Below are 137,139 nucleotides of genomic sequence, written 5' to 3' on the forward strand. Positions count from 1 at the left end.
GATAAGTACAACACAAGATATGTTTAAGTGTTGCGTGAAACGTGAAACGATACAGACTGAAGCGAAGGCAGCTGTTGGACAGGAATACCTTCGAATGCCCAATTCCACGTCCAACACTGCGTTAATTGCGTGCGTAATCGCTTATCATGCCGACGACTTAAGTTGGGCAGAAAATCGAACTTGCACTGTTTATATGCAAAGCGGCCCAATTCTATGTTTTAATAAGTTTACCGCAAAGTCATTGGAATAGATTTGCTGTTGCACTCAAACAGACTCTCGCACCTTTTTTTTCTGTTATTCAATGTTTCTGTTTTAGTCCAAATGTCTCTATGTCTCAAACTTCTACTCTTTCTCTGCGATCAATTGTTGCTCTTTCAATTTTGATTTTGATATTCAACTCTCTACTCTTCATTTCCTACTATCTACTCTATACTTTGTTCTCTCTTCTCTCTATTCTCTGCTGTTTATTTTAAACTCTCTACTCTTCACCCTCTGCTTTCTACTCTCTACTCTCCACTTTCTCTACTCTCTAATCTCTCTACTCTCTACTGCCTCTACTATATGAAATAACAAAAATAAGATGTCGTTATTGTCGTTTTCATAATAAAACGCAATATTTCAGGATACGATGGTTCTTAAATTGGATTGTTCGATTATTTATCAAATAAAGTTTTAATTTCATATTTTCAAGTTGAGGGTAAATATTTCAGTAAGATATGCAATCACAAGAAAAAAAAACAAGTGAAAGCGAAACGATTCAAACAGTATTTTTCAACAGTAAATAAAAATTTGTGTCGCTGATATGAAATGTTTTTATATTATATCATATTGTGCTTGATAATTTCGAGAAAGTCTTTCGCGTTTTGGTACAGTTTTGCTATAGCAGTTATTGCAAAACATTGTAGAAAAGCAAGCGCAACGCTAGTTTGTGCTGAAAATAATAAATCACGGCTCAAAATAAATCAAAATTTCAAAATCATAGTTTGATTTTCTATTCTGCTAAGATATTTTAAACAAAATTCGGACACAGAGTTATTGCTAACAAACAGCATTTTATGAATGAAAAGAACAGTCCTACATAACATTTCACACTTTTTCATACATGATTTGGCATATCCCTCTAATGTACGAAAGAGTGAGTGAACTGCTCAAAAGAACTAGTTCACTTAAGTGAACGGTTGGTCACTGAACGGTTCATTAAAGTGAACTGTTTTGCCCATCTCTACTATCTACTCTCTCTACTCTCTTCTCTCTCTATTATCTACTCTCTACTCTCTCTATTATCTACTCTCTACTCTCTCTACTCTATCTACTCTCTACTCTCTCTACCCTCCATTCTGTACTATCTCTACTCTCTACTCTGTCTACTCTGTCTACTCTCTTTACTCTCTACTCTCTCTACTCTCTACTCGCTATTCTAAAAAAAACGCACACACAAACACATACACGCACAAACGAACTCATGCACACACGCAGACGCGCACATTCTCACACACAAAAAACGCAACGCAGCTGCCCACTGCTCACTCTCTCACTCTGTTTGTGTTTGCGTCAAGAATACGACCATTTACGACCGTTTACGACTGTTCACGACGACCGCGCTTTATTTTCTAGCTATTTTATTTATAGTAAGACTAAGTGCATCCAGCATCTCCCATTAATCTGTTACGCTTCAATCAGCTGATTTCCTTGCTCTCTCCAATAAAAACACCGGTAACAGTTGTCGACACATATCGTATTCATTCCGGCATTTCATTTTATTCTACACAACTCACAACATTTTATACGTATATCCGATTTAAACTTATTATTTCACAACATTACATACGACATTACAATATTAATTATATTAAAACATTTAACATTAAATTACATTGGACTTATTCGACCGACAATCATTCGACGCGTATACAGTACATTAAAATCATTCCTCCATGGTCAAATCCCGACTGCGCCGGAGTACGATTTCACAGCGCACTGATGTTGTTTCTCCCATGTGCGATGTTTTACTCTCCGCTGATCTTCGGGTGTGGTGAGATTTCTATTTGTTGTTGCTGTTCTCCGATGTTGTTTTCGTCTCCTTTTCGCACATGGTTGGGTTGGTTCCGTTGTTTCTGTTTGCTACGTTTTGTTTGCCATGGTTTGTATGTCGTTTTTGTTTGTCTGGTATTTGCTGGTCGTTCACACCAGACAACACAGCTGATTTGTCCAGGGTGATATGCACCGGGTGTAATAATAGTCGCAAACAGCAGCAAACACATCTCTTTCGGAAAAAAAGTGCCGCCTGGAAGAGAAAAAGTGTGAGAAGATGCAGCTGCTTTAGTTCTTGAGAATCGCGGAAGTTCTTCAAGAAACAAAACGCCTCGCCCAAAGCTTTGTGCCGCGGGCCGAAATGTGCAGAAACAAGGAAGAAGGCATCTTGACGAACGAACGCGAGGTGATCGAAAGGAGGAGGCAGCATTACAATGAACACCTGAACAGCGCGCAGACAGAAGACCAAGGCGGCGTTGAGGAGGACTACACTGGTGCAGTGAACAACGACGACGTACCGCCCCCGACGATGGGTAAAATAAGGAGGCCATTAATCAGCTCAAGAACCACAAAGCACCTGGTATAGATGGCCTCGTAGCGGAGCTCTTCAAGGGAGGTCCAAGAAAAAACTTGTAGAGTGTATGCACCGGTTGATAGTCAGGATCTGGGACACAGAACATCTACTGGAGGAGTGAAAGGACGGGTTAATTTGCCCCATCTATAAAAAAGGCGACAAGTTGGATTGTGGGAACTATCGTGCCATCACAATCCTGAATGGTGCCTACGAAATTCTCTCTCAGATCCTCTTCCGTCGTCTATCGCCAATAGTAAGTGGATTTGTGGGAAGTTAGCAAGCCGGATTCATGTCCGGTTGCTCGACGACAGACCAGATTTTTACACAGCGGCAGATCCTCCAAAAGTTCCGCGAGTACCAGGTCCCTACACACCACATCTTCGTTGACTTCAAGGCCGCATATGATACAATCGACCCGACGACAGCTATGGATGATCATGGACGAACACGGCTTTCCCCGAAAGCTGACAAGACTGATTCAGGCAACGATGAACGGTGTGCGGATCTCAGGTGAGCTGTCAGAATCATTTGAAACTCACAGGGGACTTCGACAAGGCGATAGACTCGCCTGTCTGCTCTTGAACGTGGCGCTGGAAGGTGTTATGCGGAGAGCGGGCTTCAACATGCGGGGCACGATTTTCATCAAGTCTCGTCAGTTTATCTGCTTCGCCGGTGACGTGAACATAATCGGAAGAACACATGCGACGGAGCCGACTTGTATACCCGACTGAAACACGAAGCAGGGTTGATTGGGCTTGGGTCAATGCGTCTAAGGGTGGGTTTAGACTAGTGATATATTCACGTGAAGAAATATGATGAGATTTATAGAAATCGCATCAACCGTTTACACTAGCGTGAACTTCTATAATGAATATATTCATATTTTCGATTAATTTATTCACCTGAAGTAGAACTGCATCCAACTTTAGTGATTTCTCACCAGTGAGAAATTCACAAGCGTTTACATATGCTGAATTTATTCAAGTTATATATACCTCGAATAAGTGTATCATATTTATTCTCACCCGTTTACACCTATTTTCACGTGAATAAATCCATCTATAGCTATAGATCTCCCTAATGTAAACCCGCCATAAGACCTAATATATGCTAGCAAGAGGGACTGATCGCAACAGAGTTCTTCTTGGTAGTAGTGTTGTGATCGACGGCGACGAGCTCGAGGTGGTAGAGGAATTTGTCTACCTTGGCTCGTTGATAACAACTGACAACAACAACAGCCGTGAAATTCGAAGATGCATAGTCAAGGAAAGTTGTGCCTACTACGGGCTCCGCAAATCTTATATGGTTTGGTTTACTGGTTTACTGAGCTACTCTATGATGATGATGATGGTCCCGCCTCCTTCCCCTACAGAGGTTTGAGCAAGACGAGTTATCTAAAAGATAATTTATTTATTTTTTCTCAACATTGAAATCAGTTTAGCAAACACAAAAAAAAAAACGCACTGATTTTATTCACAGATATAAGTTCAAAAAACAGGAAGTGGGTTATATCTATGGTATAACCGCAAGGGTGACGTAGGACTATCGTTGATTTAGAGATCATTTGTTTGAAGTTGAATCAAAATCCAATCTGAATGAATGAATAAATGAATATTTGGGGGACTTCGAACACGAGAGCGTTACGTTGGAGGCACAAGGTTTTATGCATCCAATATAGGATACGAAAAACCTTGTTCTGAAGAATAATCTTCAGAAGCTTTCCTGCTAACTGCACTTGATTGACAAATCACAAAACCAAATGTATTATATGGATATTTCATGGATAGAAAACATTAAAATAAACTCTTTCGCTTGAATGTAATTTTCAATTCCAAGGGGAACTGGCAGATTATTTTCCAGCAACGATTAGATATTTCCACATTTTCCTCGATACTGGAAGCCCACCAGTGGTTAATACTAACTCGATAACCACCTGTTAATAGCACTTGATTGAAAAATATTTGTTCACAGTGTTACATGGATAGAAAACATTAAAATAAACTCTTTCACATGAATGTATTTTTAAATTCCCAGAGGACCTGGCAGATTATTTTCCAGAAATGATTAGATCTTTCTGGAACTTTCTCGATGCTGAATGGCATCCAAACGGAAAGAATTCCGCGCGTGTATGTGTCGATCCTTCGCCGTCCACCTCCTCCAGCACGTGAGACAACGATGTTGTCTTGTCGATGTCCTCACGAACAATGAATGCGTCTCACCACCAGAATAGATCTTTCCGGAACTTTCTCGATGCTGAATGGCATCCAAACGGAAAGAATTCTGCGCGTGTATATGTCCCCTCCAGCACGTTAGGCAACGATGTTGTCTTGTCGATGTCCTCACGAAAAATGAATGCGTATCGCCACCAGAGTATCGCTTAAGTATGATTTTTGTGTGTGATTAAATCGAGAGAAGGTGTGGTTTACGATAGCAATTTGGATGGCAAACTAGAGGGGAATGGACTCTCTGAGCTCGAAACTTTCGGCGACTGAGCAATAATCGATGGCGTGCGCATACAATATTGGATACGGAAATATCCTACTGATGGGGAAGAATAATCTTTAGAAGCTTTCCTGCTAATTACAGTTGGTTGAAAAATTACAAAATCAAATTAATTTGATCACTGTGTTACATGGTTAGAAAACATTAAAATAAACTCTTTCACATGAATGTATTTTTAAATTCCCAGAGTCCCATGGCATCCAAACGGAAAGAACGCGTGTATGTGTGTGTAACAGTTGTCGACACATATCGTATTCATTCCGGCATTTCATTTTATTCTACACAACTCACAACATTTTATACGTATATCCGATTTAAACTTATTATTTCACAACATTACATACGACATTACAATATTAATTATATTAAAACATTTAACATTAAATTACATTGGACTTATTCGACCGACAATCATTCGACGCGTATACAGTACATTAAAATCATTCCTCCATGGTCAAATCCCGACTCCGCCGGAGTACGATTTCACAGCGCACTGATGTTGTTTCTCCCATGTGCGATGTTTTACTCTCCGCTGATCTTCGGGTGTGGTGAGATTTCTATTTGTTGTTGCTGTTCTCCGATGTTGTTTTCGTCTCCTTTTCGCACATGGTTGGGTTGGTTCCGTTGTTTCTGTTTGCTACGTTTTGTTTGCCATGGTTTGTATGTCGTTTTTGTTTGTCTGGTATTTGCTGGTCGTTCACACCAGACAACACAGCTGATTTGTCCAGGGTGATATGCACCGGGTGTAATAATAGTCGCAAACAGCAGCAAACACATCTCTTTCGGAAAAAAAGTGCCGCCTGGAAGAGAAAAAGTGTGAGAAGATGCAGCTGCTTTAGTTCTTGAGAATCGCGGAAGTTCTTCAAGAAACAAAACGCCTCGCCCAAAGCTTTGTGCCGCGGGCCGAAATGTGCAGAAACAAGGAAGAAGGCATCTTGACGAACGAACGCGAGGTGATCGAAAGGAGGAGGCAGCATTACAATGAACACCTGAACAGCGCGCAGACAGAAGACCAAGGCGGCGTTGAGGAGGACTACACTGGTGCAGTGAACAACGACGACGTACCGCCCCCGACGATGGGTAAAATAAGGAGGCCATTAATCAGCTCAAGAACCACAAAGCACCTGGTATAGATGGCCTCGTAGCGGAGCTCTTCAAGGGAGGTCCAAGAAAAAACTTGTAGAGTGTATGCACCGGTTGATAGTCAGGATCTGGGACACAGAACATCTACTGGAGGAGTGAAAGGACGGGTTAATTTGCCCCATCTATAAAAAAGGCGACAAGTTGGATTGTGGGAACTATCGTGCCATCACAATCCTGAATGGTGCCTACGAAATTCTCTCTCAGATCCTCTTCCGTCGTCTATCGCCAATAGTAAGTGGATTTGTGGGAAGTTAGCAAGCCGGATTCATGTCCGGTTGCTCGACGACAGACCAGATTTTTACACAGCGGCAGATCCTCCAAAAGTTCCGCGAGTACCAGGTCCCTACACACCACATCTTCGTTGACTTCAAGGCCGCATATGATACAATCGACCCGACGACAGCTATGGATGATCATGGACGAACACGGCTTTCCCCGAAAGCTGACAAGACTGATTCAGGCAACGATGAACGGTGTGCGGATCTCAGGTGAGCTGTCAGAATCATTTGAAACTCACAGGGGACTTCGACAAGGCGATAGACTCGCCTGTCTGCTCTTGAACGTGGCGCTGGAAGGTGTTATGCGGAGAGCGGGCTTCAACATGCGGGGCACGATTTTCATCAAGTCTCGTCAGTTTATCTGCTTCGCCGGTGACGTGAACATAATCGGAAGAACACATGCGACGGAGCCGACTTGTATACCCGACTGAAACACGAAGCAGGGTTGATTGGGCTTGGGTCAATGCGTCTAAGGGTGGGTTTAGACTAGTGATATATTCACGTGAAGAAATATGATGAGATTTATAGAAATCGCATCAACCGTTTACACTAGCGTGAACTTCTATAATGAATATATTCATATTTTCGATTAATTTATTCACCTGAAGTAGAACTGCATCCAACTTTAGTGATTTCTCACCAGTGAGAAATTCACAAGCGTTTACATATGCTGAATTTATTCAAGTTATATATACCTCGAATAAGTGTATCATATTTATTCTCACCCGTTTACACCTATTTTCACGTGAATAAATCCATCTATAGCTATAGATCTCCCTAATGTAAACCCGCCATAAGACCTAATATATGCTAGCAAGAGGGACTGATCGCAACAGAGTTCTTCTTGGTAGTAGTGTTGTGATCGACGGCGACGAGCTCGAGGTGGTAGAGGAATTTGTCTACCTTGGCTCGTTGATAACAACTGACAACAACAACAGCCGTGAAATTCGAAGATGCATAGTCAAGGAAAGTTGTGCCTACTACGGGCTCCGCAAATCTTATATGGTTTGGTTTACTGGTTTACTGAGCTACTCTATGATGATGATGATGGTCCCGCCTCCTTCCCCTACAGAGGTTTGAGCAAGACGAGTTATCTAAAAGATAATTTATTTATTTTTTCTCAACATTGAAATCAGTTTAGCAAACACAAAAAAAAAAACGCACTGATTTTATTCACAGATATAAGTTCAAAAAACAGGAAGTGGGTTATATCTATGGTATAACCGCAAGGGTGACGTAGGACTATCGTTGATTTAGAGATCATTTGTTTGAAGTTGAATCAAAATCCAATCTGAATGAATGAATAAATGAATATTTGGGGGACTTCGAACACGAGAGCGTTACGTTGGAGGCACAAGGTTTTATGCATCCAATATAGGATACGAAAAACCTTGTTCTGAAGAATAATCTTCAGAAGCTTTCCTGCTAACTGCACTTGATTGACAAATCACAAAACCAAATGTATTATATGGATATTTCATGGATAGAAAACATTAAAATAAACTCTTTCGCTTGAATGTAATTTTCAATTCCAAGGGGAACTGGCAGATTATTTTCCAGCAACGATTAGATATTTCCACATTTTCCTCGATACTGGAAGCCCACCAGTGGTTAATACTAACTCGATAACCACCTGTTAATAGCACTTGATTGAAAAATATTTGTTCACAGTGTTACATGGATAGAAAACATTAAAATAAACTCTTTCACATGAATGTATTTTTAAATTCCCAGAGGACCTGGCAGATTATTTTCCAGAAATGATTAGATCTTTCTGGAACTTTCTCGATGCTGAATGGCATCCAAACGGAAAGAATTCCGCGCGTGTATGTGTCGATCCTTCGCCGTCCACCTCCTCCAGCACGTGAGACAACGATGTTGTCTTGTCGATGTCCTCACGAACAATGAATGCGTCTCACCACCAGAATAGATCTTTCCGGAACTTTCTCGATGCTGAATGGCATCCAAACGGAAAGAATTCTGCGCGTGTATATGTCCCCTCCAGCACGTTAGGCAACGATGTTGTCTTGTCGATGTCCTCACGAAAAATGAATGCGTATCGCCACCAGAGTATCGCTTAAGTATGATTTTTGTGTGTGATTAAATCGAGAGAAGGTGTGGTTTACGATAGCAATTTGGATGGCAAACTAGAGGGGAATGGACTCTCTGAGCTCGAAACTTTCGGCGACTGAGCAATAATCGATGGCGTGCGCATACAATATTGGATACGGAAATATCCTACTGATGGGGAAGAATAATCTTTAGAAGCTTTCCTGCTAATTACAGTTGGTTGAAAAATTACAAAATCAAATTAATTTGATCACTGTGTTACATGGTTAGAAAACATTAAAATAAACTCTTTCACATGAATGTATTTTTAAATTCCCAGAGTCCCATGGCATCCAAACGGAAAGAACGCGTGTATGTGTGTGTGTGTAGCGATGTCTTCCCGGGGAACCGTTTGTGGCATCACTCTCCTCCTGATGGATTCCCTTCTGGCCTAAGGTGCACAAACAGGCTCTTGGTGACACCGTTCATCCGCGCTTTCATGATAAATGAAGAGCTTCACCACAACAGCGACAACATGCTCCAATCGCTGTTCAATTAGAACTGAGTGGATTTCCGAGCGGCGCTCGCTTATATACCGATTGGTGATTTCAATAGCCTGTTTCGAGAACAATTTTAAGGCTATTGAAACAAGTTTTTGGATCAAAAAGTAACAAGTATATAACGCGTAGACATTTTATCTTTCAAATGAAGTGTTTATCATACCATTTCGTTCAGTTGTTTAAGAGCTATTAACGCTCAAAATCTCGGTCTCCGGCGTAACGCTTTCGGTTTCGAAACTTTGATTTTACACCCCGGTATAGAAATGAAAGACGTAGTCCTACGTCAAAAATTGCAATTTCCAAAGACAAGCCAATACTCAGTCATGTCCGCCACAGAGCCGATACGGTCCCGACGAGGCCCTTGCAGCCAAAGGGTCCACCAGAGCACAAGTCCAACCGCCAGCATTGCTTTGGATTGACAATGAATATCCTCATTCAGAGAAATCGAGAAAATTTCCTTTACGAAAATTTCCTAGACCGGCACTTAAAAATCTTTCAATTTAATATCCTTTATATCTGTGGCACGCGCGCGACGCTCAAACTTTTGTAGACTACTTTTTTTTTTCAACTATAAAAACAACAAAATAAAAATAAAAATAGTCCATCATCACCAGATCATGACAGACATAATAGAGATGAATACTAATTAAAAAAAAAGATAATTTAAAAAAAAAATTAGATAGTCTACATAATATAATCCGTTCAAAAAACTTCGTCAGGTTACTCAAAAACATTGAAAAACAAACTACCAAAAAAAAAAAAAAAAAAAAAAAAAAAAAAAAAAAGTCAGACGGCGCCAGTGGTTGTATGGTTAGCGTAACAGCCTCACAATCCGATCGGCCTGGGTTCAATCCCAGCTGGCGTCGTTGGGATTTTCTGAGGCGAAAAATCTCTGGTTACGTCTTCCTTCGGAGCGGAAGTAAAAGAAGTTGGCCCGGCTCATGAGTTGTTGAGTCTGATAGGTAGGAACAGGTGGAGTCGCCTCCCTGATGTCGGTGATTGGCACTAAAGTGGCGGAAATAGGCCGACGAAAAATAAGCGAAGATAAAAAAAAAAAAAAAAAAAAACTACCAAAAATTGTCCACATTAATTATCCGTTCGTATAAAACTTCGTCAATAAAAATCTTCGTCATAAAAAAAAAAAAATCGTTCGACTGTTAATAAAACACAGTTTTCACGTGTGAAATACAGTGCCTCTTAAATTCTGTAAGTGTTGTTGCGCATTTAATATGTCTTGGCATCGAATTGAAAACATTTATTCCTTTGAAGTACAACGAATTTTGTGAAGCACATGACAAGAAATTAGGTGTTCTTAATTCATTCGCGTTTCTAGTGTTATATCTATGGAAATCACTTCCTCTTTCAACTCGATCACACAAATATCGAGGCAGCAAACCGTGAACTACGTTAAAAATGAACACCATAGTTAAATAAACAATTCTTTGCTTCACGGATAACCATTGCAGAGCGTCCAGCATCAAAGATGAGGAAGTGAATCTATTACATTTTAGAATCAACCGCATTATTTTATTCTGCAAACGCTGTAATCTCGATATTTGTGTATCATTGGCTAAAAATAATATGGAAGAACAAAAGTCTAAATGAGGAGAGATGATTGATTTGTATAGCTGTATTTTACTGCACATAGTTAAATCGTTTTTCAATCGGCATAAGATTCCATACTTCTTGGCAATTTTCCTGATGACATTGTCAATGTGAGTATTGAACTTGAGTTTGTCATCAATAATCACGCCAAGATATTTAATCTTCCGAAGGCGATCAATGGTCTCATCATCAATTATAATAGAGACGTTTTCATTAGAACGATTTCGCGAGATTACCATAAATTTAGTTTTAATTATATTCAACTTCAATTGCTTATACTGCAACCATCTACTTAAAGAACGCAAATCTCCATTCAAATGTAAAACGACCTGATTCAAATCATTAGCTGCAATGAATAACACAGTATCATCTGCAAAAAGGTTAATATCACAAAATCGTAAAACTCGTCGCATGTCATTAATGTACATAATGAATAAAAGGGGCCCTAATACACTTCCCTGAGGTACTCCAAGATTATTCCCTACGGGACTGGAAATTGAATAATTAAAAATAGTCCGTTGAGTTCTGTCATACAAATAACTTTCAAACCATTTATATGCAGTACTCGTAATTCCAAAGCGCTTAATCATATTCAACAACAAGGGCCTAGAAATTGTCTCGAAAGCGCGTTTCAGATCCAAGAAAACAGCAATGATGGTATCTTTACATTCTAATTTCTCTTTCCATTTTGCTAACACCAAGTTCAATGCGGTTTCACAGGAATGTCCTTCTCGATATCCCGATTGTTCTGGTATTAGCAAAGCGTTGAGATTTAAATATTGCAACAGCTGGCCTTTAACAACTAATTCTAATATTTTCTCTAATGTGTGCAACATGTTGATGGGACGAAACTCTTCGGCTTTAATCGTTCCAGCAACCTTTTGTATAGGAACTATGAAAGATTCCTTCCACACCTGAGGCACATGCCCAGTTAATAAAGACTTATTAATAAGGTCCAGCAAGATGTGATCAATGACATGAAAGCAATCTTGAATAACTCTAGCATTGACATTATCCACTCCAGCCGTTTTACCTAAAGAAAAGCAAATAGTTCTAAGTTCATTTAATGTAATTGGGTGAAATCTTTCAAATCTACAATTACTATCAACCGGCTGTCTTATTTCATCAGGTTCATCGACCAATTCAATGGACTGATTGATCAATGAAACACTATTGACAAAATAATCGTTAAACTTAGATGCTATAGCCTGTTCAGACTGTTCAAGTGTGCCATTAAAAGTTATGGACCGCGGTTTACTATTACTAGGTTTCAATAAAGATTTCAAAATTTTCCATAACTCTTTGCTGTTGTTTTGATGCTGATCAATCTTCCTCTGAATATATTCACAACGAGTTTTCTTAATCGATTGTGAATATTTATTGCGCGCGATCGTGTACATATTCCAGTGATTTCCATCATTTGTTCTACGAAATTTGTTGTACCATTTGTCTCTCTCACGTTTAAGGCGCAAAAGATCCAAATTGTACCAGCTGTTCGAGTTTTTCAAAGATACATACTTTTGCGTAACTAGCTGATTTGTACACGTTTTCAAGGTAATAGTAAGAACAAGATTCGAAACAGCATGTTTCGAATATTTCCTCCAGCACTTTAATTTAACAAAATCGTCGTTTGGCACGAAATTATCTACAATATTGATAACTAAGGTCTCATGATCGGTTATTTTCAAATTGGTATCAGTGACTGTGTTAATAGTTTCAAAATTGGAATAAACATGATCAATTAAAGTTTTACTGTGCCTGGAAATACGCGTGAATTCATTTACTGTTTGTTTCAAATTGAAGAAATCAGATAAGCGCTTCAGATGGTTCGAATTGTAGTCATCACGCCAATTTATATTGAAATCACCAGCTAATATATTTAATTTGCTAGAATCAAGGAACATTTCGAGCCAGTTTTCTAAAATTTCAACAAAACGCTGATCACTTGAGCTGGGGCTATGATACAAAACACCATAATTACCCATCTTCATGCCACGTTCAACTGTAATGCCCAAAAACCAGTTTCCATCAATAACTTCGTTGAGGCGAAGATTGAATTGAACTGATTCTTTGACATAAATAGCAACACCGCCAGTATGTCTAGAATGCGATAAACAAGCAGCTACATTGTATCCCGGAATACTATATTGATCAAATGATTCAATTTCAATAATATGTGTTTCTGATAATAAAACTAAAAGTGGACGCTTTTCCTCAACAATCTGACGTAATGCTACGTAGTTTGTTGACAACCCCGCAATATTCAAATACAGAACATGAAATTGATTCACAATTCTTCTGGAACATGGTTGCTATTTATTGAAATGCAAGCTGCCTTTTTTCAATTCATAAAGTCTTTTGTATACTAAACACTCAGAACTAAATGCGGCATGGTTGACGTCCAAATTCATTTTACGTTCTCTATTCATTTTCAAACAATTAACACATTTCAATACAGTTGACGTGCACTCAGATGTCTTGTGTTTCTAACTACACCTAGAACTCGTTTCACAATTTTGTTTGCAATCCGTGCTCTTATGTCCAAATTCTCCGCATTTGAAGCATCTTAACACACTAATCGCGGGAACTACGGAGCACCGATCAAACCCCACATTTATTTGTTTCGCACTCAGTAAATTATTATATGTGTCAACATCTACTTCAATCATAGCGCTATACTTGTTGTATGTGAAGCGTGGATTTTCGAAAACTTTCAAAACTTTTACATCTTTTATTGCGATGTTTCCATTTTGACTCTTTAAATAGTCAATGAAAACGTCGGAGGAATGCTGATCGCTCATGCCCACAATTTTTAATCTTGGCACCGATATGGGAACAACAGCATGGCAATTTTCACCCAAATTGCTTTCAATATCATTTTTGACATCATTTATGTTGGCTCCATTTGAACACTCGACAATGATGGAGCCATCTCTACCAATCCTAAAATTCCCAATTTTGTGTGTTTTTGGATCTAGTTTCGTTTTTAAATGCTTACGAGTTTCCTCGCAAGCTTGTTTGGACTCTTTGGGTTTTATTACAATAACCGACTGAGTTTTACGACTATTTTGCTTGATACTATTGCTCTTTATATTATTATCAATAGCATTGTTTGAACTTTTGACTACATCCGCGAAACTTATGTTATTAAGAATGACATCATCATTATCATTATTCTGATATTTACGTTTCTTCCGTTTAGGAATGTTTTGGTGCGATTCAGAAGGAATTGCACCAGGTTCATCGAGCGAATCATTCCTTGCAGCTATATTATTCTGCGCGGTAAATGTTAAAAATGAACTTGTCATAGAATCCAATCTCTCACATATCAATTTTTCAAGAGACTCGCATATATTTTGTCTCAAATCTTTCATACCGCACTTTAGCGCGCTGTCTAGCTGAGCCGTAATGTGATCTCGCATGTCCGTAAGCGAGTCAGAGAGTGAAGATAGTTTCATCACCTCCTTCTCTACCTTTCGCACACCCGAGATAAGATCACTTTGCTCACCACAACCCTGGTCTGATAGACAGTCATTACATTTGAAAAAAACATTTACGTTCTCCGTGATAAGCTTTGCTGTCGGCCTGCTCAGAAGTGTGCATTTGTAGTGGAACACTCCGCTACACTTACCGATACAGCAAACCGGCAGATCGCTTACCACTATCCCCAGTTTACACACCGAACATTCCATAGCCAACACAGATTAAAGCGGGACGCTACACTCCAAGTGTAGCTGCAAGTTCTTGTTGCGTTTGTGACGGATCTTGATCGAGTAAAGTCTCCAATTCTTCAACTTCAAGCTTTTTTTGGCGGTCCGGAACATTCTTCGTCTTCCAAGTCAAAATTACCACTTTTAAATCGTGCAAACCACGTCTGATACGTTCGCTCAGTTGGAGCATGGTCACCATAAACTTCCAGCAAAATGCGATGACTTTCCGCAGCTTTTTTCTTCATATTGAAGTAATGAAGTAACACTCCCCGCAAAAACACTCTCGTTGGTACGAAATTCGACATATTGGAAAAGGGCAAAAAAGACGGGTGGGTAATGTCGGGGACATAACCGGAGTGACGTAGGACTATACAAAGGGGACAGCTTTTGTTAAATATATATTTTAAATATATTGTTTTATTTTCTTCTCCTACGTGAATACCTACCTATCTACCTGAAAAATGGATTAGTTTACTGTTTACTCTTTATGAATATGTTGATGGTTCTGAAAAGAACCTTTGGTGTTGTGTTTTTGTTATCACTCGATTTTCCCATCTTGTTCGGTTAAACCTTCCTGTTTAGCTATTGCGTTTGCCACTCGCCACAGCTTTCACAGTTGGAAAATTTCTTCCCATCCAGCTTGTGACATGTTGTTCAGTAAATTACATTTAATGTGACGTGCCGGAGAAACACTTTGCCACTCACTGAAACTAATTGTTGCCTTGATGAGCGCCGAACCGAAGCTGCTCTGTTCTTGATGCGGGTTTTCTGATTGTCGTGAGCAGCTTTGCAAGCCAACTCGAGCACTCCGACGGCCGAAACTCTATAATCGCTGTTTGGTATACTGGTGCTCCGGCACCAATCCGTTCGGCCTAGTTACCCTTGCGGAGCAATCAGTGAATGCGACCAACAGGGAACTGGAGACCTGCACGGTTCGAGTGAGACTTTGCCTTTCCCTTAACTTGTCCTCCTTTGTTACGTCCACGATGCCGATGCCGTACAACCACACGGGTTTACGGTTTGAAAGAAAATAAGTTATTTTTTTGGGGTCCGCGTGTTTTATACTCTAGCGGTGCACACTCACAGGATAGAGACAAATCGGCAGACTCAGCCAGAGGGGCGAGTCCAACGAGACGAACGAATGAGCGTTAAAAGGGAGCGATGGCAAAAAAATACATTCATAGAGGCGAATGAACTGAAAAGTTTAAACCCTCTTAAAGCCAAAAAGAAGAAGTAGAAGAAAATACATTCATTACGATTTGTTCGCTCGTTGGATTCACATGCAGGCTAAAAAGGGTCCTTTTCAGGATCACAAAATTATCTTCAATCTAAAAAGTTTATTGTTTTGTTATCACTTGATATCCCCATCTTGTTCGGCTAAACCTTTCTGTTTAGCGATTGCATTTGCCACTCGCCACAGCTTTCACAGTTGGAAAAATTCTTCCCATCCAGCTTGTGACATATTTTACAATAAATTACATTCAATGGCACGACGCATTACCACCACTCAGTATCAGATTGGAGGTAATTTTAACCTGTAATTGAACATTTGCGATGACAATGGTAAAGTGTCGACTTTCAATGTGGGGTCATAATTTGGACCCCGAACTCTATGTTTACAAAAATGTCCAACTAAATATGTCGCATTACATGTCCGTCCAATTAGCTAAATGTCGAGATAAGTGTAAATTTCTGTACTTTCAATCTAGAAGCAATTTAAGAATTGGTGAAAATCAATAAGCTCAGAACAACTGCCAAATTCACATACTCATCATATCCTGGCAAACAAATTATGAAAAAATCAATTTGTGTTTTATTATTATTATGGATATTGTTTTAGAAAGCATTGAACTGTATTTCCTAAACTCTGTTTTGGAAGGTTTAATGGCCCTGAAAAGCGCCTTGTTTTATGGAATGGTTCCAATTTAGAAAACTTAGTACTCGTGGTTTTGAAAAAAAACCATTTCGAACGCCCTCGATGCCGCCTTGTTCTGGATTTGTATAAAGAACAAACTTTTTTCTTCTGCTACCTGATGCCGTTTTGCGATTGCGTTTGCCACTCGCCACTCGCTGCAACTGCCTGTTGTCTTGATGTCCACCGAACTGAATGTGGTCTGTTCCGAATGCGGGTTTTCTTATTGTCGCGAGCAGCTTTGCCAGCTAACTCGATCACTTCGGCGGCCGAAACTATATAACGCCGGCTAGATGGACTGCTGCACTGGTACTAACGCGCTCGGCCTAGCTACCCTTGCGGGGAACTCCAGATCAACACGGTTCGAGCGGGATTTTGCCTTTCCCTCCACTTTTCCTCCTTTACCATGTCCAGACATGGCTGCTTGGGTTGGTTTGTTGATTTGTTGTGATGCGAACCGATGTGGTGTACGGTTTGAATGAGAATGATCGTTACGGCAGCGGAGCGGGGATTTTTAAGCTGACTGGCTGACTCGAGAATTACGCATGTGTGAGACTGCGACCAATGTTTCGTTCATTTTTTTCTTCTTCCTTTCCAATCGTGCTTCATTCTATTTCGCTGCTGCTCTGGTTGCCCGTTTTGGTCGGTACGATTTGAGGAGCACAAAATGGACCAATCAAAAATGGGCACATAGTGTATTTTGACAATGCTTGATATTTCACAATTATTCAATTATTTATCTCCAGAAAAATGAAATGTTATTCGTTATGATAGATGCGTAGATATATTTCCTATCAATTGATGCAAAAACCTTTGCGATCTATTGAGAAATGCTCGAGTTATAAGCGTTCCAAATCTTGCATTTTTTCCTACTTGTTCAGTGTCTAGATTTCCATTTCACCCCCTATATCTTCCGGTTAGACGTAGTCCTACGTCAAAACTATGTTGTTTACGCTTCAACTTTTTTTTTCAAAGATGCGCAATGACAGTAGCTTTCCAACGAATGACTGGAAATTTGATTCACTGGAATAATAATCAAGTTACGCCATCTGTCGTGAAGACGAAGAAACTTACCGGTGCACCTAATACAAGCATCAGGTAAATCCAATTTTAATAGCTTGTTTTGAAGAGTTATAAGTAATCGAAATAGCCTAGTTGTGTAATTTCCCATTGTCTAAAACAGGGTTTCTCAAAGTGGTCGCCCTTGTGCTCAAAATAGTTTGAGAATCCCTGATCTAAAAGAACATTTAGCTCATTTTTCGTACTGGATCTACCTGCCGCCAAAACGCTGGAATATAGGGAGCAAGAAAATGGTCATCATGCGTTGAAATTGTCAGTGCTATGACACTTTTCATTTGACGCTACTAGAAGTACGGTTGGTGGCGCCATTTCCGAGATCCAAGAGGAGGCCAAGAGGAGCGTATTTTTGGAATTCCTAAGAAAGATACCTTTTTGTTAAGACAAAAGGTAACAAATCTCGATGCTCGATTCAGTCTCGAAACGCTGAAAACGAACAGTTATTTTTGTATAAATCAACATCAGTTTATACCAGCTCCTGTTCCTCTCAGCCAAACACTAGATTGAAAGCACCAACCCCAACAGATTGGAGTATTAATTTTCTTCCTCTGTTCGAAATTCTATGAACTTGCCGAACTTCATTCGAAGTACCTCTGATTCCGACCCGGGCAGATGACTGATTTTCTACATTGATACTTTCATTATTCAATAAAATCTAGAATGTTATGAAAATTTTTCAAACGGCTTTGATTTTGTGCACGGATTATGTTAGCGTTACGTAACACGAGGGGGAGCGGGTTTTGTTTTGCGTCACTTATTGTTACATAGGGGGAGGCAAAAACTAGTAACAAGTTGCAAGATGTTGACCCTTATTCTGTATTTCGATCGATTCGAAATATTTCGAACGACTTGATAAAATTCCATTCTGTATTCCGTTCGAGTGCTTTTTGAATTTCGTTCGATCTGTTTCTCTTCGAACATTAAATGGACCAAACGTTCGAAATAGGGAATGCGAAATTATAATTCGAACGAAATAACGATTTCGAATGAACTGGAAATCCGTCGGAATACTGAATAGGGCTGGTTATCTATAGGTTCCGTCGCCATTTGAGGTCCATATTTCGCTTAGTTCCCAGTTTTAAACCCATTCAAGATCTTTACTTTTAGCCAACAGGGAGGATTTCTTTCTTGAAACAATAGTAGCACGTATTATAATAAAAAAGTGAAAATAATATTGTTTGCAAACAGAACATAAAAAAAATGTGCACCGCATCTAGGATTTGACGACTTGGCTAACCGTGAAATTGAACACCGTTATACTCGACGACTCGGGTGGATAGACAACTACACGGGCAAAGGTACCCTCACCAGTCGCATGGTCTACCAGATGTCCCGGATTGATACAAACACAACCATCGACGTCCTGTTGGTTAAGGAAAAAAAAGTTATGTTTGGTGCATTGCTATCTAATTGGACAGTTTTATACATACCCTCACATAGCACTTCAGGTCACCGGGACAAATCATCATATTCGGGATGCGTGGCAGTTTTCCAAACTCATTCAGTAGATCCACATCCAGCGGAAGGTACTCCGGCGGCGGATTCAACGGGTAGAACGTTTTGTGGTAGAACAGGTACTTGAAGGCTCGCTTTATCTTGTCACCAATGGGATTCTCACTGAGCTCCGCATCGGCTAGATCCTTGATGACGTCCACGGTGGTGACGCCGATTTCGACCCCATTGATCGATAGAACACAAGGATCCGGCAAGAAGTGGAGGTTCTTGAAATATTTGTTGATTTTGTGCGGGAATGATGGGTAGACAAACATCGACACGATGTCGTCGTGATTGGATACGATGAAAACTTCGGTGCTGGGAGGAACCGACTGCATGATGTTGGTTATGATCTTCTCGAAGTACTCCTCGAAAGGTTCAGCGATCGTGCTGAACAGTGGGCTACTAGCGTCTCCGAATGGGCCCGTAAGAATGAGTACATCTGGGCTGTTTTCGCTACAGTATGCTAGCAAATCGGACAGTTTCTCGTACAGCAAATCGTCCTTGTCGGTGAACGGCGCGCTGCCAATCACCATGCTGATTCCCTTCTCCAAATGTATGGGGTTCAGCGGTTTCTCAAGCTTTCTCTGGGTGTGTATAGTTGCAACCTCGAATGCATTTCCACGTGGATTTATACCCTCCAACACAACGGTCTGTCCCGGGAATAGTGACCATGATTTCACTTTGCTGAGGTCTAGCTTTGTGTATCGTAGCGTCATTTCATCGAAATCGACAATCGCAATGCGATCGGTTTTTCGCTCGGGGTGAGTGACAATCCTTCCCATGACGGTTATCAGTTCGGTACTGGGATAATCCACGTGATGAATAGCCACTTCCTCGACCACGCACGCTTCTCGGTCATCCTTTGGAATCGAGTCCTCCTCGTTCCCTTCAGCAAGACCTATCAGCTTCATCAAAAGCCGCTGTCTTCTCAGATCGCGAATTCCCTGGCAAATCTCCCTGCCTCCTTCGTAGATTCTATCCCCGAGAATCAACACCCGGTCATAGCTCGAATCGTACATGTACTTACACTCGTTACCTAAACAGTTTGGCAATTCTTTGCCGGTGTTATCCTCTTCCGGTGTTAGCTGAGTCCCCTTGAATGTGCGAACTTCAATTGAGAGGGGGCGTTTACCGCTAGTGGAGCTGGTAGTATCACGTGTTGACCAGGTGGTTTGTTTGAGAAGCGAAGCGTTACCGAAGGTGTACACCACATTTCCGGAGTTGTTTGGCCCGTCGGCATCCGCTTTCTTCGATGCAGAGCTGTGTGAAAAGGAAAATTTTATTAAACAACGATGTGTCAAATATTGACTGGAGAAAATTTGCAGAAACAATATCTGAAGCACTTGTTTCAATGCATGAACTTCCTCCACTCGAAGAGTATAACTTTATATCGAGTTTGATTTACGAAAGCGCACTTCAAGCTCAAAAGAAACGTGTTCCTGCTACCACTTTCCGACGTCGTCCTCCATCACTTTAGTGGGACAAGGAGTGTTCAAAGGTTTACCTTGAAAAATCATCCGCTTTCAAAAAATTCCGGAAAACTGGACTAGTGGAATGGTTTCGAAAGTACCAAGCTCTAGAAGCCAAACTAAAAGGTCTGATTAAAGCAAAAAAGCGTGGATATTGGCGGAAGTTCGTCAATGGTTTGTCAAGGGAGACCGCTATGAGCACTCTTTGGAATACGGCTAGGAGAATGCGTGGCTGGAACCATACCAATGAAAGTGAGGAATACTCTGACCGTTGGATTTTTAACTTTGCAAGGAAGGTTTGCCCCGACACCGTTCCTGCACAAAACGTCGTACGCGACATTCCACTTCAAAGCGATTATGAGAATTTTTCGATGGTGGAATTCTCAATTGCCCTTCTCTCATGTAACAATTCAGCTCCGGGGTCGGACAAGATTAAATTCAACTTGTTGAAGAATCTTCTCGACTTAGCAAAACAGCGTTTGCTGAACTTGTTCAACAAGTTTCTGGAGCTGAATTTTGTCCCGCATGACTGGAGACAAGTGAGAGAGATAGCCATACGAAAACCCAACAAGCCGGCTTACGATCACAATTCGTATAGGCCGATTGCAATGTTATCCTGTATTCGTAAATTGTTAGAGAAAATGATTCTACTTCGTTTGGACAAGTGGGTCGAAACGAACAATTTGCTGTCAAACACGCAGTTTGGCTTCCGCCGGGGTAAAGGGACGAAAGATTGTTTCGCGCTGTTATCGTCTGAAATTCAAATTGCATTTGCTCGTAAAGAACAAATGGCTTCTATTTTCTTGGATATTTCCTGGAAATCCATGGAAATTCTCTCAGAGAAGCTTCATAATCGTGGACTTTCTTCTTCTTCTTGAATGACGTTAACGTTCCCTGTGGAACTTTTGCCGTCTCAACGTATACATTAATTAGCGTCATTTATTAATACTTAGTTGAGATCTTAAGCCAAATAACACGCCTTGAATGTATTCCGAGGGGCAAGCTCTTGAATACGCGTGACCACAGTGCAAGTCGAAGGAAATTTCCTTGACGAAAAATTCTCCGGCCAGAACGGGAATCGAACCCGAACACCCGGCATGACAATGTGAGACGCTAACCACTCGGCCACGGGTGCACTCTTTTGTACTCATTTGTACAAGAAATTATTCAGAATTGGTGAAAGTCCACGATTATGAAGCGTCTCTGAGAGAATTTCCATGGATTTCTTGGAAATGTCCAGGGAAATTTACTGTCAGAAAAGCACATGACTGTCTCTCATGGCAGCTCGAAATATTCTCGTTACAGTTTTATGGGCCTACCACAAGGCTCCTGCCTTATGGGCCCCCCTCTTGTACAGTTTTTACGTCAATGATATGGATGATTGTCTAACTAGAGACTGCACGCTGAGACAACTTGCAGACGATGGAGTTAGTTCCATCACGGGTACTAATCCCGTCGTTCTGCAGAAGTCGTTGCAAGATACCCTGAACAATCTGTTCACGTGGGCCCTCAAACTGGGTATCGAATTCTCTGCGGAGAAAACTGAAATGGTCGTTTTTTCTAGGAAGCACGAACCCGCCCAATTCCAGCTTCAACTATCCGGCAAAACGATCCAACACTCTATGGTTTTCAATTACCTGGGTGTATATTTTGATTCTGAGTGTACCTGGGGGAGACACATTGCGTATTTGAAACAGAAATGCCAGCAAAGAATCAATATTCTCCAAACAATAACCGGAACATGGTGGGGCGCCCATCCAGGAGACCTTATTCAGCTGTACAAAACAATGATATTATCGGTGTTAGAATATGACAGTTTTTGCTTCCGATCAGCTGCCAGGATTCATATTCTCAAGCTGGAGAGGATACAATATCGTTGCTTGCGTTTAGCCATGGGGTGTTTGCATTCGACACATACGATGAGTCTCGAAGTTTTGGCAGGAGTACCCCCGCTTACTCTTCGGTTCACAGAATTCTACTACAGATTTCTCATCCGTTGCAAGATCATGAATCCATTGGTGATTGATAACTTCGAAAATCTACTCCAACTGATTCCTCAGTCAAGTTTTATGTCTTTATACCATGAGTACCTTAACCACGATATGCACCCTTCACCAGGCATCTCCAACCAAGTTTGCTTCCCATACTTTTGCAATTCCTCTGTCAATTTTGATCTGTCCATGCGACAAAAGATCCATGGAATCCCAGATCATCTACGCTCCGATTCTATTCCGGAGATATTTTCGGCAGAATATGGGAAAGTTAGATCTGATAAAATGTTCTTTACTGACGGTTCATTCATAAACGGGTCCACTGGCTTCGGCATCTTCAATGAAAATTCCAGTGCCTCTTTCAAACTCAAAGATCCTTGTTCCGTGTATGTCGCTGAACTGGGTGCGATATACAACGCACTAGGGATCATTGAAACATTGCCCATCGACCATTATTTTATTTTTTCAGACAGTCTCAGCTCAATAGAGGCAATTCGTTCAATGAAGGTTGATAAACGCTCATCTTATTTCCTAACAAGAATAAGACATCTATTGAGTGTTTTGGTCGAAAAATTTTTCAAGATTACCTTAGCATGGGTTCCCTCTCATTGCTCGATTCCGGGGAATGAGAAAGCGGACTCGCTAGCTAGGGTGGGCGCTTTAGAAGGCACTCTTTTTGGAAGGCAAATTGCTTATAATGAATTTTTCCACATTCCTCGTCAGTATATGCTCGTAAGTTGGCAGCGCATGTGGAGTGGAGATGAGTTCGGTCGCTGGTTACACACGATTATCCCTAAGGTCTCGACGAGGGCATGGTTCAAGGGATTGAATGTAGGTCGTGATTTCATTCGCGTGATATCTCGGCTTATGTCCAATCACTACAACCTAAACGCGCATCTCTATTGCATTGGGCTCGCAGCAAACAATCTTTGTGATTGTGGCGATGGCTACCACGACATCGAGCATGTTGTCTGGTCGTGTATCCGGTTCCATGCTGCTCGCTCTCAGCTCTCTAGAGCACTGAGAGCAAAAGGCACACAATCGGATATCCCCGTCCGGAATATCTTAGGTAGCCGTCATCCTGATCTTAAGCTTCATCTATACCTGTTCCTCAGAAACGCCGATGTCAACGTTTAATGATGTTTCCTTCGTTGTGTCCCTGTTTCATATCCCTCCTATCCGATCTATAAACTTTTACTTAGTCGCGGCAATACATACACACACACTCTTTACAGATACACGGGCCAAAGGTTGTGCAGTCCACTGATGATTCAACAAGAGCCAAAGGTTGTACCGCTCATGACAACTCTACATGAGCTGAAGATTGTACCGCCCAGTGACCATTCTACCCTGGATTCCTCGAGTTAAGAGAGATACACCACGATTGATATGAGGTACAGACTAGGGGGGCGTCGCTGATCAATGGTCAGTTGCACCCCAATAGGAAGATCCCGTGTCGGCCACACATACATAGTACTGGAGACTGCAACATCCCAATTATGAGAATCTTTGTAATACTAACCTCGAGCCAACCGCGAGTAATTGGTTACATATTACTAACATAGTTGTTAGACAAAAATTGTCAAAATATTGGACTCCCGGCCCCGTCAGGCTAACGCCACATGTGCCTCAATAAAAAATATATTTTGGGAAAAAAAAACGATGTGTCAAAATAGTAATATGAATCTTACATCGGAGAATAGCTAGCGGGGGAAAATTGGGCCTTGTTGCGATCCGGAGTGTGGGCGTGTAAACGGGATACCGTCTTTTTAGCCTGTAAAGAAAAATAAAGGCATCTGTTTAGAAATTGTAATTTTTTTGAAATCAAGATTTACGATTTGAATTTGAATCTGAACACCCCTAACCCGTAACCAATGCCATCTACACGTCGTGCGACGCCAACTGCACCGTCATCATGAATTACAAACGGTTGATGCATTTCAGTCATGATTTCCTACAAACAACCAATTATTTCACAACTCAACTATGCATTTATTCCTCTCTTCCCGCTATACCCGGCACAGCAGTACTTTCAAATAAATTTTACCCTGCGCAATTTTCCCAGGAAAAGTATCCACTTTTCCGTGCAATCCGTCGACAAAATATGCACACTGTCATTGAAGCCCGATCTCCACTTTGTTCGTTCCGCGGCAAAAAAAAACACAAACTTCACTCCGAGATCTGCCATTCATTTTTGCTTCTTCTCTGCACAACGTTCGTCGCACATTCGTTAAGCCCGAATAATCTTCACCAGAGATGCTGCGGCTGCTGCACACCAATTCGGCCGCTTTCTTTCGCGCGTTCTCTTCGTTGCCCGATCCCAACTTCATAGACGAGCATGTAATCTAGTCACGAAGCGATATTACAACTGGAAACCGTGCACCAGATACATGCGCGCCGACGAAAATTGAGTTCAATTATTATCACTGCGCCGCGAACTCCGCCCGTTGCTCCACAGAGAGAGTGTTCAAATGGTTCTTTGTTTCAACGCTCACTCACTCCGATCTTCACAGTCTAGCTTTCTTTCTTCGTACGACGCTCGGTCCAGCACAGGATTTTCAACTCGTTTGCACTTCCTGGTCACCACCGCCGCCGCCATCATCATCCACGCGCGCGGCTTTGTGGTTCGTGCCGCCCGGATCAACCGTGCGAAATAATGATGAATGGAGTTCATTTTTTTGTGCTGATACAAGCTAGAGAGATATCAACTTCGAGGTTCGAGGGGATAGATTCACGAATAAACAACGCGCGCCGCCGACTTTTCTGTGCACATATTTCAAAGATGATTGTTTTGACATCACCCCCATTAATTGACGATGAGAATCGAAAGAATGTTATATGGTACCACCATTAGATTTTTGAGTTTATCGATAAATCATGCCCCTATATAAAAAATTGTTGTACGTTGTACCAGCTTATCTGAAAAACGGAAGCCGTAAGTGCATTATGAAGCGTGCTCGAAGTTGTTGTATAATGGATACGTGATATGAGATAAATTTATTATATACATTAAGAAAAATGACAAAATGTTATTAAATTGGTGAACAGAAAAAAAATAATTGGTCGGAAAATAATGCACGCACGCTCACAGAGCGAGATCTGAAGCTTAGAAAAGTGCGCCAGATTGCATTTGAAAGAATCTCTCATTACGAACTTGTTGCTAATAATCAGTACCTATACAAACTTATTTCGTGAAAAGTCACGTCAATTAGCACATTAAATCTGTTTACACTGGAAACAACTTTTTACTCGGTTGATATGGGCCGCGTAAAACAACCCCGTGAATTTCGAAAACCGCGTGAAAAAAAAAAGAGCGCGTGTTTGGACTGCAATGGCCGAGAAAAAACTTCTCTGTAGCGGATTTCCTCTAATGCGCTCAAAGCTAAAACATATTTATTTTTTAAATAATGTTCATATAAATTATCACCTAATTCTTACATTTTTAGTTTTTTCACTAAGTCTGGTTGTATCTTCTCCGGCACGGGTATAGATTGCTTTTGGGCCTGTACGCCTGTCGCCTTCAGTTCTACTGAAATCTTCGCTCACACGTGTATTCAACTGAGAAAAAAATTACTCCAATAATTGACGTTTTTCATAGCGCCTACCTAGACTCGCAATTGGTGAACAACGGAATCTTCTACAGTCTACTAGATATTTCGCGGTTTCAACACCGCGTAAATTCAGAAATCCGCATAGAAATAATATAAAAATAAACCGCGTAAAAAGCGATTTCAGTGTGTTATAGTTTTGAGTTATAAATTTTTGTAAAAAAAAAATTAGAAAAAAAACTTTGGTCCTTTTCAAAAAGTAGTCTAATTCTTTTTTTTTATATTTCAAGTATGCGAAGTTGCTTAAATGACTAATGTCTTTACACCCACAATGTTGCACTGCTATTTGAGATGGTGTTACCAGCTCATAAGAAGAGTTGGCATGAAATTCGTCCTTTATAATTCAAATTTTTCGTCAAAGAAAATTCTTCCGGCTTGCACTGTGGTCACGCGTATTATAGAGCTTGCCACTTTACAGTATATTCAAGGCGTGTTATTCGGCATAGAAATCTCAACCAAGTATTAATGAACGACGCTAGTTAATGAATACGTTGAGACGGCAAAAGTTCCACAGGGAACATTAACGCCATTCAAGAAGAAGAATTCAAATCAGCGTGCACAATATAATGCCGGGTATGTGCATTCGAAGCGTCTCAACAAAGTACTAATTAAAATGACGCTAGTTAATGACTAGGTCGAGACGGTAAAAGTTCCACTGGGCACGTTAGCGCCATTCAAGAAGATTATTAAAACCATGATCTTTATTATTCAAGTCACAATCTCGCTCCAACTAGCAGACAGTAGACTTTCTCAATCGAAAGAAAAATGTCTGACAACCGATTGATGTCCATACAAATGCCATACAAATGAAACACAAGTTTCCGTATAAATCGAAAATTAATCAAGCAAATGGAGCCGAATTTGGCATGTGTATGTTCTAGGGGGCACGAAACGTTTATGTGGTAAACAGACGCTCCTCCCCTCTCTCTGAGGGGAAGGGGGTTTTGGTAGAAATACTAGGAATTTTATAGTAAAAGGTAAATTCAACGGGGTCGATTAGAAGATCAATCAATGAACAGTTCTGCGATTGGACCCATGAACTTGCGCTTAGTAAGAAAACGTGAATGTTTGAAGGTATTGATAACAAAAAAAAAACTAATTTTGGGCGGGACGGAGTTTGCCGGGTCAGCTAGTTTATCTATATAAATAAAAATGGGAAACCAAATGTGTTGGCAGGTAGGCGCAAAACTCGAGGAAGGAAAGGTCAGATTGGAGCCGGCTTTATTTTGTTATATTCGTCTCTGTCCGTGGATCAATGTGAAGGTGAGAAAATAGTGGAAACTTTTGTAAAACTTTAAGGGAAAGTTGGAAGAAAATAATTCTCATACCGTTCTATAATGACATTGTTGTTCGTTCAATTGAATTGGATTGGTTTGGGGAAATAAGCTTCGGGCTCCGTTTGTGTGAAGCCAAAATGACAATGGAATAACGTTCTTTGAAAATAAAAGTTAAAATGAAAGTTTACTTTCCTGTATCAAACATTTATTCCATGTAACGGAGACACATGTTACTTTCAAGTGAATCAAGAATCTTGAGCGAAATTGAGGCCATTGAGAAGCTCAATCAATGAAACGTGAATGTTCAAAAGAATTCATATAAAAAAACAAATTTTGGGCGGGACAAAAATCTCCAGTTATTTAATATTTTCTGAAAATTTTTATCGAGTGAATAAAACCGAGAATAGATCCTATCAATCAAACAATCTCAGATGTACCCGCTTAGCTCCCTATGACGAACAAATATTTAGATGATGAAAGGACTTTGCGAAGAAGATTATCATAATTTTTGCAAGATTTATCATTAAATTTGTAAAATTTCAGATCGAAGTTCTGTTTGACAATTATCATAGCATTTAACCATGTCTTTTCTGTTGTCCAAAAATTTATTTTCGTAAAAAAATCGTTTCGGCCTCAGTCCAACTAGTTCAATATAGTAATTTGTTTTCCTTTTCTGAAAATGTTAGCCCACAACGATTCGCAATTGGAACATATTATGTGCTTCACATTTTTATCTCACTAATTATAATTCCTGTAATTTAAACTGGTTCTTCCAACTAATGCCACTTTGAATCTCCGGAATGGACTTCAATATAAGACTGTTATGTTTCTTCTAGACTGACCTTTCATTTTTCCATGTACTCCCACGCAGTATCATGACAAATTTGAACAGTTTTAAGAATATTTGCCTCTGAATCAACTAGTCCTACGCCAAGATTACGTCCCTTAGAAAGAGTGCCAAATAAAAAAAAAACATGTCAAATTTTTATGCCATAGTTTTAACGTTTAACGTAAATATTAACTATTTTTTGCTGCCAATGGATATTGACGAATGAACGGACAACGATTTGCATTCTCGCTCCAACTAGCAAGCAGTCGGCAGTTTCTCTGATGTCACACATATCGGTTTTGCTCGATACACAGTTCAAGAGCAAAATCATCGATAAAAATCTTTATCGAGTATCGCAACCCCGAGCATCGTATAGAAACCCCGATATTCATTTGATCAAACTATTATGGTAATTGAAAATGGGATCTCAAGACAAACACAGCGACATGACACCGGTCCTCCAGCCTGCGTCAACAATGCGGCAACCTCACTAATCAAGAATACTTCTTCTTTTTTATGTTGAATCATCATCAAAATTAACAGCAATTTCAGCTACAGATACATCATCTCTTTAAACAATAAATGTTGTAGGATGTGTAGGATGATGAACGCTTTTGACAAGGATGTTGGCTCCGTGTTTTATTGTACCCATTTCCCTCCGTTTCAATATGCCAGGAAGACAACAGAGTGGTTCACGGGAATCCAAAACTAGGCGATTATGTTCCAGTTTTTAACCCTTTAACGGGACGTGGAAGCTAGGCAACGAATCATCTCCAACTTCAGAGAACATAACCCTTACATGAAGAATAACACATATTTACCTTTGAAAAAATTTTAACTATTGAAACAGTTGAAAAAATTGGTGGCACTATAGTTGCCACTGCCCGTTAACCCCAACAGCACCGCCTTGTAAATTCACTTTATTGCGCCTTTGGTTATGCAAAAATCAAAGCAATATTTCTAATGCAGCGAAAAAACCAGTTTTTTTATATAGAGTTTCAGAGAAAAAAAAATTAAATTTTTTATCAAATACACAATTTATTTTATTGAAAAAACTGCATGATCTTACTAAATAGTACGTTTACAGTGAAAAACTGTTCAACTTGTTGCATTTCCAACGAATTTGAACATAATTTTCTGTCGGCGCTCTTAAATCGTGGGTTTGTTACATAAAAATGGCTCCCAAATTAATATCGTACATTTTCAGCTGTCCAAAAAAAAAATGGAGTATTGCCAGATACCTTTAGAAGGTTCTGGCTAAGTGAAATATTGAAATAATGTTCCATGTGCAGCGAAAACAATATTTTTAACGGGTACTGGCAACTATATTGCCACCAAAGATTTTATTTTTTTCTCTTCTTTAACAATAAATTATCACTTCTAACCTTATGTGGTAACTTGTTCTAAGGGGCTGTCCACATACCACGTGGACAACTTTAGGGGGGTAGGGGGTACGAAAATGTCCACGTTTGTGAACGGTAAACAAAAGTTGTTTAAAAACACATTCAGATCTGTTTTCACAAATAAATGAAATCTGTTCTGCAGTTTTAAGAATGTTTAAACTTTTCGCTCATTTTAGGTACTCCATATTTATCCATAAAATGGTTATTTCGATTATTTTTCCATATCAGCGAACTGCTTCGCTCAAATATGTATTCTAAATGAAACTTACATAAACGGTGAGCGATCAAGCTTCCATTGGAAGTAGAGGATCATTGTTTTCAACTTCTAAGCTACGTCATTTGAGCATAAACTGAACTCTGTGTTCTAGGTCCAAGTCTACGGAGAGTAAATTTGACATGGCGAACTGCTGATACATTTCTATCTGCAGAGTACTTGTGGAGTGTTGATAACATGATGAAATGACCGGAATATTTGGAGGATTATCTAAATAATTTGGGAAGGACTTTGGGAAACGAGTGCTATCCAAATCTCTCTACCTGCACTTGTGTAATAGAAGAACCAGATTCAGTCCCTCGTTCCCGATTATTTCCCGAATTTTGCGACGTTATCTTTAATACAGCTGAGTTAGGCATGCTCAGCACCGGAGAGCGGTTTTTTGCGGATCACTTTGTCCTACCGAACGAAAGATTGGGCTGTTACAAGTGAGTTTTCCGTTAATTAGTACATGTTATTACAACATTTCGTTTTTTGACGTAGAACTACGTCTTTCAGGAAGGGTGCCAAATCAGAAAACAGGTCACGTTTTTATGAAATAAAGTTAATGTTAATAACTATTTTTGCCGCGAACGGATTTTGGCAATTTACATACCAAACGAATCGGAAATTCCCTAAGATTTGTTTGAAATGCTATACATTACAATCCCATAGTCAGTATATGGTTTAAATCGATGAAAATTAGAAGCATTTCCATTTCCTCATACATTTGTTCTGTGTATTTGTGTGCTTTCCCGAACAGAGCTGTCAATAAGGGGCAACTTATCGACGAGCAACGAAGGGGAAATTGTAAGATGTAAAGTCTCCGTGAACTAAGGGAAAGAAGAAAAACGAAGGAGAATATTTGCCTAGAGTATAAACGGTGGATCTCGCTGAGGCAAACATTCATTCTTCGTGAGGACACCGACTGGACAACACCGTTGGTTGGCGAGCTGGACGACGAGGGATCGAATGCGTTTCTCAAGGCAATGGGGGTGGAGGAGTAACATGATGGATAAAGTAAAGTTTTCCAAGGGCCTTTTTGAAGGTTAGAGACGAATGAACTGAAGAAGTTTAAAGTCTCTTTAATTCCACAAGCAAGGAAGGAAGGTAAACTTTCAGTCTCGTTCTGTATTCAAAAAAATTAAAACCGCTTTTTCTTACTGTTTTGCGTCATCACATGTCTTCGCTTCGGATTGAGCTGTGGACGCGACCACATTACTCACTCGCTGATGTCTCTGGCATTGCAATCATAGCATCAAACTGATGCCATTGCATTAAGGTTTGGAAGGAAGAGCAGAAGAGAAAAGCGCAAAACGGAGATAAGTGTGTGTATATTTAGTTTCTTCGGGTAATCGATATATAGATATTTGTGTGCGGTCGTGCGTGCTTCATAACCCGTGCGTAAAAATAGTGCATCTTCGCTACGCTGAAACCCCATTTGTAATAATAAATATAAACAAGGAGGGGAAATAGCGGGAGGGATTTATTTACGTTAGGGTATTAGTAATGAATCTAAGCTGAAACAAATATTCAGCCTTTTTCCAAGTAGTTAACATTGTTTGTTTTCTGTCATCATAAAGGCTTCGTTGGTGCCTTTGACATTGCTTCAATGCATTGAACTGACGCTATGGTGAAGCAGGTGTTAAGGTTGTGCACCAAAAAATTATTTGGGGAATACCAAGTTATTTAATAAGTTATAATAAGTTATTAATTTATTTAGGTCCGCGTGCCAGTCGCACAACTTCTTTCAACTAGGATTGCATTTGCGTTAATCTTGATCGTAATGAAGCAGTGCTCTTTTCGAGGTTGTTGAGATTAACAGATAGAGTTTATTTCGTTTACCTAGTCACAAAGAAAGTAAATGTCGTTCTGGAATTTGTATGTGATTTGGTTTCGTTTGCCAGTAGCAAAACTTTCTCCACTAAGAATGACAGCTGTGCTTATCTCGAGCTTGTATTGTTCTGCGAGCACAAGAATCAATCATCAAACAATTATCGTCAAATGATTCTACAATAAAAAAACATTTGAGGGCGACCAAACTAGTAGAATGGTTTTTCAAAATTTTCGTAGCATTATAAAATAATATCCGAGGTTATAAACAAGTGACTTGAATTAAACTACAGCGTAGTTCTACGTCAACAATGCGGTCGTGTCTTAAACACTGCCTCCTATAATTTTTTTTTCAAGAGGCTTTGAATCCGGGATTGGATTACATATTTTGCACCACAGCCAAGAGGAAACTGCTATCAATTAGATCAATGGTATAGTGGAAATCACAAGCGATAAGTCTTCCTAGATTTGAAATTGAACTTGACAATTCCACGTTTTATGGAATCAACCGCATCGAAAATATTTTTGTTTCAAATTGGAGCATTTTAGGCATCCAAAATATTGTTTTATTTGTTCTTATTTTCGCTTCGTTATCTGAACTTGTATCTCGCTGTCAAAGTTCAATATAGAAGTATGCCGAATTCCATTGGTTGTTTCTCCATTGGAATGCTTTCGACACATTTTTCTTAATAGTATCTTGATTAGCTTCATTCAAAACAACATTCAATTGTGCTAAATCATTTCAGAAGTCTTCAGAAAAACTATGTTCGATAGACACTTGTCTCTCGAAGATTTTCTGCTGGCGAATGATTGCCAAATAAGTTTCTTCAGATGTTATTTCATGCGTCATTTGATTATAATTTATTGATTCAGCTGTGATTTTACGATTACAAAAAAAAACAGGTGGGTAATATCGTGGACATAACCGGAGAGACGTGGGACCTTCTCACTTCCTTCCTTCACTTTTCATTCGGCGGAAATATCTCGATGCTGATGATGATGGACACCATCGCCCCGCCGGCAACTGGTTGCTAACTAATTGACTGTCGAATTGTAATTGATACTAAAAATTCAAACTACAGAACAGGCAATGTATACATCTACTACTCTCGATGCAACTTATTCTATTTCTATTTTCCAGGTACATTAATTTTGAAGTCCATGTTAGGAAAACCCATTTTGGTGTGCACAAAAATATCCCCGACTTGCATGTATTTGCAAAGCGGATTCCCCCAGGTACATTGATTTAGAAGTCCGTGTTAGGGAAACACAGCACGGCGAGAACGAAAATACCCCCTACTTGCATGCAGGGTTGCCAATAATATTTTTCAAAAAACTGGAAGATTACTCTTTAAAAAACTGGAAGAAAACTGTATCATGTAAAACCGTATTATTTTAAAAAGATCGGCTTTAAAATGATTTTTTGTCCATTCCAATGATTCAGAAATAGAATTTCCTTCGAAGCGTCGTGTAGTATTTATATGTAGTTCATTAAACGGCGAAATGAACAATTAATTAATCATATCATTCGAGTAGATCCAAATGCCGTTTCCCACTACTCGAACATTACTGTGAGACAATATTTGAGGATCTTTTTTTGGGTAAAACTTCAAAAATATCGTTGTTATTGCTTCGTATCCGTGTCTTCGTGTCTTCATATCATGTCATGCCCTGATTAATTGAAGTGCATGGGGTCACGATATCTACTTTCAACCTTCTGTTCTTTTTCTTCTAACTTCTTTTGATTTCTGTAGTGTTCCTTTTGACCATATTCGTTGCTATCTCACGAATAATGTAGAGCAAGAAAAATCGATCTTCGGTTTGTCGCTTTTGCGTGGTTGGTTTCAGCTCCCACTCGTTAACATTTGAAAGCGGTTCTATCATGCATCAAATAGGAGAGTTTGGATCATGCGTAATGGTCGTGCTATTTAGAACTGAAAATCCGTTGGGGAACCATGAGAAACTAATATCCCATTGATGTAACAGGAAAAAAGATTTCTTGGGTTTTATGATCATATCAATCAAAGTCAATGGAACACATTGACTCTATGCTCTTCTGAAATTTAGAATGATTTGGACTACCAATAAAATTTGATGATTATATAAATTCAAAGGCAGCATAGCACAAGGGCTCTATGAATTTATTTGGGTGAGATATTTTGCTATGAACATTGCCAGTCGTGATTGAAATTATAGTTCAAGTATGAACTTTAGAATATTTTGGAGAACCTAGAACATCTGATATTTATATACATTCAAAGACAGCGTAGCACACACTGTGCGCTAACCGTATTGAATTCGGAAGTGTAAGCGAGAGAAAAAACACTGAATTGAAAAAAAAGGTCAGTCCAAGGTAAATACACATTGGATCGATCGAACGATGAATGTCATAAAAACAAATTGGTCTATGGATAGAAAGGGTGAGTGAGGGATATTATGCATACATTGTGAATTTATTTTTCATAAAACGAATGAATTTATTTTTCATTTTTCATTTCATAAATATAAAAAACTGGATAAAACTGGAATATATTTAAAAAAATTGGAAGATTTCAGGATTGAACTGTTTGACTGGATCGAGAGAAATAAAAAACTGGAAGAATCCAGTTTAAACTGGAACATTGGCAACGCTGCTTGCATGTATATTTGCAAAGCGGATTCCCACAGGTACATTGATTTTGAAATCTGTGTTGGGGAAACCGTTAACCGGACCAATCAGAACTTGGCAGTTAGGCGTTTAGATAACGCTTGACATTTTACAGTTATTGAACTGTTTATCTCATGGAAAATAACATTTTATTAATTGTGATAGACGCATAGGAATATTTCCTATCAATTGATGCAAACATCTTTCCGATCAATTAAGAAATGTTCGATTCAAAGCATTCAGAATCTTTAATTTTTTCCTACATGTTCTGTGTTTATATTTTCATTTCACCCCCATATACTCCGGTTAGACGTAGTCCCACGTCAAAAAAGTTTTTGCTAGATTGTGCAGTTCTTCTGCCGTACCGTTTTAACCATCAGAAAAACAGATATGCATTTGTCGTTGGTTTTCTCGGATGTTCTCGAAAAGCGATTTTGAAGGAGTAATATTTTGGGCATAATACCAGTTATCATAGTGGAATTATTACATAAATGATTAATTAGATTTCCATACGCATTACAACAAATGAGATGGAAAAGAACGATTTTTTGTTTTAGCAACTTTAACCCACCATTTCAAACAGTTGCCATTACCGAACTTTCCCTGCGGCCAACGATTTCACATATTTTCGAACTCTAAGATATTTTGGTAGGAAGAGGTCAATTGAAGAATATAAAACAACCGCAACTACTAATGAAGCATATTCGCATTTTTTGACGTAGAACTACGTCTTTCATTAAGGGTGTCAAATCAGAAAACGAGTCACGTTTTTATGAAATAAAGTTAGCGTTAATAACTATTTTTGCCGCGAACGGATTTTGGCGATTTACATACTAAACGAATCGGAAATTCCGTAAGATTTGTTTAATATGCCATACAATAGAATACCCTAGTTAGTAAATGGTTAAAATTCATGAAAACTTTAAGTGTTTCTATTTTCCCATACATTTGTTCTGCCCATTTGAGTGCTTTTCCGAACAGAGATATCAATAACGAGCAACTTATCGACGACCAACGGAGGGGAAATCGTAGGATTTAAAGTCTCCGTGAACAAAGGAAAAGAAGAAGAATGAAGGGGAATACTTGCCTAGAGTATAAACAGTGGATCTCGCTGAGGCAAACTTTCATTCGGCATCGGAATGTTGAGTAATCCAGTTCACTTTGCTTTCGCTGCGCTTCGATCTAAGATTGGACCCCACCAGTGGTAATCCAACTTGGATATCGTCGTTTGGCTTTTCTGTTCGTTTTTCGCGTTATTCGTATCGTGTGTTCTTTTTTCCGCGTCATAAATTGGACGCTTCGCGTAGTGTGCGATGAGCAAGAAGAAGAGGAAGGCAGGTTGGAGCCCTGCAAAAAACGAACGCATTGCCAGGGGCAATAAAATTTCGAGGTAAGCGTCATCTAATGATGCACGCGGTGTTGGTGCAGTGAAAAGCGCTCGCACTAAACCGAGCCTTCGTAAATGTGACACCGCTCCGAACAACAGCGAAGTAGGCGATTTCGGCGCGTCGGTCTAAAATGTAAACGCCGTTACCCAGGCAGCAACCAAAATCAAGCTCCCCCCGCTGGTGGTGAAGGCGGACGCTCTTGACAAACTCATCAGCGAATTCGCATCGATGGGTGTTACAGCAGAGTACAAGCTGTGTGGCATAATTCAGTATTTTTCCAAGCAATTAACATTGTTTATTTTCCGTCTTCATGAGGGCTTCGTGCCCATCAATGCATTAAACTGACGTTATGGCGAAGCAGACGTTAAGGTTGTGCACCAAAAAATTATTTGGAAATACCAAGCATCTTGAATGTCTTACTGGAATGTTATAAGTTATTTGGGTTCGCGTGCCAGTCGCAAAACTGCCTTCAACTAGGATTGCATTTGCGCTAATATTGATCATAATGAAGCATTGCTACTGTTTTCGAGGTTGTTGATGTTAACAAAAAGAGTTTATTTCTCTTGTTTAGTCATCAAGAAAGTAAATGTTCTGGAATTTTGTATGTGATAAGGTTTCGCTTACCAGTAGCAAAACTTCCTCCACTAAGGGTGACAGCTGCGCTTCTCTCGAGCAACTCTTTTCGAGGCCAGCAATATTAACAGAAGCGTTTCTTTTGAGAATAGCGCAAAATGATGAGAAATGTTTATATTGCTAGTAGTTTCAAGGCACCAATGTATGGCTCTGTATGCATGCTATGGTGAACGCTTGTTTGGCGCTTGGTTTACGCTTAGTTTGTACGAACGATATCTAGATGATGATGATGGTCCCGCCGAGTTATCTAGAAGATATTAACTTTTTTCTTAGCTTTGAAATCAGTTTACCAAAAAAAAAGAAAGAAATGATTTTACCTACAGATATAAATTCAAAAAATGTTATTTTATTACATTATCAAAAGAGAAGCCAATACTCAGTCTCATCCTCCACTGAGCCGATACGGTCCCGACGAGGCCCTTGCAGCCAATTGGTCCACCAGAGCACGAGTCCAACCGCCAGCCTAGTTTTGGACAGACAATGACTATCCCCATCCAGAGAAGTCGAGAAATTTTCCATTACGGAAAAATCCTAGACCGGCTCTCACAAAAACTTTTATTTTATATCCTTTATATCTGTGAGACGCGCGCGAGGCTCAAATTTATGTAGACTACTTTTATTTTTTTTTTAAACTAATACATAAGAAAACAACAAAATGAAAAATAAAAATAGTCCATCATCACCAAGATCATGACAGACATAATACTGATAAATACAAATTAAAAAAACAAGTAATATTGAAAAAAAAACAAATTCCACATATAATCCGTTAAAAAAACTTCGTCAGATAAAGTATTCATTAAAAAAAATATATAAATAAAATCTACAATAAACTGTCCACACAAAGTTATCCGTTCGTATAAAACTTCGTCAATTACTATAATTCGTCAAAAATAAGAAAAAACATTATTCGGCTGTTAAGAAAATACAGCTTTAATGTGTGAAATACAGTGCCTCTTGAATTCTTCTAGTGTTGTTGCGCATTTAATATGTCTTGGCATCGAGTTGAAAACATTTATTCCTTTGAAATACAACGAATTTTGTGAAGCACATGACAAGAAATGAGGTGTTCTTAATTCATTCGCGTTTCTAGTGTTATATCTATGAAAATCACTTCCTCTTTCAACTCGATCACTCAAATATCGAGGCAGCAAACCGTTTACTACTTTAAAAATGAACACCATAGTTAAATAAACAATTCTTTGCTTCACGGATAACCATTGCAGAGCGTCCAGCATCAAAGATGAGGAAGTGAACCTATTACATTTTAGAATCAATCGCATTATTTTATTCTGCAAGCGCTGTAACCTCGATATTTGTGTGTCATTGGCTAAAAATAGAATGGAAGAACAAAAGTCTAAATGAGGAGAGATGATTGATTTGTACAGTAGTATTTTGCTGTGAATGGTCAAATCGTTTTTCAATCGACATAAGATTCCATACTTTTTGGCAATTTTCTTGATGACATTGTCAATGTGAGTGTTGAACTTGAGTTTGTCATCAATAATCACGCCAAGATATTTAATTTCCCGAACACGATCAATAGTCTCATCATCAATTACAATAGAGACGTTTTCATTAGAACGATTTCGCGAGATTACCATGTATTTAGTTTTATTTATGTTCAATTTTAACTGCTTATACTTCAACCATCTACTTAAAGAATGTAAATCTCCATTCAAATGTAGCACGACCTGATTTAAATCATTAGCTGCAATGAATAACACAGTATCATCTGCAAAAAGATTGATGTCACAAAATCGTAAAACTCGTCGCATGTCATTAATGTACATAATGAATAAAAGGGGCCCTAATACACTTCCCTGAGGTACTCCAAGATTATTCCCTACGGGACTGGAAATGAAATCGTTAAAAATAGTCCTTTGAGTTCTGTCATACAAATAGCTTTCAAACCATTTATATGCAGTACCCGTAATTCCAAAGCGCTTAATCGTATTCAACAACAAGGGCCTAGAAATTGTCTCGAAAGCGCGTTTTAGATCCAAGAAAACAGCAATGATGGTATCTTTAGATTCTAATTTCTCTTTTTTCATTTTGCTAACACCAAATTCAATGCGGTTTCACAGGAATGACCTTCCCGATATCCCGATTGTTCTGGTATTAGCAAAGCGTTGCGGTTTAAATAGTCCAAAGAGGTGCGATTCCTTTGAGGCAATACTAAATAACATGTAGCATGATATTTGATACTTGCAAGTGTTGTCATTGTTGTTGTTTACATGCGGTGCCAAAGATATATTGATGTAGTTATGAGAAATGGAATAATGGTGCTGGTGCAACATATATAATCGACTGAAGCCGAGTCTATGTCAATTTGGAAAAAGGCCACCGGAATAGTCTTCGAGGTAAATTTTCAATGCATTGACATGAAATAAATTGCGACATACGATTGTTTTGCGAGGGCAAGAATGAATCATCAATCAATTATCGTCAACTGATTCTACAATGAAAAAATCATTTCAGAGATTATTCTACTAAGCAGTTGTTTCTAAAATTTCACAGCATTATAGAATAATATCCGAAGGTATAAACAAGCGACTTATATAAAATAACAGCGTAGTTCTACGTCAACAATGCGGTCGTATCTTGGACACAACCTCCTATAATTTTTTTCTTTTCAAAAAAGGATTTAGGATTATGATCCGAATAAAACGATTTCAATGTTTCAATGTTGCAGGCTCCGGAAGTGAAGCAGTTTGCGTTGCATCGAAAGAAAGATGCGCTGCCTGAGTCAAGAGTTATCTAGTGTAATTGTGCCTCACGAGCACTCCGAGAGAAATCTGGATATTCAATGCAGAATGGTAGCTAGGAATTTGTTATTAAAAAACCAAAATAAGGACGTCTTTTTTTTCTTGAATTATTTTTTTCTTGTTTTTATATCATTATAAAAACACAAAAAATAAGACTAATTTTAAATCGAATATGGACACAATGCAATTATTTCTTTTTCTATAATTAAAATATATGGAAGAATGTCCACGTGGACAACAGGGGAGGGGTATAGTCAATGTCCACGGTTGTCCACGGAGGGGGAGGGGGAAGTCTAAAAACGTGCTTTTTCTGTCCACGTGGTATGTGGACAGCCCCTAATGTCTAGCAACATGCCTTTTTTTTTTTGAAAATCAAAAACTATTCATTTTGGGACCATTTTTGTGTTAACAACTCCCAATTTAGAGCAGCAAGCGCAAATTTCCCGTAAAGTTGAAAAACAGTCATTTTGTTGATGTTTTAATACATATGTACTGTTTAGGATCTGTTGAGTCTGATCATGAATTTCATTAGTTGTTTTTGTTGAAAATAACATCAAAATTTCAAATACAAAAACAACATTTTTACCATCAAGTGTTTTCCGCTAGATGGGCAGGTGGCATCTATATTGCCACCAACATTTTGCGCTAACCGGACAGTGGGAACTGTATTGCCACCAATGTTTTCAATGTTTTTGATTGTTTCGTGTATTGAAAAAAAATATTTTGTGTATTTTAGCATCTAAGCATATCGTTGTATTGGAGTTTGCGTTGATTACATGCCTAGTTCTCACGGCCCGTTAAAGTCTTAAAGGGTTAAATGGTCCAATTAGTCACTGGCTGATTATTTCAAGAAGACAATAGAATGATTTGGTGGAAACAAAGCAAAGAAAAGATCGAACGAAAACAATTGGATTTATTACCGGAAGAAAAGCTTCGCTGATGTTTATGACGAGTCCAAGTCCATTCGGTCCAAGCTATGATCATTCTCCCATCGATCGATCGAATCAACAAATAAAGAATGTAAGAATGTCCAGACAAGACAGGAAAGATTGTCGCTAAAATAACAGCAAATGCACCCACGATTATTGATGAGTGTCGTTTAAAACACACATACTCAACGGCAAATGTTTGAACACCGAATGCCGATATCACAAATCACCATCACTCCGTTTATTTTGTAAACCAAGCTGAAAACCACCTGTCCGGGACCAGTTGTTGTTGGTTGGTGAAACGAAAACAACCCACAGAGCAGAGAAAACCGTAGAGAATGCGCAGATGTGCGTTCGTATTTCCAAATAATACAAGAAGGAAGTAGTAACGGCGGACAGAGAAAATGAGAAAATCGAACGAAAGCGATCCGAAAAGGAGCAAGTTGCCGTATTAGTAGAAGAACTCCGACACCTGCTGCACTTTTTGGGACCTTGAGAAAAGTTGAAGATATTCTCGAAGAGGAATGGTGCACAATCCCGCCGTTTTCACACATGTACAAAACATATCCGCGCTTCACCAGATGATGCCTCCAAACACTTTTGTTAATGAGTGTGGATCTAGTCACAGTTTTTGGCAATTCTCATGTGAAACACTAGACTCACACCCATCGACAATAGCTGGAATTGGTCGTACACAAAAAACACTGCTATTTCAAAGCAGCACGAACCTTTCACCGATTGATCGGTTCGACGACTTTCTGCCACTGAATAATCGGGACGTCATCGACCTTCGTCGAATGGAAGGAGAGCATCCTCACACATCCTTTGTTGGTGTTGTTCGAACAATTAAGGGAGGAACACGTTGATGATGATGATGGCGAAGATGTATTGCTGCTGCTGCTGCTGCTGCTTCCATTCGTCGGATCCATTTCGCTCACACTGAGAATAATCATGGGGAGACTGCCCGATGATGATTATTGCGTGTGTACATTCCACTTATTCTCCACAGGAAGGGTATTACATTCTTTCCTTTCGAAAACATTGTTTTCAACAGTTGCTCGGTTCTTTTTTCCCTTCTTTCCTTTGCGTAATTCATTCTACCTTCCTTGGTACCTTCTCCTCTATCATTACTCACGCTTAATCCACTTTTTGTTAGAAGAATCCAAACGATCTGAAGCGTCGGTCGGCCGGCCATCCGTAATTGGCTTCGCCGGGTATATCGAATCCAAAGTGCGTACAATAAAAAAAAGTGGTGAACGCACACGCACAGGAAGATGGTTTTATTATCTAAGTCTTCGGAAGGTTATATACAAGTCTTGCTGCTGTTGCTACGAGTTGATTCGTTTATTGGTTCCACGAAGTAAGCCATCTTCTTTCCTTCGATGGAAACTGTCTGGTTCGGATCATTGGTCGGTCGGTCGGTTTGTCGGTGGGTTTTTTACTTGTTGTTGTTTCAAAAGAATAAAAACTAGAAGCTAGGATCTAATTGTTTACTAGTGGCTCTCTCTTCCTTTTATTCCACGGATTGTGGGGGGCTGTGCGCCATTTTACAGCGCACTGGCTTAAACAGCGCGGGGATAATGGAGCGGGTTTTATTGCTTCCATGGGATTCTATTTTTACGTATGTGCACCTGGGAAGAAGATCTCGCAAAGGGCTTTGAAATCAAATGTTTATAAAACCTTGTGACAATAAAATGTTTGGATATTTTAAATCCATTTATTAAATAAACGATCCAAAAAAGTGAGGTGTATCGAAAACATGTCTTATAGTTGCATCTCATCACTGTATGAAGTACAGACTAGAGTATGTTATTCCTGATTAATACATTGAGCTTCGACTTAACCACGTACCGACAATGAATTTTGTGTATGGCCCGTGTCGGTCCAACAGAAGCCTTCACTGAGAGAAATAATTAGTAAATATAACGAATTTTTTGGTAAATACTACCAATCTATAGTCATTTTCGACCGTACTAATAAACACATATGTCAAGCAGAACAATGATTCGGAAGCCCAATATCGGCTACATTTTCTCGCCGAAAATGCACGTATCAGAATTATATCCTTATTATACCTCCGTATTGCCTTATAGGAACAATGAAAATGGTTAATACGCGCTTTTCTCACCAATTTTCAGATATGACAATATCCAAGCTTACTAATGTTATCGAGTAAAATATACTAATCTCTGGTAGGGATGCGGGTTTGTTGACAATATGTACAAAAAATTTGTACATTCTACTAATTTTGCATTACCAAATGTATTTAGTAGTTTTCGACTGAGGATTTTTCTAAGGGTTCTCTTAAAATCATTTCCTAGCTTTATTACTGTCGCTCCAAGTTCCCAGGACGAAGTAAACCAGACGGGGAATTCAGTGTCAGTCTACAGGGAACGTGTTTTCCTTTTTGTCTATATCTTGAAAAGTATGAGTCGTTTTGAAAAATTGCCTCATAGTATTGAAGAGGTTCTGAATCAAGAAGTCAAATTCGTAATGTTCAACCACCACTTTTTGCCAACTTTATTATTGAGCTTCGTATTACGAAATGGGGGAGTAGGCATGACAATATGGGTTTGCAGAAGAAATGAACACACGTTTAAAATAAAAAATTATGAATGAAAATTATTTTTCCCAAATCAAATTAGTACTCTTTGTAAATGAAAATCACCTTTTCTTGCAAGTAGTTAAAAAATATCGTACAAAAATTGTTTTTAAGGATAATTTCATATTATAGTGGTAACTTTTGGTGAGAATATCTAAAAATTCATACAAAAAAGTTTAAGTTAGAATCAGAACAACGTACTTCTTGTAGGTAAATAACGCCAAGAAAAAAATTTCATACAAATTTTAGCAAATTTAAAACGCGACTTTTTCGACATGGAAATTTTGTAGAAGAGTTGAATTGTCGCATGGTGTTGTGTCGATGGAGAGACTGTGAAATCTTGGCTTCAGTCGACACACGCCCTGAAAATGTGAACTGGAAGGAGCGAACGTGATTAATTATAGAGGTTTTAAACTTATCAGTTCATTCGCCTCTAAAAGAACTGGAAGGAGCTCCTGATCCAGTATTTATAGGGATACCATCTGGTCAGAGTTCAAAATCAGGACACAACAAGGACTGGCAACGGCCAGTGTTGCCACACGTACAGATTCATCTGGAAAGCTACAAATTCTTCCGATTTTTTTTGGTACAGATTCTGCACGGTATCGATCACAGATTTTTTTTTTTACAAAAGCACAGATAGGTAACAGATTTTCTGAAGTGATGAATTTCACGATGCTGCATGACCATTCTCACTTATAACTGTTAGGAATCGTACGTTTTTTCAATGTCCAATGCTACTAAATTTGAAGATCATCTGAAAAGCGGTAAGAATATTCATGTTGTGGAGCTGATCAAGCAAAAGAGAAATGGATTCGATTTTAATGGTCTGACGCCCAAGACTGCTGCAATGTAAAATCCTAGAAAATTTTCCTATTTTACAAGCATCAACGTTGTATAGAAAGTGTTTGCTGTAGAACGAATTCCGTGTCATAAAGAAGAAAAATTAGTCCGGAAGGAAATCACCGTTTCAGAAAACAAACATTTCAAGGATTGGATGCCTAAAGAATCAACGGTTCACTCACATTTCCGGCGCTTCGATGTTTCGTTTTCAACGATCTCACTATGTCTCTCTCTCCTCGATATACGAATACGAATCGATAGACGATTTTTTTTCTGAATATAATCCGAACAAGAATAAGCTTCGAAATCGGCTCAGCAACGGCACGATGTATAAAGGCGCGTCCACATCATGCCGAATGATGCCGATCGGTCTGTACCAGACGGCATATTCGATTCGTTATGTAATGTGGACGCCCCATCGGGTGCACGAAGCCGAAGTCCCGTCCGATGCACGAAGTCGTCACGAACACACAAAGCACAATGTCGTCAACGCTAATTTACTTCGTTTTGTTTTGGTTCGACTTTCTCGAACCGGACCCACTTGTTTCGGGTTGGGTTCGGTTTGATTCGAGTCGGTTTTCGGCACGTCGGCAAGCCCGGGCGGTACGTCCACATTTAGTCGGCTTTACCGGGCGGCCAAGGCCGATTGGCGTAATGTGGACGCGTCTTAAGTATCATCAAACACACGAGTGATTCGAGGCTTGCGAGAATGTTCTTGTACATTTACAGCAAATGTTATATTTCATATGAAATAAATGAGTATTTTTTTTTCGCTGGTAGATATTTTTGTAAGAAAAAGTAAAGATGAAAAAATAAAATTCAATCCCTTCCGGTACAGATGAAATTGTGGCAACACTGGTCACAGCTACGAATATGACCAATCCATGATCTTTCTTTGAAATATAAGCAAATAAGAACATGTTATACGTGAAATATGAGAGACCAAAATACTCAAATTTATTTATTTAACATATTTTTTTTGTTTTTTTTTCTGTATTATGGTAATAGCCGTTTTATATTATCCAGCACGTAGCGTAAACGGCACGTACCGTATCATGCACGTACCGTACATGATGTATTCATATCATCAGGCATAGCAACTTCTCTGTACGGACCGGCAGCGCAGACGGAGCGGAGAAATGCTACTGGTGATTGAACCGATGTCGTACCGAAGAGCGACGAACGCACCCATACCACGAACTTCGACGTTTTATTTGTATGTATGGTGCTACTCGCCCGTGTAGTTCGTGGCCGGCACCGGCAAAATATTCTTTTCGAGAATTCCTTCATGCATTTGTCTGAAACGTGCTGTGTATGTACGGAGCCGTTCCGCTATATGTACGAATACACATTTGAAACACACGCAACAATATTTGTCTTGCTTGAAAAGTGCCGTGCCGGTTACGCTACGTGCCTGATAATATAATATTACCTTAACTGTTTCGTCACTTTAGGGGAACTGGGGGTAAGACCGGCAACCCTTGAGTTTTACTAGAAAACTCTAACTATATTTATGAACACTACACATGCTAGTATTCATTATTTTAGACGTTTTAAATCAAATCCGACCCACCGTGATTCGTCAAATGTTAAATTATTAATCAAAACAAACGCGAGTGCCGACGATGTGCAACTGGATTTATTTTTTCTGTAGTGGAATTTAACCTTTTTTTTCTTAAACGAGGTTTTAAATCCTTTTCCGTTGTTCTACAGTTTGTCCCCTGGATTGTTCACTACCACTGGGATTCGAGTTGAGTTAAGTTAAAGCAATAAATTAGGAGAAATGGTTTCCTTATAAAATGTATGCTGTTGGGATAGGACCGTCAACCTTGCAAAAGAGGCTATCGTTGGTGGAGTTTCTGTCAAACGTGCTTCCAAGACTTCGGAATCCCCAGGTCTCCATTGCAGGATCACGTTTTGTGAAAGGTGGTAAGCTAGATTCCATCGAACTAGTAATTGAATTGTGATGTGGTTTAAGGTGCCGCGTGATAGATTTGCCTAATATCAAGTTCCTTTCTTTTCCATATTCCATGTTCACCGGAGCTTATTCCGACCATATCTCCGGAATCAGTTGAACGATTCGAACCATATTTGATAGCGATATCTAGAATTAGAATGCAGCGCGGGCTAGATTATATACAGTCTCTGATTTCTTTTCACTGTACAGGATCGAGTCGAAAATATTTTTTTTCTTATTCGTTTTTTATGCATGTATTATTCGTTTTTTTGAATAAAAAAAAAGAATGCGATTTTTGATTCATCACCTTAAAGTCAGAAAATACCTTTCTCACATGAAGAAAATAAATTAATCCAGATTCTCTCAGGAATTTTTTTTTTTTTTTTATCTTCGCTTATTTTTCGTCGGCCTATTTCCGCCACTTTAGTGCCAATCACCGACATCAGGGAGGCGACTCCACCTGTTCCTACCTATCAGACTCAACAACTCATGAGCCGGGCCAACTTCTTTTACTTCCGCTCCGAAGGAAGACGTAACCAGAGATTTTTCGCCTCAGAAAATCCCAACGACGCCAGCTGGGATTGAACCCAGGCCGATCGGATTGTGAGGCTGTTACGCTAACCATACAACCACTGGCGCCGTCCTCTCAGGAATTGATAGACGTTCATATTTGATGAAAAAAGTCCTACTACGCATATGTTCGAATTTCAACAATGACATAGTTAAAGAATTTGTTTTTGTTTCGGACTCAGTTGTCTCGAACTGGCTGTACATTGAAAAGTACGCTTCGGATAACGATTCTGTTGCTTTCATTTGAAAGAAGAGAAAATTTAGTACAGTATATAGTAGTAAAACATCTAAATAAGCTGATTCTAATAACATTTTGGAAGTGAAAAACTTGAAAGTTAATAATATTTAATGTGTTATTATTGATTTTATACTAAAAATTCATATTAAACTTTATTGTTTCTATCAATAATCCCTTTCTCTACGGCAGTGTGCTCCGTCGGAGTGCTGAACGGAGCATTGCGCCGAAAAGTATGCACATCGCGCTGGTGTGATCGATCTTGATGTCGTCTAAAGACGACGCTCGTACACACAGGTCGTCACGCGGATTTCGCCTATAGACGACGCTCGAAAGGGTTAAATTGAAGCTCTCTAACCGCTCTACAGTTTGTTCTTTGACACCCAACTTCTACACTTCTTAATTTGACAGCACATTCTTCAACTGTTCATGAACCGTTCTACAGGAGCTGTTGATCATTTTTTGATTAGTACTCGAATTTTGATAGAATACAAAAATTGATGCTTTCAGGTAAAATAAACGGAAGCGCGGGTGAGATCGACACCTTTGAAAAAAACGAATGAAAACTTGTTACAATAATTTCAAAGTATTGAGAGATTATCTATATACTATGTGGACACTTTAAGATCCCAGCTTAGGCGAGCATCCACGTGAAATGTGCCGATGGGCGAACGAAGGGATGCCATAAGCTCTGCCAGGCTTTATTGTTGACATGCCCGATTCAACGTTGGTTTTGATTGTTTTATTAGTTCAGCTCGTTCAGCTTAGTTTTGTCGTTTTATCTTTTGAATATAAACACGGGGAATCTACAAAAAGTAAGAACTCGGGCCTGATTCTGGAATACACTTCACGGTGGAAACGAAATAAACGGCACGCCATTGAACTACGTTTTACGGGTTAGTGAAGTGTCGAAGATAATGATGAGTTTTCAGGCAGAACGAGCACTTTTCAAAAAAAAAAATCATAAATGAAAAATAACTTCTTCGTATCAAACTGGTATTCAATGTGAGTGGAAAACTTTGTTTTCTTCATGTGATATAATAATCTCATACAAAAATTTCATCTGAAGATAATTTGATGTTATAATGATAAATTTAGTGGGAAACTAATCTCGTATCCAAATGTCGACACCGTACCGTTGTCATCGCGAATCCGTTTCATTCCGTTTCCACCGTGAAGTGTATTCGTAGTGTATTCGAGAATCAGGGCCCTCATTTTTCCTTTCTATGAAAAATAAACCAGGTTTTACCGGTTTTACCCTGACTGAAGGTGTCGATGTTACCCCGAATGGACTCGAAATTTCAACACAATGTTTTCGAGAATTGATAAGCAACAACACCACCTACCGTCTCACAAACTACATTGAACAATGATCTACGATGAATTAAGCTCATAAAAGTATCGAAATTTCCACAATTTTCCGACTTAAACACTTAGCGCCCACGAGCAAAATTTTACATGGACTGTTTCATGTTTGCTGGGCAGTTTTGCTGTTTGTTTTGACAGCAAAGCGACTTCCGCAGATTTGAGGTACCTCGGAACGTAAGTCACAGACAAGTGTGTACAGGGGACATCGGATTTTTTTTTAAAAAAACTGCTCCCAACTGAAAAAATTAGGGGGTGTCGATTTTTCCCTGATTTCCCCAATAGCTTTGTCCCACTTTCATCTTCTGAAATTGTTTCCCGGTTAAATTAGAATTTCATGTACATTTTTGACTGCAACCAAAAAATTTATGTCAGTAGCTTAATTTTTCAACGGATTTTTAAATGGGCATTTTACAAACACCACAACCAAGTGTGAACATTAATTTAACGCGTTTCAATCATCGTACGTAGATGCTTCGAGGTTTATTGCTATGTAACAAAATGTTTTTCTCAGAATAAAAACATGTCTTCACATCCGACATCACTGATAATACCGAGAAAAAGTGACAAAAGTCTTCCCAGTCTACCAAAACAAACATTTCAATGTAACCCGTGTACTGGAATAGGACATTTTGCTCGTCTCGACAGTGAATGAAACCGAAACGAGACGAGACGAATTGCTAGTCTCGTTTTCTGGAATAGGGCCCTATCTTCATATACAATTTTTTGACGTAGGACTACGTCTTTCATTTCTGTACCGGGGTGTAAGTTCAAAGTTTCGAAAACGTGAGAGTGACGCTGGAGTGCAAGGTTTTGCACGTTAATACCTCTTTACCGGCTGAATGGAGCGGTATAATTACTTCATCCGTAAGATAAAATGTCAACGAGTTATATGATTGTCACTTATTGGTCCAAAAAATCGTTCCAATAGCTTAAAAATTGCTTTGAAAGCAACCTTTTGAAATCATCATTGCTCATTGATGATGATTGGTGATCGCAATGTGTTCCCGAACACGGACGCAAAGTCTAGGCACCTGGAGAAACCATCATAGCGAATACATGCAAGCTGCGACTTCTTTTGCTCGCTTCCATTAGTGTTTGGGAAACCACAGCGGACACATGCAGGGCGTGAGTACTTTTACTCGCATCAGTTTCTGTTCTGCTTTCACATGGAACAGTCATGAAAAATTGTGTGCGTGTGAATGCGTCCAAGCGAAGGAATATTTACACATTCGACTTGGTGTTCCCGTGATGCAATCCAATTGACGAATTTACGCAAAGCTGAATCAGCTCATGCGACACCTACATTAGAGTTCAGAACCACAAAAGTGATGATGTTTGTTTATTCTATGAACTGAAAAGCAAGATTCGGTCGTGATTATTCATTTTATGTCTATTTAGATTAATATCAACCATTAAATGTCTTCAGTATATGGTAAGAAAGTTAGGGCTTTGTATATTTACGTTGATTTCAACACGCGATTGGACCAAAGTCATTGATAATCTTCGAAAATTTTATGTTTGATAATGCATACAGGTGGTTATGAATACTGTGGATAATGGCGATGAAATCGATATCATATTAAGTTGGATTATATCACTGATAATGTAATGGCCGATACAAGAAGGATTTCCAGTATTTTTAGCGCAACACATGCTACTCATCGTTTATCTAGTTGAAAAAAAATTGAAGTTACAACACTTATACCAAGCCATTTTTCAAAATATACATACCACATTGCAAAATGGCGATTTTCTATCCTTTTTAGCGTAGAAAGAATACGTGAAGCCGGGCAATTTGAAGATAAATTCTGATTTTTCTAAAAAATTTGAACGATCAAAAAAACAAAACATCATCATTGTACTCGCTGCGCCATCTGGTTGTAAATCGAACGTAAATTCGTCAAAAGCATCAGTTTCTGTTCTGTTTTCGCATAGAACAATCATGAAAAATTGCCACATTACGATAAAACGAAATGAATTTTATGCAAGGTTATATAGACTTTATTTCGTTTTCACCATGAAGTGGCGCCCTCAGTTTCTATTCTGCGCATAGAGTGATCATGAAAAATCTCGTGTTATTCTCACGAAAACAAAAATGGATCATGTATTAAACATCTTCAGTTGCTTTTACAAGGCCACTCAAATTCCATCGGTTCAATGATTACCGAGTCAACGGTAGTCCTACGTCTACCTTGCGGCTATATCACAGATATAACCCACTTCTTGGATTTTGTAAAAGATTACTTTACCACATGAAGAAAACAAAGTTTTCCATTCACATTGAACACTGATATGATACTGAGAAGTTAATTGTTATCGTAATTTATATTTGATATATCAGTCGTGGGAGTAGTACCACTAGTACTAGTAGTACTCGTACCCTTATTGAAGATACAGACGAAATTACCGAATGATATCCTCAAACACAACAATCTCTTCCGAGTGGCTTGATTCGGGTTCTATGCGTTATTATCGCATAAAAAAGACTCCATCAGCACAAAGTGAATTCTCCACCACCCTCCTCTGTGCACTTTTCCGCTCAACCGTTCACCCTTTCCTCACACGCACGCACCCTCGTATGGAAAGTAAATCGCGCAAGCGTGACAAAAGATGACGGGGGGATTACTACGAAACGGAGCGTGAGAACCGCATCTGACGAATCACGAAAATAGAAGTAAGAAGAGGGAAGTGGAAGAAAAAAAAAAGCGCTCAATCACGAGGTAATTTTAATCTTTCCCACTGCACACATAACTCTCCAGCAAGCCGTTTTCATGGCGGTGATGCAAATATATAGCCAAAGATAGATTACACCGGAGACGACTACGCGAGTGGAGTAGTGCCCTTCGCGTCGCGTCGCAGGCAATTTTGCGCCGTTTTGAGCCAGAGCTTGCTTTTCTGGAGAATTCATAAAAATCCCCTTTGTGGAAGTGAACAGAAACAAATTGTTTTCCTCTTCACGATCGCGCACAAAACAAAATCTAGTTTCTAGCCAAGAGCCGAAGTCGTCTGCTGTATCGTCGTCGGGTCTTTGTTTTTCTCGTTTCTAGTCGTTGGTTGCAAAGGAAGTTCTAGTTCGAATCGCTAAGAGGGCACAGCCCTCATTCAATTCGTCTCATCCAGTTTATCCCCTCTTCCCAGAGGTGATAGAGAAATAAATAGGCAAGAAATCAAATCCCGCATCCAGAGACCATCATCATCATCATTATCATCAGCGCATTATAATCATAGCGAAAGGAGAAGAAGCGAACCAATAAAACCGCCTCACCACTTACAACTTTCGAAGAGGTTGACGACCCCTGGGCCACGGGTTGATCGCTGCTTGTGCTGCTAGCGCGCGGTCGCGCACAGAATTCACTATACCAGTTCCCCGGATCCCGGAGTTGAAACACTTCCACTAAGAACCAAGGCGGGGGAAATACTCGTGTGGAAGTCGTTGCTCGTTGCTAATAATGCCCGTGGCTGTGTAAGAAGTCGTTCGTCGTTCGTCGTCGTGTTGTTGTGTTATTCAATGCTGACTGGCAAAAGTGATGATGTTGCGGTGATCGCGCCGTTGATTCGCTCACCCCACTGTGGAAAAGACTGGACAAAGCGCGCGATCCGCCTTGAGGGGTGTTCTCAGTTGAGATAATATTTTGAAATTAAAGTGATGGATTCGTCCAGAGCTAGTTGTAGATGTGATTTCCAAGAACATCTTGCAAAATGGTTTAAATGTCACAAGGGAACAAGCCTTTTCGATACCTTTTGTCCTGCGCTTGGTTACTCTGACAGTATTAGCAGTGTTTTGGTGTATTTGTGTGAACAACCAAACACGAGCTACTATGATTGGTTGACTCAGGTAAATTTCGCTCCAGGTGGTTCTACTGTTACTACTTTGTCCGTTTTTTTTTTTTGTTATTTCATTTCTTCATTTCATTCCTTCCAAAGAGAGATGGATGTCTAATGATGTCGGATGAGTAGCGTTGACTGACTTTTGACCGCTCAACAATGATGCTGATGCTGCTGACAATGATGATGACGACAATTGGTGTTCTCTTTTGCCTTCATCGCCTGTGTATTACTATTTAAGCTGACCGATGATGCCTTGCTTCCCTCTCCCTTGCGTATTCCGATGTCTCTCAGCCGTTCTTATTCTCCTTACCAGACGTTGGGCGCTGTGCATTTTTTGAAAAGTTCGTTGCTCATAACCTGTCCTGTAAATTTAAGCTATCGGTTCGCATACGCCTTCTTCATGGACTCTCCGCGGGTGAATTGCAAAATTGCTTGCGCTAAGCGTCTTTCCCCGAGCGGAACGAAGCTATCGCCGTATTTCACCACCGTCAACAAGTGTCAAATCGAATGAAAACATAACACAGAGCGAATCGCTGCGGATTGTTCTGCCTACCCCAACATGGTCCCTCCTTCCCTCGTCCGGCGGTATCGATGGATCGCAGCACAGACGATTCAGAGGAAATTAAAGCTGTACGTTGCGCGCGCAGTCACATATGATTGCAATGCTCGTTCCAGCTGTGTGTAGCGCAGAGATTACTACATCAATTCATACTCCATATAGTATAGCACAGCAATCTTCACATTATCTTCTGGTGTGCGTTGTTGTCGCTACGAGTCTCGTTCCGAGGGCGCACAACGCGCGTGCGCGTTCATCTCTCATTGTTTCAATTGTCCAGACACTATTTTTCGCCAGCGCATGCGCCAATCGACCGCACACAATAATTGGAACCCGATGTCGTCGTCGTCGTCTTGGTTGCTCCAGAGTACAGATCTTTCCCCCCTCAGTGCTAACCCGGGGTCATCGACGTCGCTCCACACCAAAGAAAACTCGACAAAGCGTCATATGACTCGAAAACGAAGGCACTTACAAGCGCGTACAAGTTTATTCTCTGTTCTCAAATCCTTCTTAGTAAGCACTCTCGGCACAAAAGAACCAGACATTAAAAAAAAATAATACGAACGTTCACCGAACAGCCACTTCGCATTAAATGGAATGTTTCATATTACGCTTATCATATCAGTTTTCTCGGCACTCACTTGCTTTAAGATCGAACGGGCAGACAGACGGCATGTGTCCGTGTCCGCGTTCGCAGAGTACTTCACATATTCGCCGTCTCCTAACAGCCATTTGCCTATGCTGCCTGTAGTTTTCTAAGCATCTTTCCTCGGTCACCACACCACACGAGCCGGGGGCCGCCCGGAAGCACACTGGCCGAGCGTGATTGATTGGAGGTCACCCAATGACCCCTCTCTCTCTCTCTCTCTTTCGCGCTTCTCCAGCCAACATTGCTGCTAATTATTTCCAACTACAGCCGCACAAAAAAAAATCTGCCGCGCGGACACACGAACCAAACGCTAACGAACTCAACCGGGGACGACGCTAAACTGAAAGCGGGCCTGAACTTTTCCTTTGCTCTCACCATGAGGGGCCACAAGTGCGCCGTCAGCTAGTTTTGCGATTGCACACATACACCGGAGTCTCGTGTTGGTGATCCGAGAGCGAATCTCCGGCGCGCGCGCTTTGAGTGTGTATCATACAAGCGCAACAGTTCCTCGGCCCATTCTTCCGCATCGACGGCAGAGAGGACGCCGGTTATTTGGGCTTCTGCTTCTTGCAATCCAACGGACGCAACGCAACGCAAACGATGACGACCAAGATGGACTCAACAAACCGAAGAAGAATATTCTCTCTCTTCTTCGCGAGTCCAAATGGAACACGGATCGGATGAGCGCAGGGTTTCAAAATGGCCACATGCGCGCGCTTGTTTGTGTGAATCCGCTCGAGGAGAATTCCTTCGAACGAAGAATAGCTGCTTGTCCTTGAGTAGTAGCGCTAGCTTTTGGCTTCGAAATGTACAGCTCGCGTTGGGAAGAAGTACGCGCGCGCATTTTGTGTTTCCCTTCCAAAACTCCGGCCGGATCAAGACGGAGCAAAAAAAAATGATACCGTCAGCGAAAAAAAAAACAGTTTTGAAATGTAAATATTTTCACTCCCAAACCTCCACCAATTGCCGTGGCGCGCGGTTTCGGTCCTAAATGAGACGAATTTTGTTCTATGATTATTTATGACCACCGTGAGGTTAATGGAATATGGATCACCCCACAGCATCGGAAGGTTTAGAGTGCTACTGCAACTAACTTCGTTTTCTTAGAGGGATATTTGGCAATCCATATAATCAACCGGATGTGGCCACCAGCATCTATCGATTCGTATGGATACCTTCGATCCGTTTCCTGTGCTTGCTAGATTGATTGTTTTCTATGAGAATAATTACCTGAAACGACAAAATTTGAAAAAAAACAAACATAAATGAATTTGAAATTGATAAGTATGTATAACATAATTTCAAATTAACAAACTGAATAAAAATTTCAGTTTCCAGTTATATATCAATCGTGAGGATTTTATACATACAGCCATTCCATGTCAAATCAAAATAGTGGTTCTCAGATTTCCGTGAAAATATTGGACCAGTATTTTTTATTTTTATATCAGGGTGGCCATTTCCATTTTAGGGTGGTCCGAAAAATCGACTTTATCCGATTTTTTCAAAAGATTACTTTTATTCAAAAATTCATAACTTTTGAGCTACTGAACCTATGATCGACATATCAAATTAAATCCAATTAGCTAGTTTTTCTTGTAAAAAAAAAACACCTGCAAAAATTTTGGATTCTTTTTGTGTAATTATTGATTGTACAGGTCGGACTCGATTATATATAGTCGACCATGTTTTACCAACAATTATTTTCATATCCTATACATAATCGTTTCTCAAGAAAACAATTTTTTCATTAATGTATGAATGTTGACATTCATACATTAATGAAAAAATTGTTTTCTTTTCATTAATAGAAAAAAAAAAATTTCCTATTAATGTTTTGTTTTCATTAATAGAAAAATAGCTTTTTTTGCTATTCGATTATGTATTGGATTTGAAAATTAACGTTGAAAATGAAATTGCGATTATATATAATCGAGTCCGACCTGTAATTGGTTTTTCTATAGTTTACATGGTCTCGGGACCAATGCACCCGTGGCCGAATGGTTACCGTCTCACATTATCATGCCGGGTATTCGGGTTCGATTCCCGTTCTGACCGGGGAATTTTTCGTCAAAGAAATTTCCTTCGACTTGCACTGCGGTCACGCGTATTCTCTAGAGCTTGCCCCTCGGAATACATTCAAGGCGTGTTATTTGGCTTAAGATCTCAACTAAGTATTAATAAATGACGCTAGTTAATGCATACGTTGAGACGGCAAAAGTTCCATAGGGAACGTTAACGCCATTCTATTATTATTATTATGGTTTTGGGACCAAGGGCGCTATATTTTTTTTGAAAGCTGAGATTAAGAGCAGAATTAAGAGAGGCGTTATTTTTTTGTTCTTTAGTTATGATTTTTCAAAATTAACCGATGGATTGAAAAATCATTATTTCCAAAAATGACTTTTTACGAAAATTCATAACTTTTAAAATACTGGGCATTAGTTCCCTTCCTACTAACATTAGAATAAGTTAAATTGTAAAAACATATTGGATGTAAGGATAGTTTTAAGAATGTGGATGTGAATGTGAGTGTGAACATTGTTACAACCCATCCTTTTTCTAATGAAAATATGTCACCCTTCTAAACTCGAGTCGACCGCGAATAATTGGTTTCCTATTTTATTAACTATAGAACAAAGGAAACATGTTTATATATTCTAGTAAAAATATAGTTAAGAGTTCGGCTCCTTCAAGGGGGGACCCGATCTGAAATTTCGAAAAAAATGATTTTTTTTATTTATGCATTTTTGGGAAACTTTTGCCCTCATAAATGTTGTCCTGAAAGGATTTTCCGATATTTGAGCTCATTGGAAAGTTACATCCAAAAATACGAGGTCACCTCAAGGGATATTGTATTGCTTAACGGAATTTTAAACGCGTTTTTTTCGAAACCATGTTTTTTAAGCTGGTGGTATCGATTTCTCAGGATCTACTCGACCGCAGTGTTGCCACTAGGATTGGGCGATCTTGGATCGATTTTCGGAAGATCGATCTTTTCCATTTCGATTTTCGATTTTTTGGATCGATTCATAGTACCCGAAAAAATCGCAAAGATCGATCTTTTTGCTTTCGATTTTTTCGATCTTGGAGTTTTTTTTAATGTACATCGACCTGACAAATTTTATAAACATAATTTAACATTTGAATAACTTTCGAGGATGTCAAATCAGTGATAATGAATAGGATTGGGCTATCTTGGATCGATATTTAGAAGATCGATCTTTTTCTCTCTGATTTCCGATTTTTCGGTCGATTCTTAGTACACAAAAAAAAATCGCTAAAATCTATCTTTTCTTTGCTATCTTTCCGATCTTTTTGATCGTTGAAAAAAAATATTGTAAATTTGTTTTTCAGTGAACATTGATTCTTACCAAAAACCACTTGACAAATTTCATAAATATTGAATCCCTTTCAAGATTATCGAATTAGTGGTCGTAAATTTAGGAGAAGCAGACGCAGTTTGTTCATTACAAAACAAGTGGTCACAAGTTATATTTACACCATATTCTTTAGGCTAACAGCGAAAATTGTGACGAGATGGGATGTTGACATCAGATCCAGCTAAAGCGTTCTTTACTAGAATTGAAATGCCTTTGATGTTTGAATAGAAATATGAAATGTTAGTTTCATGTTTAATGAAAAGACAATACTTATATAGAACAAGTAAATAAATTGGAATAGGGGCATTCGATTTTTCAAAGATCGATTCTTGGTACCGATTTAATCAGTGAATCGATCCCTGCGCCGTTTAGAAAATCGATTCATTAAGATCGATTACACGTACAAATTTATCTGGAATGGTACAGATTTTTTCGTTATTTTTGGTACAGATTCTGAAAACCTGAATTCACGATGCTACATGAAGAGCCGAAAGATTTTTATTTGATCATTCTCACTAATTTTTGCGAGGAATCTTACGTAGTTTCAATGTCCAATGCTATTAACACGTTGAGCCCAGCGTCGGTCCCTAAGAGCCGACGTTGAGATTTTTGGTAGGAAAGTGCTGACTGACTCGGACTGACAGTTATAAAATAATAAAATAAAAATATATCCGGTTTGTTTTCGGATGTTTTACGAAATGGGACTGCTTTCTAGTCGAATTGCTGACTATTTTCCAATTATACAATAAGTGTCTTTGGGAACTGGGACCGACACTGATATTGTGCAAATGCTCTCGATGCGTGCTGAATGGAAAGCGCAGCAAAAAAAAAATCGACAAGAATTTCAGGTTGGAATAACAGCAGAAGAAATGATCAGAACAGGCAGATCAATTCAAAGGATATTTGTCGTAGTTTTTTCGGGGAGCTGATAAAACAAATTAGAAAGAGATTCGATTTTGACGATTCGACGCTCAAGTCTACGGCAATGTTGAATCCCAGAAACTTTTCCAATTTAACTAGCATTAACGTTGTGTTAGAAGCGTTTCCAGGATTCTACAATGGAAATGTACAAAATGTGGAGAATTAATTTTGTAGCCTAAATATAAAATTACTCCGTAAGGAGATCACAATTTCAGAAAACGAGCATGTGCAGGATTGGTGGACAAAAATTTGATGCCTAAAAAAATTTGACGGTTCGCTCGCCTTTTCGACGCATCGATGCCTTGTTTGCAATGTTCTCACTATGCCTCACTCCTCGGCAACTGTCGAGCGATTTTTTTCCTGAATATTATCAGAACAAAAATAAGTTTTGAAATCGGCTCAGCAACGATACGATGAACGCTATTTTGAGATCAAAGGATTTACTCAAACATCATGGTGGCAGATCGATAATTTTAAAAAAAAATATACTATGCTATCTAGATTCAAATAACTCGAAAACTAATCAAGCAAATGGAGCCTTCGCACCCCTTTCCCCTCTCTAAAGAGGGGGAGGGGTTGCTGAGCAACTCGAGAACTAATCAAACACATGTAATCAAACTTAGCATATAGAGGATTTAGGGATCGATAAACGTTTCTATGGTAGTTAGACACTCCTCCCCTCTCTCTAAAGAGGGGCTCCCATACAAATGAAACACAAATTTCTGCATAACTCGAGAACTAATCAAGCAAATTGAGCCATATTTCGCATGTGGAGGTCTTACGTGGCACGAAACGTTTATATGGTAAATAGACACTCCTCCTCTCTCTCTGAGGGGGAGGGGGGGATTTGGTAGAAGTACTAGGAATTTTATAGTAAAAGGTAAATTCAACGGGGTCGATTAGAAGATCAATCAATGAACAGTTCTGCAATTGGACCCATGAACTTGCGCTTAGTAAGAAAACGTAGATGTTTGAAGGTATTGATAACAAAAAACAAATTTTGGGCGGGACGAAGTTTGCAGGATCAGCTAGTTATATATATATATATAGTCGCATAGGTCTAGTCTAGTCACATAGGAATATTGAACGAAGACTTAAAACATGTTAAAAGACCTAAAGACATGTTAGAAAAACCTAAGCTTTCCAGAAAAAAAATAAAAAATATAACACCCTCTATCTTCAACCGAGAAAACTATGAAAAACTAACCCAATCAATAATTAGAAAAACTGATACCAAAATTTTTCGCTAAAGTAATAATTTTTCACTTATGGGAATCGTGATATGCAAACACTTTTAAAAACTAACTACTTTCAACAATTTATTCACTTATCACTAATCACACGGCACCACCGGTGCTCCACAAGAACTGCACAGCGAAAAAGAGGGCGAGCCATGCGCTCGCGGCCCTCTTATGACTGCATACTGCTGACGCTGCACGCTCCACGTTGTCGACCGTAGGTTGGCGGACCCGAGTGGCGTGATGTACCAAACGGTTCCGTAACGGCTTCCCCCTTAGCTGAAAGACGTCCTCGGCTTTCGTCTACTGCTGAAGTATCAGCGGTACCTCTCTGGACTCGGGATGGGCCTCGGTTGATGCGATGGTATCCTGTTCGATGACTTCTGGTTTGCTGTTGGTAAGGAGTGTCTTCCAGGCGGCGAATTTCAAAACGATGATTATGGATGAACCCAGTATGCAGATTAGTAAAGTTGATGAGATTACGGATGCTATCCATCCCAGGAAATGAAGTTTCCAATGGAGGTTTTCGGCTGTCAGGTTAAGGTGTGTGATATGGTTACGCTGTTCCATATGTAACTCCTGTAAATGTTCCAACGGAATGTGGTTAAACAGTTTGGTTGGATTTACCTTCAATCCCGTGGTAGGTATGAACGGCTGTATCTCCATGTTTGTGTTGACATATTCCTCGTCATCCAATTTCAGTGTACAGTTTGAGTATTGGATTAGGAACGACCCCTGTAGAGTGCGTTGGGTGACTGAACAGTTTGACGAAAGTGTTACATTGATTGCATTGACGACTATATTGCCATCATTGATTTTCCGAATAGTTTTGTTTCCGTAGGTGCGTTCTATGGGACACTCTGCTGTATTTCCGGAGACCAATTGTTGCATACAACCCGTCAAAGGTTCTAGATCCGTTGAGGAACATATAAACATGGCGTTGGCTTTGGAACAAGCGCTTTTTAACATGAATGATTTCTGTCCTTTCAAATAAAACTGTGTTTGTAGGTGGACTCTGTGGTGATCTACAATGACTGGTTCAATGAAGTTGAGGGTGTACTGTACATTTTTGATCCTGGGTATCTTCAGTATGTACATGAAAATTTCGTTGTTTAATACTGCGTAGGCATTGGCAGTACTAAGTATGCTATCGACCGAGTTAAGCCCGAAACCGTCATTAATGAGGGAATGATGAATGGTTTCCAATTCGTCGAGGTGAATGATGCGGCTGCTTGGGATACTCCGTCTCGCTAGTGTGATCGCCTCTTCGATTATGTCTAAGTAGTATAATAGCTCATCAATTTTGAATATTAATTCTAATACATCAAAGCCCTCTAAGGAATGTATTACATTTTCCTCATTTTCCAGTATGACGTTAATTGCTTTTGTAATGTTGCTCATTCGTGAATCGAAAGCACTATTGATTCTTATTTGCTTGTTATTCTCGCTAATTAATGAATTTAATGACGAATTTATAATCTTAAGGTCGTCTGCATCAGGGCTTCCCGATACGTATTTCCAGGCCTTTCCGAGAGATTCCCATCGTTTTCTCCTACGTAGTGGTTTTATTCGGTTGTAACTCAAGTTTATTTTGTCTAATTTTGCTTTAACTATTGACTTAAAAGGCGTTTGATTCGACAATCTCTCCATAGAAACGGCGTTAAAGCTTTCTACAATTGTTCCAATTGAGGTCAAGTTTATGGGGTGCACAATTCGCAGAGAACTAGTGCTTATTTTAGCGGGTCCTAACGGAACTATAATGATCGGACTCTGATCCAGGGTATGAATTCTCAAGTCTGAAGTGGCCATCCCTACCAGCGTAAGGAGCCACAGTATTCTGCAAGAAAATATAAAGTGTTGTTTTAGTTAGCTCTTTTCATATCTAATTTGTGAATTTTGATAGCCTTTTCATCTGTTACAGTTTTGCTGGTTTGACTTTGGATTTTAATTGGCCTAAATCTATTGGTGTAAGGGGTCGGCTTTCCTTTCCCTTTAACTAAAGCTTCACTGATGGTGAGGTTTTCATATTCTTTATTGTTTTGACTTTCATTTTTCTGATTGTGTGTCCTCGCTTCTAACGCAATATTTTCCCTGGCAGTTAGTATTATTTTTGCTTTCTGTGTATTTATATCCTCCGGGTTCAATGAATGAGAATTTCCAAAAATTATATCCCTAGGTCTTAATTTCGTAGTTGAATGTTTGGTATCGTTATATAGGGCAGTTACTATGGAGAGCCCTTCGTATAAGGTTAGTTCTTCAAGTTTTCTCCTGTTTGACATGTACATTTCTAAAAGCGTGTTGTGGTATCTCTCGACAATGCCATTGCTGTTACTAGTACTGGCAAAGTGTATATCAATATTTTGATTTTGGAGAAAGGTTTTGAATTTTGAGCTTCTGAAAGATGTGGCTTGATCACATGTTATAGTTTTTGGTAGGCCGAAAATTTTAAAGTATTTTGTAATTACTTCGATCAGCTCATCCGCCGTTTCATTCTGGATTTTGAAAATTTGGGCAAATTTGGAAAATGCGTCAACAAGGGTAAGGAATTTTTCACCCTCCTTGACGTACACGTCAATGAAAATGTTCTCTAATGGTTTGTCGTATGCTCTTCGAGTTATTGGAATTTTGAAGGGACGTCGTTCGTATTTCGCGAACTTGCAGTCCTCACAATTTTTTGCGAATGATTTGATCTTCGTAATCATATCGGGGAAGAAAACTGACTGACGAATCTCCTCGTATGTGAGCTTCCAACTTCTGTGGTTAAAATTATGGCTCTTACGAATAAATTCCTCTTGATCAGTTTTAGAAATAAGATCAGGGAGTTTTAGATTGCAAAATTGTACTTTCATGCCTTTGAATTGATCTTTCATTATTTTAGAACACGATTGTGCAATCTCTAGGGGAGCGAATATACCATTGGATATGGTCGGGGAAAGATAACTTTTAAGAATGTTTCGGATTTCATCTTCGGAATATTCTCCACGGTTGAAAGTATGCCTGCTGTAACCTGAAAATATAGAATAAAATATGTGAGCCGATTTTCTAGGATCGTTTGACACATTAATTATCAGCTGATTCCTAAACTTGTTAATTATTTCTGGTCCATATATCGGGTCATTTTCATAAAGCTCGTTTTGCAAAACGGTTTGAATATTTATTTCAGATTCGTCAGCTCGTGGTATCCGGGATAAACCATCGGCCACTACATTTTGTTTTCCTTTTTTGTAAACCAACTGGAAATCGAATTGCTCCAGGTATAGCCGTTGGCGAGTCACTCGTCCTGTAGCATCTGTTAACTTGATTTCCTTAGTAAGAGGCTCATGATCTGTGTATATGGTAAACTGCCTACCATACAGATATGGCCGGAACTTTTTAGCTGCAAAATAGATAGCTAACAGTTCCTTGGCGGTGGCAGAATATTTCTCTTCCGCCTTTGTCAATGTTCTTGATAGATAGGCAATGGGTTTTTCACCTCCATTCACTATCTGTGTGAGGACCGCCCCGATCGCAAAGTTTGACGCGTCCGTAGTCAAAACGAACGGCTCGTCAAAATTGGGGTAGTGCAATAAGAGATCCGAACTCATTATATTTTTCAATTCAGTAAAGGCTTTTTCATATTCCGGAGTAATTTCTATGGATTTGGTTTTTCCACGAAGCACACTTGTCATCGGCTTTGCGATTTTAGCAAAGTCGGGAATGAATCTTCTATAGTATGAAATTGTTCCAAGGAAGGATTTTAGTTCCTTCGGGGTTTTCGGAAGAGGCCAGTTTTTCACTGCTTCAACCTTCTTGGGATTAGGTTTAACCCCTTCCGTAGTAACCACGTGACCGAGGAATTCAACTTCTTTACGAAGGAATTCCGACTTGTCACACTGAACTCTAAGGTTTGCTTCCTTTAGAGTTTTTAAAACCTTTTGAATGTCTTTCATGTGCTCTTCCAAAGAGCTGGAAAAAATTATGATGTCGTCCATATAGACGAAACATCTAATACCTAAATGTTTCCGTAATACCGAATCCATCAGGCGTTGGAATGTTGCGGGCGCATTCTTCAATCCGAACGGCATCCGCACAAATTCGTATTTCCCATGATCGACGTTAAACGCCGTTTTTGGGATGTCAGCTGGGTCTACCTCTATTTGGTGGAACCCGCTGGCCAGGTCGAGCACAGAGAAATACTGCGCATTTCCTAGACGATCCAAAATTTCGCTGATTTCCGGTATTGGATACCGATCAGACGGTGTGATTTTATTTAATTTTCTGTAATCTACCACTATGCGGTACTTTTTCGCACCTGAGTTGTCGACCTTCTTAGGTACGACCCAAATAGGAGAAGTCCAGGCAGATGAAGACTCTCTAATAATGCCTGTATCCAACATCTTTTGGATTTGTTCACTCACTATTTCTCTTAGATGGTACGGATATTTATATGTCTTTTGGTGTATTGGCTTGTTATCGGTGGTCTCTATTCTATGCTTTACTTGATGTGTAAAGGCAAGTTTTTGACCTTCCTGGAAGAAGATGCTTTTGAATGGCTGTAAGGTCTTTGCAAGAAGTTTGACCTCCTCTTTATTTAGATGATCCGCAGGGAAATTCAAATTCTCTTTTGGATTATCGGTTTTTATAAGAAAGTCTTTATTTTCGAATGGTTTCGACAATATAGGCTTCGGTAGGCCTTTTGAATGTACATGAACCATCGCACTATTATTCTTTGCCAAGTAAAGTCCCGGTTGGACTGAAACATTTGCAGTAATGTTAAGCTCATCTTCGATTAGAAACGTTCCATCTTGTAAAGTTGGAATTTTCATGAAAGTTTCGAAATTTTCGTGAAAATTCATGGAAGAAGGGAAGTACCGGTAAAATTGGTACGTAGATTTCCCAATAATCAACTCGTGTTTATCTGTATTGAGCCCGTCAAAAAATTTATGAAATTTAAACACATGAAATGGTAGTGCTCTGTTGACATCTTTCGGAAAAAGATTCGCGTGCACCACTTTATCCAAAATAAATTTTCCATTTTTGTTCGTGACGATGGCTGGCTGATCAGTCACTTTTGCGTTTGCCACATGTTCTGGATTCATATACGATTTGTTCGCACCTGTGTCTATCAAGAATTTTAAGATTCCCTTGTTAGATCGGTAGCGAATGTAAGGAATGAAATTGTTCAAGTTATTGTCTGGTCTTCCTCTCCTCTGTGAAAATTTACTTCGCGTGTATTTTGCACTTCGCACTCGGTCGCGTTATTGTCATCATCGTCATCATCATCATCACTATCCACGTCAACCTCGTTGGTGTTATGTTCCACGCGCGGTTTAAATTGCTGAATCGGTCGTTTGAATGCAGTTTTTGCGTTCGTTTCTTTGGCATATGCTCTGTAAGAGCTGTTGCTGTTGTTGTTATTATTATAGCCACCAGAACCACTGCTACTAGGGTTACTGTGCTGTTTGAAAATTTGTTTTGCGGGTTTCGTTCTACTTTCCGCGTTTTGATTAGTGCATACAGCCTGGTATGCCTCTTCTAAAGATTTTGGTTTCGATTGCCTGATAATGGAGGCCAGGGGCTCTCCGATGTTGTCCAAATATCGTGTGATTGTTATCACATCAACTACCTCTCGAGCCGATAACGGGTTCGAGGATAGATTGGCTTTTAGCCTAGTGTTAATTTCTTTGATTTCATTAAAGAATCTCAAATGATTCTTATCTCCTTTCTTCAAATGGAACATCGCCGACAAATTAGTGGCGAAGTCCTTCTGGTCCCCATATTGTTCGATGAGAACCGATTTGATACCGTGAATGGTATCGGGATCACCATTTGCGCATAATATCACGCGAGCGTCCCCTTTGATTTTATTTTTTATTGCCCGCAAATATATCGAGCTAAGCGAGTCGGGTTGCCCGTTCTCGCCTTTTATTTTAAACATTTCGTAAAGCTCGTTGACTTCCTTGAGCCAACTTGCCAATTCCTTTTTATTTCCGGAAAATTCCGACATATTTTTAATAGGGTCGGGGATGGCATATTTGTTGCCCTCCCTGGCCACTACCAATGCTCGGAGCTGTTCAAGCTCTGTTTTGAGTGCTTCAAGTTCACTGGCTCTTGTTTCCGGCATGATTGATAATAGAGTTTTAGATGTTGAAAAGTAATTCACTTACGGTTGTGTTTGCAGCATCCGGGTGATCCTTCGACGGCTGGTTACTCGTGCGGCGGGATCTTCCACTATTTTAACACCTCACGATCCCACTTCTGACACCACTTATGGGAATCGTGATATGCAAACACTTTTAAAAACTAACTACTTTCAACAATTTATTCACTTATCACTAATCACACGGCACCACCGGTGCTCCACAAGAACTGCACAGCGAAAAAGAGGGCGAGCCATGCGCTCGCGGCCCTCTTATGACTGCATACTGCTGACGCTGCACGCTCCACGTTGTCGACCGTAGGTTGGCGGACCCGAGTGGCGTGATGTACCAAACGGTTCCGTAACGTTCAAAGATTTTTTTAACTCATAAGCTTCAATTTGATATGTCGATCATCTGAATCGGTTCATCAGTTCAAAAGTTTTTGAAATTTTGTGGTGGAAAAAAGGGGAAAATTTGATTTTCCGGACCATCGGTTAACTTTAAAAAATCATAACATAACACAAAAAATAAAGCCTTTCTGATTTTTGGATATGTTATGTAAAAAAACCTCAACTTTCGAGAAAAAATACTTGCGAATACCGGTAAGTTTCTTCGTTTTATTTCAAAAATTAATGCTTTATTCTACAAAAATGGTTACAAATTTAATATTCAAAGTACTGCCCATCGCTAGTCACAATTCCCATCTTTCTGGCAACTCACGAATTCCTTTGCGGAAATAATCGGCCGGTTTGACGGATAACCACGAATTAATCCAATTTTTGACTTCATCAAAATTGGAGAAGTACTGGTCAACCAGACCATGTTGCATCGATCGAAAAAGGTAGTAATCGGACGGTGCAATGTCTGGAGAATACGGCGGGTGGGATAGGACCTCTCATTTCAGCGTTTCCAAGTATGTTTTGACCGGTTTCGCGACATGCGGCCGAGAATTGTCGTGCTGCAAAATAACTTTATCGTGTCTTTGCTCGTATTGTGCCCGTTTTTCCTTCAGTGCAAACGCATCAATTGTCGTCGGTAGAGGTCCCCCGTAATGGTTTCATTCGGTTTTAGCAGCTCAGAGTACACCACACCCAGCTGGTCCCACCAAATAGACAGCAGTCGATGTTGATGCATGGCCTGAGTAGCTATACGTTGCCCGACGTTTAGGATTGTCGTCATGGACCCACTTTTCATCGCCAGTAACGATTCGAGGCAAAGAACACTTTTTTTATACCTTTGGAGCAGTTGTTTGCACGTGTAAAAACGGCGTCCGACGTCTTGTGGCTTCAATTCATACGGCACCCAATCAGTGTTGCCAAATATACAGATTTTTCTGTAATGATACAGATTTTCAACATTTTTTTTTGACAAAGAATCTGTGTATACAGATTACAGATTATTGGATATCCATCCAGATTTTATACAGATTTTGTAGCAATAATAATTTTCAAATGTTTTGATCATTTTACGCAACAACCAACAAACTCAATCAGACAATTCGAACAGTACTGAACTGAACTATTTTTGCTCCTATCAAATTTGTCAAATATAGTCGTGATGGAAATCATATTTTTTCGCAATATAATGCGATCAAAACCAAAACAAAAAGTTTCAAACCGTCTCGCTACAGAAACTGTGAACACAACTATCAAATCGAAATTATTTGTTAAGATCCGAGGGGAAGTGCCTCAGTACACTTGTCAAACGACATCAAGGCTAAATTCTGCAAGATCATGTATAAACACCATGAGGAAAGTGAGCATTAAATGAATGTTTTTAATGAAATAAATTCTTTCCGTCGGTTTTTCCTAAAAATACATTTTGAAATGTTTTTTTTTTATTTGGTATAATTCTCTATGTATCTAACATATTAAGTACCGCAAAGAAATCTGTAAGACATACGCCTGGGACCGCACGTTTTGGGGAAAACTTGTACGCCTCATTTGTTCGGATTCCACGAATGAGATCGTTTCCTTTGGTGTGGATGAGACGAAGGCCAGCCATCGGTAGACCTTGTTAGATTCTTGGAAGACCAAGGATTTGACCATCAAGTGTAGAAAACACGGGTTTTTTCCTGATACATCCGTAACAGACGGAACACCATACACGAGAAAACTCGTGAGCGGTGCGCAACTCTCAATCTAAGATATTACACATTTTTTTTATCAAATTAGACCTCTTTGCGAGAAAGAATTGCACAGTAAACTTTAGCATAGGCCTGAAAATTGAAAAATAGTCTTATTCAGAAAACTACTGATAAACTATACAATAAACTGACCAGACGTCCCGCGTTACGCGGGACAGTCCCGCATTTCAACAAAATGTTCCGCGTAAGATTATGTCCCGCGAAACGTCCCGCATTTGGCAAAAGAAACGAAAATGTCCCGCGATATCAATATATTTCAATATTACAATTTGATCATGTTGATTTCATTAAATGGATGAACCACAAAAAAAAACTTTTATTTAACAGACTGTTCAAGAGACCTTCCAATGCATCCAAAGATACGTTGAGCTGGTTTCATCGCACCGACAGTGTACTTCTTGTTTAAAGAGTGTCAAATGGAAACGACAGCAACAAAATTAGAAAAAGTTTTTTATAAAAGTCCCCTATTGATCTGCAGGGACCAACGTGAGTCAGACAAAAAATTCATCTTTGGTCCCCTAGCTCGGTCAGGGCTCAACGTGTTAAATAAGCCGGAATAACTAGTGTATACGGAACAGGAAGAGACAGGGTTGTTCGATGAAGTATCGTGAATGAAACGCTTGGCGGCCTTACGGAAGTTGGCCGGAACCTCAACCATGGTCCATGAAAAGATGTATGACAGCGTGTTCTTTTACCTTTTCGTGGCTTTGGTGGTAGGCTGTCTCTCCATTTTGACCATTCGCCCAAAAGTTTTTTTTTGTAGTTTTTTTTTTCATCGCCTTCCGAAATTAGTCCATTTTTTAATGCATACGTTAACACTAAAATCGAAGAAAAATGGATTGGAATTTTCGAGCATTCCATTCGATAATTGGAAGAAAATTATAGAATTTCAATCGTGCTTGCCAGATCTAAATGCTCTGACCGAGTGAGAGATTTTCAGGCGTAAACAAAATCTAAACCACCTAAAAATCACAACTGAGTGATTACAGGTCAGGTTTAATGGCTAGGACACATGTTAAGAGTTTCACGAATAAATGAGACTCTCTAAACTATGCTTTATGTTCACATAACGTATATACATAACGCTTTGTTTTTTGTGTCCCGCGTTAGACCTCTGACCATCTGGTCACTTTACTATACAAGTAATCACAAACTTAAAAATTTGGATAAGCAGAATATATCGAGCAAAATCCGCAATACAGATTTTCTATTTTCTCTACAGATAAAAAAGATTTTTTAGCTCGGAAATACAGATTTCAATGTGGCAACACTGCACCCAATGTCCTTTCTTTCGGTTCTTGTTCTTCAAGTTCTTGTTGCGTTTGTGACGGATCTTGATCGAGTAAAGCCTCCAATTCATCATCTTCAAACTGACACGTTCGCTCAGTTGGAGCATGGTCACCATAAACTTCCACCAAAATGCGATGACTTTCTGCAACTTTTTTCTTCGTATTGAAGTAATGAAGTAACACTCTCCACAAAAACACTCTCGTTGGTACGAAATTCGACATTTTCGAAGTGGCAAAAAACTATGTTGTTTACGCTTCAACTGTTTGACATATACTTAAAAAGACGCGCAATGACAGTAACTTTCCAACGAATGTCTGGAAATTTGATTCACTGGAGTAATAATCAAGTTACACCATCTGTTGTAAAACCGAAGAAACTTACCGATACACCTAATAGTAAATAGGCTCTTTTAATATGTTTATCGTGTTATACCCTCATGTTAATGAAATTTTATGAATTTGCAAATAATTTCCAACAACTTTTCCAAATACATCATTATGGTAAAAATATATGTTTACGTTAAAAAATCATTTGAAGACATGTAGGTTAATAAAAAAACGTAGCGATATTGAAAAATCTGTTTTTCATCTCAATACAAACTTTGAACATATTATTCGTGTTGCACAATCAAAACACAAACAGTTTTTAAAGTAGAGTTGAAATCCCAACGACACAAATACACCTCGTTGATTCAACCGGACGTTATGGGTACAGAAATAATTAGCTTGTTGACGTTATGCCTAGATTGTACCTGAAGTCCTGAATGTTCGACTTTTTGCACAGATTATTTTAACGCTACGTAATTACGAAGGTGTGGGGGAAGATTTTTTTGGTACAAAAACCGCATTTTTTGTGTCACGTAATTTGTGTATTACACCTTACACAAATCACTTAAAATTTAAAAACGACTAGCATCTTAGTAGATTGGATTACTATATTTTATCAGTATCCTATTTTATTTAATGAGCTTCTTTTAATACAAATTGAATAGATATGTACTTTCACACATGCATTGCGCCAAGGAGCTATCCTAAAACTCGATTTCAGCAAATTAGACTGAAAACATCCAAGAGCACAGCAAACAAGAAATTCCCGACGAAAAGTTGCAGACCATACACTTTTAGCAAAACTCGTGCGGGACTTCTCAGTTTTCTAAATCGCACAATAAACCCCTAAGAGTGAACGGATACAGACATTCCCATACACGTTTGTCCGTTCGTGTATTTCAGAATCTAGATCAGTCATCCCAACAGCAAAACGCGCGCGCGTCGAGTCAGCAAAGAAACCAACAACAGTAACAACAACCAGTTCCACACTCTCCACCTCAGCACACACATTCGCATCGCATCGCCTAAATTGCCAAAGACGACGAAAATTCCGTTGAACAAAAAAAAAAAAAAGGCGCGCACGTATAAATTTGCGAAAGGGAGCAAACCAGTTTGGTGAGATGCTGCGGCATGCTGTTGTTGGATTTTTGCCACACAATATCACCGTTGCTCGGGTTGTTGTTCACTGGAAGAACCAGAGACAAGCAGCAGTGAGAGTAGACGCAGCGCTAAGAAAGATAAGTCGTTGGCACTCGAGAAGCCCTCATTATTATTGGCAGCAGGGCTGCCAACAATGTTTTTGAAAAAACTGGATCTTGTAAAGCCTTTTTATTTTAAGAAGACCGGCTATGATTTATCTAAATTTATTTTTTACCAATTTCAATGCTTGATAAATAGAATGCTTCGTGTAGTATTTGTATGTAGTTCATAAAACTGTAACTGTAATTACTGTAAAACAATATTTGAGGGATGGTTTTATTTGGGAAAAACTTGAAGAGTTTCGTATTTATCGCTGCATAAAATCCATGAAATCGCTGATAGAAGAGCGTAGCAAAACTGCGTATAGTTCGATACCTCAAAAAGGTACGGATCAGCATGAGGATCAGCATACCATAAACAACTTCTCATAGTGTTATTTCAATACTCAAATAACCACAAACAATGTTGCTCAAGTATTACTTTGGTATTGACATTATCAAATTTTGGTATTGAGAAGCTATTTCTCTCAATTTTTTTGGTGTTATTCATTGCTAATTTACATCTTATATTAGGCTTGCACAAACCAAATTTCGGTATCAAGATCAAGATGAGGGACCCTTAAATATTTCCTCTAGCTCGAGAAAGTACTTTTGAAAAAATATGCATAGTATGCTTTCTTGCAAAATATACACTATGGTTCACATGCATTTTATGCAAAATATGCATTAGCTATCTAGGGGAGTTTGTTTGCATTAATTAAACTAATTATATTTAGAACTAAAATTCCTTTGAGTGACTATGAGAAGATAATATCCATTTGTTGTAAACGGAAGCAAGTTTTATATTTTATATTCATATCAATTAAAGTCAATTGAAACTATTCACTCTATGACCTTCTGAACTTCAGAATGTTTTGGAGGATCTATAACATCTGATGCTTAATCTAGGCTGTTGAATAAAATTAACAATTGAGTGGTACCCTGTTTTTAAAGTAGTTTGATAAGTTTGCACCATTCGGGAAAGCTCTTCGTTTTGGAATTTTCGACAAAACACCGACGGATTGAACAAAATGGAAAGAACCGAATTACAACCTCGCCAGAGATCGATCCAAGGTCGAATGATAAATGTCAGAAAATAAAATTACATAAGGAATAGGAAGAGGGAGGGACAGATAATATTTATCATTGTAAATTTATTTTACATAAAATGGATAAAACTAGGGCACACATATGAAAAACTGGATAAAACTGGACGATATTCCAGAAAATTGGAAGATTTTAGGGTTCAACTGGATGACTGGATCGAGAAATCTTTTTACGAAAGTATTTTTGCCAGGGCTCTCCGCGCGCACGACTTGTGTCTTGCCCGTGAAGAGCTCTCACTTCGGGGATGCTCCGGGAAGCTGACTGCTGCTGGGTTGTGCTTTTGTCTACACGTTGCTTTGACCGTTGCTCTTTCGCACGGCGGAGTGCGCCCGGGTTGACTCGTTTGTGCCCTTTTTCCATGATTTGAAAACATGATGGAAATAAAAAAAACTGCACATGGATTGTTGCTGCAGGGAAAAGTTGCACACACAGGTATTCTCATCTGCCGTTTCTTCTCTTCCTTATCAAGGTCCTACAAATGGACACTGAAGCAGGGAAGTCGGAGGGATGGATGGTTTGTAAACTAGCGCAACCGAGAGTAAAAAACGTGTACACCCATACAGAAGAGCTAAATTGTTGGAAAAAGGATGTCTACACGCCAGGTATAAATCGTACTTGAAAGGGAGAAGAAAAGTAAGCAATCGTGGTGATTTTTTGTTTCTTCAAGGCAACAGAAACGTGCCGCCGGGTGGAAGGAGATACCGAAACAAAAATAATAAGACATACCAACACCAACGTAGTAATTATAGCAAGCCTCAACAACAGCCCATCGAGGCCAAATGGAAAGCAACTGGGTGCTGCTGCTCTGGATGGATAGCAGGCAAAAGCACTGGTTGTTGCTTCATGGTCACTTTTTCATCAGATTCTCGGTCGCTACGGAGCGATGGCCTCTTCTTCTTGTGCTTCGCCACAGTCACGCTGGATTGTGTGAGGGGAGTTGAGAAAAAAAAAACTCAATCTCTTACGAAGCAGCCAGCTAGCCTGCGGTTTGTAATCTTCTACCATTCGCATCGTTCGTTCGTACGGATGTGAGAAGGCAACGATTTTTGATTTTCCTCCATGACTTGTGGATTTCTGTGTACACTTTTCTGGCGGGAACTAATCGGTTGCGACTGGAAATTAGATTTTGAGAAGCTGAAAGCTCGGAGAAGAGCCACAAATAGATTGGTTAGTTCCGCGTGCTTCGAAGGAACCTGGAAAGCGTTAGACGAAAATGAATACTACTGGAGAAATGTATAATAATTTTACAAAAATCCGTTGCAGGTTCATCATCCGTTCGAATACTTCACAACAATGTATTGATGTATCTAGCTTTTTTCAACAACATCCGTTCGTTTCCGATATTATTATGTTCTATTTCACTCGCATAATAATCGCTACCTGTCTTGCCTCTTTTTTGCTGTATTCTCTACAACCAGAACGGTCAAGTCAACAAGATCCGCTAGTCAGACGAAGGAACGAAATACAATAAAAAACAGAGCGATGCTTCCGAGAACATAACAGCCTATACCACTTTGATCCATGTCCGTTGTTGCTATTTTCAATTGAAGAACGAGTTATTGTACACAACGCTCTTGGATTGATACCAATCTCAAATCCCCGTAGATTCGAATAAATAACATCCTATTCTCTTTGAGAATAATATATATGACTGGTATCAACTAGGACAAAATTTACTAGGAACGAATCAAGCTCGGATCCGTGTCACTTCTTTTGACTACAATTACTAATCCGCTACAGTTGAATTGACGTATTATTTTTTTTTCGTCATTGATTACTGATCGGTCTTACAAACAGTTTTTGACGCTCTTGTACTTATTTGACACTAAACCTACCACGACGGGTCAAATGACCCATTTTAAATTTTTTGTCAACATTTTTTGCATCATTATTGATGCAAACGGATATCCGGGCAATATTGCTTATCCGGCCGGATACCGGATATTAGAAGAAATCAATTTCTCTTCAACGCAAGATAAATCATTTCGCTTCCACTGTTAACACTACTGCAGGTATTTATTTTTGACGTAGGATTACGTCTTTCGGGAAAATTTATTGGGGTACAAATTGAAAATTGAAAATCGAGCGCACCTTCAAAATTGTCCAATTTCAAATGCTTATTGCTCAGTCATTGCATGATGGATTGATGAAATTTTTGCGTCAATCAATTTCGGCACTCCATAACAATTTTTTACATTGAATAAAATAATATATGTAATGAAACTAACTATCAAACAATTGTAAAATCTCAACTCCTATCCTAACGGAAATACCCACTTCTGATTGGTCGAAATTGACGACACATGTGGTGGTTCCCTAACAGAGACATCTAAACCAAGCTGCCTGGGAGAAATCGACATTGCAAACACATGAAAGTAGGGGGAGCTTTTTTTCCCACCGACATGTATTCCCTAACATATTATTCTTTAGTCCGCAAAAATACCATAGTTAACTGGCAACGCAAATGGAACGAAGATGAATTGGGCCGGTGGCTCCACTCGATTATCCCTAAGGTTAGCCTCAAACCATGGTTCAAAAGTCTGGACTTGAGTCGGGACTTTATTCGCACCTTCTCCCGACTCATGTCCAATCACTGTTCGTTAGATGCGCTACTCTTTCGTATTAATCTTGCCGACAACAATCTTTGTGTTTGTGGCCAAGGTTACCACGACATCGAGCACGTTGTTTGGTCGTGCGAGCTGTATCTTGTCGCCAGATCGAATTTAGTAGTCACCCTTCGGGCCCGAGGAAGGCAGCTCAATGTGCCGGTGAGAGACGTGTTGGCTCGGTTAGACCTTGATTACATATCCCAAATATATGTATTCCTTAAAGCTATCGATCTTCGTGTGTGATTGTCCTTATACCCTTAGTTTTTCCTTTTCCTTTTCCTTTGTGAGAGATCGGATCCCTTCTTAAGAATAAGATGAAATGTAAATACATATTAGATATAAGATAGGTTTAAGAATTGAGTGTGATGAGTGTGATTGAGAGTGTGAGTGTGATCATTGTCAACATATCCTCATATCCCCTCCTTTTCCTGAAGAAAATATGTCACCCTTCTAAACTCGAGTTGACCGCGAGTAATCGGTTTCCTATATTATTAACATTAGAATTAAGGAAAAATGTATATATACTAGTAACAATACAGTAAGGAGTTCGGCTCCTTTAAACCTATGTAACTGAGCCTGTAAAAATAAACGATTTAAATAAAAAAAAAAATATTCCCTAACAGAGATTTCAAATCCAAGGTGTCTGGAGGAAATCAGCATGTAAATACCCTCGTGGTCGATAGTTTAACTAATGACGCGCACAAATGGATAGTGCTCATTGTAACTAGCGTGGGCATTGCTAATTGCATACGTGCTGGCGAATAAGTTGGGAGCGATGAACGAGTGTTTTTGACGTAGGACCACGTCTTTCATTTACCGGGGTGTAAAATCTAAGTTTCGAAAACGTAAGCGTTACGCCGGAGACCGAGATTTTGAGTGTTAATAGCTCCTAAACAACTGAACGAAATGGTATGATAAACACTTCTTTCGAAAGATAAAATGTCTACGCGTTCTATACTTGTTACTTTCTGATCCAAAAACTTGTTTCAATAGTCTTAAATTTGCTTTCAAAATAGGCTATTGAAATCACCAATCGGTATATAAGCGAGCGCCGCTCGGAAATCCACTCAGTTCTAATTGAACAGCGATTGGAGCATGTTGTCGCTGTTGTGGTGAAGCTCTTCGTTTATCATGAAAGCGCTGATGAACGGTGTCACCAAGAGCCTGTTTGTGCACCTTAGGCCAGAAGGGAATCCATCAGGAGGAGAGTGATGCTACAAACGGTTCCCCGGGAAGATCTCGAAGCAGCCGCTACACACACACACATACACGCACGGAATTCTTTCCGTTTGGATCGAGAAAGATCCGGAAAATAATCTGCCAGTTCCTCTAGGAATTTCAAAATACATTCATGTGAAAGAGTTTATTTGAATGTTTTCTATCCATGTAACACTGTGACCAAATATGTTTCAATCAAGTGCTATTAACAGATGGTTATCGAGTTAGCATTAACCACTGGTGGGCTTCCAGTATCGAGGAAAATGTGGAAATATCTAATCGTTACTGAAAATAATCTGCCAGTTCCTCTGGGAATTTAAAATTACATTCATATGAAAGAGTTTATTTTAATGTTTTCTATCCATGTAACACTGTGACCAAATACATTAGGTTTTGTGATTTTTCAATCAATCGCAATCAACAGGATAGCATCTGAAGATTATTCTTCCCCATCAGTAGGATATTTCCGTATCCAATATTGGATGCATAAAACCTTGTGCCTCCAACGTAACGCTCTCGTTTTCGAAGTTCTCCAAATATTCATTCATTTAGAATGAATTCAGATTCAACTTCATACAAATGATCTCTAAATCAACGATAGTCCTACGTCACCCTTGCGGTTATACCATAGATATAACCCACTTCCTGTTTTTTTTTGGTATTTTCGATCCAATAAGAATCTATCGATGGGTTGATTGAAGAATGATGTTTCAATGAACTGAAAAGAACTTATGCTTGATCTATATATATAAAAATGGAGTGATGTCTGTCTGTCTGTCTGATTCTTATAGACTCGGAAACTACTGAACCGATCGACATGAAAATTGGTATGTAGGGGTTTTTGGGGCCGGGGAAGGTTTTCGTGATATTTTGAGACCCCTCCCCCCTCTCTAAGGGGGGGGCTGCCATACAAATGAAACACAAATTTCTGCATTACTCGGAAATTAACCAAGCAAACGAAACCAAAGTTGGCATGTGAAAGTTTTAGGGTGCAATAAATATTTCTATGATGGTTAGACAGTCCTTCCCCCACTCAAAGGGGGGGGGGGGTGCCATACAAATGAAACACAAATTTATGCATTACTCGAGAATTAATCAAGCAAATGAAACCAAATTTGGCATGTGGAGGTTTTAGGATGCAATAAATGTTTCTATGGTGTTAAGATACTCCTTCTCCCTCTCTTAGAGGGGGCTGCCGTACAAATGAAACACAAATTTTTGCATTACCCGAGAATTAATCAAGCAAATTAAACCAAATTAGGCATATGGAAACTTTAGGGTGCAATGAATGTTTCTATGGTGGTTAGATACCCCTCCCCCCTCTCTTAGGAGTGGCTGCCATACAAATAAAACACAAATTTCTGCATTACTCGAGAATTAATCAAGTAAATGGGCGGGACGAAGTTTGCCGGGTTAGCTAGTAGAATATAAATAAAATTTAAATTTGAAACTTTTATGTTGGTTGCTTCGTGAAATTTCATATCAATGACCGATCATGTATTCTAAAACTTTTAGCACAACAGTAAGCTTAAAATTGTATATGGTAGCTATTGTGTTAAAATGACTTGAAATATGAAACGATTTTGTTCCCCCAAGAAAAGTTCATACGACGAGCAAAATTGGAAAAATGAAGGAATATTCGAAAAAGTGATTTCGCATATGCTCTACATATCGTATTGGGTGCTGTTAGCCCCAATTGAACCTCAAGGCGATTGGGTATGTAGCTTCGTTTTCCGTTGGGTTTAAAGCGAAAAGGAAATGGGTTGAATAAACACTCAGAGAATAAAAAAATTATAGATGAAATTACCTTTTCCATTTCAAATATATTTTCTCTATACTAAAGTAACACTTTTTTCTTGTGAGAAAACTTGTGTTCGATGATGATAATTATCTTATATTACATTGATCAGCTTTTTTCTTTATTTCATCCATACATAACACAAGAGCCATCTCGTCCAGGACCACAGAGGGCGGCTTTGGTACGTGATACGCACCATCTAATGACTAATCACCATTCTTCTATCATTATCACTCGGTTATGGACACTGGTGAAGTGAACAAACAATACCTAACAACCAGTCAAAACGGACCCAAATCATTATCGAAGTGTTTAACAATGTAATTCTTCAAACATATCCAAAATCAGCATGCAGCAGATAGCCTAACGGAATCCTACGTCAACTATGCGGTCGTGTCTTGGACACAACCCTCCTGTGACTTTTTGGTATTTTTTCCTGAATGCAACACTGACTACACCCATACCTCGCTATACGGCCGCTCTTTATACGGCATTTCGCCATAACGGCCCTCTTCAATTAAGGCATGTTTTAGATTTACGGCCTAAAATGTAAAATGTTTAATACATAATTCATGGAACATGAAGTTGTTTCTTTTTTGTTTATAGATTATTGTTGGTTTTTGGAGTCTGTTATTATTTTATGTACAAATAAAATGAAAAGATAATATGTATTTTGAATGATAAACCATGTTATATATTTTCCGTATTTAGAACCGATCCGATTGAATTTGTATGAATTTGTATTAGAATAATTGATTCCTTTTCGCTTTGCGGCCAAGTTTCGTGGAACGTATCTAATCGGTAAAGCGAGGTATGGGTGTATTGTTCTCTTCTGCCTCACGTTGAAGTAGTCCAAAAAGATGTCATGAACGTCGTGTGCAAGGTTTGATTCAGTTTCGTCTCTTTGTCTCAGTCTTCAGAATGCAACGCAGTGCTCATGTGCAGCATGTTTCCGCACTCAATTGAACTCTCACTTCTTGTATACTAGAGTGCCAATGAAAATCTTCTTCTTCTTCTGCTTCTGAAATGACAATAACATTCCTAGGAGAACTTCACCGTCTCAACGTAGTATTACTTGCGTCATTTTTATTAGTAACTAGCTGACCCGACAAACTTCGTCTCGCCCAAAATTTATTTTTCGATATCACATCCACGTTTTCTTACTAAGCGCCCGACGTTCATGGATCCAATCGCAGAACTGTTCATTGATTGATCCTCTAATCGACCCTTTAAAATTATTTTTTACTATAAAAGTTCAGTACTTTTACCAAAACACGACATTATAATATCAGATTATTTTCAGACACAATTCTCGTGCAACATTTTTCATCCACTTGCAGATAACATGTTTCTCCTTTACATGGAATGAATGAATATATGATAGAATGAAGACAGCCCTAAATCGGACAATTCCTTTCTCGAGTTTTGCTCTTATCAACATATTCGGCGATACATTTTTATTTATATAGATAGAAGACGATATAGGAGTGCGTTTTATCAGATTAAAATCCATTTCCACTTTCGAACAAAGATGAAACATTAAAACAACAACATTAACATTAAATGGACCAACAACGCTTGTCAATATGTAATTGTAGAACATATGCGAATTGAATTTTTCGATTTTTCCCATTTTCCTTCAGAGTTTTCCGAAAATTTTCAATTTTCTTGTTTGGTTGGAATATGTTTGGTTGAAATATCTGTATTATTTTTATGGGAAACCTCTCTCCCCCTTTCAGAGGAGGGAGGGATGTCATATCATCATAGAAACATTTATCGTACCCAAAAACTCTCGCATCTCAAATTTGGCTCCATTTGCTTGATTAGCTCTCGAGTTATGCAGAAGTTTGTGTTTCATTTATATGGCAATCCCTTTGCACTTAGAGAGGGGCTAGGTGTGTCAAAAAGCTCTATATGTAAATGTTGGTTCAATTCGCTTGATTAGTTCTCGAAATATACAAACCAAATTTAATACAGATTTTTGACGTATAACTACGTCTTTCAGGAAGGGTGCCAAATCAGAAAGCAGGTCACGTTTTAATGAAATAAAGTTAACGTTAACAACTATTTTCATTGTGAACGAATTCTCATGATTTGCATACCAATCGAATCAGAAATTCTCTAGGATTTGTTTGATATGCATCGTTTGAGATGCATCGAAATATATTAAAATTTGCTAATCTCTAAACGGTTTAAATTCATGAAAACTGGAAGAACTTCCTCTTTTCTCAAACATTTGTTCTGCCGATTTGTGTGCAAACCCTACCCGTATTTCGAATGCTTATAATTCGAACATTTCTCAACAGATCGGAAAGATGTTTGCATCAATTGATAGGAAATATTTCTACGCGTCTATCACAACTAATAAAATGTTATTTTTCATGAGATGAACAATTGAATAACTGTAAAATGTCAAGCGTTATTTAAACGCCCTAGCTGCCAAGTTTCGATTGGCCAGATTTACGGTTCCCCCAACACAGACTTCAAAATCGATGTACCTGTGGAAATCCTCTCTTCAAATATACATGCAAGTCGGGGGTATTTTTGTTCCCTAACACGGACTTCAAAATCAATGTGCCTTCGGGAATCCGCTTTGTCAAAACAAGCAAGTTGGGGATATTTTCTCCCACTGAGCTGTGTTTCCCTAACACGGACTTCTAAATTAATGTGCCTGGGGGATTGCGCTGTGCAAATACATGCAAGTCTTGGGTATTTACGATGTTGAGTACTTTTGTACTCGCTTGCCCTACCTTGACCGCCCTCAAACGTACTCAAAAATCGTCATTTTAGATACTAGAGTTGAATGAACTTTCGCGGTTCGAGAACTACGTTAACATGAGATGTGCAATATTTTCAGAGGGAAATGTAAAATACAATGATCGTCTGACTATTCTTCCGTTCAAATTTTTTGGTAATCCTAGGCATCATATCAAACGTAAAAGGGCGTTCGTCAAATTAATTTGTAACGAAGAACATAATCTATTACAAAAATTTCGATGCATTCTGAAAAAAACATTCGAAGTGGTAAACAAGTGGATTGCATAATATAATTGCGTAGTTCTACGTCGAAAATATGCGGCCGTGTCCTAGATACAACCCCTTACAATATTTTTGAGAAAAAAAAACTGATAGAAAATTTTTTTTCAGACCAAAAACACAGATTTTATTATGGCAATCCTGACTGGTTGTCCCACAGACATAAACTTCAAATTTAATGAACTTTTTAAGACTGCACGCGAGCTTTTTTATTCCATGGCATGTCAAAAAAAATTTCCATCCCGAAAAAATCTATGACCGAACGGGAATTGAACCCTATACCTTTGTCCGTATCATCCGTGAATTTACAAGAAATCCCCGCTTCACTAGATTCTCAATAACGGTCTGCTAATGCGATCGTTTCCGAGTCCAGACAGCTAAGCATCCCCAAGCCTATTCCGGGCCAACACTTCAGGCCCTTCATATTCTAAGGGTAAAATTCCCACTGGAACTTGCAATCAGATCTGCCGCAACTCAGAAAAAAATTTCGTTATAACCATTTATTTAAGAAATGAATTTACAAGTATTTCGATTGGGCTATCCCCAGCTACATTCCAGTTTGAGGAATCAAACCCCTCGAAATGATGTTAGCTTATTTCGAAAACTGATATGCCCTTCATAACTTGGGATATACACATGTCCCTTGAAACTCGCAATCAGATCTGCCTCAACTCAGAAATTTCTCGTTATAACCATCTATTTCACAAATGTGTTTACGAGTATTCCGGTAGGGCTATCCCTATCAAACAAACAAAATACACCCAGGTTTTTTTTTACGCGGGGGATACGTACCTCGTTAAAAAACCGCCTTAATTCGAAAATCCGCGTAAAAAACTGCGTTAATTAGAAAATCCGCGTGAAAAAACCATGTCACCTAATGATAGATATCAAATGGGACTATCCTCACGTAAAACGGAAGTAAAAAGTTGGGTATTGCTCGCTTCCGAAAACCCGTAGTTTTTTTCCAGCAATTTCGCTGGTTACTGGTAGCTATAGTTCGGTTTACCTCACGAATGAGGTCATCTGCTGTTGCTAGAAGATTCCCTTGTGATTTGTACACTCTACTGCCGATGCACGTGCAGTACCACTGTTGGACCGTCCAGAGCTAAGTAGACAGGGAAAGACATTCACGAATTGCTGCCCGTAAAAACCTTGTCCCGTTGTACCGCCCGGTGAGCTCCCCATTACCCAACACCTAAAATCCACGTAAGAATCGTGATAAGGTGCGGCACTAATTTCCTTCATAAACGCTAAGCTCCATTACAAGCACTAATTACCGTAATATGCTCTGAGGGAGTATAAGAGAGAAATGTGAGCTGAGGGAGAGATGTGATATTGCACTGGTATTTTTGACGTAGAACTACGTCTTTCATTAAGGGTGCCAAATCAGAAAACAGGTCACGTTTTTATGAAATAAAGTTAACGTTAATAACTATTTTTGCCGCGAACGGATTTTGGCGATTCACATACTAAACGAATCGGAAATTACGTAAGATTTGTTTAATAGGCTATACATTAGAATCCCCTGGTTTGTAAATGGTTAAAATTCATGAAAACTTGAGGCGTTTCCATTTTCCCATACATTTGTTATGTCCATTTGTGTGCTTTCCCGAACAGACCTGTCAATAAAGAGCAACTTATCGACGATCAACGGAGGGGAAATCGTAGGATTCAAAGTCCCCATGAACAAAGGAAAAGTAGATGAATGATGGGGAATACTTGCCTAGAGTATAAACAGTGGATCTCGCTGAGGCAAACCTTCATTCGGCATCGGACTGTTGAGCAATCCAGTTCATTTTGCTTTCGCTGCGCTTCGATCTAAGATGGGACCCCACCAGTGGTAATCCAACTTGGATATCGTCGTTTGGTTTTTCTGTTCGTTTTTCGCGTTATTCGTATCGTGTGTTTTTCTTTCCGCGTCATAAATTGGACGCTTCGCGTAGTGTGTGATGAGCAAGGAGAAGAGGAAGGCAGGCTCGAGCCCTGCAAAAAACGAACGCATTGCCAGGGGCAATAAAAGGCAAAGGCAAGAGGCAAGCGTCATCTAATGATGCACGCGATGTTGGTGCAGTGAAAAGCGCTCGCACTGAACCGAACCTTTGCCATTATTACACCGCATCGAACAACAGCAAAGTAGGCGATTTCGGCGCGTCGGTCATAAATGTAAACGCCGTTACCCAGGCAGCAACCAAAATCAAGCTCCCCCCGCTGGTGGTGAAGGCGGTCGCTCTTGACAAACTCATCAGCGAATTCGCATCGATGGGTCTTTTAGCAGAGTACAAGCTGTGTGGCACAATTCAGTCTTTTTCCAAGCAGTTAACACTGTTTGTTTTCCGTCATCATAAGGGCTTCGTTGGTGCCTTTGAGAATTTATCAATGCATTAAACTGATATTATGGCGAAGCAGACGTTAGGGTGCGCCAAAGCATTATAGAATAATATCCGAAGGTATAAACAAGCGACTTATATAACATAACAGCGTAGTTCTACGTCAACAATGCGGTCGTATCTTGGACACAACCTCCTATAATTTTTTTTTACCGCGTTAGTTGGGGTATCCGCGTAAGAAACCGCGTTAATTGGAAAATCGACGTAAAAAAACCTGGGTGTACCATCATTATTATTGTATTTAGACGCAAAGAAAGAACAGAGCGTTCAACATAAATAGACAACAATATATCCGTCGTAACTTCGTCAACATGCAAACATTTATACTAACGTTAACAAATAGTTCTTAAATCCGGATGGTGAGGAAGAGGCGGATCCTTAGGCTGAAGGAGGCCTGGATGACGATAGCTCAGGATTTAGGAATGTGGCTAGCACTGGAGAATCAAAGAACTCTTTGGTAAACTTCAAAATACGGGATATATTCACGCGATGCTCAAAGGTTGGAATTGGTATGTCTGTATTTAGTGATCCCCGGTAATCGTTCGATTAATCGATTAATCGAATACTTCCTACAGAAATCGATTATTAATCGAACGAATACTGCACAACCAATAATCGAAGCGAACGAATAATTTACGTCGATTAATCGATCCAAACCCAGAGCAAAAAAAAAATGAGTGGGTTATATCTATGATATAACCGCAAGGTTCACGTGGAACTACCTTAGCTTAGCAATCATTCGTTTGTATTGATTAAATTCTTGATTGAATGAAACAGTTTCCAAATTCAATTGAGTTCAATATATTTGCTCTGTGAGTGAAAAAAATGAACAAATGCCGTGTAAAGTCAATTCATTTATTGTGATTGATTGTTCTTCGTTACAAGTAAATTTAATGACGGACCTTTTACGTTTGGTATTATGACTAGAACAAAATATATGTACGGAAGAATTATCAAACGTTTGATGAACCAGCCTAAGGCTGAAAATCTTTCCAATAAAGACAAAAAAAATTATCAAACGATTATTTTATTTTACATTTCCCTCTGAAGTTTACATCCCAAAAGTGTACATACTTTTCGAATCTCGAATTTGCTTGAAACTGGGAAGTTCATTCGCTTCTAGTGGCTGCACGATTTTCCCAGGTTCCTAAGTTTAGAAGATCATGTTAGGACAGACATATTCCACTCTGCACAAAGGCAAGCGAGGACAAAAGTACTCGCAGTTTGCATTTATTTGCAGAGCCGATTTCCCCAGAAACCTCGGTTTTGAAGTCTGTGTTAGGGAAACACATTTCAATCGGAACAAAAATACCCCCGATTTGTATGAATTCGCAATGCCGATTTCCCCACGCTTCATGGATTTGAAGTCTGTGTTAGGGAAACACATTCCAGTCGGAACAAAAATACCCCCGACTTGCATGAATTTGAAATACCGATTTCTCCAGGCACCTTGGTTTAGAAATCTCTATTAGGGAACACATTTCGGTGGGAACGAAAGCTCCCCCTACTTTCGTGTGTTCTTTTTCTTCTTTTTGGCTTTAAGAGGGTTTAAACTTTTCAGTTCACTCGCCTCTAGGCTCTTTCGTGTGCTTGCAATGCCGATTTCGCTGCTTGGTTTTAAAGTCTGTGTTAGGGAACATTTTTCGATGAGAACAAAAGTCCCCCTACTTTCATGTATTTGCAATGCCGATTTCCCCAAGGCTGCTTGGTTTTGATGGCTGTGTTAGGGAAACCGTAAATCGGGCCAATCAAAACGATGCAGTTAGGGCGTTTAGATAACGCCTAATATTTTACAGTTATTCAATTGTTTATCTAATGAAAAGCAACATTTTGTTAGTTGCGATAGATGCGTAGAAATATTCCTTATCAAGTGATGCAAACATCTCTCCTATCCAGTACGAAATGTTCGAGCTATAAGCATTCGAAATCTTTCATTTTTTCCTGCATGTTCTGTGTTTAGGTTTTCATTTAACCCTCCATATATTCCGGTTAGACGTAGTCCCAAATCAATCATAATCTTTGACGCTCTCCTAAACTCCTAAAAGTAGCTCAATGCCGTCGATGCGAGATGAGCTTCGTTTACGAGTTTAGGGGAGCGTAAAAGATAATAATTGATTTTCAGGCGTAATGAACACTTTTTTGATTCCAGATGGCTTTCTAACGAATGAGAAATATTAGTCTAACTAATTATTTCTCTCAGTGTGACGATTAATCGATTAATCGATTATTTGGATCGATTAATCGTATCGAATAAGAAACTGCTTAAAAGTATTCGATTAGTGGATGAACGATTAATTTCAAAAATCGGGGATCACTATCTGTATTGCACGTAGGGTTCATCTGTATTCACATCACATGTTTGTTCGTATGTATTATATTTCATGCCGTGCGTCGGGCTGTGATTCAGTTTGTAGTTGTGCAATGCACCACACATTGCATTTATGATGGGTGAGGGGTGGATTGGATGGGGTTAAGGATAGGGATAGGCATGGAAATCTAATTCATGGGACACTTGCTCCACATTTGCGCTGTCGGTCGCAAACACCGGATTATTCGTCAAAAATTCTTTACAAATGTTTCGGAATATTCTGAGGCTTATTGTTGCCTTTGCTTCATTTGGCAGTGAATTGTAAAGTTTACAACCTTCATAAAAAATAGAATTTTGGGCACAAAACATCCGGAAGTTCCGGAGTTCTGAGGAAATTGGATGGCGATGCGAGTTTTGGAGTTGCTATCATAGCAATAATACTGCGAGCTGTAAATTAAAAATGCTTGAAATCAACAATATTAAGATGCAATATTTTGCCGCATATTTTGAATCTGACGAATAAATTTCATAGTTCCTTCATCTTTAACTTGTAAACAAGCCAATCTGTCAAAGATAAATTCGTACGAATTATGTAGCAGTGTATCGAATGCCATCGAGTGTCGAATCGAGCGAATGAAAAAAAACCCTTTGACTTGTGCCAAAAAACCCACAACGGACAAATTACCTTCCAACGCGAATATTTGACGCTCCACATTGGGGGTTCGTAACCGTAATTGGGGGTTTAAAACCTCTCTAGAACAAAGAACGAAACGGAACGGGGTTCGTAGCTCGTCCATCGACTGCACCATCGAGCGTCCGACATTCGGGGGTGTTCGTAGCACTGTGTTGCGGCGGCTTACCCAAGCTCAGGCTTAGGGCTAGGTTACATTGAAGCCGAGTTCATGAAAAGATTTTATTTTGTTTGTAGATTAGGAAGCTATTGGCGAGATGTTCGTGTCCAATGCGAAGGCGGGAGACGACGATGTTGTGGAACGGGATTGTTTGGCCAACCAGATGTGATTGGTTCAATTCATCACGTAGCAGTATGAAGCCTGCCGAATCATTCCGAGTCTCAGGATTCCCTTATCAACATTATGGGTCCAACGAACAACATCCTATCTGTATCGCAAAGTTTCGGCCAAAACTCGCCAGTTTGTTGACTTCCTCGTTATCGAAAACTCATGAAATCCAGCAAATGGCGACATTTTTCTCTAAGGCGAAAATCTCGGTAGAATGAACCAAGGTTATGTATCTTCGAAGTGAATTATTTAAGTTATTTTTAACTATCCAATGTTTTTGTTTGTATCGATTACTGAAAACCAAAAAGTGCTTTCCAGAGTGGGATTTCCTCCAAATATTCTATTTATTTTTCCCTATACAGTTATTTATAAACCAAATCTATTTTCTCGACCCTTTTTTGCTGTTGTTATGATATATTCCCAGAAATGAATAAGTTGAATGATTGCGACAGGGTATCTCTCAACAGAACGTTTTCTCTGACACTCCGGCACACAGTACAATTTGGATCGCCGATTTCCTACACCGACTCGACTCGCGATTTGTTCCCATTTCGTCCCGATCTACAACATAAAAATACGTTGGCCGGGAGTCCAACAACCCAACTTCTTTCGGCTGCGGCTGAGCAAAAGTTGAATCCGTTGGAAGCGAAAAGAGAGAGAGAGAAGATGGCGAATAAAAAACACAATCTACAATCGCAGAGGCGAAGGAAAGCAAAAATAAAGCCACATCATGGAAGATATGTTGCGATTGTACGAAAAGCCCTCGTGTGTTCCATGCCAATCCCCTCCTGCCGGCGGTTTTGTATATCACCTGTATTTGCACCGCTACTATTCCACGCGACAAGGGGAATGATCGAGCACTTCAATCCTCACGGGGTGTAGAAGAAAATGTGAAAAAATAATACAAGCGACTTAGGCTAGAGAGTGTTTCAACTTTTATAGGAAGATCTTTTTTACTTCGTTGTTGTGCTGAAACGGTCTGTCGATCGGATGAGACAAGGAGCGCTAGAGTTGTGTCTTTTTCTTTCAGCAGAGGAAGCCAAGGTTCCGTGCGGGTCTTGGGATGGAGCAGGTGGTGCTGCGGAGTAGGTAAAATTTACCTGTAATCATCATTGTCATTACCCGTGGGGTGGATTGATCATTCTGATGATCGCGTCCGTCTCTTTCGTGTTCACGTTCCATCCTCCAGACCACGCTCGGCAAGAGCTTCGATTCGTCGTACACTTGTTTCTTCTCGGTGTATCAACAACACACCGCTGAAGTCGGAGTGTTTCACAGGCCAACAATGTTATTTGGTATTGGTAGAATGGCTGGATCACACACCTATGTACATACCAAAGATCAGGATGTGATTTTTGTGTGCCAGAAGGAAGAGAAGAAAATATGCTTCGGTAGTTGGGCATGGTATTTGAACTTTTATTTTTCAGCCGCACATATGTACAAGGAAATTATATGGCTTGAGTCGACTCTTATTTCATGCTGAAATTTTACATTATCTCTCATTATAGTCGAACGTTAAGGTGACGTTGCTGAAATACTCTGCTCCAAATAATCTTCAAGCTTGTGCACGATGTTACTGTGATCCCTCGTGCAGAACGCAACCCATTTTTGATCATACAATAGACACTGAGAGATCATAAAAGGTACGCTCACAAACGGTCTTTTATCGCAAGAAGACTTTCCACGAGACATTAAGTTATGCTCGGTTTTCTTGGAAGAAGTCAAAGTGGCAGAAGTGAACGCTGGTTCACATAAAGAAAGAACCTGTAATTCATCGCACCACACGTCTATCATTCCCGTCCACAAAACAGAACACTGTCCGTATAATGGTGAGCGCTTGGGAAAGTATGATTATATACCAAGAAGTATGATTATATACCAAGAAAAAAGCTCCGTTCGGAGTGACTTCAACCTTCCAAGCGAGTAACTCCGTTCGCTGTTGTTGGTGTTGATCATCGTGTAACGATCCAACCGTCATTATCCGCGGAGAAGTATCAGCAAACCACCAACACACACACACACACACACACACACACACACACACACACATACACACTCAGTCGCCCGTCTCCAACTAACTTGTGACCCCACTCTTGCGCGAAAAAAAGCAACAAAACCACGCTCAACGATGATTGCAGCGATGATCTTCTTCGGGAGAAAAATGTACTTTTAATGGCGAGCATCATAACCCGACCAACGGAAACCGTCTTCTTGTAGCAGACGTGAGGGACGGGGGCTTTGGAGAAAACCTCAGAGGTCAACGTCGGTTATCGGGGAGCCTTTTAACTCAACAAAGCCAACTTTTCCGCTGCTTGTGTTGTGTCTTCTCTGTTTTTGAGCGCTCGCGTTTGTTGTTTTCAAATGGGGTCGCGCGAGCGGGACCCAAGTTCACCAAAGCTAAATGAAACGGATTTCCAGGTTTATTTGCACACCACAAATCTAATTGGGTTCGGTTATTTAAACGTAAATTTACATATTGGAACCGTTATATGTTGGATTATGAAAACTATATTTCAATGCCTCATGTTGTATGAAGCAACGACTTTTTCAATACTATTGTTCCTGCATTCGAGACAACATTTTCATGATACGTTTGGGAATACAAATCTCACAACGTCTCCATCGTGCAAATCGTTGATACTGATTTCAAGCAAGGTTCAATATCCATTCTTGCAGAAGTACGTAGAGACACTTCAAGGCAAGTCAAAATCCGATCAGATCACAAACCGAGGAATGATTTTCCAATGATCATGAGCATCTCGAACATGACAACATTTCCAGAAATTAACTTTTTAGTTTCTTCTTCTTCTTCTTTTTGGCTTTAAGAGGGTTTAAACTTTTCAGTTCGTTCGCCTCTAAACTTTGTAGTTTCCAATCATCGTCACAAATGCTTGAAGAACTTCTTATAGCGGGCCTTACACGGTCAACATGATTGTCAATATGATGACATTTGAGAGCATAATGACAGCTGAACACAGCCGAAGACGAAGAAATTCGGATTTTCTGATTTTCAAGCATCAATATCGTGACATTTCATATAAATGAATGATGTTGACGTTTTATCTCTCAGACTTCCACACTGAGTTGCCAGGTTTACCAGATTTGAAAGCGTGCCTGTAAATTTGCGGACATTTCGTTTTTGTTAGTATTTTAATACGATTGCAATTGAATTTTTTTTTTTTTTTATCTTCGCTTATTTTTCGTCGGCCTATTTCCGCCACTTTAGTGCCAATCACCGACATCAGGGAGGCGACTCCACCTGTTCCTACCTATCAGACTCAACAACTCATGAGCCGGGCCAACTTCTTTTACTTCCGCTCCGAAGGAAGACGTAACCAGAGATTTTTCGCCTCAGAAAATCCCAACGACGCCAGCTGGGATTGAACCCAGGCCGATCGGATTGTGAGGCTGTTACGCTAACCATACAACCACTGGCGCCGTCACAATTGAATTTTGTAAACTTAAGAAATTCTAGGAAACATAAATGTTATTTTTAATAGCAAAATACGGTACTTTTCGCAATAGAAATCAAAACCTCGAAGTAAAATGACAATGTGATGTTGAGAGAGTGGATAAAACTTAACAGCGTTTTACGAGTTTTTTAAAGTTCTGAATTCGGTTATTTTTAGTCTAAGTTATAGTCTAAGTTATGTGTTTCTTCACATTCCGTTATGAAATTTGGGGAATGGGAAGATGTAGGAAAATCACTAGCAGGAAAAAAACTGGCGTTAATTTAAGGTATAGGGTGAATATGATCTGTAAATTATATATGAGGGGCTCAAAAGGAAAGGGGTGAGTGACTTGATCGATTTTATTTTCATCAAGTTTTTCTTTCGTGAATAACTCATCTGCTCGGAATGTGTTTTCAGTTAAGTTATAACCAAAGTGACCAGAGTCGATGAAGAGAAACTCGAACATGTCACTTACACCCCTTTCCTTCTGAGCCCCCCATATAATCTTATTCATAAAATAAAAACATTTGGTTGCAGACAATATTGCATATATTTTCGCAAACTAAAAAAACTGGCATCTCTGAAATTGAAAGGAACAGCCTGTATTTGTGAAGTGAATATTATGATGTGTTTTTGAGTAGGAAAAATGAATTTTAAAGTGTAAATTATGAATTAAAATTAACTTTTCAGAACCGAATGAGTAAACTATGTAAATCACTTTTATTCTGCAAGTGGTGAAAAATACTCTACGAAAATTGTGTCTGAAATTAATTTTATATTATAATAATAAGTTTTTGTAGGAATATCGATAAATTTAGAGGAAAGAAATTAAGTTTGGGTTATGACTACGTGCTTCGAGTAATTGAATAATGCCAAGTAGAAATTTTCATTCAAATTATACCAATTTAAAATTGCCTTTGAGCCTTCTAATCTGATGGTAAATACTTTGGATCCCAAACTCGAATGTCGCCACAAGTCATCGCGGATATTTTCGTTGTCCGGGTTGATGGCGATATTGATCGTGTAAGGTGACAACATATTGATTAAGGTTAGATCGAAACGAAAAGCCTGGCTGTCACGATTTTGGAGACTCATATTGTCAATAATTTTGATCGTGTAAGGTGCTTATAAGAATTAATCGGATTTGTTTGTTTGTCCTGTAGTTTGAAATTTCTAAAAAAAATCTACGAGATAAGAGGGGCGCTTCGGCAGACATTCTCCCCTAAAATTTTCAAGGCAATCCTTTTTTTGAGTTTCCAAGTATACACTCAATCACACAATTGGCACAATACACTCAATCAAGTTTATTTTTGAAGATATTCTGCTTGAAAAAAAAACTTTTCTAACAACTTCCCTTATCTCAACTTTTTTACGATCAGAGGAACAATCGTTTTTGCGACTCGTGACTTTGTTTATTTACGGTTGTGTTCGAACCGGACATTTACCAAAGAAAGAGCGATTTAATTCAATGGATATCAGTGTGCACAACTCAAGTTGCATTCGATTTGGAATATAGGAAATGTAAGAAATTAATAACAATAATGTATTCTAATAGTCAAATAATTTCATTTGCTATCGACATTGGGATTGCAAAGAATACATAGTCACCATTCAGTGACGGCGACCTTCATGTTGTTTATTATGTTTCGTGTTCTCCAAATCAAGTCATTCAGCTTTTTTTAGCGACGACCAAATTGAACTTTTCGAGATCATGGAATACGCAGTTTTATAATGACAGTAGAATTAAGGTGTCTTCCATATTTGAAATCAATCAGTCAACAGAAACGGGGTCAATTTTCTATCAATGTGGGACAACCCTACAAACATTCAAACATACATAGAAACAGGTCAAGCTGAATGAAACCATATAAAAAGTAATTAGTTGTTTAGGGACTGCGGCCATCTTGGATTTTCATTTTTCATAAATAACTGTGTTCTACTAGTCAAGCTAGTCAAGCCTATATTGATTATCCAATATGAAATTATTTTACAAATTATTCAAAATTTCCCATCTAAAAATAAGAAAAATCATATACTAAAATATGTGATCCCTCCTGCACGGGCAAGCATGCTAGACATATCACTTTGCTCTTCTTCGTTATCCCTGGATTGTACGTGGAAGGTAATCCAAGATCCCCACGGTAGTGACCACCTGCCAATAATTTTATCGATCGCCAATGAATCAGGTTCTCGTGAGTCAGTCGATATTGCGTATGACCTCACGAAAAATATTGAGTGGAGAAAATTTGCAGAAATAATATCTGAAGCACTTGTTTCAATGCATGAACTTCCTCTACTCGAAGAGTATAATTTTATATCGAGTTTGATTTACGAAAGCGCACTTCAAGCTCAAAAGAAACGTGTTCCTGCTACCACTTTACGACGTCGTCCTCCATCACTTTGGTGGGACAAGGAGTGTTCAAAGGTCTACCTTGAAAAATCATCCGCTTTCAAAAAATTCCGGAAAACTGGACTAGTGGAATGGTTTCGAAAGCACCAAGCTCTAGAAGCCAAACTAAAAGGTCTGATTAAAGCAAAAAAGCGTGGATATTGGCGAAAGCTCTTTGGAATACGGCTAGGAGAATGCGTGGCTGGAACCATACAAATGAAAGTGAAGAATACTCTGACCGTTGGATTTTCAAATTTGCAAGAAAGGTTTGTCCCGATTCCGTTCCTGCACAAAACGTCGTACGCGACATTCCGCTCCAATGCGATTATGAGAATTTTTCGATGGTAGAATTCTCAATTGCCCTCCTCTCATGTAACAATTCAGCTCCTGGGTCGGACAAGATTAAATTCAACTTGTTGAAGAATCTTCCCGACTTGGCGAAACAGCGTTTGCTGAACTTGTTCAACAAGTTTCTGGAGCTGAATATTGTCCCGCATGACTGGAGACAAGTGAGAGTGATAGCCATACGAAAACCCAACAAGCCGGCTTGCGATCACAACTCGTATAGGCCGATTGCAATGTTATCCTGTATTCGTAAATTGTTGGAGAAAATGATTCTACTTCGTTTGGACAAGTGGGTTGAAGCGAACTATTTGGGGGCTGTCCACATACCACGTGGACAGAAAAAGCACGGTTTTAGACTCCCCCCTCCCCCTACGTGGACAAGCGTGGACATTTTCATACCCCTGCCCTCCTTTGTCCACGTGGACATTTTTCCTTTTTAAATTAAAATAATTGAGGAAATAACTGATTTGCGCCTAAATTCCATTTTAAATCAATTTAAGTTGTTTTTATTTCAAATTTTACTTGCTGTACCCTGTACCTGCTTTGTTGTGGCCCATTGTTCTTGTATGGTTGAGAAATGAGTGGCATAACAAAGCACATGTTTCTTGTGAGTTTAATTTTGAAACATTTGTGAGTATACAATATTTTTTGTTTTTCCATTATCAGGGAAGATATAAAGGCTATTTGGTTTGCTAACACGGAAACACGCAATGTAAAGTTAACCAGGTGAGGAACAATCCGCATCTGAATACAAACTACACAATTTCAAAGTTTGATCTTGAGCTTTGCTAATTGAAATTGCAAGCTCCAATCGAATAGAAATAAATGGATTTAAACTCATTTTCAAATGTATAGTTCACGATTTTCTAAACACTTGCGAAAAAAATTGTTGATATCACATAGACGCCGGTCATAATCCAGTCAACTTAAGTATTTCGCTTTCATTTGATTCATATGGAATTTCAGTAGAACCTTTTACTACAGAGATATTCTCAATCGAATGAAAAGTTATCCTTTCATTTTGGATTATGAATATTTAATGACATAACGATTGCACAACAAATCGAAGGGGAAATATGGAAACTATAAAATGTTCTATACAAGATCCAGTTATTGCTTTGACAAATGCATTGTTTCATTTGTCAATTGCATTGTTACAGTGTTACAGTGGTAAGTGCGATTCACATGAAATAATTCACATTAAACGTCACGTTGCGTCAATTATTCTTCCAAGCAGTTCTTATGCAAATATTCATATACACCGGCAACGACAACTTCGACTTGCCGTTGCTGGTGAATGTGAATGCTTCAATAGTAATTGCATGGAAGAATAATTAACGCAACATGACGTGAAGGAACTTCAACGTGACGTCAATTATTCATCCATGCAATTCTTATGGAATCATTCACATACACCAGCAACTGCAAGTCGAATTTTCCGTTGCCAATGTATGTGAATGCTTTCATAAGAATTGCATGGGAGAATAATTGACGCAACATGACGTGACGAAACGTGAACGTGACGTGGATGTTGAATGTGAATCGCACTTTAGTCGGTAGCGCAAGTCAAAACCAAGGCGCCTCTATATATATGTTGCTTCACCTGTTATGCATTAATATAAACGCCTTGGTCAAAACCTTTTCGCCATAGTTCGGAGAATTTTCAGAGGGTATTGAAGGCGTTTTAAAATATTTTATTATTTTTCAAATCCCATTCTGCATTGAGTGTCTAGATGACTTTCAAAGTGCATGCGGGGAAGAATGACATCAGACAACTTATGATACATTGATTCCCAACTATGAAATTAAGCTCAAATCTCAACTGTGAAAGTTGAATTTCTCTTGAGACTCATTTTTTGGTCTAAATTGACCTCAATTCAAAATTACGCTACTTAGAAGAATTTAATTGCATTCATTTGAAAGATGAGAAAATTTTCTGTTGTGGAACATTTTAAGTAGTAAAAGATAACAATAGGAATAACATTGTAGTGTCGAGGAAGGAATTGTAGAAGGGTTGGAGAGCTTTAATTTTGTTGATAGAAACAATCAAGGTTATTTTTATAATATTTATAAAAAAATATGAAAACCCTTGGAAAACGACAAATTTTAAGTATTTTTTATCTTCTAAAAGCTACTTCAATCCATCAATTCAAATGTTTTACAACGGCATTATATGCGAAATTTTCGGAAAAAAATAGAATACTGGGTCAACTGATTCAATTTTGACGACTAGTGGTGCATGGATCATTTCACGCAAATGTAAATATTAATTCCTAGAAATTGACGGAATTCCAATACTTTGAAAAATTCAGCCTTTTCGAGAAAAATACAGGAAAACCTGTTTTTGTACGGTTGTTTTTTAAGCGATTTCTCATTTGTGTGACTGTTAGGTGCGATAGTATTATTTGTGCGATTAGTTTGTGTGATTCAAGACCCGATGTCATAATAAAATCGCACAAAAAGAGTCGCATAAACGGGGAATCACGCAAAAAGGGACCGCGCAAAAACAGGTTTGCCTGTAATGCGAGAAAATAATTTTACACAAAATTCTGCATGAAAAATTATTCAGACATTATTGTCCTAAGACTAACTGTTCTCGAGATAGAACAAAATTTATAGAGAATTATATTTGATGAAAAAAACATATGTGTAATATTATGAAAACTTAACCATTATGGAATGGTTTTTTTTAGGTTTTAGCTATGTCTATGCACAGCCCGCAACTATAAAATTATAGGATCATACAGATTAGCTCTGTCGCTCACAGTTTACATGAGTTATTTTCAGAATATAGATTTCAGTGAAGAAGTTCAATGATATTATTAAAAATATATGCACTCTCAGGCAGCGTTTATTGATAAATACGGAGTACTCAGGATGGGCGAAAAGTTTTAAAATTCTTGAATTCTTGGATAAGTTTTTATTTAATTTAGAATGTATCGGTGGTTATATTTGAAAAAATATTTATTTTTCGTGTCACCGTGGACATAGTCTATATCCCCTCCCCCCTCTCCGTGGACAAGCGTGGACATTTTCATACCCCCTACCCCCCCTAAAATTGCCCACGTGGTATTTGGACAGCCCCTTGCTGTCAAATACGCAGTTTGGCTTCCGCCGAGGTAAAGGGACGAACGATTGTCTCGCGCTGCTATCTTCTGAAATCCAAATCGCATTTGCTCGTAAAGAACAAATGGCTTCCGTTTTTCTCGATATCAAAGGGGCATTTGATTCAGTTTCCATGGAAATTCTCTCAGAGAAACTTCATAATCGTGGACTTTCGCCAATTCTGAATAATTTCCTGTACAATTTACTCTCAGAAAAGCACATGTTTTTCAATCATGGCAGCTTGAAATCTTCTCGATACAGTTTTATGGGCCTAACACAAGGCTCCTGCCTAAGCCCCCTCTTGTATAGTTTTTACGTCAATGATATGGATGATTGTCTAACTAGAGACTGCACGCTGAGACAACTTGCAGACGATGGAGTTATTTCCATCACGGGTACTAATCCCGTCGTTCTGCAAAAGTCGTTGCAAGATACCCTGAACAATCTGTTCACGTGGGCCCTCAAGCTGGGTATCGAATTCTCTACGGAGAAAACTGAAATGGTCGTTTTTTCTAGGAAGCACGAACCCGCCCAATTCCAGCTTCACCTATCCGGTAAAGCGATCAGGCACTCGATGTTTTTCAAATACCTTGGAGTATATTTTGACTCTAAATGTACCTGGGGAATACACATTGCGTATTTGAAACAGAAATGCCAGCAAAGAATCAATTTTCTCCAAACAATAACCGGAACATGGTGGGGTGCCCATCCAGGAGACCTCATTCAGTTGTACAAAACAACGATATTATCAGTGTTGGAATATGGCAGTCTTTGCTTCCGATCAGCTGCCAGGATTCATATTATCAAGCTGGAGAGAATACAATATCGTTGCTTGCGTATAGCAATGGGGTGTTTGCATTCGACACATACGATGAGTCTCGAAGTCTTGGCAGGAGTACCCCCGCTTACTCTTCGATTCACAGAATTATCCTACAGATTTCTCATCCGTTGCAAGATCATGAATCCATTGGTGATTGATAACTTCGAAAATCTACTCCAACTGACTTCCTCAGTCAAGTTTTATGTCTTTGTACCATGATTTCCTTACCCATGAAGTGCACCCTTCACCGGGCATCTCCAACCAATTTTGCTTCCCATACTTTTGCAATTCCTCTGTCAATTTTGATCTGTCCATGCGACAAAAAATCCATGGAATCCCAGATCATCTGCGCTCCGATTCTATTCCGCCGATATTTTCGGCAGAATATGGGAAAGTTAGATCTGATAATATGTTCTATACTGACGGTTCATTTATAAACGGGTCCACTGGCTTCGGCATCTTCAATGAAAATTCCAGTGCCTCTTTCAAACTCAAAGATCCTTGTTCCGTGTATGTCGCTGAACTGGGTGCGATATACAACGCACTAGGGATCATTGAAACATTGCCCATCGACCATTATTTTATTTTTTCAGACAGTCTCAGCTCAATAGAGGCAATTCGTTCAATGAAAGTTGATAAACGCTCATCTTATTTCCTAACAAGAATAAGACATCTATTGAGTGTTTTGGTCGAAAAATTATTCAAGATTACCTTAGCATGGGTTCCCTCTCATTGCTCGATTCCGGGGAATGAGAAAGCGGACTCGCTAGCTAAGGTGGGCGCTTCAGAAGGCACACTTTTTGAAAGGCAAATTGCTTATAACGAATTTTTTCACATTCCTCGTCAGGACACACTCGTTAGTTGGCAGCGCATGTGGAGTGAAGATGAGTTCGGTCGCTGGTTACACACGATTATCCCTAAGGTTTCGACGAAAGCTTGGTTTAAGGGATTGAATGTAGGTCGTGATTTTATTCGCGTGATATCTCGGCTTATGTCCAATCACTACAACCTAAACGCGCATCTCTATCGCATTGGGCTCGCAGCAAACAATCTTTGTGATTGTGGCGATGGCTACCACGACATCGAGCATGTTGTCTGGTCGTGTATCCGGTTCCATGCTGCTCGCTCTCAGCTCTCTAGAGTACTGAGAGCACAAGGCAGACAATCGGATATCCCCGTCCGGGATATCTTAGGTAGCCGTGATCCTGATCTTCTGCTTCATCTATGCCTGTTCCTCAGAAACGCCGATGTCAACGTTTAATGATGTTTCCTTCGTTGTGTCCCCGTTTCATATCCCTCCTATCCGATCTATAAACTTTTACTTAGTCGCGGCAATACATACACACACTCTTTACAGATACACGGGCCAAAGGTTGTGCAGTCCACTGATCATTCAACAAGAGCCAAAGGTTGTACCGCTCATGACAACTCTACACGAGCTGATGATTGCGCCGGCTAGTGACCATTCTATAATGGATTCCTCGAGTCGAGAAGACGCACCACGCTAGATATGGGGTACAGACTAGGGGGCGTTGCTGATTAATGGTCAGCTGCATCCCAAAAGGAAGTATCCCGTGTCGGGCACATGTACAGAGCATTGGAGACAGCAACATCACAATTACGAAAACACTTGTAATACTAACCTCGAGCCAACCGCGAGTAATCGGTTACATATTACTAACATAGTTATAAGGCAAACATTGTCGAAAAATTGAACTCCCGGCCCCGTCAGGTTGACGCCATATGAGCCTTAATAAAAATATATATTTTGGATAAAAAAAAATATATACTAAAATACTCCGGGTGATCGAGTCTGAAATTCCGGCTAATCGAGTCGGACCTGTATTAGGCGATTTGCCTAAGGGGTCCAAATTGCCCCCATCATTCCGCCACATGAACACATATCAAGGAAGGGTCAATTTGGATCAGTTAATGCGGCCAAGTTTAGTGTTTTCTCACCAATGAGAAATTAACCAGCGTTCACATATAGAGCAATTTCACGCCAAATCGGCCAAAACACAGCTAATTTTAACCCGACTTTCTTCGTTTTTTTTTTTTGAAATTTGGTACTTGAAGATGAAGACTACCCAAAATCACAATTTTCTTTATAACATTACTAATTAAAATTACGACTGATTTTTGAAAAGAGCGTATCCAAAATCATTGCTATTTCGTTCAAAATCCGATGTCTTATTAAATTATGATGTTTGACAAAGTTGTTGGAAAATCAATTAACTATTTAGGAAAAATAACATTAAGAATACTTTGTTAAAAAATCTTACTCAAAAACAGAAAGTGGGTTATATCTATGGTATAACCGCAATGGTGACGTAGGACTATCGTTGATTCAGTGATCCTTTGTTTGAAGTTAAATCTGAATCCATTCTGAATGAATGAATAAATGAATATTTGGGGGACTTCGAAAACGAGAGCGTTACGTTGGAGGTACAAGGTTTTATGCATCCAATATTGGATACGAAAATATCCTACTGATGGGGAAGAATAATCTTCAGAAGCTATCCTGTTAATTGCGATTGATTGAAAAATCACAAAACCAAATGTATTTGGTCATAGTGTTACATGGATAGAAAACATTCAAATAAACTCTTTCACATGTATTCACAATGTATTTTTAAATTCCCAGAGGAACTGGCAGATTATTTTCAGTAACGATTAGATATTTGCACATTTTCCTCGATACTGGAAGCCCACCAGTGGTTAATGCTAACTCGATAACCATCTATTAATAGCACTTGATTGAAATTTTTAAATTCCCAGAGGAACTGGCAGATTATTTTCCGGATCCTTCTCGATGCTGAATAGCATCCAAACGGAAAGAATTCCGTGCGTGTATGTGTGTGTGTAGCGGCTGCTTCGATGGCCACCTTCTCTTCTCCTGAAGGATCGGCTTCTCTGTGCTCCCTCACAGTTTCAAACAAACTGCTTGCGTTTCAGAGATCCTTCGCCGTCCAGAATCCTCAGCAACGATGTTGTCTTGTCGATGTCCTCACGAAAAATGAATGCGTTTCACCACCAGAATAACGCTTAAGTATGCTTTTTGTGCGTGATTGAATCGAGAGAAGGCGTGGTTTACGATGGCAATTTGGAAGGCAAACTATAGGGGAATGAACTCTCTGAGCTCGGAACTTTCGGCGACTGAGCAATAATCGATTGCGGGCGCATACAATATTGGATACGGAAATATCCTACTGATGGGGAAGAATAATCTTCAGAAGCTTTCCTGTTAATTGCGATTAATTGAAAAATCACAAAACCAAATGTATTTGGTCACAGTGTTACATGGATTTCACATGAATGTATTTTTAAATTCCCAGAGGAACTGGCAGATTATTTTCCGGATCTTTCTCGATGCTGAATGGCATCCAAACGGAAAGAATTCCGCGCGTGTATGTGTGTGTGTGTGTGTAGCGGCTGCTTCGAGATCTTCCCGGGGAACCGTTCACTCTCCTCCTTATGGATTCATGTTTGGCCTAAGGTGCACAAACAGGCTCTTGGTGACACCGTTCATCCGCGCTTTCGTGATAAACGAAAAGCTTCACAACAACAGCGACAACATGCTCCAATCGCTGTTCAATTAGAACTGAGTGGATTTCCGAGCGGCGCTCGCTTATATACCGATTGGTGATTTCAATAGCCTGTTTTGAAAGCAAGTTTTACACTATTGAAACAAGTTTTTGGATCAAAAAGTAGCAAGTATAGCACGCGTAGACATTTTATCCTTCGAATGAAGTGTTTATCATACCATTTCGTACAGTTGTTTAGGAGCTATTAACGCTCAAAATCTCGGTCTCCGGCGTAACGCTTTCGTTTTCGAAACTTTGATTTTACACCCCGGTATAGAAATGAAAGACGTAGTCCTACGTCAAAATAGAATTTATGATTAAAAGCTTTTATATTTCAAACCACTCCCTCTTCGATATTGTTTTGTTTTGTTGCGATTTTTTGAAAGAAAGATCAATGATTATGAATACACTCTTTTCAAATATCAGTCGTAATTTAAATTGGTCATATAATAATTGAAATGCTGATTTTGGGCTTGATCACGAACGTCACTTCACGGTGGAAACGAAATGATTTGTATGCAGGGTTATATACAGGGTTGCCACATATACAGAATATTCTGTGTTTGACAGATTTTTCACCAAAATTTCAGATACAGAATCTGTATATACAGAATTACAGATTTTCGGTGAAAATACAGAATTTACAGATTTTTTTTTTAAATTCAATTTTAAATATTAAATCTATTACAGTGCATACGAGGTATGGCTATTAAATAACGTGACTGGTTAAGAAAAAGAGTTATATTTTAAAAATTACGGTACAACGATATGCTCCCCTTCAATATACTCCCCTTGGCTCCTCACACATATTTCCATACGTTTTTTCCATTGTGCGAAGCAGTGCTGAAACTTTTCTTTTGTGATGGCGTTCAAAAGCAGCGTCGCTTTTTCCTTCGCCTCTTCTACGGACTGAAATCGGGTACCTTTCAACACGGATTTGATCTTGGGGAATAGAAAAAAGTCGCATGGGGCTAGATCTGGCGAGTACGGGACATGTTCGAGCACTGGAATGCCCTTATCCGCTAAACATTGCTTCACTGACAGCGCGTTATTCGCAGGTGTGTTGTTCGTATTTTTCGTCACACATGATTTCCGACGCGCACTACAAAGCACGTTCCATTCAAACCACTGCTGCTCGCAAACTACTATACGTGCGACAAAAACGTGTTTTCGTACGTTTATAGCAGACACTTTAAGCTACCGAACGCACTATCCGTTTTTCCCCCACCCCTCTAGGGCGCCCTCCAGGCGATCAGTCTCGTTATTTAATAGCCATACCTCGTACGCAACGAGATGGCTTTGGTTGGAGGCAGTTATCAAGCGAAATCTTATTGATTTAAAGAGCTCAATCTATTTTTTTCGTTCCAAGTTATGTATGACCATAATCAATCCGCCAATCGTATATTGACTCATTTAGACGATCCTATGACTAAACCGATTATACTGTTCCTAAACTTTGTTCTACCGCTCATCAATAACGCCAATCAAATACGCCTTTCAATCAAAAAGTTCTCAATTTTGCGAACTTTATAATGAGAGAAGAGTGTTATTGTTGATCGTGTTGGAATATTAGAGAGCTACGTGATGCTGACTTGATGTGAACATTTTTGCAAGATTTTCTGAAGAAGCTTGAGGATGGTTGCGTTGGTATCGATGCAGAAGAAGCTGAAAAAGGATTGGATGCAGCTAGGAAGTTGATCTTCAAATCGATTTGTCGTGACTTCTATATTGAACTGATGAAACATAGCTGCAGCCTTAATAAACCGTCCAAATTTCGTCAACTTTAATGATTTGATGCGACAATTTCCTCAATTCGTTGAAACAGGTTATAGACAAGGCTTGGATTACGAATTCAGGCTACTCAAGTCGAATATTATGGGGCAAAAAATGAGTGACTCGGATATAACTTGGTCCCAGCTGTTGGATGTCAAAAGGCGTGATGGGAAATTTTTGTATCCATTGCTAAGTCGTTTGTAAGATATTTTTTGCGGCTCCGCAAAGCTTGTGCGATTGAGCCTTACACCTACACTTACAAAAAGTTATTTTCGATGACATTCATTAGCATGTGTTGAGCGATTATTTTTGCGTTACAGGGCCATCAAAACAAAATACGGAAATCGGTTGGCTCCCACAATTATGGACTCTGTTTTGAAGAACTTTGTATCGGCTTAAAGAGGAGCGTCAAAGATGAAGTTGAAGGAAAATTCGAAGGCAAAGTTTAACAAAACCACGTAAAAACATCATGCAATTCAGAGGCGAAAAATTTTTCTATGATTTTTTTTATATTTTTTATATTTACACGACATTCATAACCCATAATTAAGAAAAATAAGTGCAAAGTGAAAATAAATCTTTACTTTCATTTTTTTCCCTTTACTTCCCGATATAGATTTTTTATACACATTCAAAATACAGATGTACAGATATTTTCAGAAAATTTTACAGAATTAAATGTGGTTACCCTGGTTATATATTATATTAAGTGGTATCCATCATAAGCACCAAGTTTAAAAAAATTCGGAAAGGGTTGGGTCAGCGGCCGTTTGATTTAGCGTGGAATTGCTTCATACTGAATTTATTCTATCCATAGTAGTTATATATACCTCGAATAAGTGTATCTCATATATTCTTATCCGTTTACATCTATTTCCCCGTGAATAAATCCATCTATAGCTATACATCTCCCTAATGTAAACGCGCCATTAGATTCCTGCTACACTCAGCAGAGAAACGTAGGTATCGAAAACTATCGGTTCCAACAGTTATAATTAACTGTCACGAATTGAAGCGTTCCGTTTTTCATAAAATCGTTGATACAGCACACATTAAATCTAGTGGCTCAAAGACGTATCCGGGAGATGTACAATGAGGCTTTTACTAATTATTTTGAATCTATCCGCATTTCCCTTCGGGCAAACTCGACAGAAAATGCAAGGTAGTATCGAGATTGTGATTGTTAAATGCCTGAAACTTCGTGCTAAATGAGGCCCTGTAATATATAGATGCTTCAATTGCCTAATCGATTTACTCCATAAAACAAGATGCTGAGAAAAATGATAAAATATTTTATGATTTATTATTATTTATTATTCAATGGTTAAAAAGATTTTGTCATTTAGTGGTGTTAATACTTATTATTAAAGAAATTTGTTTTGAATACATACAGTTAGGGGCTAATCTAGTGCTTTGATACTAAAATTTAATAATATTCAAAAAATGGAGTTAATCGGTTTGGCAAATGAAGCATCCATATAATTTTAAGCTACAAGTTTCTAGTTCTGGAAACTCATAGTTGCATATCAATGTTTCCCGATTGAGCAAAGATTTAAGAAAGTTGGAGATCTTCATGGCAAATTGTACTATATTCCCCACATCGTATTAGCAGCTGTTAGTTCATTTATTCTTCTTCTTTTTGGCTCTAAGAGGTTTTAAACTATTCGGTTCTTTCGCTATGTTAGTTCAATTGGAATTTACATTGAAGCATATAGCATCGTTTGGGTTGAAAAAACACTCTCAGAAAGAAAGAAAAAAAAATAAAACTACCTTCTCCATTTCAAATACGTTTTCTCTATAATAAAGTGACATGTTTTTATTGTGATGATAAAAATTGATAATTGTGTTCGATAATGATAATTAGTTATGAAATGGATAGTAGTTTGACCGGATATCAGATATGTATCCGGATAGCTTCGAGGCCGGATAGCCGAAAATCCGGCAGCCGAATATTCGACTCTTTATTTGCGAATAAGAAACTGGGAAAAACTGCACGTGTGCATGAGACATTTGCATTTTAGAGACAAATAACGCATTATTACATAAAAATAATGAACTATGATTAAATTTTCCATTTGGAATGAATATCCCTAGTAAAGGGTGTGTCACATCAAATTGCATCACGGAAAAAACGCTGTAGAAATTTAATTTTTAGAAATTATATCTTCAGCTTTCGCTTATAATCAGATAAGAGTGTATAGATCACGTTGGCCATGCTTCACTGTCAATTTTTCGTAAATTTGGAAAAATGTCGTCGAACGAAAAAGAGCGTCGTGAATTAATCCTGTGCACTCATTTCGAGAATCCGGAGTAGTCACATCGGGACATCGGTAAGATGCTGGGAATCGTCCAATCCACGGTCAGCAGAGTACTAAAACGATACTTCGAGAACCTAATCATCGACCGGAAGGTGAAGAACGGCAAAAATGGATGCTCCGTCAGTGAAAAAGATCACAAGCGCGTAGTTAAGCAGTTTAGACGTGATCCGAGAAGTTCGGTCCGGGATGTCGCCAATAAGCTGAATTTGTCAAGTTCATTCGTCCAGCGGACCAAGCAGCGAGAGGGCCTGCGTACATACAAGGTTCAGAAGGCTCCTAACCGCGACGAAAGGCAAAACATGGTGGGGAAGACGCGAGCCCGGAAGCTGTACACCGAAATGCTGACGAAGCCGCATTGCCTGGTAATGGACGACGAAACCTACGTCAAAGCGGACTTTCGTCAGCTGCTGGGCCTGTTGTTCTTCTCCGCAGAGGACAAATTCAGCGTTCCGGAGGAGATTCGCAAGCAGAAACTATCCAAGTTTGCCATAAAGTACATGGTGTGGCAAGCGATCTTCTTCTTCTTCTTCAATGGCACTAACGTTCCTAGAGGAACTTCGCCGTCTCAACGTAGTATTACTTGCGTCATTTTTATTAGTACTTAGTTAAGATTTCTATGCCAAATAACACGCCTTGAATGCATTCTGAGTGGCAAGCTCTAGAATACGCGTGATCACAGTGCAAGTCGGAGGAAATTTCTTTGACGAAAAATTCCCCCGACCAGAACGGGAATCGAACCCGAATACCCGGCATGTTAGTTATGACGCTAACCACTCGGCCACGGGTGCACAAGCGATGGCAAGCGATCTGCTCTTGCGGAAAGCGGAGCGCCCCCTTCGTGATGACCGGCACGGTAAACGGGCAGGTTTACCTTAAGGAGTGCCTACAGAAGCGCTTACTACCACTATTGAAGCAGCACGAGGGCCCGACCATCTTCTGGCCGGATCTCGCTTCGTGCCACTATTCAAAGGACGTGTTGGAGTGGTACGAAGCCAACGGGGTCACCTTCGTGCCAAAGGAAATGAACCTGCCCAACGCGCCGGAGCTTCGCCCAATAGAGAAATATTGGGCGATTATGAAGCAGGCCCTCCGGAAGAACCCAAAAGTTGTCAAATCGGAGGCGGACTTCAAGAGTAAATGGATTTCTGTTCAAAAAAAACTACAACCTGACGTTGTACAGAACCTTATGGACGGGGTAAAGAGGAAGGTGCGAGCATACGGGCTTGGGCTCGAAGTATGAATAAAAAGAATATGCCAAAAGTTGTTTAATAGTTTTTATTTTACTGTCTAAAATTTTCAAAAGGATCGGTCTACTGGGTGAATTTCTACAGCGTTTTTCCGTGATGCAATTCACACCCTTTAGAGCATCAAGTTTACTGCAAGAAATCTTGAACAGATTTTTTTCTGATAAGGATTCTATATGATGGACTTTGTGTGGATATATTGAGATAATTTTAATACTGATTGGGAAACAGTAAGTACTACGAATTTAAATAAGCAAAGAACAATAATTAATTATTTTCATTTAAGATTAAAAAACATAGAACTGTATTCAGGAATGATAATCTGAGTAGTGAGTGTGTGTCTCACAAGTCCTGGCATCTCCTGTATATCCTGTGTAGAACACCAAAACTACCTCGCGTGATAACATCTTCAAACGCTAGACATTTTTTTTCAACTACTTAGGAGAAGATTAAAATTACCTTATTGCAACTTTTTTTGACCCGAAGATCAAATCAGACTACTTGGAAGTTCTTGAAACGGAAGCAGCCCGGCAGAAAATCTTATTAGAGTATACAAAACATCTTGCGATGAATCTTCTGAGATTTTCAGAGCATTTATGAGCATTTCAGTAATCAAACCTCATTTCTAAATATGTATGAACTATGTGATAATGAAAATTTATTGCCACTCCGGCATCTTCTATCGTGATAAGCGCCGTTCGATGATTAATTACCATCCTTCTGCCATCATCACTATGCTGTAACACAGGTGGATTGAACGAACAATATCCAACAACCAAACAAAACGGCCCTTTTCAGGGTCACCAAATCATTATCAAAGAGTTTATCGACATATAAGACAAATAACATATCCAAAATAAGCATGCAACAGATAGTCTAACTGAATCTTACGTCAACTATACGGTCGTGTCTCGGACACAACCCGGGTGGAATTCTTCAATTTGAGCATCGAATCTACCGTTTCCGATTGAAAAAAGCAGTGCTCCAGGAAGAATATTTGCTCTTGTTCATCTTTGAAAAGTGCCTTTGATTTACTTTATACAGAATACAGAACGCTGTAGTGATTATGTTCTAAATGCGATTTTGATCAATTTCGAATATAATATACAAAAGACTAAAGTCTTTAATTATTACAGATATTGATTGAAACTTGTGGTTCTGATGGCCTCTTCAATACAAGCAAGTACAGTCTGATTTAAAATATTTCTGCTAAATTTATAGCTTTGGCGACGATTGGCACCAAGTTTCATCTCCCATAGAGAATATTCCCTGTAACCCATCAAGCTCATCGAAAACAAAGAATAAAAAAAATCAGCCCACTAACCACTAACCTTTGGCGTGATGCATCCGTACGACATCATCACCTCGTTCTCGACCGAATCCACCTCCTCGCTGTTGTTGCTATAGATCGTCAAACCGCTCGTCCCGGTATTACTTCTGCCGAAATCCTTTCCCCCTATTGAGGTGCTCTGTCGCACCCGGTTCACCGCAGCGGCCGGTGCAACTTTGCGCACCTTGTTGGCATACTCGTGGGATTCCATGTCCCTCAGATACTCCAGGGTGGGCTCGGCCCCGTTCAGCTTGGAAACACTGTAGGCCATCCATTGTTCGACGAACTCCACCGGATCATCGACGTCGTGCCGGAGACAAATCTCAATGCCTGACCAAAAGAAAAAGGGTGTTTCAGTTGCTTCGCCGAAATGGAAATTAGACATCGAACCGGTTTCTACTCACATTTACTGACGATCTCATCCGACGGTTCAACCCCCAGCTCATCAAATTGCTCCTTGATGCTTTGAATCGTTACCATTTTGCGTGTGCCTCAGCGGAAGAAAATTTTATTTAAATCAGTTTAATGAACACGGAAATGTGGGAGAAGTTTCCCATCTGAAAAACGCAACACGGTACCGATGATTTATCGTTTACTTGTAGAGATCACAGTTGCACATAAACAATACCGAGAAAGACACACGGCTAGAAATGGCGCGAAGTATCCTCTGACAACAAGCGAGGGGTGTTGCAATGTGATTGAGTGTGTTTCCATCGAGATTAATACAGCCAAACGAGAGGGTGGGAAAACCAAGCCCCGGGCAAGGGGATATGATCCGCGAGTCAAGATGTGCTACAAATTTAGCTGTCATTGCCAAGCCTATCAAATTACTCGGCGAACTCAAGGCAAATCTATGGAACAAGGTGCGCCCATTCGCTAACTAAAAAAAGAATTGTTTTTTGAAAAAAAAATTTATGTGAAATGTAATGATCATGATGATCACAAGGGTCTGAATGATAATATAAAACGTAGAACCCTAGGTTGATCACTTGAAATGTAGTATTATATTATAATGTAAACCAACTTAAGAAATTGAAAGAATTTAAGTGAAATAAAAGGGTTTGAATGAATTCTGCATTATTTCAATAATTTCAGTTGTATTTAGCTGCTGCTCATGCTTTATTCGAAAATTTGCGTTTTGCGTGCGGAAAAAATGAAGCGTTTGCCGAATAAAACGTTCTATTGAATAGAGTTCACAAACCGTGCACAAGTGTATTATGTTTTGTTTACAGGTAATTCGTATATTTTAAAAATGGCTACAGTATGGTTGTGAAATGTTGACCCACCACCATATTGAGATGCTTAGAAGTATACGCCTTGGATGAAAAGTGAAAACAAGCTAAAAAAAACAACGGACGTGTTAAATTTTTGAATTTTGAGTTGAATTTTGCGATTTAATCATGAAGTGTCTAGTGCCGTCGTGCCCAAATAGTGACGACATCAATCGAAACGAAACAAATTTTTAGCTTTACTTTTCAGCCGAAGAACACAGCTATCACCGCACTAAAATACCTTCTTTACATCTGGCTTAAAACGCACGTAAACGTAAACGTCATATTTAACTCGAAACAATCGTTAAATTCGTGAAAATTTAAAGAAGGTAGTTTTGAAATCTTATAAATAGTATGTAGATTTTTAAGTTATTCGATTACTTAAAACACGTAGTCCTGACGCTTACTTAGCCATTTGGTTGTATATTTCCAAATATTTTACAACACAATAATCACAAAAACTCACCATTATAATATAAAATCAGCATCAAACACAATTTCAGTTTCATATTATTTCACAATTTTCGAGGAAACGTATTACTCTATTACATAGAATACATATTGAATACAGAAAAGTAAATTTTCATTCATTATTTTTTGTTCTAGAAGTGTGTTAATTTCGTCCTTAATTTCGTTTTCCAAATGGCGCAAATCATTATGGTGCCTTCAACGCAAAGACAATAAATGAAACGCTTGCAGCGTAAAACGTAATGAATATAATGAATATAGCAATGAGTATTTCATAAAGTATCAGTATATTCCACAAATTGTGCTCAATCGTCTTAATTTACTTTTGTGTATTTTTTAAATGGCTGCAGGAAACCACTTCACGTTTTGACCCACCTGGTAGTATGTTAAGTGCCTTGTTTTACACCAGCTTGAGAGTTTGGCAGTTCTCGCGAGTGACAGTGGTCGCAAATTGCATTTGCGACCCGGACATGTTTGACGCTGTCAAATCCTATGTGCTAGTATACGGATGCCCTCAGGCTGGGGAAAACATATCAGCCCAGGCGTGAATTGAGACAATAATAGTGCGCTACACATACCACGTCACCGTCACCGTCTCGTCAACTATTCTCTTGGACTTATTTTGCCGACGTCAAAATTGCCGATGATGGTATATGTGGATGCTTTCACACGATTTCCATTTCATTCCTTTACGTTGACTTCACGATAATGGGACGTTGTATGTGTAGCGCATTACGTAATTAAAAACAGATAGAATTGCGTGAACTGGGGAGGAGAAGCGAGATGGCACAGCATTCGTTAGACACGACTTGCGTGACGCTGTGGCTGAACCACAGTTTCTCGTGCTAGTCGTGCCAGCTGTGGTGGTTGTGTTGGTGAACAATCATATCGCGCCGTGAGTCTGTCACTGTATGGTTGTGCCGGTCGAGTGGTTGTGTTAGTAAATAAATATATCGCGAAACTCTGTGTGAATCAGACATTGTATGCGAGTGGAACGTTATTTACACCAAACTGCGACTCAACCGCCATCGGAACGCTACGTTTGTGGCACATATGAGTCGTGTTGGTCGTGCCGTGTTAGCTTACTAGCGCTATACGCTTTTCAATTTGCGCCTAGCCCAAAGAACTCAAATCATATTTGTAGGTTCTAGATTATCGGAATCAAGCGTAGTTTGAAAACTCTGTGCAAAAATTAAAACTACTTGATTGTTTGGGGTTAACCTTTTTTCAATATATAGTCTTCATTTTAGGATTCATCCAACGCTCTATTTGTTGGGCCCTTTTTTGTTGAACTGTACAAGTCTAAAAAATAGTCATTCGTTTTTGCAATCACCTCCTAGTTTGGACAAAAACCTTTTCCCGCCAGCTATTTCTTCAAATTGTGGAGCAAATAGTAATTCGAGGGAGGCAAAAGAATAGAGGGATGTGAAATAAGCTGGAACCCCACTTAATTTTGCGACCACAACTGCTGAGGCGTAAGCTTGTACGTTGTCAGGATGGAAAAAAAGAATCAATCGATCGATTGTTCAAAAAATCAGTAACGTCGATCCAAATCCTGAACGATCGTGCTACTTCGAGCGAGTTTAATGTGAATTAAAATCGTTTCCGTGAGTGTCAGGTAAATTGGAAAACAATATTTTTGATACATACAGTCATTGTATGAGAATGGAGTGCTCTGTTTTGACGTAGGATTACGTCTTTCGGGAACATATTGGGGTACAAATTGGAAATCGAAAATCGAGCACATCGTGAAAGTTGTTCAATTTCAAACGCTCATTTCATGATAGATTGATGAGATTTTTGCGTCAATCTATTTCGGCACTCCATAACATTTTTTTACATTGTATCAAATAATATATGTCATGATACTAACTATCGAATAATTGGAAAATCTTAACCCCTATCCTAACGGAAATACCCACTTCTGATTGGTCGAAATTGACGACACATGCGGCGGCTCATGTACTTACAATTATTGGTCAGTTATTTCCTGATGGATTTACGAGATATTTGCATCAATCGATCTGAGCACTTTATAACAGTTCATTACAATTGATAAAATAATATATCATATGAAACTAACTAACAAACAATCAAAAAATCTCCGAACGGAAATACCTCGTTCTGATTGGTCGAAATTGAAGATACGGAAAAATCGGCACATCAAAGTAGAGGGAACTTTTGTTCTCACCGAAGTGTATTCCCTAACAGAGACATCAAAACTAAGCGGCCTGGGGGAAATCAGCATTGCAATTACATGGAAGTAAGGGGAGCTTTTGTTTACACTTATATGTATTCCCTAACAGAGATTTCAAATCCAAGGTGTCTGGGGGAAATCAGCATATAAATACCCTCGTGATCGATAGTTTAACTAACGGCGCGCATAGTGCTCATTGTAACTAGCGTGGGAATTGCTGATTGCATACGTGCTGGCGAATTAGTAGGGAGCGATGAATGAGTGCTTTTGTTTTATTTCCGTTCCAATAAAAATCTTTCGGTGGATTTATTGAAGAATGCTATTTCAATGAACTGAATAGAACTTATGTTTGATAGAATATAAATCAAATTCAAATTTAAACTTTTATGTTGGTTGCTTCGTCAAATTTCATATCAATGACCGATATCAATGTCCAATTGAAATTCGCATTGAGGCATGTAGCATCGTGTTCCGTTGAGTTTAAAGCGAAAATGGAAATGGGTTGAGTAAACACTCAGAAAGTAAAAATTATAAATCAAATTACCTTTTCCATTTCAAATATAGTTTCTCTCTAATAAAATAATACTTTTTTCAGGTGAGAAAACTTGATAATTGTGTTCGATAATGATAATTATCTTATATTACATTGATGAGTTTTTTTTCTTTATTTCATCCATACATAACACAGGAGCCAGCTCGTCCAGGGCCACAGAGGGCGGCTTTCATCATATCTCATTCCATTTAGGCATCTTCTATCGTGATATGCACCATAAAATGACTAATCATCTTTCTATCATTATCACTCGTGTTGGCGAATTGGCGCCAACGCGCCGCTACTGTAGTCCACTTTTAGCCAGCACACAGCAACCCAGCTCCGACCAGCATGGTTCCTATGGTTTCAACACGGTTTCCATGTACAACAAACAACACCGCGAAAAAAACACTGAATAGTAATCCTTGAGAAAAAAAAAATAGTTCATAGAAAAAGGCACAAGCAAGAGCAAGTGAACATCGCCAGTTGAGGTTGAAATTTAAATTAAAATTACTGAATTGTATCAAATACTATGAAAATTAGTTTGGAGCCTACGTTATATGAATTCAAGTATGGTAAATTAATATTTATTACAATTTCTACAATAAATGTAAATCTAAGACTTACCACTAATGTTAACCTAACTTTACCTAAATAGCTACAAGAAACGCTGGTACATTGAACAATTGATCTACAAGAAGCTCTTAATATGATTGATAGACAGGATTAGGTAGCACACAGGGAAGGACTAAACGTAAACGTTTTTAAAATGTATTTAGTTTCGTGAAGGCTCTTCTATAATTAAGGTATTGTAAACTAATACTCTGTAATTTACAGGAAAATAATAATATATCGCCCAATTATAAACCCCGTCGTCGGTTTGCTGCGTTATTATTATTTTGGAAATTCCTGATCCGAATCAGTTGGCAATCTCCAACAAATTATTATTTTCGTTTACATACGGAATACACTATCAACCAAATCATGGCTTACGGTTTACGTTCGAGAATCAACAATGATGTAGCGAAGAAGGAAACTGGTGGTCAAGGTGGAACGCAAAAAGTGGTTAAGGAACATTCAGAAGTATCCGTTTCTAGGCGGTCGTGTCCGATATGTCGTGGAGAAAACACAAGCCAGATGGTGTGCTGTGATGTATGCCAAATATGGCATCACTACCAATGTGTTGGGGTAACACAGGTAACTGAGAAACATCATTGGAGTTGTGCCAAATGCGAAACTGCAACCGGTGTCCAGGAAACGAATTCAAATACCATCAAACCTCATGAGCAGCTTGGTAGTCAAGGTCAGAAGCAACTAGCAACCCTTCCTGGAACTTTATCATCATCCTTCGTTCAACAAAAGAACACCACATCACTTCCACCGAAACACTCAGCAAATCTTGTATCGAGTCATCCGAGTTCATATACAAAAGAGTCGTTGCCAAGGAAACCTGCATCGAATGCGTCTGGATTCTCAAAGCGATCGACCAATACACTCCTCTATCTGAAGCTGCAAAAACTAGAGGAGGAACGTGAATTAGAACGTCGACGAGTTGCAGATGAATCAGCCAAGGATAAAGAATTCCTGGAGAAGAAGTACAAGATACTAGAGGAAATGGCGAGTGAAGATGGCTCGAATGCTGGTGGTTCCATAAGGCGCGTAGAGGAATGGATGAATGAAACGGTAATCCAAAACGAAAACCAACCAGGGAATCCGCCTCCTCGCGGCCGCACGACCTGCAACCGTTTACAAGTCAACACACAACGAAACAACTGCGTTCCGTTACCGCAAAACACGTGCGAGGTACCGCGTCAGGCTTTTGTTCCAGTTCCTCAACAACAAAATAACTACCCTCCAGCATATGATGTTGATGACATAGAAGAGTGCCCGCTAACCCGAAAACAGCTGGCAGCGCGTCAAGCAATCTCCAAGGAGCTACCCACGTTTTCCGGTAATCCAGAGGAGTGGCCACTATTTTTGTCATTCTTCAACAACACGACGTCGATTTGTGGATTTTCGGATGCCGAAAACATCATCCGATTGCAAAAAAGTCTGAAAGGGCGAGCATACGAAGCGGTCAAAAGTCGCTTGATGCATACGGCAAATGTGGCTGGTGTAATGGCGACTTTAAAAATGTTATTTGGACAGCCGGAAGCCATCGTACATACACTAATCGCGAAGATCAACTCACTGCCAGCGTTGAGAGAAGACAAGCTGGAGACTCTTGTAGATTTCGCTGTCAGCGTGAATAATTTCTGCGCCACAGTGGACGCCTGCGGATTAGAGGAGCACCTCTACAACGTATCTTTGATGCATCAATTGGTTAGCAAACTGCCTTCGTCCATAAAATTAAATTGGGCCCAGTACAGGCAAACGCTGCCGGCAGTCAACTTAGTATCCTTTAGCCACTGGCTATATTCCCTTGCAGAGGCTGCTAGCGCTATAACCATTCCGAATGTTATCGGAGACATAAAAACAGCGCGTAGTGAAACTCGTGGGAGTAAAAAAGGCAACACTTTCGTCAACTCTCACTCCGAGAACGTCCCTCCGGAAACAACTTCCCAAAAATCATATTCTGTGAAAACAACCAGCGGAAGTTGCACGATATGTAAAGGGATTTGCAAGTCCATCTGTAAATGTAAACGATTTCTAGACTGAGACGAACCAGCCCAGGAGGCTGAAAGTCTCAAAAATAAAGAAAAAAAAAAAAAAAAAACTGTTCTGACCGACCTCTCGATCCACCACAACCGGCCAGATATAATGGTTTACGACAAGAGCGACCGCAAAGTCACCATCATCGATGTCGCTATTCCACTGAACCAGAATCTGGAGGAGACCCACGGTCGCAAAATCTGCAAGTACCGACCATTGGCCGTGGAGCTCAAGGAACTGTGGGGGGCTAAGGGAGGTCCCAAGAATTGTTCCAGTCGTTCTCTCTGGAACTGGAATTGTCCCGAAGACACTTCTGGAAGCGCTAAAGGTGTTGAATATGGAGAAGGAATTGGCCGGCATCCAAAAGTCGGTCATCCTTAGCACCTGCGCGATTGTCCGACAATTTCTCGGTCAGGACTGAAACAGCACGAGCATGCAGATACGTGCATTCCGCAGAGCCTAGTCCCCCTTTGGCATTCAGAAGCCCGGGGGCAGGTGAAAATTCTGGCTAGGTTCGCCTAGTTAAGAAGTGAGATAAGTCTGCCACAATAAAAAAAAAACGATTTCTAGAAATGTCGCGTGACTCACGATGGGCGATTGTGAGAGAATACGGACTGTGTCGTAGATGCCTGCGACGACACTATGGGGGATGCCAAGCAATATTGTGTGGTAAAAACGGTTGTCAGTTTAAGCACCATGAGTTATTACATAACGACGAGAAAAAACCACCGAATGCTGAAACCGTAGAAGCGACTAGTTCAAGTAATCACTCCAAAATTCCTCAATCAAGTCTGGGTTCAACCCATCAGGGATGCCATATTCATCGAGTAAAGTCGAGCAGAACGCTATTTTGCTACTTGCCAGTACGGCTACATGGCAAACATGGCACGATATGTACCTTCGCCTTCCTGGATAACGGATCAAGTTTGACATTAATGGACAGTGATCTGGCGGATGAGCTGAGACTTGAAGGGGAAGTAAAACCCCTCTGCTTGCACTGGACAGGCGGCACACAGCGTCAAGAAGAAACCTCACGAGTTGTAAACCTTGAAATTGCTGGAATACGAAACGAATCAAAGAAATTCAGCCTTAGTGGAGTACGGACGGTCAACGAATTATTACTTCCACCACAAACGCTAAACATGGAAGAATTATCTCGCCTGTATCCACACCTTCGAAACCTTCCGATCACCTCCTACGAAGCTGTACGACCAAGAATTCTAATTGGGATGAAGGACCAACATCTCACTCTCGTCCTCAAGAGTTGTGAAGGAGATCCAAGTCAACCGCTTGCAGTGAAGACTCGCCTAGGCTGGACAGCGTGTGGAGGTGCCATTGAAAACGAAGCAACCAATTTAGTACATTCGATTTTCCACATTTGTCCGTGTGAGAAGCATTCAGATGAAGACTTACATCAAGCGATGAAAGCATATTTCTCCTTGGATAGTTTAGATGTAGTTAAATCGGAAAAATCTCTGCTCTCCAGAGACGAACAACGGGCACAATCTCTTCTTCAATCCCTTACCAGATTCACGGGGACTCATTACGAGACCGGACTACTCTGGCGCTATGACGATGTCCGTCTTCCAGATAGTCAAGCCATGGCAATGCGTCGGTTCCAATGCCTCGAGAAACGTTAGATGAAGGATGCTTCACTTGCAGGAGTCTTGCAGCAGAAAATTGCTGATTACCTACACAAAGGTTATATCCGAGAGCTATCCAAGGAGGAACTTACTCGCCCGAACCGTCGCATGTGGTACCTTCCTGTGTTCCCAGTTACGAACCCCAACAAGCCAGGAAAAATTCGCATCGTGTGGGATGCTGCAGCCACTGCTTTCGGAAAGTCGCTGAATTCGTTTCTTCTGACGGGGCCTGATCAACTTGCGTCGTTATTCTCTATTCTCATCCAGTTTCGTGAGCGTGCAATTGGATTAACAGGTGATCTGCGAGAGATGTTCCATCAAGTTTTGATACGGGACGAAGATCAACTATGTCAACTCTTTTTTTGGAGAGATGAGGACGGTCAGCTGTCAACCTATGTGATGCGTGTTATGACTTTTGGTGCATGCTGTTCTCCAAGCAGTGCACAATATGCGAAGAACATGAATGCAGAGCGGTTCAGAGAGCAGTATCCAACAGCAGCAAACGTTATTCAAAAGCGTCATTACGTGGATGACATGTTAGTCAGCGTCGATACGGAAGAAGAGGCAATACAACTGGCACAACAGGTTACGTTCATACACGCGCAAGGCGGTTTTGAGATGAGAAACTGGATTAGTAATTCTCAACGGGTCCTGAGAGCTCTGAATGAGAACAATACTAAGGAGAAGAACCTTGACCTCGCTCCGGAATTGGCCACGGAGAAAGTGTTGGGGATGTGGTGGTGTACCACTTCTGATGTCTTCACGTATAAAGTTGGATGGAACCGATACGAACGCTCCCTCTTGGAGGGTCAACGACGCCCGACAAAACGGGAAATGCTACGAATTCTTATGTCGATGTACGACCCGTTGGGGTTAATTGCACAATTCTTGATATACCTCAAGGTCCTCATGCAGGAAGTCTGGCGGTCCGGAGCTGATTGGGATGATGAAATCAATGAAGTACTCTTCTCCAAGTGGCAAACGTGGCTTCAGATTCTCCCACAAATCGAAACGCTCAAGATTCCTCGTTGCTATCACAGTCGAATTCCAGCAGATTGTTCCGACGTGCAGCTCCATACGTTTGTAGACGCGAGTGAGGATGGAATGGCTGCAGCTTGCTATCTCCGTTACTCCCATGGCGATACCATCGAGTGCACGTTAGTTGCTGCCAAAACCAGGGTTGCTCCGTTAAAATTCCACTCAATTCCTAGACTGGAACTTCAAGCAGCAGTGTTGGGTGTGCGATAGGCCTCTACAGTTACAGAGTCCTTATCTGTAAAAATAACTCGGAGAATCTTTTGGTCAGACTCACGAGATGTGATCTGCTGGGTCAATTCGGATCATCGGCGATTTACACCATTTGTAGCACATCGAGTTAGCGAGATTTTGGATTCCACAGAACCAGCAGATTGGCGTTGGGTTCCTACCAAGCAAAATGTTGCAGACGATGGCACAAAGTGGGTGAAACTACCAGACATGTCTTCGGAAGCTCGTTGGTACACAGGACCACATTTCCTAATGTGCACTGACCAGTATTGGCCGCAACAACCAACTATGGCTAGGACAACAGAAACTGAACTTCGTCCGTATTTGTTGATGCATGTCCAGAAAACTGAGCCGCTTCTCTGCGTCAGTGATTTCAGCAGCTGAAGAAAGATGGTGAACACGATTGCATACGTTTTTCGGTTTTCCAACAACATCATTAAGAGGATGAAGAAGCAGGCAGTTACGAATGGCCCATTGACAATGGAAGAATTAACAGTCTCTGAATCTCATTTGATCCGGCAAGCTCAAGAAGATGCCTACCCTGACGAATTCATCATTCTTCAGAAGAAGCCTGGCAGTGCCACTCTCTCGAAAACTAGTGCTTTGTATAAGCTCACTCCTTGGATCGACAATCACGGAATCATGCGGATGCGAGGTCGTATTTCTGCCTGTGAATTCGCGACCGAAGATGCCAAGAATCCGATTATTTTACCCCGTGACCACCACGTCACCACTCTCGTAATTGCACATTATCACCAAAAATACCACCATCAAAATCACGAGACCGTAATAAACGAGATACGTCAACGTTACTCTATTCCTCGACTTCGCAGTACCTACATACGGGTACGCAACAGTTGTCAACGATGTAAAAATGACCGGGTAATTCCGCAGCCTCCTATCATGGCAGATCTTCCACATACCAGGCTGGACGCATTTGTTCGTCCATTCACACATGTAGGCGTGGACTACTTTGGCCCTCTTACGGTTGTAATAGGCAGGCGATCAGAGAAGCGATGGGGAATGCTCGTAACATGTATGACAATACGAGCCATCCATATTGAGATCGTCCATTCTCTAAGTACTAATTCGTGCATCATCGCGCTGCGCAACTTTATCTCGCGTCGGGGTACTCCCCGAACCATCTACAGTGATCGCGGCACCAACTTTATTGGAGCGTGTCGTGAAGTGCAACAGGCAGAGGCTTCGGTCAACATGGAAGATATGATGAAGGAATTCATTTCATCGCAAACTAAATGGGTCTTCCTCCCACCTCTATCTCCTCACATGGGTGGCTGCTGGGAGAGATTGATCGGCACAGTAAAGCGGAATATGACAGCTGTTTTATCAACGCAAAGACTGACGGACGAAGTGCTGCGAAATGTGTTGTGCGAAATTGAAAATGTAGTGAATTCTCGTCCACTCACTCACGTTCCGATCGACGACGATTCTGGTCCAGCCCTAACGCCAAACCACTTCCTCCTTGGATCATCAGATGGCTGCAAGCCTTTGTGCGTGCTCGAAGACAATGGTGCAGCTATACGACAATGTTGGCGTACATCGCAAATCCTTGCGAATAGGTATTGGCGACGATGGGTGAGTTCCTATCTGCCTGAGATTACTCGCAGAACTAAGTGGTTCATCAACACAAAGGCGATTGAAATCGACGACGTGGTAATTATTGCTGACCCTAAGAGTCCCCGGAATTGTTGGCCCAAGGGAAAGATTATCGGAGTCTGTCCCGGAAGAGATGGACAACCTCGATCAGCAACTGTGAAAACAGTGAACGGCGTGTACGAGCGGCCTGTTGCCAAACTGGCTGTACTGGATGTACGGCGCGACAATAAGTAAGCCAACCCGGAGATCCAACGCCAACGCGCCGCTACTGTAGTCCACTTTTAGCCAGCACACAGCAACCCAGCTCCGACCAGCATGGTTCCTATGGTTTCAACACGGTTTCCATGTACAACAAACAACACCGCGAAAAAAACACTGAATAGTAATCCTTGAGAAAAAAAAAATAGTTCATAGAAAAAGGCACAAGCAAGAGCAAGTGAACATCGCCAGTTGAGGTTGAAATTTAAATTAAAATTACTGAATTGTATCAAATACTATGAAAATTAGTTTGGAGCCTACGTTATATGAATTCAAGTATGGTAAATTAATATTTATTACAATTTCTACAATAAATGTAAATCTAAGACTTACCACTAATGTTAACCTAACTTTACCTAAATAGCTACAAGAAACGCTGGTACATTGAACAATTGATCTACAAGAAGCTCTTAATATGATTGATAGACAGGATTAGGTAGCACACAGGGAAGGACTAAACGTAAACGTTTTTAAAATGTATTTAGTTTCGTGAAGGCTCTTCTATAATTAAGGTATTGTAAACTAATACTCTGTAATTTACAGGAAAATAATAATATATCGCCCAATTATAAACCCCAGTCGTCGGTTTGCTGCGTTATTATTATTTTGGAAATTCCTGATCCGAATCAGTTGGCAATCTCCAACAACTCGGTTATGGACATTGATGGAGTGAACCAAGAATATCTATCAACCAAACAAAACGGCCCGTTTCAGGGCCACCAAATCACTATCGAAGAGTTTAACAATGTAATTCTTCAAACATATCCAAAATCAGCACGTAACAGATAATCTAACGGAATCCTACGTCAACTATGCGGTCGTTTCTCGGATACAACCCTCCTGTGACTTTTTTTTTTTTTAAATATTGCGTATTGACATTGACTAAGACGCGCAGCGGGATAATACCAAGCCCTTATTGTACTTAACCAGGGTTGACATTGCGCATTCCGAAACGAGTGATTTTTATTCGTTTCGACCACTTTGACTTAGCTTTTTTACGAACCCAAAAATTTTACATTTTTCTACGAGATAAATTTTGCTCTAATTCTAGTACACTGCAAATATTACCTTAAAAAAGATACATAATACTAAGACCAATTCGATTTGAGTTTGAATTTTCTCGAAACGAAATTTCCCTCCGTATTCAATGACTTCAGGTTGTCGACTCAAAATTCGAAAATAAATTCCCTGATATTCCCTGATTTTCCTGTAATTTTTCAGAAAAATTCCAGATGTAGACTAGTAATTAAACTCTCTAAATGTATTTTGGCTGTAGCTCCTAAACATTTAGTAAGCTTACACAATGAAATTTAAGAATGTCTGTCGATATTTTCCAATAAATTAATTGTTTGGGATTTTTAATTGAGTTTAACGACGACTGATAAGTGTCGTCGAAGTTTTTTTTTAAATGGATATACTAATACAGTTCAAAGTTATTTTGAAGGAGTCTCAAATACTAGTACAGAATGAGACATTTTCATTTTGATTCGGACCAATTTCATGAAACTGTTACGATTTTAACGAAATGCTTTATCTCGCAATCTTTCTGTCCCCTTCTGTACGTTTTGCAAAATTTTCCCCGTTTTATCTCCAGTGATTCCACTTCTGTTTCCCGTAGCCGTTTTATTAACTTTGATTCATATGACGATAAAAGAGCTCAACATCTTTATTGATGCTATCCTTCCAAGATGAAGTATAGCATCATAAACTTCCCACATATTTTCATAAAAGCATTCGTTAATGGAAAAGCCCCCTCAACGTTGAGGTTTCTAACGAGAGACAGAAGACTATTTTGGGTAAAAACTTTCGTAACCAACGACCAAAATCCGTCAAATATCAAAAAAATATGAATCGTGTAAAATATGCAATCCGAAGCTGCCCAAATTCAAGAGCTTTTTTTTCTTAATTTTGAAAAATCAGTTGCAGCTCGCGTAATATGACCAATTCACGTAATATATAATTCCCATGCCTTCTTCAAAAGCTGCAAGTTCATTCCTGATACTTGAGAATGTCCCAAGAACATTGACGTCATGTAACGATTCACCAAACCCAACCTCTTCTTCATCCCAAAATCTGACACTCAGATCCATCTGTAGCCTCTTTGTAGTTTTGTTCAAAGACTCGCCGAAACCAACGACAATGTATAGCTTACAAAGTTTCATCGAACCTAAAATCATCATAATGCTCATTTTCTCACGCCCTAGTTAGATCTTCTCAGAAACATTCTTCTCAATATAACTATGTATTTTTCGGCAGTGTGGAGTGATTTGTGCTACATAACTGTTTCCAGGCACCACAGGAGCTCAGCTTTCGTACTATGATTTTCAAGCATTAATTTATCGATAGTTTTCGAAGGGGAATCTGAGCTGAACGGCAGATTCTGATGCCAAAAATGCCAGAAAAACATCGTGAATGTAAAAAAAAGTCAAACTAGTCAAATACAACTTCTTTGGTATCTTTAACTTTCTAATTACTGCAATAACCAAAATTCTAATTGACGAAATTTCATTTTTTTTCCTGATTGGTGACGAACTTCCCTGATATTCCCTGACTTTCCCTGACATTGTTTGAATTCCCAGATATTCCCTGATTTTCGAGGAATTTCAAGGTGGTCGACACCCTGGACTTGACTTTTTCACGCAGTTTCTCCGTCAACATGATGTCGGGCGTTTAGTCGCTATCTTCCTCGACGACTCGAATATCTCATTTCATTCTTCCCGTCAAACGGACTTCATTGCATTTTCAAGTGACTCCTTCTAGACTGAACTCGTTTCTCTCTCTCATGTATCACGTATGTATTTTGTATCGTATACGAATATTACTCACATGGGTAAAATAGCGTGCATTGTTGTGGTTAGAACCATTGACAAAGGGCCTGGCCGGGTAAGGGAGTGAAAAACCCCAAACCAAATCACCAGCTGTGTAAAAGTTGCCCAATACGCAAACTCGGTTGAGCGAAGGAATCAACCTTTCTGAGTCTGGATTGGCAATTTACAAAGTTGAAGTAGAAGAAAAGCGTCACGAGAAATAACCTATTCCTGGAATAAACTGAATTGTCTGCCTTCGCACTAATTCCCTACGGAACGAGCCACGAACGGAAGCTAATCAGACTTATTCCTTTCAATAAATTGAACTGACTGCCTTCGCACTAATTCCGTACGGAACGAGCAACGAACGGGAGCTGATCAAAATATCGAACATCAACTAAGCGGGAGGATCAACGAGTACAAGATCTTCACGAACTCCGAGCGCAAATTATACAACTATTGCTGCGAACGTTGGAAGACTTGAATCTGAAGAACTCTCGTCAGTCGATTCAATGGAGGTGGTTTCGGACTACTTAATCGTAAGACACGATTCCAAAGACTACTTGCTTTATTCAGAGAACCTTGGGTTTTTATACAATTTTAGTTTATCCTAAATCTACCCTAAATTTAAGTCTAACGTGCGAAAGAAAGAGAAGACTATAAACGTCCTTGCTTCTTTTCATACAAGTCCTTTACCTATCGCTATCTGTATTTCAAAACATACGATATCCATAACTGCATTCTAAGAGCAACGGAGCCTAACGCGATAAGAAATGTGTGCGATTGTTTTCGGTTCCTTTCCTTTCTACTAGGTTTTATTGCACCAGGTTTTATTGCACCCGCTCCCGATAGGATTGTTATTTTAGGATCTTACACACGGTTCGCTCTTATCGTATAGTGTTTTTCTTCTGTCCTTCTTTCGATCGTTTACGATATTGAAATTAAATTGCTAAATTCTTTCGATTTCTTACATTTCCCCTTCCGTAAATCTACCTGCTCGAATTTACACTTCAAAGAATTAGCAATTGTATAAGTATTCAGTTGTTTTTTTTTTTTTTTTTATAAATTTTTGTTAGCTATTATCTAATTCACTTTTAATTATTTTAATTCACTAATTCACATTATTTATACTCTTGGTAAAATTCGTCCACAAATGGGTTGTGTTGTCGTATCTTCCATAGGTATTGCCGTCTCCCTAGTCGTAGCAATATTGATGTCATCAGATGGTTCAGTCTTCCTTGAATTGATTGATGTTTCACGTAAATGTCGTACTGCATTCCGGTGAGAAAGAAACGTTGTGAGTGAATCCCAGCAAGATGCCATCAATTGCCAGCCGAATCCATATATGTCGTATAGAATTCTGCCGTGCATGATTGTATCGACGATAAACTTTATCATCCTGCCCATCATATATAGACCAATCGCCGTTGATGTGATGTTTCCGAGCCATGTAGACCAAGACATAAGCCGCATCCAATACCTTGTTATTGCATCGTCGATTACATCTCCAGATACTAAGGCTCCGAAGTTGAATCCTTGATCATTGGGTCGTTGTCCAATCAGCACCTTGTGTATTACATTCGTTGCCACTCTACGATCTCCTTGTTCATAAATCATATCCCTCATCTTTTTAAGATTGTCTGCATCATAGACACCACTTTGCATTAGATTTGGAAGAGGTGTGTAGGACCATGTTGTAACTATGTCCGACACTAATTTCTCTGGTGGAGTTGTTTCACGTAATCGTCCATCAGTTGTATACCATTTTCCTCCGAACATGAATTTTGCTGGTATTAAAGGTGTGCAATCTATTTCAATCCCGCGGTTCTGGAGTATTCTTGTCACAGGTGCCAAAAACATCGACCTGTTGTTAAATTCAACTGGAATTTCTTGGAAGCATCGCGCTTCGGATCTTGGCGTAACAAATACTGGTTTGCATTCAATAACATGAAGCACTTCCCCAGCAACAACTGCTGTATATCCTGACCTCTTCATTATGCTCGATACAAACTCCGTTGGATTGATTCTTGCTAATGTCAATTTAGTTTCCAGTAGAGCCTTATCTAGTTTGCACATCTCTGTCATAACCGAATTGTATACGTCGTCTAATTTCTGACCAATGTAGTTTTCGACGAATGTTATTTTCGAATTGAAGTAAGTAAATAGATCATTATTTGAACCTGACGTAGGTTTTCTAACAAATGGCGATCTCATGTTGGATAACTCCAAAACTAATATTCTGGGATGGTCTGTTTTAAACCCAACGTGTCCACATATATATGTCCTTGCTGTAGTTTTTATCGAAAATAAATGTCGTTCCGATATTGTGCTGTACACTACAACCTCTCCAATGGTTTTCATTTGGTTATTCGTTGTTTTGTTGACAACTCCTTCAAAAATAACTTCAAACTCGCTTTCTTCACATCTACGGTTCATGTCGATGTCCCAAGTTAGATAGCCTTCTTCAGCGTCCAAACAACGTCCATGTGTGTATGTACACGTTAAACCTCCTTTCAACATTATCTGGCTACTTTCAATGTCTACAGAGGCGACATAATCTTGAAGTGTAATCGTATATTCATAATATACTAAGGCGTTTGTCCACGTGTATAACGGCGTTTTGTACACTCCTCCACTGCAGGAACTGCCAGTTATTGATCCTACCACCAATACTTGACCTCTATTTGTGCTGTTGAGATTCAATTCCTGAATAACAGTGTTATCGGCTAGTGTAACTGCTCCACTATAGTGAGCTTTTCGACATTCCTCGGATGAAAACTCCTTCACGATGTAGGCAAAGCCGTGTTGATAATCAGAAGTGTGGGAGTGCATACCACAGTGTCGAATCGACCTCTTGATGATGACTTTACATTGAAATACCTTTGTTTGAATTTTCGAATTTCTTTGTAACATTTGTATCCGAAGTTCCGTTGTTGTCAGGTTAGTTGTTGGCGGTAAGCAAGATGCCACATCCAACAAAGAATATGAAGTCATATTTACATCTGCATTGGCACAGTCGTATGCGATCAATCCATGAGATGTTGAGCCTAGTACACTGCATCCCACGAATAACATTGCAGCAATCAACAGTTGCATGAGCGTTAACCGGTTAACTGTATCTGATTTCCATCTTATTTTCCTTCTAGATTCGCCTTTTTGAGAGTAATCCGATTGTACCAAAACTTTTGAAGTTTCCGCTGTTAATACAGTTGTAGTACAAGGATTGATTCGTCGTTTCTTTTTCTTCGGCTCAAATTTCTCACAATTCACACTGCTGTTTCTTTCAATAACTTGATGGAGTGCGGTAAATGAGGTGTTCATTTTGTTTACTTCTTTAGACGTTATGTCTTTCAGAGCGGCATCCTTGCGTATATTCAATACTGCTAGCTTATGTGCTGCTCGTTTAAAGGTCCCTTTGGGTGTTTTAACGAACGCTGTACGTACTTGGCCGTCTTTTCCTTTTATAACTCCAGTTACTCGTCCTCTCAACCATAGGCCCCAACGTATAGTACTGTCTGTTATCAATACTATGTCGTCTATTTCAATGGGCTGAACTTTATGCGTCCATTTTTGTCGCGATATTAATGTTGGTATATATTGTTTCTTGAATCGATCCCAAAACTGTTGACTGTAGTGGTTCACTAGTTCCCATTGAACTCGAGTGAGGTTGTTGCTGTCCAAATTTTGAGGTGGAACGTATTCACCTGCCCGTCCAATTAGGAAATGGAACGGTGTTAGAGCCTCTTCCACATCATTATTGCACGGTATGTGTGTTAGTGGGCGACAGTTTAAGATAAACTCTACTTGTATTAGAGCTGCTCGTAACGTTTCAGGATAAGGTGTCCGACTACAACCTATCATATAATATAAATTGTCTTTAATAGTTCTGATGAGTCGCTCCCAAACTCCTCCAAAGTGCGGTGATGCTGGTGGGTTAAAGGTCCATTCTATCTTCAGTTTTACAGCTTCAGATTTCGACATCCTTTCGTCGATTTCGTGGATTAGTTTGTTTAGTTGTTTTTTCAGCTCCAACAAAATTTGTGCCATTATCGCTGTATACATGTTTGATCTTTCCACGGCGGTTTTGAAAGTTTTTAAAACACATTAGGAAGTGATCTGTATCTAACTTCTCAGCCATTTCAATATGCACGGCTCTCGTAGTCATGCATGTAAAGAGCACGCCCCATCTTTTCTCTATTGATCGTCTTACCAATACTTCAAAAGGACCGAAGTAGTCCACTCCAGTATTCGTGAATGGATGAGCATACAAATCTACTCTAGCTGCCGGTAATGGTGCCATTTGAGGTGGCAAAGGTTTAGCTTTCATTATAATGCATTTAGAGCAGTCCGTTTTTATTTTGTTGAGAACTGTACGCATGTGTGGTATATAATACCGTAATTGTAATGCTCCAAGTACTACGTTATCCGAACGATGAAAGTATTTTTGATGATATTCAGCAACGATCAAACGTGTTCCATGGTCTTCAGCAGGTAAAATCACAGGATGTATTGTATTCATTTGCAATTTAGTTGCATTTTCGAGACGACCTCCAACTCTCATTACGTTATATTCATCTAGTATTGGAGTAACCGCTGATAACTGTTTATTTCTAATATCAACATAACCGTTTAATTCAATGTCATGAATTTCCTTAGCGAAATGGGTCATTTGTATTTTACGAAACACAACTCTTTCTGCAATTTTTCGATCCTCATATGTTATATTGCGATTAAAATTAGATTGTATATTCAATCGTTGGTTTTTCTTGTATTGCAGCCAATCAACATATTTTTTCACAACACATACATGGTGTATCAACACATTCCAACTGGAGTATCGTTTGATTCCGATGAATATAGAACTTGTTTGGTGCAATCCCACTACTTGTCTCAACTCTTCCGTTGACTCCTTAATCTTCCTGTTAGGATATTCGATCACTGGCTTCTTAAGGAATTGAGGTCCTTTTGTCCATATAGATTGCCCTTTGAAATCTTTTGTAGCTTCGTCGGCGGGATTTAATTCAGACGGTATATAACGCCATTGCTGTATATTGGTTGTATCTAAAACCTCAGCAACTCGATGAGTGACGAATATTTTATATCTTCTATTCTTCGGTTGTAACCATGACAAAACATTTTCCGAGTCTGTCCAGTAGGTAATACTATCTATTTTAATTCGTTGCTCGTTCTGAATGGTATTTGTCAATCTGGTTCCTAGTAAGGCTGCTTGTAGTTCCATTTTTGGAATAGACAACTGATGAATAGGTCCGACTTTTGCCTTTGCTGCCAATAATCGTATATAAACCGAGCCGTTTGCAATACAACGTAAGTATATAACTGCAGCGTATGCTCGTTCAGATGCATCTACGAATGTATGTAGCTCCAATTTTCCTGCTCCATCCGGTATTATACACCTGGGTATTTTTACGTTAGAGGCTTGTTGAATTTTCGCAAGCCAATTTTGCCACTGTTTGCTCAAATGTTTGGGTACTTCATCATCCCAGTCTAACTCGTCTTTGTGCAGCTCTTGAAGCAAAATCTTTCCCATTATCGTATAATTTGATATCAATCCTAATGGATCATACAAACTCATAACAAATGCTAACACCTCTCTTTTCGTGGGTAATCGTAGCGTTTGTCTTACTTCATTGCTCAGCTTCTTCAACGATAATCGATACCCGATCAAATCCAGTTTCGTGTTCCAATAGACACCAAGAACTTTTTCAGCACATGAATCCTTATCCTCTATTACCTTAATGTCGGTAGATTGGATCCGATCGCTGGATAAATTGCTCAGTAATTCCTTACTGTTCGATATAAAGTTTCGAATGAAGAATCCGCCATGTTGGTGTATATCGATGACGTCTTTGGTAATAGCGGTTGCCTCTCGAATGTTTGTAAAACTATCCAGATAGTCATCCACATAGTGTTGTTTTTCAATTGCCAGGGCTGCTTTCGGTTTCGATTCCATAAATGCTGCAGCGTTTTTATTTTTCACTGCTTGCGCGCATGATGGTGAACATGTCGATCCAAAAATCATTACCTCCATAATGTATACATCAGGTTCTCGATTGTTTTCACAATCTCGCCATAAAAATCGTTGAGCATGCTGATCCTCCGGTTTTATTTGGACTTGGTGGAACATCTCTTGAATATCTCCACAAACTGCAATACGTCCCTCTCTGAATCGCAGCAATACTCCAACGAGTGATGTAGTAGCATCAGGTCCAGACAAAAGATTAGAGTTAAACGATACGCCATTTATTTTTGAAGCTGCATCAAATACCAATCTTGGTTTTGGAGGTATTTTATTCTGGTTGTGAACTATAAAATGCGGGAGATAGTATGTTCTCGGAACCGCGTTAATTAGCTCTGAATGTGCTAGTTTTCTAGCATATCCCTTTTTCACATAATCAGCGAAGGTATTGATAGCCCAATCCTTCAATTTTTCATCTTGTTTCAATTTATTCTCCATAATCACCAATCTCCGTAAGGCTGTATGATAGCTGTCCGGAAATTGTACATCTTTGGTTTTCCATAGCAGACCGACCTCGTAACGGTTGTCTTTTAGCTTGATGGTGTTGTCGAGAATCTGTTGTGCTCTTTCTTCCTCTGGTGATCTTGGCAGTTTTTCCACTAATTTCACTCCAAAATCGTCGATTGAGAAGTATCGCTGCATCATTTTGCTCATCTCCTGTTCTTCCTGGATGACCATTGTATAATCTTGACGGTTTATGTTATACTCCTTTCCGTATATCACCCATCCGAGTCGCGTTTTTACTGCCATAGGACCATTTCCTTTTACCGTTTTGATGGCACTCAGTAATTCGCTGTTGTCCAATCCAATTAACAATGTAGGCTGAGCTTCCTTATAATCTTGAAGCGGAATGTCCTTCAAGTAGGGATAATTCTTGGCAATTTGTTCCATGTCAACTGTTTGGATAGGAAGATTTAGATCATGCATAGTCCGGGCCATCACTGGTTTTCCTATGCCCTTTATCCAGAATTTTACCCTCTTGCTTGAGCAGGATTTTAAACAATCCTGTGTCCATTTTAATGTAAGCGGGTCAACTTTTCCTTCCAACTCTAACATGTTAGCCATTCTCTCGTCCAATAGTGTTACTGATGATCCTGTGTCCAGGAAGGCGTAGGTGTCTATCATTCTTTCGCCGTTTTGGACTGTTATAGGAACTATTTGATAGTAAAGGTGTTCCTTGCGTTGTCGATGAATATTCGTGGTTTCTTCGGGACCTCGTCGTACGTCAGCAGCCGTATCCTGATTTCTTTTATACTCCGATCTTTGATGAAGTAAGCGATTGTGCTCCTTGTTGCACCCATCGATTCCACATATTCCTTTCATGCTACAATTTCTCATAATGTGGTCATTGGAGTTTAGGCACTTGAAACAAATTCCTTTTTTAGCCAAAAACTCTCTACGTTCCAATGTTTTCATTTGTTTGAAATTCTTACATTGGAATAGCCTATGACTGGCTGAACAAAGTGCACATTTCATAGTTTGATGAACATTAACTCGAGGTTTCCTTTCCGTAGTCGACACACTGTTATTAGACTTTTGCATCATACGGGCTATTCTTGAATGTGGCAATAACCACTTATTCAAATCGTTGAGTGTTGGGATCGAAGTGTTGCTTTGGATCACTTCAACCCATTTCACTTGTATCGTGTATGGCAGCTTCTCTATGATTTCCTCTATTAAACGATGATCACGTTGATATTCCTTTTGGCCCAGCGCCTCCATATTCACCACCATGTTATCTAGTGCGTCTGATATATCCGGAACTACGGTTCGGCTGTCCTTTTTGATACGTCTCAGGTCGTTCAGAAGTTCTTTATATACAAGATCCTTCCTTCCAAAGCATTCTTCCAGCTTTTCGATTATTTTCGGAACATTCTCTGAGTTAATCATCAATTGTTGGACGGTTTTATACGCGTCCCCTTTCAGAACTTGTTCCAGGCGGTTGAGGTTCTCTAAATTTGAGAAACCTCCCTCTGCCGTTGTATCATGGAATGTTTTCTTAAATTTTGGCCAATCCTTTGATGCGCCAGAAAATCTGGGTAGGGTCGTCAATGATTGCCTCTTTAAATATATAGTCCAGTCACTAGACATACTCACTGTTTGGGTAAATGATCGATCCGTGGGCTGATTTGTTACTTGGCCCGAGGATGACGTTGAGCATTGGCCTTTCATAGTCGCCATTAATTTGTCCATTGCATCCAGTTGTTGTTTTATCTGCTCATCTTTCTTCCGAGCAGATATTTCCAATGATGCTAATCTTTGTTGGATCTGCACGCATTTCGGGCAGATCCATTTTTCTTCCGCTGTCGGCGCGACCGTTAAGTTAACACAACCGATGTGGAACCATCGGTCACAATCGTCGCATTCAACCATATCCTGTTTATGGTCTGGTTCCGAGCACAAACGGCAATTTCCGTTTTGATTTTCCACGAAACGTATCATGGTGTTGCTTTCAAGATACTCAGCCGTTGAAATAATGTATAATTCTCAGGATCCGTTTCCAGTTGTTTGTAATTACACTTTGCTCACTTTTCAAGGCGTTGAGCCTTTTTAAGCTTTCTTAAGCTTGAGAGATTTATTTTCTCGCTTTCAGGTTAGCACACTTTCAGAAAGCTTTTTAAACTTTTAGTCCTGTTGGAATTCTTTATCCAACTTATTCACTTCAAGGTGATTTGCACTTTCACAAGGCCTTTTAAACTTTTAGTCCTGTTGGATTTGTTTATCCAACTTGCTCACTCTTATGGCGTTGAGCACGCGCATAAGCTTCTATTAAGCTTTTAATCCTGTTGGGTTCTCTATCCAACTGGCCCTTTGCTCATTCTTATGGCGATGAGCACGCACTTATGAGTTCGTTGGTAATGAAAGGCTCCTCCTCTCTGGAGCCACCAAATGTAAAAGTTGCCCAATACGCAAACTCGGTTGAGCGAAGGAATCAACCTTTCTGAGTCTGGATTGGCAATTTACAAAGTTGAAGTAGAAGAAAAGCGTCACGAGAAATAACCTATTCCTGGAATAAACTGAATTGTCTGCCTTCGCACTAATTCCCTACGGAACGAGCCACGAACGGAAGCTAATCAGACTTATTCCTTTCAATAAATTGAACTGACTGCCTTCGCACTAATTCCGTACGGAACGAGCAACGAACGGGAGCTGATCAAAATATCGAACATCAACTAAGCGGGAGGATCAACGAGTACAAGATCTTCACGAACTCCGAGCGCAAATTATACAACTATTGCTGCGAACGTTGGAAGACTTGAATCTGAAGAACTCTCGTCAGTCGATTCAATGGAGGTGGTTTCGGACTACTTAATCGTAAGACACGATTCCAAAGACTACTTGCTTTATTCAGAGAACCTTGGGTTTTTATACAATTTTAGTTTATCCTAAATCTACCCTAAATTTAAGTCTAACGTGCGAAAGAAAGAGAAGACTATAAACGTCCTTGCTTCTTTTCATACAAGTCCTTTACCTATCGCTATCTGTATTTCAAAACATACGATATCCATAACTGCATTCTAAGAGCAACGGAGCCTAACGCGATAAGAAATGTGTGCGATTGTTTTCGGTTCCTTTCCTTTCTACTAGGTTTTATTGCACCAGGTTTTATTGCACCCGCTCCCGATAGGATTGTTATTTTAGGATCTTACACACGGTTCGCTCTTATCGTATAGTGTTTTTCTTCTGTCCTTCTTTCGATCGTTTACGATATTGAAATTAAATTGCTAAATTCTTTCGATTTCTTACAAGCTGTATGGCAAATATTGTACAGGATATTACGTTCCTAACGTGTTCCTACGACGTTTCTAAATATGTGTGATTTTTTTCAGATTCTTTCAGTGTTGCGCGGCACAAATTTTTTTTTTATATTTTCAAAGAGTCTGGCTGGGTAAGTAAAAGTAAAAAGTCCCCCAAGCCATATCACCAGCTGTATAGCAAATATTGTATAGGATATTAAATGAGAAATTTTGGCGGTTCATTTGAACCCCTATGTGGTTTAACATAGGATCTATAGTGAAAAACGTACTTTTTCGTTTATTTCACGCCATTCAGAATAGCTTTGAGACAAAAACATGAAAAAATACTGAAAGTACATCTTAAGGTGTATCGATAAATATCTTCAAACTATTTTTTCATCAAAAAATCTAATAATAAAACAAATTTAAATACGCAGTACAAAAAAATTTTATATATTTTCTGACACTTCGAAATTTTGAAAAAAAAATATATAACTTTGAGACCCACTTCTGCCCTATTTTTTTTTATATGCGTTCGTATGTGTCTTTTTTGTACATGTGGCGTAATTTTCCATGATTTTTTAACAGCATTGCAAGTCGCAAAAATATTTTTTTTCATCGTCTGAATTATTATTTTTATTTTCTTGAAATCGATTATTTTATTGTATTCGTGGTTTTCAATTGTAAGATTAAATTAAAAAACATAAAAGACGGGTGGGTAATGTCGGGGACATAACCGGAGTGACGTAGGACTATACAAAGGGGACAGCTTTTGTTAAATATATATTTTAAATATATTTTCTTCTCCTACGTGAATACCTACCTATCTACCTGAAAAATGGATTAGTTTACTGTTTACTCTTTATGAATATGTTGATGGTTCTGAAAAGAACCTTTGGTGTTGTGTTTTTGTTATCACTCGATATTCCCATCTTGTTAAACCATCGGTTAAACCTTCCTGTTTAACTATTGCGTTTGCCACTCGCCACAGCTTTCACAGTTGGAAAATTTCTTACCATCCAGCTTGTGACATATTTTACAGTAAATTACATTCAATGGCACGTCGCATTACCACCACTCAGTATCGGATTGGAGGTAATTTTAACCTGTAACTGAACATTTGCGATGACAGTGGTACAGTGTCGACTTTCAATGTGGGGTTATAATTTGGACCCCGAACTCTATGTTTACAAAAATGGCCAATTAAATATGTCGCATTACAGGTCCGTCCAATTAGCTAAATGTCGAGATAAGTGTAAATTACTGTACTTTCAATCTAGAAGCAATTTAAGAATTGGTGAAAATCAATAAGCTCAGAGCAACTCCCAAGTTCACATACTCATCATATCCTGGCAAACAAATTATGAAAAAATCAATTTGTGTTTTATTATTATTTTGTATATTGTTTTAGAAAGCATTGAACTGTATTTCCTAAACTCTTTTTTGGAAGGTTTAATGGCCCTGAAAAGCGCCTTGTTTTATGGAATGGTTCCAATTTAGAAAACTTAGTACACGTGGTTTTGAAAAAAAACCATTTCGAACGCCCTCGATGCCGCCTTGTTCTGGATTTGCCACCAAAGCAGTTTGTATAAAGAACAAACCTTTTTCTTCTGCTACCTGATGCCGTTTTGCGATTGCGTTTGCCACTCGCCACTCGCTGCAACTGCCTGTTGTCTTGATGTCCACCGAACCGAATGTGTTCTGTTCCAAATGCGGGTTTTCTTATCGTCGCGAGCAGCTTTGCCAGCTAACTCGATCTCTTCGGCGGCCGAAACTATATAACGCCGGCTAGGTGGACTGGTGCACTGGTACTAACGCGCTCGGCCTAGCTACCCTTGCGGGGAACTCCAGATCAACACGGTTCGAGCGGGATTTTGCCTTTCCCTTTACTTTTCCTCCTTTACCATGTCCAGACATGGCTGCTTGGGTTGGTTTGTTGATGTGTTGTGATGCGAACCGATGTGGTGTACGGTTTGAATGAGAATGATCGTTACGGTAGGTAGGTAGGTATTGTATTATAGAGACTTTAAACTTTTGCAGTTCATTCGTCTCTAGCCTTGAGAAAGGCCCTTTGAAAACTCTACTCTACTCTACTCCAGCGCCACCACCTCCGCCCTCTTGCCTTGAGAAAGGCACTCGATCCCTCGCCGTCCAGCTCGTCCAGCAACGATGTTGTCCAGTCGGTGTCCACACAAAGAATGATCGTTACGGCAGCGGAGCGGGGATTTTTAAGCTGACTGGCTGGCTCGAGAATTACGCATGTGTGAGACTGCGACCAATGTTTCGTTCATTTTTTTCTTTTTCCTTTCCAATCGTGCTTCATTCTATTTCGCTGCTGCTCTGGTTGCCCGTTTTGGTCGGTACGATTTGAGGAGCACAAAATGGACCAATCAAAAATGGGCACATAGTGCATTTTGACAATGCTTGATATTTCACAATTATTCAATTATTTATCTCAAGAAAATTGAAATGTTATTCGTTATGATAGATGCGTAGATATATTTCCTATCAATTGATGCAAAAACCTTTGCGATCTATTGAGAAATGCTCGAGTTATAAGCGTTCCAAATCTTGCATTTTTTTCCTACTTGTTCAGTGCCTAGATTTCCATTTCACCCCCTATATCTTCCGGTTAGACGTAGTCCTACGTCAAAAAGAATTCGGATTTTTTAAGTGTTCTTCCCATTAATCCGAACGATCTTTCCACAAGGACTTTTTTTTTTCTCACAGAGCTCTATCGTATCGCTGACTCCTATGAATTTGGTAAACCATCTGAATCCAATGTAAAGATAATCTCATATATTTTAAGATACGAGAGAAAACATTGTAAATGCTCTGAATATACCGACAAAATTTAGATATTTTTTTTTGTACTAAATTTATTTTCAAATGGCTCAGCAACATTAAGTAACAATGAGCCGAGTTAATGAATAAGGAAAAGCCTATTTGAGTAGAACAATTCCAATGTTCTTTCTCAAAAAGGCATAAAAACCCTATTATCTTTTCGTAAAATGTTACAATATGGATAATGACAAAATTCACAATAACATAATATTATAGGCTTCTTGTTTAAGCTTCTTGTTACAGAGATGTCCATCTCCTAGGAACTTGCTATCTCCTTGGGACTGAGGAAGGGATGAAAATCTGCTCACTTTTCAAATTCTGAAGAAGAAAGTTGCAATAGAGAAAAGGAAAAGCTAATAATAAAAATCAAAACAATAAAGGAAAACTAAACATATATATTCATATTTGAAAGTGTATGGATTTGAGAAAATCATAAATTAAAGAAATAGCATCAATATTACGAGTAGCCAGAACGTCGCGAATCGGAAAATTAGGTGGCATTCCCTTATTGCGAAAATTTTCTATTAAAGATAACCTGTCATTTTGAAACTCAGAACAAAACCACACAATATGATCAATATCCTGATATCCTATACCACACACGCATAGGTTACTATCACTGATGTTAATTCGAAAAAGATGTGCATTCGAAGAATATTGGTTAGACATGAGTCTGCACACTACCCGTATAAAATCACGAGAAAAATTATACCCTTTAAACCATGGTTTGAGAGAAACCCTAGGAATGATAGAATATAGCCATCGGCCTTTATCACTACTATTCCAACTTGACTGCCAAGATACAAGTGCCCGTTCACGAGGAAAATGAAGATATTCATCGAAAGTAATAGGCCTATAGAATAAGTCTCCTTCCATAGCGCCCTTCTTAGCAAGAAAGTCTGCTTTCTCATTTCCTGGTATCGAACAATGAGACGGAATCCATACAAAAGTGATATTAATTGAACTAGTTATCAGAGCACTTAAAAGTTGATGGATTTCAGATAAGAAATACGACGCATATCTAGTTCTCACTGAACGGAGTACCTCTAAAGAGCTGAGACTATCAGAAAAAATGAAAAAGTGATCTGGGGCCAAGGTCTGAATATGGAGTAAGGCCATGTATATTGCAGCCAATTCTGCAACAAACACCGAACAAGGTAAGCTAAGCCTACGGAAAGTGAAGAATTTTAGAAGAAATTAAGAATTCTTAAGAATTCTGCTCAAGGAAAGCATTGAACAGTTTCAACAAACGTCTCTTCGCATTATCAGGTAGATTTTTCAACAAATTAAATTTGATCCTATCTAACCCTGGAGCCGTGTTGTTGCAAGAAAGAAGAGCAAGAGCAAATTCAGTCATACTGAACGGAGGCTCAACATCATCAGATGTCTCTAAGAAGGGAGAAGGTGCGGGGGCAGAGCCTGGACATATCTTCTTGGCAAAGTCAAAAATCCACCTTTCTGAATATTCAACTTCTTCATTTGAATGGGATGAATTTCTCATTTGTCTGGCAACTCTCCAAAGAGTGCTCAAGGAAGTCTCTCGTGAAAGCCCATTTACAAAATGACGCCAATAGCCTCTCTTTTTAGCTTTAATGAAGCTTTTGAATTTACGCTCCAGATAAATGTAGTTATCATAACGTTCACGGGTGCCCAATTTTCGCCAATCCTTGAACGCATTCGATTTATCTTTATAGAGATTTGTACATTCTTGGTCCCACCATAGATTAGGAGGACGTCTACGAAACGAATTACCAGGAAAGCGCTTCGTCTGAGCATCAATAGCAGTGTCAAGAATTAAACCAGTTAGAAAATTATATTCTTCCAGCGGGGGTAACTCATGAACTAATGCCACCGATTCTGAAATAATTGAAGAGAATCTCTTCCAATCAATGTTTCTAGATAAATCATGCTGAATATTTGTTGTTTCAGACGATTTTGAATTATTTGAAATGGAAATAGTGATTGGCAAATGATCACTTCCATGTGGATCTTGGATGACATCCCAATTACAATCTAAAGAAAAAGAGGAAGAACACAGAGACAAATCTAAGCAACTAGTGCGGCCTGAAGATGGAGCAATTCTTGTTACATCACCTGTATTCAAAATTGCCATGTTGAAGTCCTCGCAAAGATCATAAATCACATTGGCCCTTCGATCATCAAAAGACTCACCCCATCCAATTCCATGAGAGTTGAAATCTCCCAAAATAAGATAAGGTTGCGGTAAAAGTTCAACAATATTCACAAGATTTCTATAATTAAGCATAGTTCTTGGAGGAATATAAATAGAAGCAATGCATAAATCTTTACCCTTGATACGTGCCTGACACGCAAGAATTTCAATTCCTGTGACTAAAGGCAGGGGAATCCTGTAAAATGGGTAGCATTTTCTAATACCTATGAGAACTCCTCCATAGGAATCATTGCGGTCTAAACGGATAATATTGAAATCATGGATGTTTAACACATTGTCCGAACGAAGCCATGTCTCAGAAAGAGCAAACGCATCACAATTCAAAAAATGGAGCATTTGCTTGAAAGAATCAAGTTTAGGAAGAATACTTCTACAATTCCACTGCAAAATAGAGGATTTTCCTGGCTCATCCAATAAATTAGACATCGAAATTAATGATCGAGAGGAGGGGCCATTTTGAAGTCATTTGTTTAGCTATCTGGCTGATAGAAGGAAGCCAAGCAAAAATTAAACCTTTCATTGAATCTGATATTCCGAAAAAATCAAGAATCCATTGAACAATTGATGAAAAGGATATACCACCTGAAAAAGATGAGGATTCAGGAACCGATTGAGAAGTAAATTGAGAATGGCTTGACAATTCAGGGAAATGAACGTCATAATTTGAAGATCTCCAATCAGGAGGGTTATTCTTGGGTGGAGCAGAATAATTACAAGATTCTGGATTATTAGAGATCAATCCTCTTTTTTTAAGATGGCTTAGAGGAAGAAGCAATTTTTCTCTTCCTGACTCTTCCTGTGATTACTGGATCAAATTACGAATCCGAATCATCATCCTCTGATAAAACAGAGAAAGGATTTTCTGAAGCCTCGGGTACCTGAGGTGAAGCTGCCTTGAGCATATCAGCGAAGGATCGATTAGAACGATCCTTAAGTGATTGCTTGAGTTTCATCGAACGTAATTTGTATTTCGGACAATCCTTAATTGTATGAGGAACATCTCCACAAAAAATACATTTATCAGCATCTTTGTTACAAGTGACTTCGTCATGGTCGTCACCACATTTTGAGCATTTCGTTTTATTACAACAGTAGGTTTTAGTGTGACCTAACTGATTGCAATTTAAGCAAGTCATTATTTTAGGAATATATAACCGAACTGGAAGACGAAATTTGTCAATAAGCACATAATTTGGAAGTGCTGTGCCTTCGAAGGAAATTCTAAAAGAGCCAGAAGGATAATACTTTTTTTCTGTACCCTCAGATTTCAAATAGTTCAGAGATCTCACCTCCAAAACTTTAGCATGTGGAATATTTGCATTGTGGAAGATACCCTTAGCTTTCACAAAATCTTGAAGTTGGAGAGATTTTTCCGTAACTATATATAAACTCTATATTCATTAGTGAACAAAGAGTCTATCGCGTTAGCGTCTTTGTAATTTGAGAGCACAACACGAAGTTTATCTTTGCTGACTTTCGTCATTTCTAAGACACCTGAGTAGTTAGACGTCAGGTCTTTGCAAATTTGAGATACTCTTAGAGGTTTCCCTTTCGGACGGAAAAATACCACCCAACGGTTTTTCGATGATGCCGGGGCGTTCTGGTATTGTCTAATACGTGGAAGTTGAGCAGAATTAGGCAGAGATTGTGTCGAAGAGTGAGGAACAGAGTCACTATTTGGTACAGACGAAGAGTTTGACTGCGATTGTTTTTGTTTTTTTCCTGAAGAAACCGTAAAATCATCTGGAGGAGGGTCTAAGACCCTTATTTCAGCATCGGAGGGTTCATTACCCTCCATTTTCAAAAAAAAAAAGAGTCGAAAGAGTCGTAAAAATGAGAGAGAAGATTCTTTAGAACACGTAAATATTAAATGATGAAATAAAAAAAAAAATAATGAAATGAAATATGTGTATGTATATGTATATGTATACGTATGCGTGAAAGAAAAATAAAACGAAAACTTATCTTAAATGTATCTAGATGAATGATAGAGAACTTCTAAAATCCTTGAAGCGGGTCCAATGGCAACTTCACACTCCAAAAAAACACTTGAAAAATAATTCCGACTTCAAGAAAATTCCTTTCTTCTCAGTATATCGTCCCGGCTTCTTTCGAAATACCGTCAAAAATAGTCTTGAATATAACTGAAAATCACAGAAAAAAAAGGAACGGAAAATACGTTTTTATTCGTGATGATTTGAAATATACGTCACCTTATTCCCAAGGCTTGCTGCTATATGAAAATTTAGATATATGAAAATAAAATTTAATAAATATTAGAGATGGGTCTCTAAATTCAAAATTAATTAAAAATGCACAAAGGCCAAAAAACCACTTTTTTCGCGCAATCCTCTTAAAATTTCAAGAAAAAAATTACGCTACATGGGGAAAAAAAAACAACACATACGAACGCATTTAAATAAAGATTAGAGTAAAATTGGGTCTCAGGGTAATATTTTTTTCAAAATTTCGAAATGCCTGAAAATATTTTTTTTGTGCCGCGAAGAACACTCTGAAAAAAATCACATATACCTAAAAT

General features: G+C 39.3%; 2 protein-coding genes across 3 annotated transcripts; one reads left to right on the plus strand and one right to left on the minus strand.

Annotated features, from left to right (window-relative positions):
* Positions 1-18,590: 18,590 nt before the first annotated feature.
* On the minus strand, positions 18,591-105,739 carry LOC129764542 (DNA polymerase alpha subunit B). 2 transcript variants are annotated; one of them, XM_055763741.1, is made up of 5 exons: positions 105,482-105,739; positions 105,079-105,407; positions 24,090-24,172; positions 18,872-20,198; positions 18,591-18,804 (listed from the first exon to the last, which is right to left on the minus strand). In XM_055763741.1, the coding sequence occupies exons 1-5, from the start codon at positions 105,555-105,557 to the stop codon at positions 18,655-18,657; spliced, it is 1,965 nt and encodes a 654-aa protein (XP_055619716.1). In that variant the 5' UTR covers positions 105,558-105,739; the 3' UTR covers positions 18,591-18,654. The 2 variants fall into 2 exon arrangements, with proteins under 2 accessions (XP_055619716.1, XP_055619724.1); XM_055763749.1 differs by lacking the exons at positions 105,079-105,407; positions 105,482-105,739 and adding an exon at positions 24,446-24,710.
* Positions 105,740-115,496: 9,757 nt separating this feature from the next.
* On the plus strand, positions 115,497-116,957 carry LOC129763109 (uncharacterized). Its single transcript, XM_055761883.1, has one exon. It carries the CDS (start codon positions 115,497-115,499, stop codon positions 116,955-116,957), a length of 1,461 nt encoding a protein of 486 aa, XP_055617858.1.
* Positions 116,958-137,139: the final 20,182 nt, after the last annotated feature.

Source organism: Toxorhynchites rutilus, chromosome 1, assembly GCF_029784135.1.
Source record: "Toxorhynchites rutilus septentrionalis strain SRP chromosome 1, ASM2978413v1, whole genome shotgun sequence".
Lineage (NCBI taxonomy): Eukaryota > Metazoa > Arthropoda > Insecta > Diptera > Culicidae > Toxorhynchites > Toxorhynchites rutilus.

Coding starts and splice junctions, on each gene's coding strand:
- LOC129764542 (XM_055763741.1), bottom strand. CDS start 105,557: ATGGTAACGATTCAAAGCATCAAGGAGCAATTTGATGAGCTGGGGGTT. Junction 105,408..105,481: donor GGATGAGATCGTCAGTAAAT/GTGAGTAGAAAC, acceptor TCTTTTGGTCAG/GCATTGAGATTTGTCTCCGG. Junction 18,805..18,871: donor ACCTGAAGTGCTATGTGAGG/GTATGTATAAAA, acceptor CTTAACCAACAG/GACGTCGATGGTTGTGTTTG.
- LOC129763109 (XM_055761883.1), top strand. CDS start 115,497: ATGGTGAACACGATTGCATACGTTTTTCGGTTTTCCAACAACATCATT.